Source organism: Phlebotomus papatasi, chromosome 1 (assembly GCF_024763615.1).
Source record: "Phlebotomus papatasi isolate M1 chromosome 1, Ppap_2.1, whole genome shotgun sequence".
NCBI classification, from domain to species: domain Eukaryota; kingdom Metazoa; phylum Arthropoda; class Insecta; order Diptera; family Psychodidae; genus Phlebotomus; species Phlebotomus papatasi.
The window spans coordinates 107290484-107434662 of record NC_077222.1 but is presented as its reverse complement, the minus strand read 5'-3'; the positions used below and the strand labels follow the sequence as shown (position 1 = coordinate 107434662).

Below are 144179 nucleotides of genomic sequence, written 5' to 3'. Positions count from 1 at the left end.
GTTGTGCATATCTTTGCAATTTCTTTTGTGTTTCCCTTCAACCTTATGAATTGTCTCAATGGACATCACCCTTATTTTTGTGTGATTGAAATTTGTCCATTTTTAAGGGAGGAAGGGCAATTGATTGCAATGAAATGGGAAAAGAAAGGTGCCGGAATGACCCTTTGACTCGTGCACGGAATATGTTTTAGTAAAATTGCAAAATATGCTAATAAAGGGGGTTGGAGGTGGTTTCCGCCATTTCAAGAACATTACATTGAAGGTACACATACTGGGGTATAAGTAATAGAAAGGGAAAGAGAGAATTTTATGCACTTAACATAACAAGTAACAACATTTGACTTTGAATAAATACACCATTCATTGAATGGAATTTTCTCTCATGTGGGTTGAAGGGGCTCTTAACCCCAAAAACAAAAATGTCTGGTGTAGGAGTCTTTTTTTTGTATTTTTAAAAATATATATGGGAATAGGGGTTGAATTGGAATAATAGGTGAGATAGCCACATAAAAAGAGCCATTTGAAAATTAAAGGAAAAAAAGGTACGGAGATTTCATATTAATTACGTGGGCTTTGGGGGAAATTAGCATGGTCAGAGACAGAGGAGTGATATACAAAACGTAAAGAGTATACCGGACAACTTCAATAGAAGGGACTAATTTGATTTTCTAATATTCAGGAAGTTTATTTTAAACGCGCTTTATTTAATACTTTCTTACTTAACTTACTTAGTTAAATTACTTGCTTTTATGGGAAGGGGTTGTTAGTAGACGGGTTATCTACTACTATTGGAACCGGTGAACGTCGGGGAAAAGGGGATCAGTTTAGAAAATTCTAGATTCTTCCCAAAGTCTGAGCCGAAAGCATTGGGAAGAATCTAGAATTTTCTAAGCTGATCCCCTTTTCCCCGACGTTCACCGGTTCCAATAGTAGGGTTGTTAGCTCCTTGCCCAACTTTTTCTAGAAGGATTAGATCCCTTTGTAGTTAGTCTCAGGTTCGTGACATCCCACTGGGGTTTGCTACCCAATCTTCTGTTCTTCACCTAACTGTACCGAGGTCTACTAGGCATCTATATCGCTTGGAGGTCAACATATTAAGTGAACATTGTATAGGCTCCGGAATGGTCCCTCCTCACATACGGGGCCAAAAATTCGCCGTAGAATCCTCCTCTCAAACGTGGCTTAGAGTTCGCAATTCTGTTTGCTGAGGATCCGTGTTTCAGACTAATACGTGAGGACTGGATGGGTCATAGTCCTATATATGCTAGTAGCTTAGTCTTTGTGCCTAAGTTTTGGACCGGAAAACCCTTGATGGACTGAAATAGGCCCTGTTGGCTTTCAGCAGCCAAAGACAAAGGAGTTAACAACTTCAAAACTGTACTGTAGTCCCCTATTGGGAACCTTGTTTGACCGATGCTCTCCCTAGATGTTGCCGGAGTTGCTGCCGACGATGCCACCATGTACTTTGTTTTGCCTTCATTTATCTGTAGTCAGAGACTGCGTGCGGCTTGCTCAATCCAGATGAACGACTCTGGTACAGCTCTGGAATTACGTCCCATGATGTTAATATTGTCAACCGGTGGCAGCCAAAATCCCGAAAGCCAAAATCCCGAACGCCAAAATCCCGAATAGGCCAAAATCCCGAAAGTCAAAATCCTGAAAGCCAAAATCCCGAATGTTCAAAATCCTGAAAAAGATGAAATTATGTGGAGGAAAATGTTTGGAATAATTTCCTAAGACACAGAAGATTTCCCTTTGCCTCTAGCAAGCGCGAGCACAATCTTGGGAGTAGCTATGACACTTTTAAGAATTCGGGATTTTGGCTTTCGGGATTTTGGCCCATTCGGGATTTTGGCTTTCGGAATTTTGACGTTCGGGATTTTGGTTTTCGGGATTTTGGCCGGGACCCATTGTCAACATATACGCTAGGAGCTGCGTGGATTTATTGAGTATGACCCCCTCATTCCTTACGCCGGAGTGACGGATCGCTTTCCTAGTACCAGGCTTAAGGGAACGCATGATAGTCCGTCCTCCTGTCTGAGCCCGTTGTTCACACGGAACTTCCGTAACAACGATCCGTTCGCATTAATTTTGCCCCTCTCATCGGTCACGGTTGCTTTTTCGTAAAGTATTTACTAAGACCATTTTGCGTTAATGCGTTCCTTTGTCGAAACTTTTGTCAAAAACGGAAAGAAATGACTCTTACAGAATCAATATGAGCTGATAATGTGACGGAACTATGTTAGTACTATTTGTGAAAGACCTTTTCTCGCTTCTTTTAATTTTCATTCGCTACAACGTTTCGGGTATAAAATACTTTGAATATGTTAAAATTCTTGTAACTAAATTGTTCCAAACGTTTTGTGGAACTAATAAAGGGGATTTTGTATTCCCGAAACGTTGTACTGAATACAAAATGAAAGATGCGAAAAAAGGTCCTTAACCTTTTTCACCAATTGCACTTCACTAGATCGTACATAATCGAATATGTTAGTACTATAAGGAGGATGCTTTAAAACGGCCCAAACTAATCTATGGATTCTCTAACGAGACATCAAAGATGTAGGTAGTCCGGCGTTACCTTAATCGAACATAACTCAATTTCGATTGGCTAGTTTTGGCCACTTCTTGCTGATGGCTTGTCAAATCGGTCTGCCTAATCGATGAACTGGTCTATACCATGAAGACGTAGATAGAAAGTTCTACAACATCTTCTCAAAAATTTCCTGTAGATAAGTTATGCCTTTTCTATTGCAACTGAGCGGTATATTCTGGTATATTATCCAGGTTCTCCTGGAAATGGCACTTTTGAAAAAGTTGAAAAAGAAGTTGGACACTGAAGATGTGAGCGGGGTAGAGCATCATGTCTCATTCTTGTACCTTTGCATTTATTACATTGAAAGTTGCTCACATGGGAATTGATCTCTCATGTGGTTATTCTTTTTCATCCTCCTGATTCTTTTTTTTTATGAACACCCCGTTGAGCCACCGACATTGGCGCCTCATTGCGATCACGGCAGGATTGCGATGTAGTCAGCCTTGTCGCTAAGGTATAAATACTCTAAAAACAAAACCAATTTAAATGATATAAATTATCGGTGAAACCGCGACAAAATATTGGGTGCATCGTTGGAGGAATTTAAGAGTCATAAATCATAAATTTTTCTCTTGTTTATTTTTCACCCAACGTGGAATTTTAATTTTCGCCCGAAACCTCAAAGTTTAAGAACATAAGAAGACATCCCAACACTTTTTTTTCCTGATCTCTTGCATGAAATTTGGGTCTTTTGGTCAGCCCCAAGAGAGAGAGACTCTTTTTCCCTTCAAATGAGTCCACCGGAGAAGTGCATTAATGTTGTGGGGAAGAAACATAATTTTTATGTGATTATTTCGGGAATAAAAATATCTTCTAAGAATTTTTTCGGGAACTCTCTGACAGAGTCATCTTCCAAAAGTATTCTTGGACTCTTCTCTTTGGCGTCATCTTTCTTGATGGAGACCCATTGAGTGGTTCCTTCAAGCCACTGATAATCCCACTGAAAGTTGTGAAATTATCAATAAAAATGAACATCTTCTTTTTGTCGTGTTCCATCCAATTAATGAGATGAAATTTTTGTAATATGAAAATTACCCTTGATTGTAGAAGATGTTGCGGGTTCCATCCAATTAGTGCATCAATAAAATGCCAACATAATCGTTAATTGAGGTTTTCTTGCATGGCACCACACTTTTTTTTTTACCTTTTGCCTGATCGGCAGGTGAGAAACTACATGATCTTGCGCTTTTTCCATGGACAAAAACGGTCTCTGGTCACTTGAAGTTGTCTTTTCTGCCGCTCATCGTTCCTCCCTGAGGAATCTATTCGAGCATGCAATGGTGGAGAAAAATGGCGAAAAATTTGTTTTCCTAATCACATTGATCACCTGATTAAAGTGCCCGTGGAATTAATTAGTGATATTGACTTGGCACGGTAATCATGTTCTTGTGGTGTGATCTGTCGCGATCACATGAATCGCTAATCAAGACATATGATGCCTTCCTTCTAAATTGATACAAGAAATGCGATCAATACACTCGGAAAAATTCAAGTGTAAATCATGGGTAACTTATTAGTGTAAACTTTAATACTTAGTTCTAATAAATGTACTAGGCGTCTCCACTGGGCATGACTAATAAGACTTAAAATATCGGAATTTTGCAAATAATTGTCTAAGTTAGCACTGTGATGTGCATATTTTACTGGGCGAACTCATGAGCGAGCAGTGTATAATTTTCATCAACTTGTGACCAGATTCCTTTCGTTCAGTAATAACCTTCCTGATTTGAGAACTCTCTCCGGTTGAGGTATTTTATGTACAGATTCGAAAGTAAATCAGAGAGAACTTGCCTAAAAACCCATTAGAAGTAAGAACATTCAAACCGACGAGTTACACAAAAGTGAGCAATTTGAAATTGCAGTTCAAAGTTCAAACGTTCTGCCATCCTGAAATTCCACAAAACTACACAGAAGACGTTGTTGACTATTGAAGTGTCAAGAATATCGAAATTCGAAATTGCAGAACAATCAGCGCTATAGCGGCGAGGTCGTGAACTTGCACTTTAGGCTTCCGGTAGATTTTTGAATAGGTTTGGCTTGGCTTTGGAGTAGATATGTCTCTTCAAAAGGTTATTACTGAACGGAGCCATTAGAGGGTAAACCGTAAATGATATCAACTTCTTGTCTTCGGTGAACCCCCTAGAAAAAAATTTCAGGAGACGTTTTGTCCCATTTAACCCCACATCCTCCTTCTCCGCCAGAACTATGTATTTTTTTTTAGGTTTTCTCGATAATGACTCCAACGATTTCATTCTTCTCCGGGTATGTTTTCAGAGTATCTCAAACGAACATCTCCTCCAGAGATATCTATGACCAAAAATTCGCCATTTTGAATATTTGAAGGCTAATATTCAACCATTCTGAAGGGCATGTTTTTCATCCAATTTACTTAAATTTAATTTTTTTTTGAAAGGTCTTGAAATTTCCAATCCGACTGCAAAAATCGGTAATGAATCAGAAAAAACCGTAAATGTTTTATTTTGTTCGAATACTTTTATTTGGTCGGATATATTTTTTCATTCTAGAGGGTAAGATATATCAATTTCCGATATTCGGTAACCACCATAGTTCACTGTAGTTTAGAGGAGTTTTTCATTTTTTTCACCCTATTTCCTCCTACCTTTCCAAAATTGTGTTTCTTCTAGATTTTTTCGAAAACGATTTCTTTTATTTTCGAATAGTATAATTAGTCACAAAATGTAACGTTCTTTTGTCATGAATAAACATTTACCTAACTAACTATCTATTCAATGCATTTTGGAGGCCTTCATTGAACACTTTATCCGTAGACACGTATGACCGAAAAAATTTCGACATCGAATATCGGAGGTCAAAATTCGACCAAGGAAGGACAGAGTGTTCCGTTTTATGTAACATTTTTTTACGCGGGTTTTTTGTCACCAGCGAAATCACACCAGTTTCCACAGAAAAAGTGCATATCCGCAGGGCGTAGGGTGAAAAGAACACATGACACTTTAAGAACTCGTGTAAGGACGAATTGACATCCTTCCGTACTCTGTACCATTTGGATTACGAAATTTGATCACTTATCCTTATCGAAAAATGTAGATTAATGTAAAAGTGCCATATTACTTACATTTTCCTAGATACATAAAATAAATTTCAACATTTTGACAAAAGTGTCAATACGAGTTTCCTGTCGAAAAGGTGTTCATTCGACCCTATCTTTGGAATAAGTTACAGAAACAGCGTGATCAGGGGGTAGATACGGTAGGTACGGATCACTCGCACGCCGATCTGCCGATCTTTTGTAAAAATTGTGCCGATTTGAAGATGTCATACGATTTAACGGATTGATTCGTGTACCTGATGAACTGGCACAATTGATATTAGAGGGATAACTCCGGTGGTTGCTACTCAAAAGTAGTCACGTTAAGGTGAAACTACTTTTTGGTTTTGCCCAGAGCTTTCGATCCTGATAGGGATTTTCTTCAGTGGTCAACTAAATTGTGTTTCTAGAGTCTTTTTTAGGGATCGTGTTGTTCATGGTGTTCCGGATCACCACCCGCAAGATGTTACAGTAGGGTAGGTGGACACAGTGACTGAAGTTCAAAGTAAGAAAAGTTCTCCAAAGTAAGAAACTGCCCCGCATTGATATCCTGCTTATTATAGTGATGATCTGGAATTCTGTGACCTTACACGATCCCTAAAAACGTTTTTGGAAACACAATTTAGTTGACCACTGAAGAAGGTTCGCATCAGGATAGAAATCATAGCAAAAATATCCCTCAAGAATTCTTGTACTTACTTCAAACCTTCGCCAGGGTTCAAAATAAACCCAGTGTGTAGGGCTTACACTTAAGGCGTCTACACATTGGTAGCAATTTTCGTCAAAAATTGCGTTTTTGACAGAAATTTGACGTTTCCCCCTACAACGCTGCAGGGAATTTCCTTCAAAAAAGCAATTTTTGACAAAAATTTCTCCCAATGTGTAGAGGCCATTAGATCTAGTCTGTTAGAAGCTTACGCGGTGTAAATTTTACTTGTTTCTGGTGTGACTTTAAGCCTCAATTTCTCAGATCTCTTGATTTCTAGATCTCGTTTTCCTGAGTGCATCTGGATGAATAACTTACATTCAAATAAGCATTCAAAAGATTGTCCATTGCGGTAGAGTTTTTCCATGAGATCCCCACCACAGCAATCGATCGATGATCACCAGAATTACATTGTGGTTGATATGGGCAAAAGATGAGGCCAATATATTGTAAAAGTGATGAATTCACTTTACTTTCCACACTAATGACTGATTGATGTGAAAATAATAACATCACGTGGGGTTGTGGTTCATACCTCTCACCCAAAGTGCTTCCCACCTTCTTTTCCCAACATATTTTCGGCTGGGTTTAAGTCTTCCATGGGTGGAAATATTATCAAATTCTTTGGGCTGCCATTTGCCCCTCCAGGAGGATAAAAAAAAGAAAACACATCAGCCCCAAAGTTGTGCATGTTGAACGATATCTGGTGAGCCTCTAACAAGGGCTGGACACGCATTTCCGCAAATCATTTTTAAACCCACCTCGCACTTTGTTAACCAATTTATTTCACTTTTTTTTCTCAATGGTGTGAGGATCACTCATCGTGCTACAACATTTTGTCCACACACGGGAATTATGATGAATTGCTTGGGCAATTACGCGTCATCGAATATGATGCCTCCCTCGCTATTCTTTCATCACATATATGCTATCAACGTTTTTCACTTCCGTCTCAACCCTTAAGTTGAGTTTAATCGCTATCATGTCAAATTTAACAGGAATTTACTTGCGAAAGGGAGAGATTTTTAGTTAAATTTTAACATAATCGCCTGGTTTACGAGAATGAGATTCATTCTCGATCATGTTTTCATAAAGCTTCTTTCAGAAGGTTTTTTTTTTAAATAAAAATAAAAGAGGCAGCATAAATACACTTCTTGCATTTTATTTTATCAATTTGATCCCCTTGCACTTGTATCATAAATTAATTAATAAAAGACAGATGTTCATTTATTATTTATTCCTTCTGTCGATCTTCTTCCTCCTGCGTTCACTGGACATCCTGTATTTCATTCTTACAATAAATTAACAATATTTTCTCTTTACATCTTTGCTTGCTCATTGACATAGCACCCAGAAGAACTGAGGGAGAATGGAATAAGAAAAAGAATCAACCCTTTAACTCCTGCGGCAACAGTAAGCCCTTCACCCAGAAAATTGTTATTGTTGCCTATCAATAGATACGTATAATATTAAACCAATATAGAGGCAAAATTCCCTCCTGTTTCCAATATTCGTCATCATTTGTGAATACCGATGAAAATTCCTATTGCCCCCTAGGACATTATGTTCCAGAAAAAATGGCGCGTTTTGCACCCCGGGGGTGCAAAGTATGAGAAAGACAGATAATGTTTGATTCACTGATTAGATTTATCGAAGCGTGCAATCGTTCCTCATTACATCCACTTTATATAATTTTTTTTGTAACCCCTTCCATGGGATCTCTGTGGGATTTTCATCAAATTCAGCAATGTGGATGGCGTATCATGTCAAAAATTGGCCCCACGCACGAGGGCATCCCAAATGGCAAATTGCCATAACGAACGGGTTATTTATTAGCATTAATATTTATTATCAAAATACACCAACGGTTAATAATGTAATAGATCCTGTATCAGTGCTACTTCATCAGCATTTTTTCCTCATCTTTCAACCAAGCAATCCTACCCCCTCAATTAAGATATTATCCCCTCGATGTGCACAGGGTGAAATGCAAAAACCTCAGAGATCTACCTCTTTGCATGATTGATGAAATATTTGGACAAGAATAAGAGTATTTTCAGCACTAAGTGGATGTTTTTTTCTTTCCTACAATAAACCTAAAAATTCTTCTCCATCTATCACAAACTTTGGTGGGCCCTTTGTTAATCCATTCCCTTGAGGTGAAATCTACCGATGACACATCGACGTCTTCATATCAAAATCAAACAACAATTGCTTGATGAAAGAATTTATGGAGATATTTCAAGAGACACAAAAGATTCCTGCGGGAAAATCATTTCTCACGCATCATATCTCTTGGAGACATGAAAGGGAATAAATAGAATCATGAATAGGAATTCTTTACAATGTCATAATGTCAAATAAACCATTTTTCAACCCCTATAATCCCATCGATGGAATAATAATTCACGTGAAGTTTATTTACTTTTGGAGGGAAAGTTGAATTTAGTTTTGAAACAAATATTTAAAAATAATTCTACAGATAACTTCGTGAGCAGTATCACTAAGATCGTGGTAGAGACTGAGAAACTGAGAAAACTGAGACTGAGAAAAAAAGAGGGTACGATTAATTTTTTTCGTCATAACTTTAACACTTTTTAAGTGTAAAAATATATCAAAATTTTTTAATGTTAATTTTACACCTTTTTAAGGGTAAAATTAACATGAAAAAGGGTAACTCTAACCCCTAAAACACCTAAAAAGCATAATATTTACACAGATTTCGGATCAATACTGCACACACAGAAAAATGAAAAATTCTTAAACAGAAACGCCCAGGAATTTAATTTCAAATCCCATCGAATGAATGCCAATGCCCTAATTCTAAATTCTTGATCATTTAGTTTTAGTTGCAATTTGCAAATCTGTAGACATTTTTCATTTTTCAGCTAATGCTGAACTTAAGTTCCCGATCTCTTAACTTGAAAGAGCTAAGGATTTCTAGCCCATTTCTTTCGCTCAGAGCATCTAAACTTAAACGCCTCGGGGATTCACGTCCAATTTAAGTTCCCAGGATCTTATATATTCTTAAATTTAGAGTCAAAATTTTTCTCTGTGCAGGGTAAAATTAACATTTCCGGAAGGTTATTTTAACTTTTTCGGATTTCTCTCAGTGTGCAATGGTAAAAATAAAAGGATCAAATTGATTCCTTTTTGCAAAGGATAGATCAAATTAATATGTCGTATTATGATAAATGTGCATTCAGAGTTTGAAATTTGATCCATCCTTTTGCAAAAGGATAAAATTTGAATCAATTTGATCCTTTTATTTTTACCAGTGTGCTTTAAAAGTCCTCAACTCGGTACAGATCAAATTTGAAATTTCTACTGAAGAAAATCCATTTTTACTGACCCAAATTATTCTCATTTTTGAACCAAAACCGATTTTTTGTTGAACATGACTGATTTTCTAACTGACAGGAATCGATTTTTATGTTGCTCAATATTTATGTTTTGGATTTTTTGTATATGAATTTTTACTGACCAAAATTAGGTTTTTTACTCAGTGAAATTGAATTTTTCACTGATCCAAATTGTACTTGTTCTTGGACCAAAACTATGTTGTTTTACTATCCAAAATCGTTTTTTGCTGACTAAAATTGACCAAAATTAATTTTCTTCTGAGAAAAATCTATATAATTTTTAATAAGAATTTGATTATGAAATAAATTAAATCTTGATTATTTTACTGATTTTACTCAATTGTTTTATTACCCATAGTTGATTTTTCTACATACCAAATAGATTTTTTCCTAACCAAAATTGAACTTTTTACTGACGAAAATCAGTTTTTTATTGACCAAAATTTGCTTTTTTATTGAATAAAATCGAATTTTCACTGATCAAATTCGATTTACAGTTAACCAAAATTGATTTTTAACTGACTGGAATCTTGATCATTTTACTGAATTAAAATTAATTGCTTTAGTAGCTACAAATGATTTTTTATGGCTCCGGCACACCTAATTTTTCATAAGATTTGTATAACTAATTCCTTCTCTTTCGGACTCAAAATTGGATTACTAAATTTAATTTGGTGTGATATTCAAAAGAAGAAGAAGAGTGCTAGTCATATACAAATCTTTAAAAAAAGGAAGGGGATGTGAATTTTGATTTTGTGAAATTTTCCTGATCTAAAAGATGTGCCGGAGCGGCCGGAGCCATTATGACCAAAATCCATTTTCGTATTGACTAAAATTTATTTTTTTTATCATCATTACAGAAATAGATTTTTTTTACTGACAAAAATTATTCTTGTTCTTAGAACAATCTGAGATATTTTTACTGATCATGATTGATTCTTATCTAAAATCGATTTTTACTGATTGAAATTGTACTTTGGACTAAAACTTATTTTTTACTGACAAAATCGTTTATAGTAATCGACTTTAATTCTTTTTTTTGTGTTCAAATATGAATTTTTACTGACCAAACTCGATTTACAGTTAACCAAAATTAATTTTGAAGTGATTTAAATTTTGATCATTTTACTGAATTGAAGTTGATTGATTTAGCAATCATAGTTGATTTTTTTACTGACCAAAATCGATTTTTTGATTAAACAAAATTTTTTTTTGTAATAAACAATCAGAATGCAATGTTAGTAATCAATAATGAATTTTTACTGAGTAAAATTGATTTTTTTTCTGATTTTGGACCTTACCACGATTTTTTTCTACTGTTCATGATTGATTTCTTTTGCTGAAAATCGATTATTTACTACCTAAAATTGTATCTTTGACTAAAAATTACTTTTTACTAACTAAAATAGTTATTTTTTGCGGAAAAAATTGTTTTCTTAGTGATCAAAATTCATTTTCTTTGTGATTAATTATGAAATTTTATAAGTCGATCTTTTTACTATCGGAAATCGATCTTTTTGCTAACCAAAATTGATTTTTTACTGGTCAAATTCGATTTTTTGACTGATCAAATTTACTGTTTGGGTTTTTTCTACTCACCAAACATGATTTCCTTACTTATGACTCTGGCACACCTTTTAGATCAGGAAAATTTCATGAAATCAGAATTCACATCCCCTTCTTTTTCACACATTTTGCATATGTCTGTCTCATTCACTCGCACTTCGAATTCTATTGAGCTAAATTGAATTTGTTGTGATGTTCAAAGGAAGAAAAAGAGTGCGAAAGAATGAGATTCACATATGGAAAGGATGTGAGAAAGAAAGGGATTTGAATTTCGATTTCATGAAATTTGCCTGATCTAAAAGGTGTGCCGGAGTCATTACTGATCAATTTTTCTTTAATTTACTGATCAAGTGATTTTCTTACTGATTCTGATCATCTTTTACCGAATTTACTGAGGCTGCAAAAATAGTCAGTAGTTGATATGAAATTTGGTTGGTATACTAGTAAAACAAAAAATTTAATGGACCATCTTAACATTGTCGATTTGGTTTACGGGGATTTCTGGTAACTTCTTAAACTTTGAGCGACCAAGATTGCTTTTTACCGACTAAAAATGTTTAATTTTTAAATAATTATCATTTGTCATGAACATTTTAAATTTAGCCAACGGCGATATTATTCATTTTATGTTGTCATGAGTGGAACACCTACAAAAAGCTTATTATTCATGAAAGACAAAAAATAAACACCAAATAAAATAAAATAAAGAAGACAAAACGAAAGAAAACAGCCATTCGCAGCAAGGGACATTTGTAAGAGGAAGCTGGGAAAATGTTCAGAGTTGCAGCATAAATTTATCTTTTGCCCGTTCGAGATGTTTGTCATACAGAGTTTTGTGCAAAAGTCAGCCAATTGGTGCAAGACATAAGAGTCTGGGTAGGAATAAGAACACGGGTGAGAATCAAATGAGCGCAATGAAGGAGTTTTGGCCACACAGAAATCGTCTTTCATCAGCGACCATTGCGGAAAAAAAGAATGCATTCTGCACGACACGCTGCAAAAAAGAGTCCAAAAGAAAGGCTCAAGAATGTGGTGGAAGATGTTGACTGGAGGATCCCGTGAGAAGAATATGATGGAGACTATGCGGGATGGATTGGATTGTCGTGACCAGATTCAATGTCGATAATTATGGCCAAAGAGAGAAATTCAATGCAGGAGCCTCCTTTCAGCTGCACCGACAATCATCAAGTGCAGCAGTCTCATGAAAAATTCTTCCTCATACATTTAATTGTTTGGAGCAGTAAGGGCAGGAATGCAGGGGAGACTGGCGAAGGAGGTAGCAAAGGAGTACGGAAGACTGGAGGACGTGTTTTCCTGGAAAGACCTTCGAAAAGAATACCTCCCACAAATTTATCTGGTTGTGCCTTTTTGCTCCTTTAAATCCCCCCTCCCCCAAAGGGGAGCAGAAGATCTGACAAAAGTTTCCAATTCTTTGGGGTGTGCTTTCAGAAGCTCAATTTCATCTTTTTGGGCATCAAAGAACTAACAATTCGTCTGAAGAGAAAGAAAAGGGTTAAAAGTTTTCATTGAAGGATGAGAGAAGTTTCTTTCTAGCATTTCTCTCAGGATTTTCTGACCTGAAGCATTTTTCCAAGTCTAGAAAAGGGTCGCAAATTTCCTTATAATCAAAGAAGCAGTCACAGAAAAGGTATTAGGTGCGATATTCTTAATAATCTAACCTTCTGTGTTGGTCATCAAATTTCAAACTCTTCAATTGGGTTTAAACTTTGCCATAGGGCTCTTGGAAACCTCCTGCCTGTGAAAATTTCTTTTAGAAAATATTTTTGGTAGCGGTATTCTGTAACAACATGACAATGTCATATGACAAATTTTCATGATGAATTTCAGAGTGGACAACATTGAAGCTCAATGAGCATTGAATGGCCATTGCGAGGAACTTCATGAAGCTCATAGTACCTGATATTAATCGGATTATCAATTAGTTATTCCGAATTTTCCGTAATAAAAAAATTGAAATTTGTCATATGACTTTGTCATGCTGTATAGAATACCCCTCTAAAAGGCTTTTTGTAAAATCTTGTAATATGACAATTTTAGATCAAGTCCTAAAACATGCTAAGAAATGGAGATTAAGTTTATGCATTGAATTGTATTCTCGGTATTTTGTGGATAATTTGGAGTCAAGAAACACGGTATAGACCTTTTTTAAAAACTTCTCTATTTCCTCCTGCTACGACAATTCGATTTATGAGATGCTGTAATTACTGGAACTTCATATGGGTTTCGGATTTAAGGTTTAGACATACCGCTAAATTTAGAATTAATGTTTAAAATTAAAATTTTGATTTAGAGTTGAATAAATAAAGTCAAAAGAATTTTGAAAAGTCACTTAAATTAGTTGTTTTTTTTAATTAATTCTGCAGGGAGATTCTGTAACGGTATGAGAATGTCATATAACATATTTAAAAATTGTTACGTGGTAAATTAGGGAAAAATTTGAAAATACGATTCATATCAATTACTAGGAGATTCATGAAGCTTCTTGCATTGCCAGTTCGATGCTCACTGGACTTTAATAATGTCCTGCTTTCGAATTCGTCATGAAAATTTGTCATATGACATTGTTATATTATTACAGAATTCCCCTACAGGAACTGGGCTAAAACTTTAGCCTGAAGCCTGTATAACAGTATATATTTTTAGAACCTCCTTAATAAAGAGCTCAAAATTTGGATAAAAGAAATCGGATCGAGTGTATTTTAATAATAAATAAATAAAATAAATAAAAAAAATGTATTCAGAAGCAATATCTATTGATATAGCTAAGTGGTTTCGCCAAAAGATTTCTGTAAGTTTATGAAACGAAGCACTTTTGCATGAAAAAGTAATCTTTTCCTCTTTTTCGTAACTTTGTGAATACTTTCCACTACCTTTATAACCACTATCCCGCCACCTTTTAAAATCGATTAAAATTACAAAAATTTTGATAAATATGTATTTATAGACGTAACACAATAAAAAATAGCTTTCGTAAGTAAAGGTGTTAGAAAGGTCAATAAAATTGTGTTTTTGGTTAATTAAATAATTAGTTTTGGTTAAAATCAATTTTGATCGATAAAATATCAACTTTGACCAGTACAAAAAATAGAAATATGTATGAATCCAATTTACAGATTTGCCGAATGAAATGGTACTACCCAAAATTTTTTTTTCTAAAACCTACATAACTTACCAACGATCAAATTTCTTTCACTTGGTTGAATTTGAATTTTTTTGACAAAAATTGATTATTTATTGAGCAAAAATTATATTTTTATTGACCAAATTATTTTTATTTCACAAATCAAAATTGATAATGCACTGAATAAATTTAATATTTCGTGCTGATCAAATTCTATTTGTTCTTGATCAAATTTAATTTTTTACCGACCAAATTCGATTTTCGGCACAACTTTTAGTTCGGTATAATTTCATGAAATCGAATTTCGCGGCCCTTTCTCTCTCAAATTATTTGCCTAAATCTATCCCACTCTTTTGATCTCAAAATTCGACTGAACTAAATTCAATTTGGTGTGATGTTCAAAAGATGAAGAAGACTGCATAAAAGTGGGATAGACATATGGAAAGCTTTTAAGAAAGAGAGGGATGGAAATTTTGACTTTTGAAATTTTCCCGATGTAAAAGGTGCTCTAGAGCTATTACTAATCAATTTGCACTATTTTTTTTTACAAATGTAATGCGGATTTTGTAATGACACTCATTGAGATTTTTTACTGGTCACAATCGCATTTTCTTGACGAAAAATGATTTTTTGATAATCATATTTGACTTTTTACTGCCCAAAATTGGCTATTTACTGACCACACTTTGTGTTTTTATCGACCACACTTATTTTTTACTGACGAAAATTTATTATTTATGTCTTTGACACATCTTTTCAATAAATTGTGGAGCGGGTTTGATATAATCGACACTGATTTTTTTTACTGACCGTAACCTATTTTTTCTTGATGGAAATTGATTTTTTGTGCTTCCGGCAAATCTTTTAAATCAGGAAAATTAATTATAATCAGAATTTATCTCTTTTTCCCCCAAAAAAATCGATTGAACTAAATTGAATTAAGATTGCGAATTTTGATCAGAGCTATTATTGTCCAAATTTCATTAAATCAAAATTCACATTCTTCTATTTCTCACACGTTCTACATATGTGTATCTCTCTCTTTTTACTCCAAATTCGATTTAACTATATCAAATTTGTTGTGATGTTTAAATTAAGAAGAAGAAAGCGTGAGTGACAAAAACATATGCGATAGGTTCGGAATAGAAAGGGATGTGAATTTCGACTTCATGAAATTTTTCTGATCTAAATGGTATGCCTGGTGGAGCCTTTACTAACTAAGGCCTTCTTTTACTGACCAAATTTAATTTCATATACTCATTTTATTCCAACCATTTATACCGAAATACAGTAGACTCTCTCTCAATCGGGCATATGGGGCAAAATGCCATTCAAATTATCGATAGATTTGGGCGTCAAAGTCATTGTAAATTCCACAAAAGGCGCTCAATTATAAAGAATCATGATAAAATAAGAGAAACTACAGCGAATTTGAGAAAATTTGCTTGAAAATTAAGCGTGAAAATAGCCAACAAAATTTTTCGCCCGATTGAAAAAGAGCCGATTGTGCGAGAGCCTACTGTACTGTCCATTTTAGTGCAACGACAATTATTAAAAGTTTCTGGGGAAAAAATAAGGAGATATTTTGCAATTTTAAAGAAAATTTTGTAAACCAAAAAATATACAATATGGCAAAAATGACTCATGACCATGTCACATATAATATTAATATTACGAATAATACTTTCTTCACTGCGAATGGAAAAAAGATAGCAAGTGTTTTATCTTGTCTCTCTCTCGCGTTTCGCTCGAAAACTGACCGAATCACAGTTGGCACGCATGGAAAATTGCTCTAATTGTCTGTAATACGATTAAGAAAACAATTAATACGATTCAGAAAACAATTAATACGAACAGTAATATCTTACTCATCGTATTACTCCATTAGACTGCACTCTTTCTTACACACGTGATTTTCCATTTGAAAGTTTGTATACTATACACCTCTCTTTCCGTCTTTTCTTACTCTTCGTATTAATCTTATATGTGACACCACGGTCAGTATATCAATTAACATTTTATTGCTATTGTTACTAAAAATTCACTATATTTCCACCGTGCTTAAATTCCGTTAAATTAAATATTTCTAATATTTTATATCAAAACACATTTTAGTAATTTATGTACAGTTGGGAAAATGTTAAACAACTATGATAATTTAGATTGATTGTACATTAAGAATCCCGTCTACAATAGGCTCATCTGGCCTTGTCATAGGTTTTTCTTGTCCTGCTGTCTGCTTTGGTTTTGTGAAATGCGTTATGGGAATTTCCTTGGTGAAAGAGATTTGCATCCTTGTTCAGAAAGTTTCCCTGATGCGAGGGGGCAGATAGCAAAGTCCCTGAAAATCTCCTTACATGTTCCAGGACATGGAAAAGTCGCTGCAATGTAAATCTTTTTGAGTCTCCTGAACAGACTTGCTGACAAATTCAATCCTTTGCCTCAATCTTAAGTTGTCGATAAGAATTACATGGACCATCAATTTTATTTTGCGTATGTGTCTATTGAGGGAAAATTGACCGATTTTCCAGAGGGAACTCCATAGTTTCTTCCTGCTGAATGGTCTTATCTGACACTCTCTGGATCAATGTTCAGCTTCAATTGAACCCCACAGATGAACCCTTGATTTCTCAGTGGACTTTTCTTTTGGTAGAGGGTTAGGGCTTTATTCTCTGGGATTCTAAAGAAAAACCGGTGGTCGTTGTCTCAAGTCAACGGCATAAGCAAAAATTCTTGCTTAGGAAATTTTGCCAATGGCTCTGTCTTCTATTTCTCCCTGTTCAACAGTGGATTAACACGATGCCAGGAGAAAAAAAAGAAGAAAGATGAACCTCCTGACTAATTGCAACTCGTGCTAAATCTCTAATCTTTCTCGAAAAGACAAGGGGGCAAAGAAAGCAAGAAGCCAACAAATCCAATTTAAATCATCACGGAGTCGCTGGTGAAGTGCCCCAAGTGAAATTCAAATGGAGCCCGGCTGCAGTTCTTTGACTGATGGGTCACCATTAAATGGTCATCATGCTGTCGGGTGGTTTGTGTTCTTGCACTCAACTCCAACTCTATGGCCATTAGAGTGCAATTTGATGCTGTGAGCGCTCTCAGAATAAACAGCTCATCAAATCAATTGTTCGTGGATGCAAATTTACCAAATTGCCCATTTGGCGCATTAGGAAGATGCAGATAGTTTTCCATCTTTAGCCACTTGCTATCGGTTGATTTGGTTTTTTCTTTCTGTGATGCAGCCGTGCAAAAAGGTAGGGCGCCATCTGCAGGCAAGTGGTCTAAATTTGTTTTTGTCGCTGTGCCGTATTTTTTCTAAAATTTGTCTGTTGGAAGCCACTGGCAAATTTCTTTTAGGTCCAGAAAGTTCACGCAAACAACAATCTTGTGTTGGGCGATCGAATGCGTGAATTTTCCAGGCCGAATACTGAAGTTTTAACGTTTTGATGCTCTGGCCGTTTTGACAGCCGGTAGCAATCATGATAGATCAAAACAACCCAACTGCTTCTTCATCTAAGAGAAGCAGAGAAGATTCTGACTCTGGCCAACAACGCCAAAAACAGACCCGAGTGACGGATTATTGGCTGGCTGTACCGACGAGCAATGCATTTGCGGCGCTGATGAATGATGACCAGGAACCAGAAGTTGTGAATAACTCCGTTCCGGACGATTCTCCCAGAGAGCCAAAGCCGCCACCTATTTTCGTGCATGGAGTAGAGTCAATGCAGCCTCTGGTTATTTTACTTGAAGCTCAAGCAAAAGATGCTTATTCCCTGAAAGCACTTCATGACAAGACTGTGAAAATCCAGTCGAAAACCCCTGACGCATATCGAAAAATTTACAAAGCACTGAAGGAAAAGAATACCGACATGCACTCATATCAGCTTAAAAGCGACAAAGGCTTTAGGGCTGTCATAAAGGGGCTGCACTATTCCACCGAAGAGGCTGACATTAAGGCTGCTCTTGGGGAACTGGGGCACAAGGTGAAAAATGTGCACAATATCAGACAAAGACGTACGAGGGAGCCTCTGTCTATGTTTATGATCGAACTCACAACAAGCCCCACGAACAAGGAAATTTATGATGTGAATCGACTCCTCAGCTACGTGGTGCAAATTGAGCCCCCTCATGCGAAAAAGGAAGTAGTCCAGTGTACCCGTTGCCAAAGATTTCACCATACAAAATCCTTCTGCAATCGCTCCCCGCGATGTGTAAAGTGTCTGTCTCCGCATTTGTCCGAAAATTGCCCTAGGAAAAATCGCGATGAAGCCGTTAGATGTGTAAACTGCCTGGGTCATCATCCAGCTAACTACAGAGGATGCGAAGCACACCTGAAAATCAAACACCAGAGGGTAGCAGATCTCAGACACAGAATACGTCAAGAAAGGCAAATTCACCGTGAGTTATCCACAAATGTAAACAAAAACAACACTCGGCGGATTGATTCCCTCTCTTTTGCTGACGTTGCGTCAGGCGCCCCTTCTCGGCGGATGGAAGAAACTCAAAACATCCCGGCTGCCAATACACATCATACATCTAATACATTACAAACCACTGAAATGTCTGAACTTAAAGATATGATGAAAACTCTTGTTCAACAAATGTCATCAATCTTCAGCATTTTGACAACACTCGTCAGTAAAATGAATCCATAATGATGACCCAAATTTTGAAAATTGTTATATGGAATGCCAATGGTCTGTGCAACCATGCACTAGAAGTTAAAAATTATCTTTATGCCAATGATGTGGATATTCTTTTGGTATCCGAAACACATTTTACAAGTAAGAGCTTCATAAAAATCCCAAATTATAATGTTTATAACACAAAACATCCAGATGGCACTGCACATGGGGGGACCGCCATAATCATTAGAAGAAACATTAAACATCACGTGAGGGATAAGTACAGAAAGGATTTTCTACAGAGCACAAGTGTAGAGATTCAATGCTGGAACGCTCCTCTAACTGTGGCCGCTGTGTATTGCCCACCAAAGCATATAATCAAGAGAGATCAGTTTGAGAGTTTCTTTGGGAGTCTTGGTAATAGATTTATTGCTGCCGGAGACTTCAATGCAAAGCATCCTTTTTGGGGTTCCCGTTTAATTAACCCTAAGGGTAGAGAGCTTTATGAGGCAGCTAAAAACAAGAATTTTAATTTTTTGTCAACCGGAGAACCTACGTACTGGCCCACGGACCCAAAAAAAGTTCCGGATCTTCTGGACTTCTGTGTGATGAATGGCGTGGATCCAGCACGTTGTGAGGTGAAGTCCTCCTTCGATCTTTCTTCAGATCATAGTCCCATTGTCCTCGAGGTTTCTTCTAGGGCCGAGACTATACTCAGGGAGCGTCCTCTTGCCAACAACACAACAAACTGGAGTCTATTTAGAGAAAGGTTGGATAACTCCATCGATGTTCCCAGCACCCTCACCACACATCATGAGATAGATCAGGCAGTGGAGTGTTTGACGAGGGCAATGCAGGAGGCTGCAAGATCTTCCACCATGTTTAGAGATCGTGGACACCCACGATGCGGGGTACCTATGAGTGTGCGAGAGAAAATTCGCGAGAAAAGAAATTTACGAAAGATTTGGCAATCCACAAGACATCCTCTTGACAAGAGAAAATTTAACAGAGCAGCTAAAGAGCTTAAAAAATTATTAGCTGACTTGAAAAATGAATCAATCGCTCAATACTTAGAGAGCCTAACACCAACTGAAGCCACGGAATACAGTCTTTGGAAGGCCACTAAAAAGCTAACGCGGCCACAAAATACTGTCCCTCCTATAAGAAGATTTGATGGCAGTTGGGCAAGGTGTGATTCCGACAAGGCGGATGCCTTTGCTGATCACCTGAGTAATGTCTTTCGTCCTTGGCCGGAAATGGGAAGCGATGATGATGAGGTGGACGAGTTTTTGGAAGCTCCTGGCCAATTGTGTTCTCCCATAAAGAGGATCAGCATAAAGGAAATTGTTGACTTAATCTGCACTGATCTCAACCCCAAAAAAGCTCCCGGTTTTGATCTCATCACTGGCCGAATCCTGAAAGAGTGCTCTCCTAAAGCTATACGATTTATCCAAAAAATTTTCAACTCTCTTTTGATCACTGGTTATTTTCCAAAGCAGTGGAAGGTCGCTTTGGTCAGAGTATTTCCCAAACCTGGGAAGAAACCGGAAGAAATGAGTTCATACAGGCCTATAAGCTTGCTGCCGATATTGTCCAAGATTTTTGAGAGGCTCTTCATGGTGAGACTGAGACCCATCCTTGACAAAGACAACATCATTCCTGCTCACCAATTCGGCTTCCGAGCCGGACATGGAACAGTCGAGCAGGTTCACAGACTGGTGGATGTTATTCACACTTCTTTCGAAAACAAGATGTATTGTACTGGTGCATTCTTGGATGTCAGTCAAGCGTTCGATAGAGTTTGGCACAAGGGTCTTGCATATAAAGTTAAAAAGTTACTGCCCTATAACTGTTACCTGGTAATCAACTCCTTCCTAAATGACAGAACTTTCTTTGTGAAACAGGGTTCTGAGCAATCGCAAGTACTTCCGGTGTTGTCAGGAGTGCCACAAGGTAGTGTGCTGGGACCCATTCTGTATCTCATTTTCACTGCTGATCTTCCTGAAGGCTCTCTCAATACAATAGCGACCTTTGCTGATGACACGGCAATTTTAGCAGTGGCCGATTCTCCGGTTGAGGCCTCTGAGACGCTGCAGGTGGGTCTCCAGGCTATCGAAATATGGCTACGAAAATGGAAAATTAGGGCCAACGAACTTAAGTCTGTTCAGGTTACATTCTCTCTAAAGAGAGAAACTTGCCCACCAGTGAGACTTAATGGTACGGAGATTCCCCAAGCTGTTGAAACGAGGTATCTGGGTATTCACCTTGACAGGAGACTGACGTGGAGAAGTCATTTATGGACTAAGCGCAAACAATTAAACTTAAGGTGGAGAAATTTGTATTGGCTTCTTGGTCGGAAATCCAAAATGTCAATGAAGAACAAGTTACTCGTTTACAAGACCATTATTAAACCAGTTTGGACCTATGGGATCCAACTCTGGGGTGCTGCCGCCAAGACCAATATAGATATTTTGCAAAGATTCCAAAATAAAGCACTGAGGCAAATCGCGAACGCTCCCTGGTATGTGACGAATGACCAGCTCCATAGGGATCTCAATGTAGCGACAGTTCAAGAGGAGATTGTGGCTGCCAGTAAAAGATATAAGAGCAGACTTCTTGGTCATCCGAATGATCTCGCTGGTCGGTTGGCAATAGACGAGGGATCGAATAGAAGGCTCACGAGGGTGAGACCTTCAGACCTATTCCTGTTTTTATAAATTCAGGAATGAATATCTGGGTTGATACCTGAGATCAACCACCATGTCGCCTATCTTATTTGTTTTGTCCCTCATAAAGTTCATTGCACTCCCTTTTGTATTTCTGTGCAGATCGCTTTATAAATAAATCATTAGAAAAAAAAAAAAAATAGTATTTTTAATGTTTTATCGGTTCGCTAGCTATATAAACCAGGGGCATGACATTACCTATGTTTCCCATATGTTTCTAGAGTGCCGAAAAAAATTTTGAGTTTATTAGCTGTTTTCTGTCATTGTAGAATGAATTAGTAAAAAATACTAATACAAAATAAAAGCCAATTTAATAACGAAGAGGCAACCGAAAACCCTAAATTGGCACTCTACGTAGTTTTGGAGATATCTCGTGAAATGTGTACGAAAACAGGAAAAAAATTACACTAAAACTGATAGTATTTTTCAGAACTTATGTCACCCCCCTGATATAAACCATATAAGCTGAATTATTATGCTCGAGACACACTTACGACTTAAGCCGAGAGACGGCTTAACGTAATTATAATAAAAAATAATATGATTAGAGATCCATCGGTTTCTGACTAATCTGTCTTTCGGCTTAAGCTGGGAGACGGCTTAGTTAGTGGGGAACTTATGGGAATTCAGTCAAAGCAATATTTTGATTACAATTGTATTAAACCGTCTCTCGGCTTAAATTGTAAGTGTATCTAAATCTAGAGCAAAAATCTAGAGCAAGATTGTAAAGAAGAAATTGCAATTGCATTTTGAATATGAATTATCACTAATCGGTTCAGTGGATCATAATAGATTAAAACCGCCTTAGACTTGTCAGAGATTTACTAATGCCGGCTTCAGACCTAAGGCTTAGGCACAGTTCCCGGTGATCTCAGAATTCGAAATTACAACCAATTTCCTTGGTTTTTCATGATTTAATGGATCACTTTCCCATATTGTCCAATTTTAAGTGAAAATTTTCCAAAAAAAACATTGATTGATAAGAAATTAAAGAGGTTAAACCATATGGCTAAGCCTTAGGTCTGAAGCCCGTATGAGACTTTTACCGCATCTATCAAACCCAAACTTGCCCAATCGTTTGACAATTCTACTCCGGTCACCCCGATACACCTTTTAGATCGGGAAAATTTCATGAAGTCGAAATTCACATCCCATTCTTTTTCAAAATATTTGCATATGTCTATCTCACTCTTTCGCACTCTTCTTTTTTTAAACATCACAATAAATTTAATTTAGTTCAATCGAATTTGGAGTGCGAAAGAATGAGATAAACGTATGCAAAGCGTGTGAGATAGAAAGGGATTCGAATTTCGACTTCACGAAATTTTCCTGACCTAAAAGGCGTGCCGAAATAATTTAAAAAACAGAATGACGAATGTTTGTAATGTAAATGAAATGCCCGCCTAGACAACCTTTACGATATAGGGTTAGTCGGGGCAGTTTCATCAATGGATTACAAATTGGATTTTGAGACCGTTTTAGAAATGGATGATAAACTGAAGTCAAACCTAGTACATCCTGTGCAGTTTAACGCAAAAATAGGGCAGTTTCTCAAAAATGCGTTTTTGAATCTTTACAATGTACAAATTGTTTTAAATTATTATTTCAAGACTTTTTAAAACTTTGAAACGTTTCGGTAAAGTATCTGTAATAGAGTTACTTTGAAAATACTGGTTTTCGCGGATTTTTGGTCTTCTGACCCATTTAATATGCAAAATGTAAGAGATATCGACTAGCGGTCTTCGATGACCCCTCCTAAAATGACATTATCTCGAGACTAATGTCCCTTCCCATTTCGTTCGATCCCTAACCCACTCAAATACGCCTAAAGTGAGGTTTGTATAATTTTCCCAAAACTGGATTAGACGATTTCATTCATTGCCAAATATCTTTGAAGATAGTCCAGCTAAATATCACGTCCATAGACCCTGGTAACTAGAAAAATCGCTATCTTAAATTATTCAGGGTTAAAAGTAAAACGTATTAAAATTACTGCTTTTTGGTCAACTTTTAATTTTAAAATAGTTTTTTTTTTTAAATTTATGGCTTAAGTCAAATCGATATTAAACAGATATGCACGCAAAACTTTTAGGAAAACGAATATTCACGCAGAACTCTTTCGTGAGTTACAGCACTTCTTTTTCAAGACCGTTGTTTAGAACCTTGTAGATAATTGCTTTTGTTCTTTGTTTTTAAATAATTCTTGATACTTTTCAAAATGAACAAAAATTACAGGCATTGTTCTGTGTGTAATATCGGACACAAAGTTTATCGAAGTTTCTTGCTTTTTCGGAACTCCTCCAAGGTTTTTTCACAGCATCTGATGTTTTATAAAAAAAAGAACAATTCAAACGCGTTTCCAAGATTGCGCTGATCTCGCAATCAGTCTGCAAGATCGAGCAAATCGCGCAATCAGTCTCCAAGATTGCACAGATCGCGCTATCAGTCTCCAGGATAGTACAGATAGCGAGATAAGTCTCTAGGTCCCGCACTAATATCACAATCAGTCTCCAGGATCGCGCAATTAATCTTTCGGAATCCGCTGATCAGCACCTAAAGCAACCTATAAGTTGCAGACCTGTGTACCCTTGGCTGCACCTCTTTATTATCATAAAGCTTTTGCCTCATTCCTGTTGAAGAAATAAGAGAAATATGCAAAAACTGAAATTTTACTTTAACTGCTCCATCCTCCCCTATTCAAAATCCATATAAGCTACTAAATTTATTTATTAAAAATACTTTTCTAAAATACAGTTGTGGGAAATTAGTTTGAGGGGTACAACTCTTGTGACTTGTTTGCATTAAATGGAATCTTTTACATGCTGTCTACAAAAAATTTGCACAGAATCAGTTTGGCCCCTGTAAAATTCGTATATTTAATTTTCCAAAATAATGCTCGTAAAATCCAAAATGCAGTAGATAAAGGAAGATGATGTAAGGGTAATAAAAAAATGCGAAGTGGAGGAAAAGGAGAGCAATTTGAAATTGTACGAAGGATTGGTGTGATGAACAGATGAGAGAGAGCAAGATTCAAGGAATTAAATCATCAAGCAGACAAGGCTTGAAATCGTCAGCTTGCAATTTCCGCGCACTGAATCCGTTCCCACGCATGTTTGGGGCACCAGATATGTAGTTTGAGGGTGACGGAGGGGCGCATTTGTGAGTCGATGATGCTGCTGGTGTGTTGTGGCAGCATTTGCCTGATGTTACCCATGGGATGAATGCTAGAGGATAAGCACTTGGAATCATTTCTCGCTCTCACCTGAAATTATCGGTATAATGGCGCGTCTGCCATCGATGCAAAACGACTCCCTGTCTGCAAAAACACGACTGCTGGTGAGCCAAGTTGATCGAAACAAATGCACGCACACCGAATTATATGGTCAAGAGGATTTCGATGCGAGCGGCTTCTGACTTAGAGAAAAATCTCAACTCCTGCAATCACCCTTTTCGTGTCTCACACGCCATACACACACTTTTTTCACTGGACAATGTTGCAGGGCTTCCTTTTGGTTGATTTTCCTGGATGCATCTTTGGTGGCAAGGTCTTTTTGGATGATACACAATCAAAGGGCTGAGAATTATGGTCTCCCCAAGAAGCCAAAATGTTGTACTGGAATCAGGATTTTTGTTTTAAATCTTACAAGTATTTTTCGTTGTTATCAAACGATTGATAAGATATTTCGTCTTCAAGGCGCTGACGGTTTGTTTATCCGTTTTAATCTAAATTACTTTCATTTTTCTTTGTGAATTTGAAAGACTGTGTAAGGATATCATACTTTAAAAAACAGAAGGAGGGTTGTAACAAATTTCGGACAGATCGCTTATAGGGTAAGTGTGTCTAATTCCGGACAGCTAGTATTTTTAAAATAATTGTTAAGTTTTTAAAAAATTAAGTGGTAGCCTTTATGAAAGAAGAGCTGTGAAAAAAACCTTGAAAAAGTTCCTGAAAGGTAAAAACTTCAAGAAATTTTGTGTCCGATATTGAACGCAAGGTAATGCCTATCATTTTATTTACTTTTGGATGTGTATCGGATGATATTAGAGTAAATCAAGACGATTAATTCGTCTTCTAGGTTCAAACAATCCTGGAAAGGAAGTACAGTATGATTCCAATAGAGCCAATGGAGTCAACGCATTTGATTGTTATGCATCTACAATATTCTAAGTTGTTAATTGTTGTAGTTACTATTTCACTTGTTAAAAATTGTATCAGGTTTTTACGTAACAAAAGTGATTTAAAAGTTTGACATTAAACCTGGGGTGGAATGATAACTTTTCGACACTATCGAATCGATAGTATCGATAAATCTGTATCTGTTAGATTAAGTGAATGTCGACTTTATACGCATTGTTGGGCCATTCATTGTGATATTCTTAAAAGGATGTGACTTTTTATAAATATCTGTATTAGTTACAGGAAGTCATGCTATCGTTTGAATTTTTTAGAATCGACAGTCGATAGTATCGAAAATAAGTTATCATGTCACCCCTGGAATTTAATATGGTCAAATTTGGGATATTTTTTACAGTGTTAAATTTGATTTAGACCTGTCCGAAATTTGGTACAATTACCCTAACGACCAATATATTGAATTTAATAGATAGTGGACGAAATAATAGACCTCTCTTGATTTTTACTTTTTAATTCTTCACGACGTTTCGAGGATGAATGTCCTCTTCATCAGATTTCGAATTAGAGGAAAAATCACGTACAGGTGGGAAATTTTCCTGTTGCACTTCACTTGGACTTTTTTACTATTTTTTACTGAGATATTTACCATCCAAAAGGCTGACACAGAAACCTGATGAAGAGGATATTCATCCTCGAAACGTAGTGAAGAATTAAAAAGGAAAAATCAAGAGAGGTATATTATTCCGTCCACTATTTGCTACATGCCATTAGACCGAAAATTTATTGAGTTTAAACGTCATATTTTTAATACGAATTAATTTTTCTGAAATATCCTATTCAAGAGTGTTGTTTAGAATGTTGAAATTATATATATAAAAGATTCCCCAGAACAGCTATGCAAGCCATTGTGAGAAGGCGTCGACCTCGAGGCAGACCTAGGACAAGGTGGCTGAATCAAATTCAGAATCTTGCCTTGGAACGCCTTGGGATCGAACCCGAACATCTTCCTGAAGTGGCGGAGGATCGACAAGCGTGGGCTGCTAATTTTGATGTCATGGGCCCGCGACCCCAATAGGGAAAAGCGGTTGAAAATGAATGAAAATTATATGTATTGCTTTGCGTGCAATATCGGACACAAAGGTTATCGAAGTTTCGCTCCATACCTGAACAATGGACAAGCGGGTTTTATCTGTAGCTTGAGCATTATACTAGCTTTAGGATATGATAAAAATGTTCGTGTAATTTTGAGAAACATAACAGGTGGTCGGAAATTGCAAGATGTCCGAAATTTGAACCAGTTCAAGTAATATTCAAGTAAAATGACATATTTTCTTTATTCGACCTTTTCTTATAAAAAACGTGTTCAAATTCATATCCTAAATGCTATTGAAAGAGTGCCAATTAGTGTTCTTTTCGCCTTACTTAAAGATATCTACAAGATGATGGAATAGAAAATGCTTCTTGGGTTGGTCAATTCTATTGGTTTTCTTATATTTGTTATATTTCTTCTATTGAGTGCTTTTATTAGTATGGTTGGAGTTTTTGAGTCAGGAGATGAGAAATAATGAAGTCAGACGCAATGTTTTTACATCTACTGAAATATCGCACATCTCATAAATATAGATTTTTTTTGGGGGGAGAGCACCAAAGAGGGTGTGGAAAGAGATTTAATGGAATTTCCACGAATTCTGGACATATTCATTAAATGGGGTATATACGCGCCGGAGAACAAGGGAGTGAAGGATAAAAAGTCTTAGGAATACAAGAGATTGGCTGATGATGAGGGAGGTGGAAGTCATGCCAGGAGTTTTTTCCCATGTGCACCAAAGCACCTATAATGAGATTTGATGGGAGACCAGAAAAAGTGGCCACAATATAAATCAATTGAGGCATGACAATTTTTACAACTCCAACTCATAAATCATGTGATCGTGATTTGCGGGCAGGGGAATTATAGAAAATCTTGTGACTATGTAATTACATACTTTGATGCTTGGTTTGTCCACTTAAACCATCACACAAATACAGGTATAGAAGCTTACCTGTGCTCAAGCAGCTTTACCACCTTTTTTGAGGAGCTTTGTGGGAAACCACAAGCACTTAATTGCATCGTGTATATAGAGAATTTTTTCGCAAAGTACGGTTGTGTGTTGAGGAAATTGGTGCGAAAGACATTTTTCAAATTCCAGCCTCTTGTTCCCAAGACTTTTCCTCTCGCTCATGCAATTTTCAGCATCGTATCTGACTATGAGACAAATATTCCCTATAAAAAGTGCTTCATGCTGATGAAATATCATGGAAGTTTCTGTGCTGATCCGTGGAAATGTCCTTGAATTATCTAAGCAAGTTTCATCCGCAGAATTTAGTAAGCAAAAGCTACGGAAATATTTCGTTCGAGTACTGAAAATAGCCTAGGAACTTTACAAGGTAATCCACTTCTCTGGAAATTCTGAGGAAATTCCTTGGAAATCTTCAAGTCAATTTCAGTACTGATGCGTGGAAATGTCCTTGTCTAATCTAGGCAAGTTTTATTCGCAGAATTTAGTAAGGAAAAGCTATGGAAATATTGCGTTCGAGTACTGAAATAGCCTAGGAGCTTTACAAGGTACTCCACTTCTTTGGAAATTCTGAGGAAATGTCCTCATCTAATCTAGGCCAGTTTCATTCGCAGGAATTAGTATTGAATACCCATGGAGGATTTTCATTCGAGAACTGAAAAGAACCCAGGAGGTGTACAAGAAACCCCATGAACCCCATTAAGAAATTCCATGGAATCTTCAAGTCAGTTTCAGTACTGATTCGTGGAAATGTCCTTGTCGTATCCAATCAAGTTAAACTAGAACTGAAAAGAGCCTAGATGTTTTATAAGGAACCCCATGCAAAAATTGCAACCTAAGTTTCTAAACAAATTCGAAAATTCCACAGAAGATTCTTAGGAAATGCTTTGGAAGTTTTCAAGTAAAATTAAGCACAGATTCGTGGAAATATCTTGTCGTATCCAGGCAATTTTCACTCGTAGAGAAAAAGCCATGGAAATTTTTTATTCAAAACTGAAAAGAGCCTAGGACTTTTAAAAGGAATCCTATGAAAAAATTCCAACTTAAGTTTCTAAACAAATTTAAAAGTTCCCACGGAAATCCTAAGGAATGTCTATGGAATTTTTCTAGTAAATTTCCTTAGGTAACTAATCAAAATCGTTTAAAGTGCCCATTCTTCTTCATTTTGCTTGAACTTGGGAATATTCCATGGAAACATCCTAGACGTTTCCTAACCAGGGACTGTAAATTTCCTTTTCCTTATGATTTTTCTATAATCTACTAAATAATTTTGAAAATTGAGTCATGGATACCTCCTATGCGTTTAAATTTAGCTCCAACATATGGAAATTACATAAGAAAAGAAACGTTCTGGAAATCCTCTTTAAAAGTGAGGAAGCTTATAGATACGTCCCAGATTTTTCTCAATGATATGTAGAAATTTTCTATTCATTTCTTTTAATTTAAACATGAGGAAATTTAACAGGAACGCCCTATAAATTTTCATATCATGAACTGGCTCTTACGATCCCCAAGGAATTCCGCGGAAATTTCTCCAATTTCACTTTGAGAAAGTTCCATACTATTTCCATTGGAATTCCATAGGTGTTGTGTTAGATATAAAACAGCATTTTCCCGGAATTTTTAGGGAACAAGCAAGGACATTACCAATCAACTCTATGGGAATACAGAAGGAAAATATGTTTGCATGGGCCTATCTCTCTCACATCCATTACCACGGAAAATCCGCGGTTTTTCTTATAGGGCTTTGATACGTTGAAGCATCACGAATTCTTTAGGAATCGGAATTTCTAGGGAAAAATAATCAAGGAAATTTCCAATCAACTCCGTGGGAAAACAGAAGGAAAATACGTGGGTGTGCCCCTATCTCTCTCATAGCCATTTCCATGGAAAATCCGCGGTTTTTTTATAGGGTTTTGATTCGTTGAAGCATTACGAATTCCTTATGAATCGGAATTTCTAGGGAATAATCAAGGACATTCTAACCAACTGCGTGGGAAAGCAGAAGGAAAATACGTGGGTGTGGCCCTATCTCTCTCATAGCCATTTCCATGGAAAATCAACAATTTTTTTATAGGGTTTTGGTACGCTGAAGATGAAGCATCACGAATTCCATACGAACCGTGGATATGTCTTCAAATTACACGCTGTGTTTGTGGTTTTAGGACAGCAATTAAATCGACATTAGCCGTAAATCATCTCCCCAACAAATCTCGCGCCCATTCTGACAATCACCAACACCATGAGGAGGCCATCAAGTGGGCTCTTTTTCTGGCCGCTCCACGATCTCTCTCTGACCAAATACCAAGAACACCAAGAAGTTGAGGTATTCCCCTCCCCTGAAAAACAATGACCATGATTTTGATTGTCTTGTAGACACATTTTTCTTACCAATTTTTTCCCCATCTGTCCAACCAAACAATTTACCCAAATGTTCCGTGAACCGTTTTTTTTTCTTCGACTGCCGGAATTTTTTGATAAAAATATTTTTGGTAAAGCTCATTGTGCTTTTTAAAGTCAATTTTAATTGTTTAATGTGTGATTGTGTCCTTGTAACAAATAGTACATCTCATTGGCTTCAAAGTCACTTTCTTTCCCAACCCATCCATTCCGTTTTGCACAATTCATCAATTGAGCAAATGTCTTCCTTTCGCTTCTGTCCTCAACACTTGAGAACTTCCTCATACTGATTGGTTTCCATTTGGCTTCTCCTCAATCAAATGCCTAATTGGTGTCTATCCTCTAAAATTAATTACTTAGAGCTTCATCTCCGCAAAATGTGTGTAAATTGTAGACGATGTATATGCAGCATTTGCAGTGTCGAAGAAGTTCGTATCGAAGGTTTGTGGGTGGGTTGAATAAACAAGAAAAGTGAGGGTGATAGTCAGAGTGAAATATTATATAGACAAAGATTTAAAATTCACTATTAAATCGGTTTTGTAAGCTGTTACACATGAAAAATGTACATTGCTGCAACTTTTGTCAAATTTGTCCATTTTAGATTTTGAATATTGCGAAAATTATGAGTTAAACAAGCTTTAGAGTGTTAATTAGATGGAATAAAATTACTTACTTATCAACATATTGACTGAATATTTATTTCTTCACAAGTGACCCAAGTGGCACTATATGACCAAAAGCACGACGTCAGGTAATAAGACGTCATTTACACGTTTTTAAGTTTCGTCAGAAGAGTAACTAAAATTTTACTAGTTTGTAGCACTAGACGTATGATTATTGTAGAAGTGCTGACGTAACGGTGATTATTAATTTACATTCCAAGTTCCCACCCGGCAAATTCTGCAGAATTCTGCAGAAATTCGTCAGATTTGAACATGTAACTGCCGAAAATTCTGCAGAATTTCTGCAGAATTTTGTTCTAAAGGTGGCTCCGACCGTTGTATGAAATTCTGCAGAATTTTCTGCAGAATTTCTACAGAAAATTTTATGAATTTTCGGCACTTTCCTCAAGATGTCGTTCTGTCAAAATGGACTTGGAATATTTTCTATGAAATTATTTATCAACTTGGTAGAATTTATAATCACGATTATCATGATATATTTTATATATATAAATACTGCGAGGGTATGCTGTCTATAGAGAAGTATTAAATAGTAGTATTAAACATACTTCCGACCGAAAATTCTGCATTTTTTGATAAATGTACAAGAGTTTTCTTGAGAACAAGAAAAAAATTATGATGTGATTTTCAGCTGAGGCCTTTAAAATTATTTATTATTTGTGAAAGAATTATTCTTTTCATTTCATTAAGTATATTTTCCCCAATTTTTGCAATAAAATTTTGAGATTTGAAATAACCGTTCGTGAAGCAGCCATTAGGTAACGGGTGTGAGACTTCGCTTACTCGAGAAAATTTTGATAGCTTTGGTTATTTGCCGTTACAATCGCAAGTGCGGTTTTTGAATGATGGCCGTTAAAAAAGGAAGAAGAAGAAAAATTGCGGAATTGCAGAACGGAGTTTTGCTGGGTTATTGTTATTATTGGGCTGTTTTCTACAATTTTTAATTGGAATTTGACCTTACATTGATATAATTTAGGCCTATAAACCAATTGTGAGGCTAAATTACATTGATTAGCCCTAATTCAATTTTGAAATAATTTCAATTTCAATTTGAAATAAAAGATAATACAAACATACAGCTGAATTTTTACTATCAGTTATTGCCTTAAACTTGGGCAGGGGTGAGCAAGAACCGTTTGAAACCGAATAAACGTCAAAATAAGTGTGTTCATGAAATAAGTTTGATAATTGACGTACAATTTTCATTTGACATTTGTTTGGTTTCAAACGGTTCTTGCTCACCTTTGCCTTAAGCGGTCTTCAGACTAGAGGTTTAGCCCAGTTCCCGAAGGTCTCAAAATCCTGAATAGCGAGTAATTTCAATGCTTTTTGAGAACCTAATAGGCCACTTATATTTAATAATGCAATCCTATGTTAAATTTTTCCAAATAATCGTAATTGATAAGAAATTAGACCAGTTAAGCCATATAGCTAAGTCTTAGGTCTGAAGCCCGTATTACACTTACTTTAGCTTACGTTAACATCGTTTTTGAAAAGACTTCATACCTTCCGCATTAAATGTGACATCTTTTGACAAGATTGACGAACGAGTTTGGAGTGTCAACATTGACAAAATTACCAACATTTTACCTAAAATCTGTAGTCATCAAAGTGACCCTCGAATGGAAAGTCTTTGAATATTTCTTACTTTCAGTCATATGACTTCCAAAATCCTCAGTTATGACTAAATTAATACATCAGTCTTATTAAAATTTTGCATCATGACGGTTAGTATATGCTACTTGGGGAGGAATGAACCATTTAGAGATCTTACATTAAATTATATCGGAAAGTTCAAAAATTGCATGAGTGATTCTAGATAACTTTCTGCGCAATTGATACCGTTTGAAAGGTTTTGAAATTCTGGACAAGTTTGACCCGGTTTCTACCGATAATGAATCGGTGATGCATCGTTTTATTGAACTTTTATTGAAAATCAAAATTGAATTTTAAGATGGTCTAGGTGAACTTTTGCATAATATCGCCAACTCTGGTAATTTGTATGCTAACTCTGAGGAAGATTGGAAACTATTATCGTTTATTATCAGAGAGAGTGGCGCGTTGTGTTGTTGAATTGCCATGGCGGCACAAATATGTGAATTGGATTGCGAGAAGGAAGCTACCCCATGTATATGTGCACTCTCGGGTGCATATTGGGGCGCCTCTCCGCCCCCATGGCACAAATCCGCCCGAGTTTCAAACCGTGTGCAGTAAATAAATTCCAAAGTTTTGTACAAAATAACTGATACATGCTAATTATGCTGATTACATCAGTTTGATGGCTAATTTGCATAGTCGTTATTGGTCGCGAACGCGCGCACCCTACACAAAGTCGTCGTCTCACCACCCATCCTCCCTCTCGGCATTGGGCGCCAAAATGCATGGTCGTGGCATATGTGGGTGGGTGGTAGACCCCATCTCCTTGTCAGCCCTCAGGTGCACCCCTCTTCGACCCAACAAATGGGCGCTTCAACATCGCGAAGAGCAAAAAGTGAGTCAAAACACTAAAAAGTGTTTTGGGGAAGGTTATGGCTCGAAATGGGGTGGACTTTTTCACCTTATTCTTGCAGAAAGGGGAAGAGATGATACTCAAGGAAAAATTAGAATCCGCCACGGAGAAAGTTGAAGGAGAAAGAATTTTTGCACGCACAAACAATTTCTCTGATTTGCTATTTCGCACAGTTGCAATCAGAGCGGCATATTAATTTTTTTTTAGGGATTTTCTGGTTCTTGTAGATTGAACTAAAAGAGTGGAGTAAACCTTTTTTTTTGTAACAAAACTTGAGATATTTTCATTCAGTGTCGGTCAAAATCCCGAAAGCTAAAATCTGGAAAGCCAAAGTCCCCAAGAGACAAAATCCCGAAAAGGCCGAAATTCCGAACGAATCAAAATCCCGAAAAGCCAAAATTCAGAAAAACCAAAATCTCAAAGTCAACATTTCGAAAGCCAAAATCGCGAACGCTAAAATTCCGAAAGTCAAAATCTCAAATGCCAAAATCCTTAAAGGCAAAATCCAGAAGAAACAAAATCCCTAGGAGACAAAATCTCGAAAGATAAAATCCCGAATGGGACGAAATTTAGAATGAGTCAAAATCTCGGAAAGCCAAAATCTCAAAAACCCAAAACTCCGAAGAAACAAAATCCCGAGGAGACAAAAACTCGAAAGCCAAAATCCTAATTGTGTCTAAATTTAGAATAAGTCAAAATCCCGAAATGCTAAAATCTCGAAAAGCTAAAATTCCGAAAAATCACATCCCGAAAGCCAAAATCCCAAACGCCAGAATCTCGAAAGCCAAAATCACGAAGAAACAAAATCCCTAGGAGACAAAATCCTGAAAGACAAAATTACGAAAGTCAAAATCTCGAACGCCAAAATCTCGAAATGCCAAAATGTCAGAGAAACAAGATCCCGAGGAGACAAAATTTCGAAAGCCAAAATTCCAAATGGGTCAAGACTTAAAATTAGTCAAAATCCCGGAAAGCCAAAATCCCGAAAAGACAAAATTCCGAAAAACCGAAATCCCCAAAAGCCAAAATCCAGAACGCGAAAATTCGGAAAATCAAAATTCCGAATACTTGAAATCTTGAAATTAAACAGAGGATAATGTATGCAATAATTTCCCAAAACACAGAAAATTTCCCTTTGCCAACAAGCTGGTGTAAAATTTTGGGAGTAGTGATAACATTTTTTTAAGAATATTGGATTTCGGCCATTTCTGGATTTTGGCTTTAGGGATTTTGTCTTATTTTGACCGGTACTCCATATTTTGTCCCAAAACGTGGCACATTTTTTTGTGAAGTGAGTTTTAGTTTAAGTATAAAAGCAAGTGGATTAATTTTGGAGAATATCAAAACATTGGCCATTGAAAATGTTAAAACAATTTCAAAATTTTGCAAAATCAAGCTCAGGATATTTTAAAAACCAATCCTACAATTCTTTAAGAATTAAACCTTATTGTTTAAAATCCAATATTTTGATGCATTAGTAGAATATCATTTATCTCTATTTATTAATACCACAACGTTCCAGAAGCCCAACGCAAATTATATAAAATGGATCCTTTTATGTGTCAAAAATCAATACCACAAAAGTTTGAAAATCAATGCAACCATGCTTTAGAAATTAATTCTAAAAAACTAAAATTCAATCCCATAAGTTTTAAAATTCTTGGTACAATGCTTTAAAATGGTTTCTATTAGTGTTTGCAATTCGTAAATTCAATCCCATTGTCCTAAAGTCAATCCCACGAATTAAGTGAATCCCACAATGTATCAAATTGAATACCAAATAGTAATTAAAATAATAGAAATTCGTGGTATTGTTCTTCTTACCGACAATCACAAGGATTTAATCCCAAAATCGCTTTAAAACCTATCGGAAGAGGTTACAATTGTCCTTTTAATCCCATAAATATTGTATAAATCTATTTTTGTGGAGTTAATGGTTTCCTTGGTACCTTTGTCCTCTCTCAAGTAATTCGAATTATTTTTTGTGTTCAATTTCCTGAAGATGTGCATTTTCTATTGCAATTGTGCGATATATAGCATTGGGAAAAGCGTTTTCAATTCTCACCAGTCAACAAATTGCCTCAATGCGATTTTCGCATCGTTACTCGAGCTTTTTTTCCATCTCTAACCCTTTACCAGTCCTCAACCCCTTAAATCACTAGCCCCGTGGAAAGTCTCCCCGATGCAGAATGCAGAAAAGTTTCATATTTCCCGGGGAAAAGTTTAAAGCGTGTCTTTCACGATCTCCGCAATGTGTGTGCGCTCAATTCAGGGGGTGGATAATTAAATGGGTGATATTACCCAAGATGGATATCAAATCGCGGCTGTGTGAAGTTGTTTGTATCAACATTATTTATATTTTACACTCATTCAATTGAATTTGTTGAGGAAGTGTGCTGAAAGTCTCGTTTATTTATGATTGTTATTTGGTTAGAAGGGTGATTTTTATGATTGTTTATCTACTCTGCTGTGAACAGTTAGTTATAATTTTTGTTAAAGGTTTAGCCTTATTAAAAAAGAATTAACCTTATTCAATTTCCATTATAAGAGAAATAATACACAAAATTTTATTATAGTGTACAAATAAGGTAATGAAAACGTTATTATCACGTCATAGAAATTACTTGGGGTAGCTAAGGGATCTAGTGGCTTTCTCACATCAATATTGTGTTACTTCTACTTTATTAAAATAACGTGAAAATCGAACAAGGTAATGTTTGTCTTTCAAAATATTTGCGTAATTTTTTCGAGGTAAGTTTTACGTCAGAAAAACGGAAGTCTGGGTAGCGGGAGGTGGGGCTACTTTGACCTGTGGGGCTACATTGGCATACGATTTTTTCGCATATTTGTAATGGAAACTAAATAATTGTGGATCTAAATAAAATAATTGTAAGGATCAGCATAATTTAGAAATAGGCGAAAAAGTCGTATAACGATCTAGCCCGTATAACTGTAGGGCTAGATCGTTATACGACTTTTTCGGGTTATAACCCGACCTCTCCCTAATTGCGATTATTACTTCAATCAAATACCTATATCTACTGATTCAATTTGATTTTTTGCTGACCAAAGAGGTTTCACCTCTCATTGTTTTGGCGAATAAATACTTTTTAAAAATTTTTACTAATAAACATATACTTCGGTAGAGAAACAACTTTCACTATCAGCCACACACTTTTTTTGTAGGATTTTTAAAATCGAAAAATTCTTGCAGTATAAAAGAAAAGTTGTTTGAAGCTGCTTCTCAATGAAAATGCCAAATGTATGGATTTTCAAGTGGATTCCTTATCCAAGAGGATTTTCTTCAGCACTCGCAATAGGTAGCTATTAATGGAATGTTTCATCATAATTTCGTCGTTTTATTTGAAAGTAAAACACAGACCACGACATGAGATTAAGCGAAATGAGTGGGTGAGAAGGAGGAAAAGAGTGTGAGGATTATAAGAAGAGACATTAAACTGTTGTGTTCTATTATTGTTCTTGGTCATTAAATGCGAATAATGAAGTTGGGTAGATTTTGCTCCAAAAATAACACCCGAAACGAATTCTTGTGGCATTTATGTCTCTATTGCCAAAAACATACACGAGAGATAATTTCCTCTTGATGGTGAGAAAAAGAGTTCACACCGGAAATTGTGTCTCATTTCCTTTCTCTACCAATTGCGAAAGTTTTCTGCAAGATTTTCCCCGTTTATCCAATGACTATATGAATTAGTTGGTTCAACAAAAATTGCCAATTTTTCTTATGTCCTCATGAGACTTTTGGGACTGATCGTCTCTCTGGTGAGGTTAATGAGAAGAGATCTTTTTTTTACGAGGGCGGAGCGTCTGGCATTCTTGACATCGAGACAAGACACAATATGGATAAGTTGTGGACTCCACCTCTGTTTTAAGATCTTGTTCTTCGGCTATACATGGCTTTTATACAGTGGTTGCAAAATTAATTAAGTCACTGATAGAAAGCGCTAAATTATGTTTAGTGATCATTGGTAAAAAATTGGTTTATTTATTCAATTTTGAGTAATAATCGGAATTAAAGAGGTTTGAGATCTATACTCAGATTTATTCTATTGGAATGGATTCCGTGTAAGATCGTTCATACTTCATTTTCTCTGTACATTGAACTTTTATATCGTTCCTTAATGGGCAATTCAAATTTTTAAATCTGTAAGCGGATTGTTCAAAAAATTTCTTTAATATTTTAAGTTAGAGGACGAAAATTTTAAAAGACTTAAGCTGAGTTTAAAATTTCAGATTAAATTGTCTTAAATTTGATCATATTTGATTTTTTGCTGATCAAATTTATTTTTTTGCTGTTAATTTATATGATAACTAATTAAAGTGTACTATTTTTTTTTTAAAAGATGTGTAATTTGGTATTGACGGATGTCCGCTTCGTAATCCGGATGGATTTTTTGAATTTGTTCAACGTCTCGCAAATATAATACAAGTTTTTTTTGTAGAATTAGAATAAAAGTTTAAAAAGAGATTAAAAAGACATAATTAGAGAATTCTATGTTATTATACTTCATTTATTAAACAAAAACATCACAGAATAATTCATTTTCACTGCTGAACACACATGCATACATGACCTCAAAATTATTTTAAATGTAATCGTCGATAGCTCGTCCGGATGACGGCGACCCGGATTAGAGATCGGGCATTGTACAGTAGACTCTCTCTCAATTGGGAATATGGGGCAAAATGTCATCCGGTTTAGCGATAGAATTGAACGTCAAAGCCTTTGTAAATTCCACAAAAAGCGCTCAATTATAAAGAATCACGATTAAATAGGAAGAACTACAGCGAATTTCAGCGAATTAGCTTGATATAAAAATTTCAACAAAATTTGTCGCCCGATTGAAAAAGGTAAAGATTATGTTTTCAAACTTACCTTGTGCGGAGGTAGCCTTACTTACATATATCTTATATTTGTCACGTTAGTAATCTACGTAATAATTTAATTGTTTTATTAGTGAAATCAAGAGGGAGACATTAGGGTGAAAATGTGTACACCACTTCCAGGCACTTCCACGATTTGTATGGAAAAGGACTTCGCACTTCCAAATCTTCGCAACACTCTCGAAAATGTGGCAATACTTCCAGCACTTAATGCACTTCTTATACTTAAAAATAAATAATTTTTTTTAATATAATGAAAAAAATAATAAGAAAAATTCTTAAAAAATATCAAGAAATTTATTCTTACATATATTTTTTAAAATTTTGGTTATAATTTTGAATTACTAGCGCCAGATATTTTTGCTTACTTTCAATATTTTAATATTATCTGCGTTTTACGAATAAGGGTTATTAAGATTTTTTGAATTTTTCTAAGAGACCAGTGAAGCTACTTTTGGAAAAATATGTATTGTCGTTTCTAATTATTAAACCTGTGCTTGAAAGTCTGTAATAATTCAAAAGTACGAGTGCAACAACTAATTCAGCACATCAGACGTATCTTCACCTTTTATTGATCTCGATTCTCTATCTGGTTTCAAAATCCTTTAAAATTAAAACATTTTGTATTCATAGGAAAAGTTTTAGATGATTGCGATGATTGCTAATCAACTTTTGCAACAAGCTTGACTATTTTTTCCAGGATCTTTTTCACTATTATTGTATTAGATCAATTCCTCATTACCTGTCACCTATCGATCCGCAGAAAAGATTTTTTTATCGCAACATATCAGGAGAAAAAACGGCCACAATCATAAAGTTACCCTATTTCCTTTGAGTGAAAGAATGTGGCACCTACGTGCCGAGCTTTTAAACACATCCAAGCCTTTCTACATAGCGAAATACGATCTAATTATTGTTTTCCGTCATTTTAACAGTTTCTTCAATTGTTAACTACAAAATTTCTTCCGCTAGGATACTCACAATATTGGCATCAATATTAGAGACCTTTTAAAATGGAATTGGTATTTCGAAGAATAAATCCCTATTTCTAAATTTTCAAAGCCACTTTTTAATCATCCTTATAGCAAGGACGCGATCTAAATACACCCCCAAAATGTTTCTTTAATGGAAGTTCATCACTTAGACCTTTCCAAAATTATAGTCTAACATTAAATATTACAAATGCACCTTTTCGTTCCTCATTTTGTAATAGTCCTCGAAAATACAAATCTACTTTTTTGAAGAATACTTTTGGCATTGAAAAGATATAATACAGTATATGCAAAAAAGTAAACAAAAAATGGTGGAGGTAACCTATGGGATACCGTTTAATGACATTTGCGAAAAAGTCAAACGAATACGATAAAGTAGAAAAAAATTATATCAAATTGATTGAAAGTCAACTGCAATGCTATGTCATTTTTTTCGTGCCACTACATGAATTTGAAATTCCTGCAAAAATTAAGCAAAATTATTGTTCAACTGAATATTTTCCTCAGATCAAATACGACACAAATTAAGCTATTGTAATAATTTTTAGCGTATTTGCTCCATTTCATTGTAATAGCCGAACTTGAGAATTTCAACAAACCTTTTCAAATTATACTGCCGCTTGAATTAAAAATCTCAAATAAAAGTAACGTAGTCTGAAAAATACGGAATTAGACAGAAAAGAGTTTATATTCGAACACTCCCACTTCCAAAGACTTCCAAGCACTTCATTTTCAGCTGTACACCACTTCCGACCCTATTATCTCCCCCTTGAGTGAAATTGTTGAAAGCATTCCTCCAAACTAGTCCCCGACGAGTGGCCCTCAAAGTTGAAGCCAATTTCTTACTTTCACATACAAATGCGTATGGGAATTTTTCTGCACTCGTGATCGTTATACTAAATATTTAAAAAGTGAGAAGTTTTTGCGTATTATAAGATACCTTTCCGTATGGAGGGATAAATATACTAAATTTTTGTTTAAATAATTTTTTTCCCTCGGAGAACTGTGAGCTGAGTCCGAGATCAATTTAGGAATTGGCTTCAAATAGTTCCATATAAAAAGGCCAACTTGCTAGGCGCTTGCTTCAAAATATTCATAATAAATACTATGCAACCCAAGGAGCAAGAAATGGACGGAATCACAGAACTTTTCTCGATTTTCACAATTTTATTTAATATGACGTTTCGAGGATGGGTGTTCTCTTTATCAAAGTGTCAAATTGATTCTGTGTCGATCAGTTGAATGGTGAACCCTCTGTGAGACTGCACTGAGGGAAATCCGAAAAAGTTAAAATAACATTCCAAAATGTTAGTTTTACCCTGCAGCATTGATCCGAAATCTGTGTAAATTTTATGCTTTTTAGGTGTTTTAGGGGTTAGAGTTACCCTTATTCATGTAAATTTTACCCTTAAAAAGGTGTAAAATTAACATTAAAAAATGTTGATATATTTTTACACATAAAAAGTGTTAAAGTTATGAGAAAAAAGAGTTAATCGCACCCCTTTTTTTCTCAGTGTGGGCAAATTAGGGGAAAGTGCTCTCCCTTCGAACGTTCATGTCTTCGAATATGTGAATTTTTTTAGTTTTTCGTAAGAGATTTACACTAAATTATCATGGAATTATCAACAATTGATGATAAGCCAACTAATATTTAATAGAAATGTGAAAGTCTCTTAGTAAAACCAAAAGAAAATTCATTTTATTCGAAGGCATGAACGTTCGAAGGGAGAGCACTTTCCCCTAGTGCCGATGATTGGAGTGATCGGACGGTTTTCCACAGAAGTTACAGCTCTGTTCACTGTCCCCATTATACACGACTACATAATGATATTTTCATGATTTATGATTTGGTTCTAGTCATGTAGTTTATTGACGTATTGTTTATGGTAATTATTTCGTAAGTATTACTTACCTTAATTTTATTCTCCTCGGGTTTTACTTTCTGCAATTTCAGGAGTTTTTCTCGTTAATGGAGCAAACTTTCCTTACTTTCCACCTCATTTCTTTATTTGGACAAGATATGGAAATGTAACTCAAAAATTACTGTGGTTTGCTACTTGGGGGGATTTATTAGAATTAAGGTGGCAGTATAATTTTCATGTCCACTGTATAGGAGTTGTGGGGATAAAACTACCGCCGCTTGTGTCTCTTCTGTGGTCAGCATGTTTGTCTGTTGATCCAGGGAAAAGAGAAGTTTTAAGAGAGAAAAAAAAGGAATGGAAACAAAAGAAATATAATGAGAGTGACTTCAGCAGAAGCGACCGAAGAGGAACTAAGAGAAGCCCTCGAAGATTCACTGCAGCCTCCCTCTTTTTTTCCCATACCCACCGTTCAATTTTCTCAGTGCATTTGGCGTGTTTGTATATCTTTTCTCGTAACATTTAAGAAGAAGGAAGACTTTGTACATTTTCTGTTTGACTCCACGTCCAAGCATCTTCTGCCATTTCTTTCAGCTTCCCAATTGTGAAGACAAGCTTCAGTATTGATCGTGCCCCATGGTGGCCATTTGAAATAAGAAGACGTTTTTTTTTGTTATTTTCAACAGCAAGTTTCTTTTTATTTGTTTCTCTTCCTTTTATCATCATAATTTGTTCATTTAACTGATTTAGAGCCAATAATTATGTTTATAATATTGATTATAGGAATAATTATTACCTTTAAATTTTACATTTCTTATAGGGATTTTTTTTCTGTTAAATAATTTATAATCATTCGTCAATCTTCAATCATGCTGAAGAAGCTGCAATGTTTAGGAGACTCATGTTTTCTTTGCCGAGAAGAATAAATTCCTATTATAAGATAGTTGTATAAAGTGGTGATACTTTTTTTTTGAGAGGGGACTTGCGAGGAAGTGATAATCCTCATGAAAAATTTTTCTAAATTTCGTATACATTTTATTACTTTATTTTTTTATTTTAAATATTTTCCTTAAGAGATTTTACCATATTTTTTTGCAATATTTATATTTTTCGATTTTTCTTTTATTTCATTTCCTCACTAAAAAGCTTCTTCATTCACTTTTACGTATTTTTTTCCACAAAAAAAATTTTATTTCAATAAATTTGAATTTTTATTAAATCTACGCTAGATTTCTGAAATTCTATTTTACAGCATTTTTATTCTAGAAAATTGTCTCTTTCTGAAAATCAAAAAGAAATAGTTTTGAGAAACAGCTTTAATACCACTAATTCTTGGTTTTTTTCTTTTTCAATTTTTTTTTCTTTATACAAGAAATATATATCATTCCGAAGGGAAGGAAGTTGAAGAGTGCGCAATAATGATAAAAATTTAGTAATACTTGAAGGACAAGATGTTTTTTTTTGTTGTTTTGCTTTTTGAAATATTTATTCACTACATATCTCACCTTTTAATTAATTTAATCACTATATCATTAATTTTTTTTTATTAATTATATTCACTTATGTATGTACATCGAGTCAATTAAGTTGGTGTTGGAGCCTTAAGTCATACTCTTTTTCTCTAATAGTCTACGATTATGTATTTTTTGCATTTTCTTTATTTTTTATCTTTTTAATTCTCTATGTGTAATATTTTTATTTTTAACTGGAGCTTAATGGAGATATTTTTTTTCTTGAAATATGATGATTTTTTGCGACATTTTTCTTTTTCTTTTTACTAAACCTTCTTCTATGAATAGTTGCGCGTAAACCTAGGAGAAAAATTCCATTTTAAACATAATCCTAAAATGATTACAATATTGCACTTTATTTTCGACGAAAAAAATCATAATATTTCCGGGAGATGTCACTTGCATATGCCTCCACTCTAAAAAGCAGGGGAGTGCAAGAACCGTTTGAAACCGAACAAACGTCAAATGAAACTTCCCGTCAAATAATTTCGTCAGATATCTTTAAGTTTTCTGCAGAAAATATCTACACCTCTGTCGAAAATCTGCCGAGAAATCTGTAGATATTCCTAGGAATTTTATTTGAGCTTGGGACAAAATTCGTCAGAAATTTTTCCAGATTTTCTGACGAATCCTGGTGCATACTCTGACGAATTTCTGTAGATATTTTGCCGATTTTCTGTAGATTTTTCTACATTCCAGACTTTCCAGACAGCTATGTCAGAAAAGATGGAATATATTTTTCACTGATGTTTGCAAAAATCAATAGAGTGATTCTTGGTGATTTCACAGTGTTTATATAAAATAAAGAATTCTGCGACGCCGTGTTCTAAGTAGAGAATAGTTAAGTGATATCTTTAAACACAGTGTCGACTTAAATCTCGTGTTTTTGTATCATTCGATTGGCGATTTTTAAGAAATTAGTATTTTTGCTCGCAACTTTTTAGTTATCTAAAATGTTTAATCGGTAATGCTTGTTAAGCAGAACATAGGGTCATTTGCCTAAAGCGAGACAGTTTGGAAAGTTGGACAAAGCAGTCTGGAATGTGAGACACCTCCTTAAAAACTTGATAATAAATCAATTAAATATTTCAATTTTCGATAAAAAGATGATTAAACCTAATTTTATGATTATTTTAGAAGTTAAAAATGCAAAAATCGTTATAAAACAATCAAAGGGTGACTTGCAAGGAGAATTTAGAAAATGTATTGCATACGTGATATTCATAACCTTGACACGGTAGTTGTCATTTTCTCTGTTTCTTATGGAAGTTGCTAGGAAAATATCAAAGTGTTTTGTTTGATTTTTCGGCATAATTTGTGAAATATTGTTAAGTCCGCAGTGAAAATCGAAGGACATACATCCATTTAAAAGGTGAATAAAAAATATTTGTGAAATACTACATTTAAAAAGGATAGAAAAGTGATTTAATTTCGCGTTGCTTTCAAAACAAGTTTTATGAAATCTTGGACAAGTTGATTTTGTGAATAAATTTGGTGGTTTTGTGCAGTGAAATCATGTTAACAAGGACGACAAAGATCCTTAAGTATCCGGAAGATAGTTCCAATAGCAGTTAGCAGCTGTTAAGGAGAAAATCTCCTGGAAAAGGCGGCAAAGATTTCCAGATTCCGAAGACCCCTTTTTCTGACAGAACGGATAGTAAATATCGCAAAAACACCGGAAGAAAGACAAAGAGGAGTCTCTACAGACCTCTCAAAGCAAGTGGAATAGGATTTGGGCGGATAGGGGATTGAAATGTGCTAAAAATTGCATCCGCTTTAAAGCTATAACTGCTGGAAAGCGCGAGGCGTCTGTGAAATTTACAGAACCCCTTTTTGGTTGGACATCCAGAAATTTCTTGGTAATTAGCGATCCTCAACTGTTACCCGGACATAAAGGAGGGATTAGCATAACAATCAAATGTGCAAGTATACAGAGAAAACCCTCAACATTTGATTTTCTACATATTTTGTATGATATTGTGTCATCAATATCACTATGTCCAACTTTCCAAAAGTTTTTGTCCAACTTTCCAAAATTTTGTCCATCTTTTCAAAATGTGTTATTTTTTAATTTCCGTGAATTTTCCGATTATTCGGTTGCAATATTTAATAACAACTGTTAAGATTCTGTTAAAATACTTGTCAAAGAATCCCATGATACAAAAAAAATGGTTAAAATAATTATTTATTCGGTTTAAAAATGCATTTGAAATTGATTTTTTTCTTAAGTGTCTCGCTTTCCACCATTTACCCTACCATTTTCTTTGTAACTTCTACAGTTTCTTAATAAATCAACAATATTTTTTTTTGAGACAATGGAGACTATACAGATTTCCAATGCAGAAATTCTGCCGAGAATCTGCAGATTTTCGGCAGAATTTCTGCCGAAAATCTAAAGATTTTCTGACAGAAATTCTTTAGAAAATCTACAGATTTCCTCTGAATGTACTAGAATATACCGTAGAGCAATGATTTGACGGGAAATTTATTTTGACGTTTATTCGGTTTCAAACGGTTCTTGCACTCCCCTGCTAAAAAGATATTCTAAAAGAGGGGTATTTCTCCCCGTTTGACGTAACTTGGGAGATTTTAAGGAAGTCCAAAGGATTTTGGGGATGAGCCGGAGGTATAATTTAATAAAGTAAGAAGATCATTGAGAAAATCATATCACTGGGCACTTATCAGAGTGTCTCGTGGCGTTGTCCGGGGATGCCTGATATGATCACCAGTGGTGAGAGACGCCCCCGATTGGCGGCAGGTGGCTGAAGGGGTAGCGTCACGAGGTGGATAGCCGCTCTGGACTGTGACGCTGGCGAGCATCTTCAAGTGGTGAGCGTCTTTCGTCGTCGGGATGCTGGGAGGCAGGAGATGTGCCACGGGCACTGGCGGGTGGTGAATTGGCTGAAGCTGGTGAAGTTGAGTCCGACGAGGTGCGTCGCGCAAGTGAGGCTGAGAATCCATTGAGTGGATGAGGTAGGAGGTGCGATGCAAAAGACGAAAGTCCTGGAAAGCCGGCCAGACCACCAAGTGGTGGGAAGAGAAGGGGTCCAGGTGCTCCATGTGGAGCCGGTGGGAAACGATGATCGCCAGGAGCACCTCCAGCACCATTTAGGAAGTGCTCAGTTAGTGGATGAGCTGCTGGTAGCTGTTGCTTCAGTGCCTCCAGATTCAGCGGTAGCCCCTGGGAATCAGCATACAGCCGTGCCAGGAGTTCCGTGTGAGATGCCAAAGAGGCAAATGACTTGTCCACTGTCATATCTTCCGGGCGATCTGACGTTGTGGACAGGAGTTTGCGGTGGAGATTGAGATTTGCACTGTGTCGATCACGACTGCGCTTCGATGGGAAGGCTGCATTGCAACCATCCACATTGCACTTGTGCAGGAGTTTCAGATGTACATTCTGATAGTGTGTCTTCACGCCAAAGTGATTCTGGAAGACCTTCCCGCACGCTGCACACCGTCGAGGATTGTCTTTGTCAATGGGTACGTCCATGCCCATGAAATTACCATTTTCATATGGATCGTACATGTCATCCTCGCTGTCACCCTCATCGCCGGCTGACTCATTTCCAGCACCACCTTCTGGAGAACTGGCACCTGATCGAGCCGGACTCGGTGGTGCTCCACCCATCATAAAACTCAATGGTGGAAATTGTGGTCCTAAGAAGTTGTTCCTGGACATTATCAACTCATTGAAGTGATTCTGTGATAGATTTTCCAGGCGTCTTAGGGCATTTGCTGAGTCCATACTCTCGTCACTTTTGCGACTTGTCCGAGATTCTGGACGTTGATTGTCCCTCTCCGGGGATGATTCCTTCTTCAAACTCAGTGGAACATCTTCCCGTGCTGATGGTGGGGATTTTATCCTGGCAGGAGGAGACACTAATGCAGGCTTTATGTCTTCCTGTTCCTTCTCATTGGCATTCACGTCAGCTTTCCCAGTTATTGGGGTGCTAGATCTCTTCCTTGCTGACAAGTCCAGGGTTAGATTCTCTGGCTGTTCATCCTCATCTTCAGGTTCCTGTTTCACATCCATGGGTTCACTTTTCACAACAGTCCGGGAAATTGGCGGTGACAGAACCCGACGATCGTGACTCGATGGGGTTGGTGGAGGAGATGGTAGGATTTTGGGACTTTCCTTGGAGCGTGGAGTCAGCTCTTCATCCGAACGTACTCGTTTTATCAGTGGCTGGGGCTCCTCCTGAACAGGTCCGGAGAAATTCAAGTCACTGGAATCCTCCTCATTGGACATGTGATCACTGCCCATAATGGCGCACCGAGTGGGATTCTGACTCTTGCGCTTCCGTTTATTGATGGGAAGACATGAGCCACCATCTTCTTTGGTCCCATGAGCATCTGCCAGGCTCAGGGAATCCTCATTGCTATCCACATTGCTATTGATATCGTCAGCATCTGAGGATACTGAATGCTTCGCCTTGTCCCGGAAGACACTAAAATCTTCCGGCTGCATATTATCATCTGTATCTTCAGCTTCGGATTTTTTGTTGTCACTCATATCTTCGTAGTATCCGGAGTGAGACATTTTGTCCGAATGGTGAAGATCTTCTTCATCTCCCACCACAACAATTCCATCATCTTCCTCATCGTCCCCATCGTCATCCTGGACGCTGTCCTGATCAGAGCGCGAAGCTTTGCTCCACTCCTCATGGGCCTGATAGCGACTTTCGCGTTCCCTGGCCTTCTCATGCTGCTCCAGGCGATGATGTAGCTCGAGATTCTGCTTGAATTCCAGATGGTGCCTCATGTCTGGCGGTGGGGTGAGCAGTGGGAAGGGACCGAAGGGATGCAGTGGATTCAGTCCTCCGGGGATCATACTTCCCGGTCCCTGCAGCAGCATTGGATGGGGCTGAGCACTGCGACCATCGTGGGGTGAGATCTTCCGGCGCAAATGGGGTGAATGGAGTTTGGGATTGGGATTGGCGCTGTGGCGATTTCGAGATCGTCTGGAACTGAACATCATGCTACAGCCCTCCACTGTGCACTTGTGCATCTCTCTCAGATGCACAGCTGAGAAATGGATCTTGAGTGCTCCCTTGTCGCAGAACGTCTTTAGGCACACATTGCACTGTACACGCTTCTTCCCCGTGGCCGGATTGATGAACTGCGTGCCGAGATTGATGGGCACTGAGCCCCATTGACGTTTGGCGGGACTGTGTGGCTTGCGGATGTGATGATTGGGCGGAAGACCACTGACTCTGTCACTGGTTTGGCCCGAACTCCCACGATCTCCTCCGGGCATTCGTGGCAGGGACTGTTGCTGAGAATCCCGTGGGATTTTGGGACTCTTGCGTCCCGTGGGTGTATTCACAGCGTCCCGGCTGAGATTGAGGGCGCTATTGGTATTTTCCTCACCCCGATCCTGATGATTCTCATGGGAGTGACGTTCTTTGCGCTCTTCTCGGGAGATATGGTGGGAGGGAGATTTGCTTCGGCCACTGGATTGCTGCTGCGAGGCTGCTATCAGTCCAGGAAATGACTGAGCCATGAGACTTGCAGCCAGAGGATTGGCTGACACAGCAGCCGCCATGGCGGCGGCTGAGTGATTGAGTGATGAGGCTAGGGACATAGCAGCAGCGGCTGACGTTGGTGGAGGCGGTGGCGGAAGTGGGAAGGGTAGATGGTGACCTGACATTGAGAGATTCATCAGTCCAGCTGCATGATTCTGCAGAGCCTTCTCAGAGGCAGACTCCGAGAGGCGGCGTCGAGCATGAGCAGCCGCAGCAGCCGCCTGTTGCTGCTGCAGATGATGCTGTGCCAATTCTGGACTCAGTCGAGTTCCCGGCAGAGCTCCCGGAAAAGCTCCGAGAGCCCCGAGTTTCCGGAAGTCAAATGGTTGCATATTCTGGAGGTGATTGAGTGGACTCGATGCTGAGCCAATACTCGTGGGGGAGTTATTGTTATTGAGTCCGCCGCCATGGGGAGAGGTGGAAGGACTCTTGAAGAAGTGACTCATGTGGTTGGGCGTCAGCCCAGCCGCCAATTTTTGGTGCATCTGCGACTGCAGTTGCATCTGTGAGTGCGCCAGGGAGCCCAGGTGCATGTTGATTGGATGTGCAGCGATTCCCGGTGGCGATGGACGTCTACTCGGCGACATCACCATTTGTCTGGTGCTAGTGGCGCTACTCTGTTTGCCAGTGGACACTCGGTGGCCGGATGGCGGCGCCTTAGCGCCGCTACTTGAGCTCGGATGTCGATGGAATAGGTTGTAGGCTGACAGAGGATCGTAGGATCCACTCATTAATGCCTCGGATGAAACATGGGGCGCATTTGGTGGGTGCTGAACCTTTTTCTTTTTTACGGGTGAATTTATATTCACTTCCTCTCTCCACACACTTTCAGCCTTACACCACCCACATTTTCCAACACTTCACGCACATGCGGATGTCCAAGGCAATTTTCGCAACTCTCACGCACTCCTTCACCTGAAAAGACAATTAATTGGTCACAATTAAAAACGCATCGTTGAAGGAGGTGTTTGTGTAATTATTCTTCTGCTGTTTTTTTTTTGTCGTAATTGAGAAAATATCGATTAGCTTCCTGGAAATGTGTTTTCAATTTTTCACTTTGTTACTTTTTTTTATCTACTTCTCACTCTATCGAATTGAAAAAAAAAATTGTTCATTTGCTTTTTAATTCCATTTCCGCTCTGTTGCAACGATCACTTTTTGACCCGATGAATTGACGAAAAAAAATCATAGAAATAGCATGTTGAGGTGTTAAAGTCAACAGAGGATCATTCAGGGTACAATTAATCTTGGATCGAAAGTGGGCCTATCAGGATACCAACCATATGTCGTCCAATACATTGCAGTATTACAAACAAACCCTCGGAAAGTGCTCGATCATCTTCCATTTAGACTTTTGTTAACTATTAAGGATTGTGGCTGATGAGTCGTTTGATCGTGAAGGTGAAGAAATCAATTTGTTCAACGTGTCTTCGAGTGTCACCTTTCGTGGCAGGTTTCTAGTTAATGTACTGCTCGATCTCGAAGTTTCAGCAATATTTATAATAATTTTAGTACTCATTTCAACAGAAATATGACCCGTTTTTTGCTTGTTTTATCGCTCGGTTTCGGGATTAGGGGAAAGTACTCTCCGTTCGAACGTTCATGCCTTCGAATAATGTGAATTTCTTTTACTTAATGTGTAAATTTTTTAAGGAAAAATAAGAGAAAATTCACATTATTCGAAGGCATAAACGTTCGAAGGGAGAGTACTTTGCCCTATAGGATAAACGGTAAGAGATACGAATTTATTTTATTCACAGACCCCATTTTATAAGTCATGTAAACTACAAGTTCTTCTAGCACTTTACTGTCCCCAAGTGCTTTTGCATTATCAAGGTTTCTTTGTGTTGGTTCCTCTCTCGAACACATTCACACACCTGTTTAAAACACATTCAGTTTCCATTGGAATAGCTCCATAACAGAGATATACTAATGAAAAATGAAAAGGTAAAAAGTTTTTAGTACATGACTGCTCTTATTCGCTTTTCTTCAATAAATTTTTCGTCGTGTTGATTTCTGTCACGATTGTTTAGCGGTTTTAGAACACGACGAGAATGGAGAAAAACAGAAAAGGCGATTATGCAGAGCACTCACACGAGAGCAAATATGTACTAAAAAGAATGGTACTAAAAAAAATTGCAATGGTAGCAGAATTCTTTAAACGATTTAGGCTGAAAAGAACAGCTATTGACACATTAAGAAGTCGTGTCAGGACTTATTAACACCCTACTCTGTACCATTTGGAATACGAAATTTAAACATCTATCCTTATCAGAGACCGTAGAATAAAGAAAAAACGTCATATTATTTACATTTTATTAGATACTTTAAATATATTTTCAAGATTTTGACAAAAGTGTCAATAGTGGTTTCCTGTCAAAGAGGTGTTCTTTCGATCCTAATTGCAATTGGATTTATTTAATAAGTCTTTGAATTTCTGGAGAGAAAACGAAGTTCTAATATATATAATTTTTATGCTATTTATGGTATTGAATAGGCTCCTAAACCTGGTGGACCATTTAAGACTATTTAAAAACCATTCTGGGAATTAAACTCAAAGCCATTGGCTCTAAGTTTCTTATCTTTGCAGTAGTTTTTTTTTAAGTATATTGCGGTATTAATTTTAGAGCATATTCTCGAATTTATTTTAGTACATTTTGATATTTATTGTTTTTATACGTATTTTGGAATTGATTTTAGATTCTTCTGTGCATTAAATTTAACGCCATAATGGTGATATTCCGATGAAAAATTAAATGGGAAAATCTTTCTTTTAGTACATGATTGCTCTTATGTTGGTAATTGAATATCCTTTATATTGTTTCCTGTCAAGACTGTTCGGCGGTTTTAGAACACGACGAGAACTGGGAAAAACAGACAAGACGATTATTCAGAGAAGTTACACGAGAGAAATTCTGTACTAAAAAAACTGTTTTCTTCTTTTCATTTTTCATTGCAATAGTACCATAATTCTTAGATCATTCTTGGTATTAAATTCTCTGCCATAAATCTCTTATATTTTAGTAGTTGTTTTTAGTGCAATCTAGCATTGATTTTAGTGCATTCTTTAGTACACTCTGACAGTAAAGAACACTTTCGTATTGATTTCAGTACATTTATAGCACTTATTTCACATCATTTTGACATAGATTTTAAATCCTCACTGGCATTAAATTCACAGCCATAAATCTCTTGTTCTTTAGTAGTAATTTTAAGTACAATCCAGAATTGATTTTAGTACATATTGATGTTAAATAATTATATTTTGGCATTGATTTTAGATTATTCTCAGCATTCAGTTCAGCGCCAAAACGCTATCAATTTTTTTAAATAGATTTTTTTAGTATATTGTGGCATTAATTTTAGAACACTATCGCATTGATTTTATAGTACATTTTGAAATCGATTGATTTAATATTTTAGCACTGATTTTACATAATATTGGAATTAATTTTAGAGAATTTTGTTTGATTTTAGTACATAGTGTACTAATTTTGAAAAAAAAACCCAAATTTTGGTAACAAAGGACATTAAGCGACCATTAGGGTTTCCTTTTTAGGATTTCCTTTATGTAAATCCTTCCCAATAGTTTCCTTCCTTGCGTATCCAGGAATACACTAAGAACAATTTTTTTCTAAGATGAAAAATTGGAATTTTAAATAACGAAAAGATACGTTTTTGTGAAGAGATTGTTTCGATTGTTTAAGTATAATAGTTGATACCGTTTATAGCACACACTCTTCAAGCAGACCCTTTGGTTTAAACGTAAACTAACTGTGATAAATCTAACACCAATAGCCAGACAAATTTTATTAAATGGTGTAGAAACAAACACCAAAAATACACTTGATGAGGTTTGTGAGTAACCCTAAAACGTATTAAAATAACCTCCGTGCGTGTTCAACAAAACTCTTTAAGGTTAAATTGAAATAAGTTGTAGATTGTTAATTGTCATTTTGATACACCAAGTATCAAGTTTTCGGTTTTGTAAGAATCTATTTTGCTTGTTTAGATATTCGTGACCTTGGGAATGGAGTTAGACCTGTATAGTTAGAAGACCGTTTAACACTTGCTTTTCGAGTAGGGGAAAGTACCCATGTTTTGCACTGTCTCATGCTTCATAATGTCTAAATTTTTCTTATGTTTCCCAATAAATGCGAAAAAATTTAGTCATTATGAAGCTTGGGACCGTGCAAAGCATGGGCATTTTCCCCTTTTCCACGAAGTTTAATCACCTGTATTTCAAACCGAGCATATAAACCTTTTAAGACAAGATGAACAATTGAACGTTGTAGATCATTTGCATATTCAAGGACGTTGCTGGAAGTTTAGTAGATCTTTAAGGGCCCTGCCTCTCAGTTTAATGTTCGTTCATTTTCTTCTTCTGTATAGTCTCCTATGGATATCTCAACAAAGTGGGTGAATGATGCGTAAAACTTGGTTAAAATTTATGCAAGAGTTTCGATAAGTGGCTCAAGAGAAGGACATGAGCATCGTATAGGTTTCCCTAACAAGTAAATGTGTTTTTTCCTTGCTCTCTGGACAATTAGTCACCAATAAGTTTTCTATAAGCAATTAGCGCATGCGCGACTTTAAATGGTCGTCTCTTGTAGGAATATAATGGCAGATGCATAATGAGACCTGTCCGCAATTAGTGTAATTGGCGTCACGGTGATTAGCGCATTTATGCGCGCACTCAGCTACACGCCAGGTAAACACATGGACAATCCGACTCTCGGAGACAATTCACGACAGTCACCCAATAAGAAGCTGCCCTGGGAGATGGTGGTGTGCGTGAGTGGTTAATTCCTACAACCAGACCACAATATCCGCGAGGTATCCGTTCACTTGCTTTTTGCATTCAATTCTACGCCCATTACTTCCGGGTGTTGCTGATCAAGCGACATCGTGTGACAAATTACACTTGTGCCAAAATGATCACTATCAGGACACCCAACGGCTTTTGTTTGCAAATTTTCCCTCCATTAACCCATTAAGGCGCTGTTATAGGTATCATTACTCAAAATTAGTAATTTTTTTTGTCCATTTCACTGCTTTTTTATTACTTTTTAATTTGTCGTAAGATTTTTTTTTATTTGAAAATCAACTTTTGAAAGAAATGGTTTAAAATTAAAAAATATATATTAAGATATGGAAAAGATTAGTCAAATCGATAAAAGAACATCCTTTTGACAAACTTTTAGCCGACAAAATGTTAAAAACGTTCTTTCAGAGTTGATTTCAAAGTCCATAAGATTAGGGATTCAACCCAGTTTCCAAAGGTTTCAAAATCCTAAAAAGCAACCGATTTTATTATTTTTCAGAATTTAATGTATCATATGCCATTATAATCCAGAATTTAGCACAGTTTTTTTCAAAAAATCTTGACTGATAAGTAATTAGAGCAGTTAAGCCATTCGCCTAAGCCTTAGGCCTGATGCCCGTATTATGGATTAACTTCTCGAATTTGTTATCTAGCCAAATAAAAAGAATGCCTTTAAAGTAAATTTTAAAGGCAAATGATACATAGGTTTTTGAAAAATTACTAAAAATGCTTATTATTTACGATTTTAAAACATTCGGAAAGTGGGCTAAATCTTCAGTCTAAAGCCCACATTATGGGGAAGGCCCTTAACTTCTGAATGCGTATCAGGCCAGAATATTGCATTTCTTTATGATTCATCAGAAAAAATACTTATAAATCGGAAATAATGGAATATTTTCGAATCGGACCAAAATTTGAATTTTGAAAATTTCCCACTGTTTCAGATGGGCAAAGAGGAAGAAGAAGACCACGAAGAGGAACAAGTACATACCCTGCACTCAAAGATACTTCTTTCTAAATTTTCCTGTTGCCTATTAAACAGTTAGAAAATTTCAAAATTCAAACTTAGGTCCGATTTAACATTGCCTTTTTGTACATTACTGACTTAATATAGTTAACAGAACAGAAAAGAAGTTTGGATAAAATTTGGAATTCTGGATAACTGAGAATTTCGGATAAAACGTTATTAAAAGTTTAGGTTTTGATAATCTAATAATGCTTTATTTATTATGCAATCCCAAAGGAATATGATTTCTTGTTCGAGAACAGACCACTGGCCCCTAATAGTTTACAGAACAGAATTCCTCCTTTTGAACAAAAGGAATAAATGTAATATTCGATGGATGACAAATTCCAAAGCTGATTAGCGTAAAATTGGGAATTCCGTATACACGGCATTTAGGTTAAAGCGTTTTGGAAGTTTAGGATTTCTTAATTTGAAAATTGTTCTGTATTTATGTAAACCTTAGAGAATGTAATTTCTTGTTCGAAACCAGACCACCGCGCACAGCCTTCAAATTAACAGACCAAAATTCCTTTTTCATTCGGAAGAGTTTTTTGAAGATCTAATCGATTTGTTTAATTAAGTTTGCAGAGAATTGTCCGAATTCTAAATTGGTTTATCCGTAATATCAAAGATTATCCTACCGTTAGGACAAAATTCGGTATTCCGGACAAAATTTTATTGTTTGTTTAGAATGTTATGGAATTTTATCCTGTTCGATAAAATTAGATATTCTGGACTAACCAATTTAGAGTTTTTACTATGACATTTGCAAAGCTTTTGATAAGGAAGGGGCTGTGAATTTTGACTTTATTAAATTTTCCCGGTGTAAAAGGTGTGCTACAACTATAAAGAACGTTTCTGTACCATATATTTTAATTTGGCAAAACCAATGAGTAGTGACATATCAAATTTTTCTCAATGAAAAACCTAAATCTTAACAAAAATGTGCCGAATTTATAATACCATGCCGGGAAAATTCCACGAAATCAAAATTCCCATCCATTTATTTGTTTCTGACCTAAAGGACGTGCCGGAGATCTTTCCTTAAACTTGCATACATTATTTCTTCCTTCGCTATTCTTCTTGAAATTTTTCAAAATTTAAAGGTAAAGAAGACACAGAGAATTTATTTCTTTGCTGATTGCGACAGGTGTGAGATTATTAGAAAGGTCTTAGAATTCCGAACAATTCACATCCGGTTGCGAACCGGTATTGATCTGAATAGGGATTTTGTAAGTAAAGTGATCGATTCACCAAGTTGACAAAAATAGTATGATGTATCTATTATTTAACCGAAAAAAAACTGTAATTTGTTTTTAAACAAAATTTCACAACAAATCAGTTCAATATACAAATGGACCGGTGGCAGCCAAAATCCCGAAAGCCAAAATCCCGAACGCCAAAATCCCGAAAAGGCCAAAATCCCGAAAGCCAAAATCCCGAATGTTCAAAATCCTGATAGGAATGAAATTATATGGAGGAAAATGTTTAGAATAATTTCCCAAGACACAGAAGATTTCCCTTTGCCTCCAGCAAGCGTGAGTGCAATCGTGGGAGTAGCTATAACACTTTTAAGAATTCTGGATTTTGGCTTTCGGGATTTTGGCTTTCGGGATTTTGGCGTTCGGGATTTTGGCGTTCGGGATTTTGGCTTTCGGGATTTTGACCGGGACCCAAATGGACCTATCACATCCCTTAGGCCGGCTTCAGACCTAAGGTTTAGCCCAGTTCCCAATAATCTCAAGATTCAAAATAGCTATCAATTTTAATGGTTTTTCAAAATTTAATGGATCACTTGCCCATGTTGACCAATCTTATGTGATAATTTTTCAAAAAATCTTGCTTAAGACGAAATCAGAGAAGTTAAGCCATATGGCTAAGACTTAGGTCTGAAGCCCGTATTACAGAATCCCTATCCTGGTAAATTAATTTATACCGCAAAATTCAATTCTTCTGCTTATTCGTCGTTTTTGTGAAATTTTGAAGTGATTTATGAATTATTTCTTTCGGATTATTCATAAAAAAAATCATCTAAATGGGTTAACAATTCAAGTTAGATCATTGGTTTCTTAGTTGATCCATTGAGCCATTTTGGGTTGGTTGAAAATTGCGCAAAATGGGGCAATGACGGTTCTAAATTTAAAAGAAAACGTGGAATTTGTCCCATAAGACATTTATGCGGATGAATAAAAGAGATGGAGAGCAAAATGCGCAGAATAAAAAAAAACAGAACTAAAAAAGATCGCGATCTCACCTCGCGATCTCATCACTCTCTCGGTGACCAATTAAAAATCTTCATAGTGATCACTTGAGCCACATGTCTGAGTCTCTGTCTTACTCACGCTCATAGATATATAAATAATTATAGGGGAACGGTATGTAGTGCGGCTCGCGAGTAATAACAAAAGTGATCACCAGCCATATAAAAGAGTGGTGATCGCGGTGCAAAAAAAAATGGGATTTCTTTTGCGTACGCACATTTAGCTCCTAGCATGATCATTCTCTGTCGCACTCTTGCGGCATTTTTCCAACATCTCTTTTCTCTTGTGGAAAAAAAATTCATATATATTGGAAATATTACTCTACAAATGTGTACTACAGTGTGTGATGTATGGATGGAAAAAAAAAACAAGCGCGAGAGGCATTTAATAATGTGATCAAAGTGGATGGAAAATATACCAAGCGACCATGAAAGAAATCTCTTTGCAGACCCGCGCAACAATAAAGTCACACCGAGCTATACAATCCCGCATTTTTGAACGAGAAAATTGATTTTAATTGGAAAAGTCGGTCACAAAAGACACATGGGATACCAAACCAAGGATTTTTGTCACCTTAACGTGATTTTAATGACACTGTCGATCACCGATCGATGAGGAAATTTCTTTATACACCCAGGCCACTTTTGAGGTCAAGAAACAGTTCTCTCTCTAAAACTTTTAGCAAAAAATACCCACTTGGCGGTTCATGACAAAAAGGAATCACTATCGAATGCGTAGTAAAAGAACTACGAATGGAGAAGATGAAATTTCAATGTAGGGAAAAGTGGGGCTACAACTGAGGCTAAATTAAAAACTGCATTTTTCGCATTATTTTCGAGGAACCTAGACCTGTAGGGGAATTCTGTAAGAGTATGACAATGTCATATGACAAATTTTGAAATATTTATGTGGTCAATTCGGCAAAACTGTTCGAAAATATGACTCATATCAACAATTTCAGGCCTAAGCTAAAAGAAAAGCCGAAGTGAATTTGGTGGTACTTGTTGGCATTCCTCGAAATGCCGCGAAAATTCACGTAGAGAAAATGAGAGGTTTTTTAATGTAAAAATTGTTTAATTCCTTAGAGTTAAGTCATTTTTACAAGAAAATCCTTTTATTAATTTAGTTGAATAGAGTTATTTGGGTTAACTGTGAATAATTGTCGATATTACAACAAAAACATTGGGATGAAATTTTGAGCTGGAAGACTCATATTCTTTTGAGCGGTCCCAAAATTCAGGATAGGTTAGAGAAAAACCCTTTTGTACAATACTATTGTGATTAATAAGCAATGCAAAAGTACATATTACAAGAAGGGACACGACCTGCTAATAAGGATAAAATAAAGAACAACGGTTTTTGCAACCGCAGCGCTGCCAGACGTTTGTCAAGTGAGTTATTTGTCTCTCTATCTCTGTCTCTATCTCTCTGTCTAAAAAATAGTACATTTGATGTAATCCTACCTCTCTCTATTGTATAAGACCGACTTCAGACCTAAGGTTTAGCTCAGTTCCCAATGATCTCAAAGTTCAAAATAGCAACCAATTTTATTGCTTTTTCAAAATTTAATGGATCACTTGCCCATGTTGTAAGCCATCACTTGCCATGGTTTAAGATCTACCGTAGATGCAGGTGATTTTGCCCCCTGCTATCTGCTTAAGCTTAGCTTAAGCTTTTCTTTAATTCTAGCACTTTAGATTTGTTTCAGAGATCGGACATGGTAGATCAAATCAATGGATCATTTTCTTAAGTGCTATAATTAAAGAAAAGATTACGAAGATAAGGGAGGCAAATTCAGCCGCATCTAGTTACGGTGCATCTATCTCAGAATTAGAGTTGGAATTACACAATTTTAACTTATAGATAAGGGTTGCAACAGGTTTAAAATTAGGAACATCTTAAAATCCAAGATTTTACTTTGTTAAAGTAATTTTCACATAAATATTAAAGCAGTTAAACGTCTTGAGCCTTGAGATACATATAAATTCGTGAGCCTTCCTGTACTTTCTCTCTTGATATTGTCTAAAAATTATTATTTTTACTCTAAGACGGTAGTTTTTCAAAAAATCTGTCAACAAGAAGGTTTTAGATGTAAATATTGAGAGGAATAAGAACCAGTGGACAGTAATTCGTGATCTTAACTCTAAATTATGGGTTTAGTGCTTTATTCGAAAGTTTAAAATTGAGACGAAAAATTGATGCGAAAGTTTGACACGAAACCTCACAAAACAGACTCTGTTTCGAAACATTTTTATCAAACTCTTTATAAAATTCTTGAAAAATGTCTTATATTGTATTTTCCAATTGGACTAAGTGTCTAGTGGCAGTTCTTGTTCGAACGAGGGACCTCTGCAATTTTCAAAGTAAAATTTTATGACAATTTGCATTAGTTGTTAGTATGCGTTCGAATGCATAATTTTGGGCTTGAAATTCCAGAGTACAAGTAAATAACGTATTAATTAATTTAATAGTTCGTCTCTTTAAGCTAACAAGTCCTCAAATTCCATAACTTTTCCTTCTATTCTCTGATTATTTGAAGGTTCAAATGCTTTTAGAAGATCTAGCCAGTCAGAGAATGCAATGGTACTAAAATATTTTATGGGATTGAATATTTTATTGTGAGTAAAATTTAATTTTCACACTAATATTACAGGTTTACAAATATTTAGGTTCCCTTTTAATTATAGAGAAAACTGCCTATGCTTCGTACGATCCTAAGCTTTGTAAAGACTAAATTTTTCCTATGTTTCTTAATAAATGTGACTTCACAATTTTAAAACTAGGCACTTTGGTCTAGTTTTCTTAAAGTTTTCTTTGAGAACCTAGATCTGACTCCTCAATCCTTAGATCTTAGGGCCTAAATACACTGTAAACTTTGGTAGAGAAGAATTAGGCAAAGAAAGATTATTCAGAGGACCCCTAACCGATGATCCTAAGCCCTTAGCGCGTAAATCCGGCTTCAGATTGGAAGTTTAGCCCAGTTCCCGAAGATCTCAAAAACCTTAATAACACGCATTTTTATTGATTTTTCAAAATCTAATGAATAATTTGCCTTTATATTCAATCCTAAACAACAATTTCCTAAAAAATCATGCTTGATGAGGCACTAGAGGAGTTAAGCCAGATAGCTAAGCCTTAGGTCTGAAGCCCGTATAACAGTTTGGGATAAATCTTAGCTGCAAAGTTTTACAGGTTTAATATTCTCAAGGATCAGCCTAGGTTTATTTAAGCCCTTACTCAATATTACGAACTGACATTTAGAAAAACGTTAATAAAATCTGATATGAAATTGGCATTTAAATTGCCCCGATCTTCCCTAATAATGCTACAAAGTTCCTATGTGAAAAACCCTGTGATAGAATGAAGTCACGAATCGCAATGGTCGCGTTTGATCTTTCAATTATCGGCTCCGCTTGAATATATTTTTCCTACATGCTCTCATCAATAGGAAAGCCACCAATCATTGCCTGATTTGCGCATTTATCTTATCGCAATTGATCGGCAGCTACCCCTTTCATGCCTTGCAACACTCTTCAACATTGCGAATGAGATATTTTTGAGACTATGAGAAAATCACATGCAATCCATTGCTGTAATTTTGCGATCATGTCACGAACTATGTAGAGCGAAGAATTTTTGCGATATGACATAATCCAGAGTGGCTTCTGGAATTTATAACACTTCTAAGAGCATCAAGTGTGAATTTGTGAAATGCACCTTTTTAATTTTTTAATGATCAAAATTGACCCTGATTATCATTAAAATTTTTTATGATCTTTTAGAACGATCACGGTAAGACAAAAAGAAAAGTCTGATGAGTGTGATCGCACTTTTAGTATCACAATAATTTTCTTCAATTTGAATGCGATCTTACGGGCAATTTAGAGAAGGTACAACCGCGACACGATCACACAAAAAAAAAGTCTCGCGATCTCATGTGCTCTCTCATTAAATCAGTTATGGAAATGAAGTTAATATCCTAAAAGCCAGTGTTTTGCTCCGTAATTATGTGTCAATGAAATTTAATAGGCGTAAACATTGTGAACGTGCTGCTGCTTGATATTCAAATTTGCTGTATGATCGCCAGTCTTGAGGCTGTTGTGCTGTGATCTGTTTGGTAGGGTTATCGATTTCCCAAGAAAATGGTATATGGAGAGACAAAAACTGTCAGTGATAATTAATATGTGAAACCATTAGTTTGGGCCTCTCTTTTTTGTCAACTGTGTGCACCATCGACGTCTGGGGTATTATTTTGTCGTGTGCTGAATAAACAACGATCAATGTTGCGGCACTAAATTCATTTTCCGCGTCTCTGGAATTTGTCACAGGGGAGTGCAGGCTCGCGATCTCTCTCTCCTTGGGTATCTTGCCAGTGGCTGCGGGTGCAATCATGCACATCGACCACGATCACCTGCTCTAGTTTGTCGCGGTGGGACTCCTTGTGGCGCACGATCATAGGTGATCAATGCACGATCGCTCCATTGGATACCCAATCGCCTGCAAACACCTTCCCCAAGAAATGAGGCAGTAAATAGGCAAAAATTGAGCTTGTTAATTAGCGCGAATGCACAAGAAAAAGTCAATCTTTGAGGTTTAAAGTGATTGTTAGACATATTTTTCTGTAGTATCGCTCATTCGGTATTATAGTGGTGGTATAACTATAATTTCCTCTTGTTTTCTTTACTTTAAAGAAGGCTGGTGAATTTTATTTAAAGTAATTTTGAGTAGTTTAACTTTGTTAAACATCCTTCAGACTTAAGGATCGTAATAGCCTCAGACTGATCCCGAAAATACTTATAGTCTGTAGAATTTAGTAGTAAAAGGATAAGGACATTTTTTCAAAGGACCTTTAATTGATGATCCTTAGGGTCCTAAGTCCTTAGTGTATAACAGTTTGGGATAAATCTGAATCTCGCTGTAATACGGGCTTCAGATATAAAGCTGTATGTAGATACACTTACAACTTAATCCGAAAGACACTTTAATGTAATTATAATCAAAACAGTGACTTGACTGAATTCTCATCAACTACTCTCTAACAAAGCCGTGTCTCAGCTTAAACCGAGAAATGGATTAGTCAGAAACTTAAGTTATAGGCTTAACCCTTTAACGACGAGACACTTTTTACGGACTGAAAATCAACAATAAAAATTAAACTGGGAAACATAATCAATGATAAGTCTTGCATCTAACCCTGAAAGGTTCAACAGAGTCTGGTTCGGTGTATTTTGTGCTTTTATGACCGATAGGAACAAAAATAACCCAAAAATTTAAGTAATTTTTCTGACAATACCAATGAATAATATTTTTCGCTTTAATGAAAAATATTACGTATGAGAATTCTAGTTTTTATTGCCAAAAGGGTTTTGCTTAAAAAAATTAGAAGTATAAAAAATAAATAAAACCAATTATGAATTTGAGTATTTAAAAATTCGCCATTTTTGAGCTTAAATACTTACTACATAGCAAAGAGCTAGAGACTTGCAAAAAATATTCTAGATTCCTTCAACCTTCTACTTTAGAATTATATACAGACATAAGAAAAAAATTACTTTAGGTAGTCAGGAAAAATTATATTCTTTATGGGACACCGGTGTTCCAATCGTCCTTAAAGAGTTAAGTCGTAAGTGTATCTACGGCATAAGGTTTATGTTCTGGAGACATCTACAGCACGAGCTGAGATGCGATTAACCGTAATTATTATAAAAATAATTACTAGACTAAATTTTCATCAATTTCACACAAAGTCGTCTCTCGGCTTAAGCCTTAAGTCTATCTAGTTGCATTAGTCTTTTGGCTAAACTTCTCTAAAGTCTTGATTGTCAGGATTTTTAGTCAATTTTGGCTTTGGGTAGAGTTATTAAGGGTAAATGTCTCATTAGATTCTGAAAAACTAATTAAATTGTTTGTTAATTAGGATCTTAAGATATTCGAGAACTGGGCTAAACCTGAAGTTTTAGGCTAAAGGCTGATCTATGTGGCATAACTGTTCTAATATTTTAATATGCTAATTTTTTGAAGAAAAATAAATTGAGAAAAGAGAAAACTTATTTAAAAAAATAACTACAAATGTTTGTTGTCTAGAGAAGGCCTCTTTGGTAACTGGGCTAAACTTCTAATTTGAAGACAATTTCACTCCTTAAAAGGTTCCTTCATTCTTAGATTATGGAGTATAAAATTATTTTGAAAGAACGATGTTTGTTTAAAATTTTTAGGCATTTACGATCTCTACAATATGTGTATTATTGTCAAAATGGATCTTTTTGGCGCTGTTTACTTCAAAACGTTCCATTCTGACGTAAATTTTCTACACTGTGTAGAGGTCCTAAAATTCACTTCTACTGTCACGTGAAGGTTGTCAAAAAATTAAAATGGTGGCCTCACTAATTTCTCAGAATTTGTCAAGTTATTTTGATTTCCTTCCAAAATACTTAATCGATATTTTTAAATGTGACACTGTTGGAAAGGTCTTTGAAATATCATTATTTCTTGTTATTTCTTTATGTTGGTGAAATTCGAGCAGTAAAAGCAATAAAATTATGAAATAAAATATCTTTACTATCGACTTAGTCTTTATATCTCCATTTCCTCTATCATTTATCTGAGAGACGTAATCTTTCACTTATGTCCCTATTTGTTAATGTATTTCATAATTTACCCTTGAAACCTAATATAGTCAATGTAGTGTACTATAGGGTATGATGGGGTAATTCGGAATCATTTCTATTTGGGAATTTTTAGTATTTTTGTATTATTTTTTTATAATGTGTTTTTATAATGTGTATTTTTAACAACAACCAGTTTAGATTTTACTTAGATGACTTTATTCGTCTCGTTAAGTAATAACGTTCCAGATTTGATACTTCTTTCGGTTGAAGTTTTTTTTTGTACCGATTCCAGAGTATATCAGAGAGAATTTACCTAAAAACTCGTTGGAAGTTTGAACGTTTAAACGGTTTAAACCGACGAGTTACACAAAAGTGAGCAAGTTCATGAAAAGAATATTTATTTTTGAATTTGCAATTGAATTCTGCCATCCGGAAATTCCACAAAAGTACACAAAAAATCACTTTTGCAGCAAACATTCACGTAGGTTTGGTAACATTGTTGAATATTTAAGTGTTAAGAATACCGAAATACGAAATGACAGACATTTATTTAAAGAAATTGAAATTCAAACGTTCTGCCACACCAAAATTGCACAAAAATTCACATTTTGCAGCAAAGATTTACGTAATGTTATTATTGACCGAAAATTTGAAATAAAATACATCCAGCGCTGAAGCGGCGAATACGTGAACTTGCATTTTAGGCTTTCGGTAGATTTTCGAACAGGTTTGGCTTGGCTTTCGAATGGCTGTCTCTTCGAAAGTTTAAGCCATTCAGTAATAACCTTTCGAGGGATAAAATTCACATACTCGCCGCATTAGCGCTGGATGTACTTCTATTTCGAATTTTCGGTCAATAATAACATTACGTAAATGTTTGCTGCAAAATGTGAATTTTTGTGCAATTTTGGTGTGGCAGAACGTTTGAATTTCAATTTCATTTAAATAAATGTCCTTTTCATGAACTTATTAGCTATTGTGCAACTTGCAGATTTAAGTTTTCGAACTTCCAATGGGTTTTTAGATAAGTTCCTCTCTGATATACCTACCTTCGAATCGGTACTGTATAAACGTAAACCGGAAAGAGTTCAGAAGTGGGAAGATTGTTACCGAACGTAAGGAAGTTTTAAGGATTTTTTAGTCCTTCTATTCCTGTTTTAAGGGAAGATCTTATGTTTAATACCATTACTCATCTCTTAGCTAATTTATAGATTGTTTTATTTCAGTTTAAGCTGGGTTTTCTGATTTATTTTTCCCTAATTAATCTCTTTTTCCTCATCATTTGGCGCAATGCTGGTTAGATTTATGCGAATAATGGGGAGCGCACAGAGATTTTTACATTCAACCTACAACAGTGAAAACAATCACTTCACGAATTAATTGAATTAATATCGAGGAAGTTATCTAAATTGCACCTTATTACATGGGAGAGATACATTTTTCTTCTTAGCTACAGTGGAGAAAAAAATGAACAATTAATTCGGATAATCATTTTATTATTGAGGTAAGACGAAAAGATATTAGAAAAAATATGCTCTGCCAGAGAAATTTTTAAGCCCAAGTGCAATGATCTTCAATATGATTGTCTTTTCTCTTTTTTTCTCTTGATCTTTCGCTCCCCAAAGAAAAATCAACTTTGAAAAAAAAAATCATGAAAGTTATTTAATTGTTTCTCGTTTACACATTTTTTTCGATCTTACTACAATCTGTATTTTTTTTCTTATTCATCTGCCGCAGTGAAAGAAAAATGCAAAAATGGAGTGGAGCAAATCAAGAAATGGGAAAAATTCTCTATAAAATTATGATTATTTCCTTGTCTTTTTTTTGTGCTCTCGCATAAATCTCTTGTTTCTCCTAATCAAATTGTTGTATTTAACACATCAACTTTTTGATGGGGATTCCATCCACCATGAGACAAACGACGCTCTGAGAAATAAGTGTTGAGGCAAAAAAATGTGCACTTTTTATTTACTATCTTCCCTGGGAGAGTAAAATGATTATTAAATGGTGCCGACATGCAATGGTAATTCTCTTCAAAGCCTAAAAGAATATACACTTTGGAATAATAAGAGAGTCCCAAGGAGTTCTTGTTTTTTTTTCTACTCTTCGTGTTATACCTCATAAGAAATTATCGAAAAAGTTCTAAACTTGCTAAAAGATATTTTCTATCTCTTTGAGATTCTTTTTTTTTCTTCTTTAGGTTCTTCTGAAACCTCCGTGTCGTGGACGAGTATGTTAAAAAAAGGAGAAGTTTATTTTAATTAAATGGCACGAAATTGCTGGCGCTTGTTGTCTTTTCGTGCTTTTTTTTTTACAACTTTGTCTTTCATTTCTGAAAAATGTTGCAAAAGTTGATGAAAAGTTGAGGAGTAACAAAAAAAAAAATATTAGCCAAGAACTCACGAAAGTTTTCCTCGAGTGTCTAGAGCGTGAAAAAAAATTGAAAGAAATATGAATAGACAAACACTATTAAAACGAGGTGAAAAAAGTGTTCTAAATTACGGAGAAAACGCTTTTTCTTTGAGTTTTTTTTCCGTAGGGGGTTCTTTTAAATGTTGACACCTTATTTCCGAATTGTCTACTCTTCAGCTTTGTGCTATAATGACAGTGCAGTAAAAATACCTTTTCTCTCGTGAGTGGCCTTTTAAGTGACAAGATACAGTGACGTGTCGGAAACATTGAAGCACTAGAAAAAATATAGATTATTTCCAAGGGGGAGATATTAAAATCAAAAGTGGTGTACAGATCCTACAGTTAGATGAAAATAAATGGAATTGCTAGAAAGTTGGATTGATCGAAAATTAAAGTGATTGCTGCTGGAATGATTTTCGTGGCTGTTTGTAGGGAAAAGTGGGGCAATAGTGTACAGGAGTAGTTACGGAAATTGCAAATATTCATCACATGTAAAACTGCAGAAGATGAGACCCTTATGTATTCAAAGATAGAGGGAGGCTCTTAGGCTTCGCACACACTTCGGCTTCGAACGCTTCATTTTCTTTCCTTTTATAATAGCTGTCCTTAAGTCAGATATTTTCAGAAAATATTTCCAGAAAAATGAGGTCAGATTCATAAAAGAAATATGGAAAAAATATGAAGCGTTCGAAGTCAGAGTTTGTACGAAGCCTTTTCTTACATATAAATTATTCTAAATCCGTTTTGTGCAAAAGAACGGAGTGACTTAAAATGAGAGAAAACGTCAAGGTCGGCAAGGTACACGCCATCTGTCAGAGTATTTCATCGAATACAGAAAAATTTGTTTTTCACAATAGCATTTTTGTGCAAAAACGGACCTTTGGAAACAGATACAGTAGAGCCTCGCTATAGTCCATATTTGGTTCCAGATTTGACACTTGGGTCACACTATAGTCCATGTCATTTTTTAAAATGATCAGCGATTTTTAGTATCGCAATTGCTCAACGACTTCCACTTTCTTTGGGATTGTGGTACTTGTCCTCGCTCTCTTCATTATGGATCACAATTATTACAACTACTTAATAAAGTTTGCCAAAAATATAAAAATAATTATGACAACATTGCATGTCGCGTACTAAAAAACATAACCTAACTTAAAATCAGTGTTTTGAAATCAACGGTCGATAAATCGAGCGCTGGCCTATAGCGGGGTTCTACTGTAAAATCCCGTCTGACACAGTAAAGAGGACTGAGCGTTTAGACTTTAATTAACACCCAGCTTTAGGCACTATTTTAGCCCTAATCGGTAAGATCTGAATGCTAAGCCCTAATTGGCTCCGTTCAGTAATAACCTTTTGAAGATACAAAGCCACCTTTAAGCCAAGCCAAACCTATTCGAAAATTTACCGGAAGCCTAAAGCGAAAGTTCACATACTCGCCGCTCTCGCACTTACTGTTCTTCTATTTCGAATTTCGATATTATTGACACTTCAATCGTTAAATACAGTGCCCGCTCTCTAATCCGGATCGGCGTAATCCGGACGAGATATCGACGGTTACATTTAAAATAATTTTGAAGTCATGTATGCATGTGTGTTCAGCAATGAAAATGAATTATCCTGTGATGTTTTTGTTTAATAAATAAAGTATAATAGCATAGAATTCTCTAATTATGTCTTTTTAAGCCTCTATAAAACTTTTATTCTATTTCTACAAAAAAAAACCTTGTATTATATTTTCAAGACGTTGAACAAATTCAAAAAATCCATCCGGATTACGAAGCGGACATCTGTCATTTTGTCTCCCAACCATCCGGATTACAAAGCGGGCACTGTATGTCAACAACAGTGTGCAAACGTTGCAGCAAAAAGTGAATTTTTGTGTAGTTTTGTGGAATTTCCGGATGGCTGAATTGAATTGCAATTTTATTAAGTTCTTTTCACGAACTTATTCACTTTTGTGTAACTCGTTGGTTTAAACGTTCGCACTTCCAACGGGTTTTTAGGTAAGTGCTCTCTGATATACCTTCGAATCGGTATAGAAAAAACCTCAACCGGAGAGAGTTTTCACATCGGGAAGGTTATTACTGAACAATAGGATTAAGGACTGGATTTTCCACGTACATCAATGACGCGCGAATGACACTGTCATTTTTTTGGACTTTAGAATTTTTTTTATATTTTAGACTCTTTAAAAAAATTAAAGAAAAAAAACATGAAAGAACAAAGACTTTATTTTATTTTATTTTTTGTTTACTGCTTTTGAGCTAGAGTTCTTGAAAACAAAATTTTGACAGAGATAGGGGCTATCGACGTTCAAGAAATTCATTGGTTGTGTGTTAATGGTCACCTCTGTCTTAGAAATAATAATAATAATGGTCAAAGTCTTAAAAATACCAGGAGTTCTACAAGCAAATTGTAGAAGTGTTCAAAGTGGTGTACCAATTTGTGTCCTATTTATAATTTTGTAAATACTTTCAAGTTTAAAGCAATCAGGGACCGAAATGAGACTAAAATAATCTAAGATTATTCGAAACTCGTTTATTTATTGCAAAGATCTAACCACAAAAGTCCTAGATTAGATTTAGACAGAAATTTGTGTTATAAAGTCCCCACTGTTATACTCGTGATACTTCGAAATTTCTTCGAAATGAGAAGAAGAAATGTTTCTTTTTTGAAAGTGTAGCACTATTTCAGGCATCTTTCTGTAAGAGACCGATTTTTATAAGAGACTCCCCGTAGAAGAGTTTAATCGATAAATAGCAGAGATATTGGAAATAATAAAATAGGTAGCAATAGTCATTTTCGAGAGACAAATCAATGCCGCCAAGCTGTGGATCATTTTGAGTGTGAGTTTGGGAAAAAGGTGTTATTAAATAGCGATGGTAATGTTAAGTTTAAAAAAAAAATGTGAAAGAGCCAAGAAGCAGCAGCATCAACGGAGGGGACCATAAAAACAAAATGGGAATTCAAATGGACAAATAACAAAAACGCCGTTAAAACTGAATTAAAATTTGGTTCGGTTGCAGTCATACTTTGAGTCAGCGTATCGACTGGGTTTGTTTCTTGTTGGTACGGATAGGCAGACGATGTTTTGCATCCTTATTTTTGTTCCAAAGCCCCATTGTCACATCCTCCTCTCAAAGTACATACTGTCTTGTGGATATTATAATTCCTCGTGAGAAATCTCATTGTGGAAAAATCCGGTGTTTTGCACCAAGGTGAGACAGCAAAGAAATCTTTAAAAAGATTCCTGGGTCAAAATGCAGACAAAATCAATTCATTTGCAGTATTATTTTTCTTTTCTTCCACTTCTTGTTTGTTGCTCATATTACTCGTCGCACACTCCTTGAAGATGATGTATGCAAATGGTACATTAATTGCTGGCATTTCATCGGATCTTTAGCGTATATTTTCCATATACAACTTCCACTATTCCCAGAACATGGGCAATGTTATTGCTCGAACTTGGAAAAGGAGCTACATAATAGTTAATTGATTTTGATATGAACCCCTTATGTTCTAAGGATTATATTTTGGTAGAATTTGATAAAAGGACAAACGGTAAGAGATTTTGGCTTCTGGTTTTGGATTAGTCTTCTTGGATATTCTCTACACACTTTTTACTCACATCCTCGTCTTACTTCTTAAAAACCAGATAGATTAACCAAAGAATAGAAAAATTTGACCGAGTTTCGGTTTTGACCGAAACTTGGTTTAAATTTTGTTCAAATCGTCAAACTAATTTTAATTTCATTCTAATTTTAGAACAAAAGAGTAAGGCATTCTGAAAAGAGTTGAAACATTTTTGCTAAACATTGTGTTTAAAATAAATTATAACAAACGGTTTTTGAAGGTCAAAGCTTAAAAAGGTTATAGAGAACGTATTTATCAACCGAATGGTATCATGTTTGGGCTTATTGGAAAAGTCTTGGAGTTCATGACAAGACTTAATCAGTTTCAATCGATTCTGAATAGGTTCTTAAATGATAACTAATTTCGTCCATATACGAAAAACTCGTTTGAATCATTCCTAATAACGTTTTCCAAAGTTAAAGGTTAAAAAGGATTGGTATCATTGTTTAGGCATCATGGAAGGGTCTTTGGATTTCTGGTAGTCTTAACCGATTTCAACCAATTTTGCATCGGTTCTTAAATGTTGACTAATTTCGTCCATGTACGAAAAACTCGTTTGAATCATTCCTAATAAAGGTTTTTCAAGGTCAAAAGTTAAATAGAATTAGTATCATGTTTGAGCTTATTGGAAAGGTTTTGGAATTTCCGACAAATCCTACCCAGTTTTAATCGATTATGAATCGGTTCTTAAACGATAACTAATTTCGTCCATATACGAAAGACTTGTTTGAATCATTCCTAATAACGCTTCTTCAAGGTCAAAGGTTAGAAAGGATTGGTATCATGTTTGACCTTATTGGAAAAGTCTTGGGATTTCTGTCAAGTCTTAACCGGTTTCAATCGGTTTTGAACAGATAAGTAATTTTTAACCTTAAATCAATTGCATTACTCTTGAGTTTGGGCTTTTTTTTGAGATCTTTTAGGTTGAAATTGGTTGTAAAACTTTAAACGGTAAATATGGGACGTTTGTCCGCTTCTTTTCCAGAATGAACGATTTTTTCAAGATAAAACATATTCTTATTTAAGGTTTTTTATCAAAATTGGTTACATTAGAAAGGTCTTGAAATTCTGAACAAGTCCACTGAGAAAAAAAGAGAGTGCGATTAACTTTTTTTTTCCTCATAACTTTAACACTTTTTAGGTGTAAAAATATATCAACATTTTTTAATGTTGATTTTACACCTTTTTAAGGGCAGAATTAACATGAAAAAGGGTAACTTTAACCCCCAATACACCTAAAAAGGGTAATATTTACACCGATTTTGGATCAATACTGCAGGGTAAAATTAACATTTCCGGAATGTTATTTTAACTTTTTCGGATTTCTCTCAGTATCTGAACGGGTTCTAATCGGTAATGCTCGAACTTGATTTAGTTCGAGCAATCAGCGAATAGTCCTGCACCATTGATTTTTAACATTAATAAATCTTAAAGTATACAGCCTGGGCTCTCTTTTTATCTCTTTCCCACAAAAGAGGAGCAATGCCAGAAATTAATTGCCATTCACATACATTCGCAATGAACAAACACTATTGTAATTATTAATTAACATAAGCAAATAGGCGTTTGCCTTATGCATCAACATTTCAGCGTATTAGTTACTCATTATTGCCAATTATTCACGTTGTCCTCCTCCTCGTGGCCTCTGGCGCAGCTCCCCGTGTCGTACCTTCCTCTCACTGAATTTCTTTCCCATCTTCATCCGATTATACCTCCACACCCCCCTCAATTTATTCCGAAAATTCATGCGTTTATTGATTTATTCGCCGCACTTGAGTTCCGCGATTACCTCTGCACGTGAGACACCAATCTTGGTGTCCTCAACAGCCGACGGTGGGAAAAAGGTGAGAATTCGCGTCTTTCAGCACCGTCACTTTTCTGATATTCTCCGGCTGAGAACAACTCTGCCAAAATTGCTGTTTCTTTAACCGGACGACAAAGAACTTAGTGTGAAGATCACAATTCTGCATTAATTAATTTCTCACATTAAGTTTTTGAATTCAATGCGTAGTTACATTTAACATAAAATAAGAGATTTGAGCAAATTTCCACGAACGTTTGCCATGTCATTTGACAATTGGTAATAAAGTCTTTAAAGATTTTAGAGTTAAGAGACCTGTTCATTATTTGTAAATGGCTAGTCAGACAATTGATTTACACTGGATATCATTTTGGAATAAGTGGGATCGTGAATAAATTGTTTTGAAAATTTACAAAAGAATGTAAATCAACCAAAAATGAGCTTGAAAGATTTAATAAATAAGATATTAATTGAAATGTGCACTAAAAACCGATTTTAGAAGCTTGTGATAAATAGTATCATGCTCAATTTGAACAGTAAAATAAAGTTTCGTCAGTCTTGACTAACACGATTACGTACGTAGTAAATTTCCTATTCGAATTACCGAAAGTTCGACAAATTTAACATAAAATAAAAGAAGAATAAGAGCTCAATCGATAATTGTTTGGTATAGGGGAAATTGGGGCACAAACGAACACTATTTTTTCATTAACCATTTGTTCAATGGACAATCATCCATATTGCATCTTTAAATTCCTACAGATCTTCTCGTCTAAAGTCTAATATCTTGTTAAAAAATCCCAGTATTCAGTGCTACCCCTTGTTCTATCTTGCCCCAGTTTCCCCTACATACTATACGAATAGATACTACTGAAAAACAGCTATTTCAAAGTCAATAAAATATTTTAATGATAAAATGGTAAGGTTAATTGTCTGAAATTTATGAAAATTATACACCATTGCAAATATTGTAAGACAATCAGGACCATATTAGTCAAAACTAAACAGGTGAAAATACTCGTTATTCTCGAAATATAAATTATAGCTTTATTTACCAACTATTGTAGTAGCTTTATGCAGATTTTCTTATGGCAATCGCAGCATTTTTTTTCGTCAAAGTTGAAAGCTGCATTATTAATTGTAATTGCTTTCTAAGTAATTATTTTCATTATTAAGAATTTATGAGTAACATTGACACTTATAGAGACTTTTTTAATGCGGATTTTTGAAGAAAAAAATTTTCAACTGGATAAAAACGCGTGGAGTAAATGTATAGGGGAGACCGGGGATGTTTGGGGCAGGGGTGATTTTGTTTTTAATTGAGTATCAAGTAAACATAAAATCCGTCCTACAAGGAGTAGTTTAACTCATCAGCTGACAGGAAGCATTTGGGTTTTGGATTTATGAATTTATTCTCAGAAATTTCAGCCATTGGGAAATCTTGTCTCAATGGCTGAATTTTAAAAAATTTTAAGTGAATATTTTAGAAAAGTAATTTAAGTGCAGCAGTGGAAAGTACTCTCCCTACGAACGTTCATGCCTTCGAATTATGTGAATTTTCTTTAAGTTTGTCCAAGAGATTTACACATTTATATTAAATATTAATTAGCTTATTATCGATTATTAATAATTGTGTGATAATAAAGTCAAATCTCTTAGGAAAAATAAAAGAAAATTCACATTATTCGAAGGCATGAACGGTCGAAGGAAGAGCACTTTCCCCTACGTCTTTTTTGGTAGAATACTGACGACAGAGCACAAGGAAATCTAGGAGATGAACTCCTTCCAGATGCGTCAAGGGGTGCAATCCTGTGAGTGCTCCTTCTTGGAGATCGATCACTTGGCCTTAGATCGACGTCCCAGAAGCAGCACCCGTGATGAATTCCCAATTTTCTCTGCAAATCCTCTATTAGAATTGTGGATAGAGTTTGCGAACAAAATTTCAGAGACAAATCACAGATGAAAGGATTGCACCTCTGACGTATCCAGAAAGAGTTCATCTTCTTGATTTTATATGCCTAAGAGCTTGAACTAAAATAAATTTTCTATTAAGGGAAAGTGCCCATACTTTGCACAGTCCCTAGATTCATAATGACTAAATTTTTCCTATATTTCTGAATAAATGTGACTTCGCAATATACTTTGAAAACGGGGGTCATTGAATTGTCCGAAACTTGAGTCGTCCGAAGTAGCGCGCTTTCCCCTAAGCCCATTTATTTTCTGAGCTTCTTCGAATCTTTTTATTAAAATTAATACCCGTGGGTACCTTTTGGCCTTTTAATCCATATAAAATTTTAAAATTATTTCTTATCTTTTTGGAATAATGCCTCAAAGTCTAAATACGAAAAAGTATCCCAAGCATTCCTGGTAATTTTCTATTGCATTCTTGAGGGAGATCATTCGCGAATTGTAATTAATTTTAACTAAATAAATAGTAACAAGTACTAACGTTGGTTCGATTAGCTTTGGTACTTTAAGGTTAGGCACTATACTTATGCAAATAAGTAGAAAAGCTCACAATATTGCAGTCTTTAGGGATCTCATGATGTATGGAAAACTGCGGTACTACTGATCATGGGGAAGGACCGAATACTAATTTTTATTTCTGAACTACATGGACTATGACGATCATTTCTTCAGTGGACAAGCCATCCCTAGTATCTATGAATTCTTCATACTGATCTCGTCCCCCCCTCGTGTTCCCTAATTGGGAGAGCGTAAGTTCTTTGATCACGAGATCTCTGGCTCGTCTCTTATACGGGCTTCAGACCTAAGGTCGTCTTCAGACTAGAGGTTTAGCCCAGTTCCAGAAGGTCTCCAAATCTTAAAAACAAACAATTAGTTTGGTTCTTTAGAATCCAATAGATTATTTGGGTTTAATAATGCAATTCTAACTCAAAATTTTATGAAAAATCTTGATAGATAAGAAGTTAGAGAAGTTAAGCCGTATGACTAAGCCTTAGGTCTGAAGCCCGTATAAGGCTTAGCCATCTAGCTTAACTCCTATAATTCCTTATGAAGCACGATTTTTTTTAGGAAACTGTTGTTTAGAATTGAATATTAAAAGCAAATTTTGAAAAATCAATAAAATTGCTTGTTATTTAGATTTTTCAGACCTTCGGGAACTGGGCTAAACCTCCGGTCTGAAGCCGGCATTACGGTTGTGAGATCAAGTCCTTCCCAGTGCAAAATGATCGAAAGGCCTTTGTCATATGGAATTAAAAATTAATATATGGACTTAAATCCAAAAATTAAAAACTGAAACTAAGGCTGAACTTTCAGTGCCTTTAAAGCTTTAACTACTTTAAACCAATTAAAATTTGGTAAATACTTTACCTAAATTTTTTTAAAATTTTTTTTTTAGAGTTTGGAATAAATCTTTTTAATTAGCAAGTGTAGAGGGTTCAGTTATGATTCAATTACAGTGAAATATATTGCTATTTTCCGCAAAATACCACTTCTCAAAATAAACTCCTCAAAGTACTAAAACACTGCAATAGTTTCAGAGTGTGATTAACAAAAAAAATCAATATCCTCTTGTACTAGTAATGCTACAATCATAAAATTCTCTCTGTTTGCCACACTCCAACACTGCTCCTAAACATTTTAATTGCGAAAATGTGAATGTATAAAATTATTTCTATCGCAGTGGATTAACTCAATTTCCTCAATCACTTTTCTCAGTCTCTATCAATTTTTCAATTCAGAAGCCAATATGCAAGACTGAATCATTCGTCTGTGATAAAGTACAATTGGAATTGAGAGAAGAAGGAGGTTTTCTAGATTAGATTTTCAAGCCAAGTGACTTTGCGCCCTTTGGGTGTAATAATATGAAACTATGGTGCAGGAGAATACAAGAAAGTTGTCCTTCGGTGGAAGCACGTAGAGACATTTCGATGCACTTTACGTGACCATGTGCGATTTTGCTCTGGTTATTGTCGACCAATACTGCGAATGATGCAAATTGCTAATAGGGTTCAAGAGATGTATCTTATGCAGATGAAGATTTTTGCTTCTGGTGGGAGCAAAATTAGAATTCCTCTTGGTATTGTATCGGTGAAGAAAGACATTTTATACTTCTCTCGTTTTAACTCACAATTTTCTAAAAAGCACAGAAGCACAATGCCAATAAAACGTCACGTGTGTGTCGGTCATTGATTTTCCTTATACTTTAATTTCCTTAATTTCCTACCAATATAAAACCCCTTGTAGGCCCACAGCAATCATCAGCGATCATAAAGAGACTTTTTTCTTCCGGTTAGCATTCTTATGGGGCGCAAATGAAGAAAAAAAATATGAGAATAGGAGCTTATAAATATTTTAGTTAATGTAGAGTGTTTCTTAATTTTTTGAGATTTTTTTTGTTGTTATTCATTTGAAAATATAATTGAAAGGTATGCTGTATTTGAGTGAATTTTAATGCGATTAAGTGAATAAATTTCAAAACAATTTACCCATAAAGTACGCACATAGAACACGAAATTGCTCGAAGGTTTATGACTCTTATGCGGCAAATACACCATTAATTCACCTTTTATGGTGTCGTCGATAAAAAAACATAGCACATCTCTTCCACCTGTCTCAGTCGCACTACTTCATCTTAAGCCTTTTCCAAGATGATCCTTTCCCTCTGCGATCAGTTAAGAAGATGTAATAGGATGGAGTCATAGCTTATGGCCACTTTAAGCATTTATTTGCTTGCTACTTTAACATTGTTTTGGCTAAATTGAATTTTGCTTACATAGGGGAAGGCTTTCAGGCTTGGCACTACACTCTGAATTCGTATTCTTCATTATTCCAATATTCCCTTAATAGCCAGTCTTAACTAACATATTTCCGGAAAAATTAGGTCAGGTTCTTTAAATAAGAAAAAGAAATATATGGAGTGTTCGAAGGCAGAGTGTGTGCGAAGCCTAGGACTTACACGAAAATTCGCTTTTCGATATGTTGTCAGGGATTTCTTAAGATATTTCTTAAACTCCAGATAAAGGATAGGCTTGCTTAATACCTGCACTCCCTGCACTTGATATCTCATCTTGATTGTCTTTTAACGACGGAAAGGACCTATATGGGTTTTAGATTTAAGGAATTAGCCATATAACTACTTAACTTCTCTAATTTCTTATCAGGAAAGATTTCGGAAAAGGTTGACTTAGAGATATTAAAAGCAGATAATTAATTAGGATTTCGAGGAATTCCGGAACTTGATATCTAATACCTGTACTTGATATCTCTTACTGTTTGGTTTCTAACGACGGAATGGAATCATACGACCTTCAGCTATATGACTTAACTTTTTCAATTTTTCATTAAGCAAAATTTTCTGAAAATGCTTACTTAAGATTAGATATTAAAAGAAGATGATTAATATTAGGATTTCGAGACATTCAGGAACAGCGCTGAACCTACATTCTGAAACCTGTATTATACGGAAAAAAGTTAGCGAATATTAATCAATATTTCGAATAGGGGAAGGTTTTGAAGCTTAGGATGACGGGATTTTCATAGCACTTGTTTTTTTTTTTAAGTTCCCTGATAAACCTTTTCCATTGCAATATATATTTAAATACACAGAGAAAAATGTTTTGTAAAATTCTTCGGAAATTTTTGTGAATTTCCTACTGGGGAGGTACGAAATGCTGGTAAATGATATAACCCACAAAAAAGTTCCTAAAGTTTCGTAATTCTTCACAAACATTGTTCGTAACATGATCACTTGACGAGCTTTTTTTGACCTCTTACAAAACACAAATTCGTGAATTTTTGACTGACAAAAAATACGAACAAATGACAAAATTTTACGAACACTTTTCTGTGTTTGCGAACAAAAAGTTTTACAAATATTTTAGTGGGTTAGACGGTTTACAAGCATTTCGTAAGTCCCCAGTAGAAATTCACAAACATTAACGAACAATTTTTTCTATGCCTAATATTTTCTGAAAAGGGCCACGGGTAAGATTTATTGAGAAACATAGCAACATTTCGATTTTCAAAACAATTAAACCAGTATTTACTGCTGCTGTACTCACTCATTATCGATTAAGACTGATTTCAATACCTTTCAAATAATTTTTCACTAAAAACTTTTTTTTCGAACTTATTGTTCGAAAAATAAACTCGTTTAATCTTATAAAAATCCGGGACAGGGAGCTTTTTAATTATAGGTTTATAAGGACGGTACGTTCGCTTGAAGTATGTGGTTTTGAAGAACCTAAAATAGGGAAGAGAGAACATTCAAATTGGGAGGAATCGCCCAAGACTGGAAGTCTATATTCCGTACCGTTTAGTCTCTAAAACGGAAACGTACAAATGGAAAATGGACTATCACCGTACGTATTTTTTCGGTTAAAATTTCGGTGTTCCAAAAATTTATTGAAGTATGATTTTTATGAGGATGAGAAATCAGAATATTTCAAATTTAATAGATTTTCGTGATATTGTTCTATTTTTTTTCATTAAAGCAATTAAATAAGTTTCTTCATATCACAGTTAAATCCAAACTTGTGCCAAATCGGTGGCCATGAATTTAGAAACAACCCAAAAAATAGCCTCTTATGGCCATATCAAAATTCTCCAGTAATTTTTAGAATAATCATGTAAAATGGTTAATAAAAGCCGCACTTGCTTGTACTTAATATTTTTAGAAAATGTAAAAATTAATGGCGTTATAATAGGGGAAACTGGGGCACCAGCAAACATGAATTCATAGATACTTTTTAGTGATGCTTGTTCACTCAAGAAATGGTCGTCATCGTCGTCATAGTCCAAGTAGTTTAGAAATAAAAATCATTGTTCGGTGGTGCCCCAGTTTCCTCTTCTGTAAGAATTTTTAATATTTTCTGACGTTTTTTTTAATTTCAATTTATTTTTATCTTATTTTCGTCTTTTTGCCCCTCCTTATGCAGCCATTGCCGTCTTAGCGTAGTATTCAACCTCCAGGATACAACGATGGGTAATCCTATTACTAGTTGTGTGTTTTATCTTTTGCAATATCAATTGTTACAATTACATTATATGTCGGTTAAACTGAATTTGATTAAAAAAGATTCAAAAAGAGTATTTTGAGATAGCCATAAGTTCAGTTCTGCAATAGGCCATAGTGTATGCCATCACCCTATACCTCCCGATCTGCACCCAACACCAAACAGTCATCTTGCGCATGGAGTTTAAAGTAAATTTCAATTAATAACTATTAACTAGCTGGATTCCCAGCGGTCAGAACCGATCTTCAGAGTCTCACGGAACATTTTCACATTGTCGGCAAGTGCTGATCGGACAAGAGGTAAAAAAGACACGCTAATAGACAATTTTATACACATAAATGGAGGGATTGTCGAAGACAAAACTTATTCTCAAAGCGACAAGAATATGTACAAAAAAAGAAGCATTACTTAGGGAGATGTTTTATAGGCAAAAACCCACAACAAATTCATCTTCAATTGTGACATGGCGAGAACATTACGAAAATTTCCTCAAATTCTAAAGTTTTTGACCCCTGAGTTAGCTGAGTTTGTTAATCTTCAAATGTCTGAAAAATTGAGTAGCAATTAATTGATCATGTTTGTTGAATTTTCTCCCAATGTGCCTTTAGTACCACCATTGAAGCTTTCTACGCATCGTTTGATATTCTCAATTGAAAGCCAGAGGGAATGCCTACCGTCTTTTGTGCGATTTTCTAGCAAAATTACGTGAGCTTTCAGTTCACCTCACGTGATGGCATCGTGTGTAAATAAGATCTTGCCCAGAGATCATTGGGATATCCCTCCCATCTTCGGATCAAATTCATGCTCTCATTTCATTAAGTAAACACAAAAGGGGTGTATCATCTTTATTCTTATCCCCCAAAACAACAAAATACCGCAACTTTTCCGGTGTTTTCAGAGGTCAAACAGGTGTGTTGGAGGATGAAAATTGGCACTTAAAAAAAACCTGAACATCTTCCTAACTTTTGAATCATTTGAAAAGACAAGCAGACGTGCGTAGAGCAGAAGACCAATAAAACTTCCAAATTGGATTTGTCACCCAATCATTTAGTGTCCATGGAATTAATGAGATTTCTTCGTTTTTCACCCATCGAATCAGTTTCTTTGAATTACATTTGGGTTCTTCAGTCCATCGCTCTTGCGATAAAATTTACAATTTAAGCTGGATATTTAAGGGCATTATAAATCTTGTCCAGAAAGAGAATTAATTTGTTTAATCCGTAAATCATTCTCAAAAACATTTATTGATTCATTTCAGCATGTTTTGTCATGTATTTTAAACATTTTTACTTGGATCAGTTTATTTATGCTGAAAGGTAGGGGGGAAGGGGGCAGTTTCATACGGAAGTTTTGACTTTGAATTTTGGATTCTTTTACTTTACACATTTTACATTAATTTATGAAGAATGAAATATTTGAATTAGGATTTGCAATGCTACAAAAAGGTGAGACATTAGTGAGGACTTTACACTTACTAAAGTCACATTGTATATTCAGTCGCGTAAAATGAAAAATTTAACTGAAAATGCAAATTATTTAGAGATGTTAAAACTTTTATGAACATCACAAGATTGTTTAACCGTTTTAGAATTTAGTTATACCTTTTAATCCCTGAAGTTAATAGTTGACGTTTTGCCTGATGAGATCGGCAGTGAACTTGCTCGGCAATCACAATATTGGACATTGAATAACTTAATTAAATTTAATTGAATAGCAAATATTTTGGCTCGTTATTTTAATTCAAATTTATGTCGTTTTTTGAGGCTTCTGAATCGTAATTCTTTCGTACTTTAAAGGAAGGGGAAAGCACGCTACATTCAGACAACTTAAGCTTCGGACAACTAAGTCTTTCCAACCGTTTTTAATTAATTTGATCCGTTAATTTCACTCAAATTTCCCGAAAAAAACATGGATCAAATCTATAAGAAACTTTTAGAATAAGGGCAGAATCACATTGACAGTAAAATGCTCACCGTCACCGTCAAAGCCCTCACCGTATTTCGTTAATTTACGCATTTTCATTGCAATTCTTACGCAAATTTTTCATTACGATATTACCTTGTCTCATACTCGGTGGCACTAGGTGAAAATAGTATAAGAAAATTGAATAAATAAAGCGAAAATGCGATAAACGGTGAGCAATAAACTGTACGAAAAACTGTAGCAAAAAAATCCTACAGTTTTTTGTTTTGCTTACCGTTTATCGCATTTTCGCTTTATTTATTCAATTTTCTTATACTATTTTCACCTAGAGCCACCGAGTATGAGACAAGGTAATATCGTAATGGAAAATTTGCGTAAGAATTGCAATGAAAATGCGTAAATCAACAAAATACGGTGAGGGCTTTGACGGTGACGGTGAGCATTTTACTGTCAATGTGATTCTGCCCTAAATGGGATTGATATTAGAAAATCTTAAGATAGAAATTCCGAGACATAATTTTTATAAATAAATACTCTACTTGATTTAACATTAAACCTACTGACCGTTCTTGATCGTTTATCCTAGCGCACTTGGTCAAATGACAGACCGCGGTAGGGTGAGATATTTGACAAATATTTCTTGAAAAAGATAAAAAATAAAATTTAAACACTGAAAAATATATAACATGCATATTTTAAGTAATTCATAAAGTTTGATAGCGACTTTGTGACGTTTAATCGTTCAATCTTAGAATTTTAAAATGAAGTAAAGGGAAGTGGGGCATTTTTGAATTGAGGCAGCTTTAAAAAGAGCGTTTTTCCATCAAAAGAGGCTCAATTCCATTTAAAAATAGTAGAAAAAAGCCAAATTTAAAAGCTGACCCATTTGAAAGGTTCCCCATTTTCCTCTATTCTGTTTTTCAAAGAAAGCTTAGAAATTCCCAGAGTTAATACAATAAAACTTGTAAAATCTATCTCAAAGGGATTAATAAAATTCAGGAAGTTGTTTTAGAATATTTTAAGACATAATCCTTTAAATAAAATTTTGCCATTTCAAAAAAAAATAGAAACATGACTAAAAAATGGAAAATAAAATTCTTAGAGCAAAATTCAAGTAACCTATTTTTATAAGGATTTTCTAGATTTGGGACAGGATGCAAATAAGTATACCAACGTTCTAAGTTTGAACAACATTATTTTTAATGCAAAGTGAAACTTTTCGTTAGTTCCTTTTCAAAAGTGATGTTTGGAAATTCGCAAAAAAAATTAATGGTTTTTGCTTTTTCTTAAATTAACATTAATACGTTTAACCCTTTAAAAACAAATGGGATACCGCTGTCCCAAAAACAAAAACAAATTTTTCTGACTATTTCGAAGACGAAAACACATTCCAAGGTTAAAAAAAAATATGTTTTTATTTTTGGGACATTATTCTCCTACTCATCCCTAAAGACATGAGTTTGACTGTAATTTTGGACACTTTGCTTCTAATTTTGGACGGCTGTTATTTCGTAATAGGATGCCCATTTTCATTCATTTCATTACTTATTAAGTACTCCTCCTGTTTATGAAAAGAAACCATAGGATTTTCCCAAAAAGACTAGAAACCTTCCATATAATTATAATTTATTGAATAGAGCTTATTTAAAAGAGATCAAAAATTTAAATTAACAAAGATCTTTCGTATTTCTTAAAACATTATTCAAGATAAAACGTATTTAATGTTTATATCTATTAATGTTGAATATCTTCCTTAAATATTCGGAGAAAATTCCATAATTTTGATCAATTTATTTGTAGTGTCCAACTTTACGCTCATAGTGTTCGAAATTAATAGCTGTCCGAAATTATGAACATTTCCCTTATCCATCGATTTAGTTGCGATTATTTATGATGGTGAATGAATTAAACGTTCTAAATGGAAGATTAATACATATTTATGTAATATTACATATTTATGTCTAAATATGTAATTTACTTAATATTTAATTTATACTTTTTATGTAGTTTTGGAAATGTAGTAAGACGAAGTAGCAGTTCGAAGGAAAAGATTTATACTTTAGGAGGTTTGAATTCAATATTCTGGCAAAACTTCTTGTGAAACGATCGTATTCTTATTTGATACACAAAATCGGATATATTCGGACGATATTATATCCTTTTTCCTACACCGAGAAAAATGTGGATGGTAAAATTTACCATCCTCCATACAAAATTCTAATGGCCGGATAGTAAAAAAGTCACCCAGCAAACGCGATATTAAATTGGACTGTCAAAAATTGTAGAATCTATTGCATGGATAGTAAATTCTAATAGCCGGATGGTAAATTCTAATATCCCCGGATATTAGATTTTACTATCCGGATGGTAAATTTTACTGGCAGGATAGTAAATTTTACTAGCCGGATATTAGAATGAAAAATGTCGGAAAAATTTATTTTTCCTTATTTTCATTGATTTTTGGTCATTGTTTGAGGGCTTGGGGCCCTTCCTGGATGACATTCTCTGTATTTCAAGCCATTTTGATGCGTGAAAATCTTTTTCCAACATTGACGACTCAGCCGAGATTTGAACACGCGACCTTTGTGATGACAGTCCAGCATCTTCCAGCTGCGCCACGAATTGCTATAATGTATTCAAAGCATATCGGGAACCGTTGCATCGGCACACACGATATTCCAAAATGATATTCTAACAGTAGGATGGCAAATTTTATTGGCTTGGATAGTAATTTCAATCCAAATTACTATCCTCCGTTAAAATTTACTGTCTTCCAGTTAAATTTTAACATCAAATATGCGGCCAGTAAAATTTACTTCCCGGATATTAGAATCTAAGAGAGGTCAATGTAAAATCTAAAGGAGGATAGTAGATTTTACCATCCGGCTGTTAGAATTTACTATCCATAGGATAGTAAATTTTAAAATGTCAAGATGGTAGATTCTAAAGGAAAGTATCTATGGAGGATGGTATTTTCTACTATCTTTTGAGGCAGTAGAATTTAAAGACACGATTTGTAGAAAATACCATCCAAATTTTTCTCGGTGTATTTGCAATTTAACATGAAATTTTTTTTTCAAAAATCAGGAGTTTTAAGATCAAATAGAACTAAGACGAAGGTACAGAATTCATTTGAAGATAAAATGCCTCATTTTCAAGTCTTTCCAGACCGCAATATCCAGAAAGCTAATCATACGATTTTTTGATCCAAAATTTTAACATAAGGTAAAGTGCCCTCAAGACGATTGGTTCCTAAATTCGACCGGTTGAGTTATTTATCCGATTTATTTATATTTGCATTAATACTTGGCGTATGATCTAACATTAATAGGTTAATTATTCAATAAATAAATACGAATCAGTTACAATTTTATAGAAATTCACCATCAAACATTCAAATACATATTGACCACCTGTCGAGTCAAGGAACTGGTCGACTCGAGGGCACTTTACCTTACTTATACTTTTTAATTATCAACAAGAATTCAATTTTTATAGGTTTTGTACACTGGGGGATAAGTGTGTTGTAGTGCGTATCCGTTATTTATTGATTATTTATTTTTTAAGTTTTTGACAGTTTGATCCTTTTAGGTTTTTTATTCGACAGGATATCGGTCAATGTAGGCCTAAGGCCTAAGACCTGAGCAAAGGGATTTAAGAGGGGAACAAAAATAAAGTACACTGGGGGAAAGGTGGTTCATTGTAATCCAATCGCTATCATTTCGGGAGATCAAATATGATCATAACAATCATCATGATGTCGAAGGTTTTGAAAACATCGAATCAAGGAAACTTTTAATAGATGACTAGGGAAGACCGGGGCAGAATAGTCACGGATTAATTAGAAAAAGTTATGTAACAGTTTATGTTATAGCGCCTTGAGATCGAACCAGAACATCTTCCTGAAGTGGCCGAGGATCGACAAGCATAGGTTGCTAAACTGGATGTAATGGGTCCGCGATCCCAAAGGGATAAGTGGTTGAAAATGATGATGATAATGATATGGTTTATTTTAGAAGAAATATGGAGCAAACTATTTATTCGAAACTAACGGCGTTATCACACTTGCACATTAAAATTTTAATGTGATTCATATTAATTGTCGCTTGTGAGCGTTCAAATATGTTATTTGTGTCTTTGAGTCACTTAATATTTGGGGTTTTTCTATTTATTGATAAAGTGGACTTAGCCTGCAAAAATAAGTTTAAATTTACCTAAAGCAAAAATATTTTTCACATTAAAAAATTAAAGAGAAAATCTCATTAATTTTTCACATTAATGCTATCAATTTATATCAAATTTTGCGGGCCAAGTCTACCTTTTTATCAACAGATAGATCAAATTTTGAATATAAAATGATTCAAACACACAAATTACAAATTTGGACTCTCACCAGCGACAATTAATGTGAATCATATTAAAATTTTAATGTGCAAGTATGATAACACAGTAAGACCGCCCTTCCTATTCAATAAAAAATCATTTGCTGGCTAATTCTGCCGCGGTCTTTCTTAGATGGGTTCTGTTACTTAGATGACTTAAGTGATGTGGAAAGTGTCCATGTTTCGTACGATCCCAAGCTTCGTAATGACTAAATTTTTCCTATGTTTCTCAATAAATGTGACTTCGCAATGTATTTTAGAAACTTGGTACTTCCTCAAAACCGTATTTTTCTTTGGTTTTCCAGAGGACTAACGGATGCAAAAGAGTTAGTTAATTACCCCCTAGGCCCCCTATATCTATTTTCGAATTTGAAATCCAGACGCTTCACAGGAAAAGTCAGGAGTATCAGTAGATTTTTAGTCGACTTTCATGGGAACTGTTCCCTATCGGGATTAAGTGAATTTTCCCACCTGAAGAGATCAAAGCAAGGTTATGCAGTAATTGGATGCAACTAATGTCTTTTTAGTGATTTATCAGCATTTCTCACATGGTCATAATTGATATATTCACATGAAGAGGCATTTCATCTAAATGGGAAGTTGTCTTGTGCGTATTCAAGCAGATGGACAGGGGAGAAAATTGTGCTGAATGTGCGAGAAGTCATCAAAATCATAAATGTGAGATTGTCTCTGGTGGGTACAAAGATGTCTTCAAGAGATGTAAAATAACGTGTCATAAAATCAATCCGCGGGTTCAGTAGAATTTAACCTCGATCACTTCATGCTTCGTCGTTATAATCCTTTGTTCCCCTGTCCATTTCGTGCACACCACAAAATTCTCTGATATCCCAGGGATGAGAGATGAAGTTGGAAGAGAAAAAAAATCAGCTCCATTTTATTATTGCATTTTATGACATTCCTCATTTATTGTTACGGAGTGACAAAGACAATTTTTATGGCGATTCGGACAGAGGAGACACGACATCGCGGACAATCCCAGGAGACGTTGATGTTCGCGGGGGGAGGACTACCAGATAAAAGAAGCCTGGCTTGAAGGTGAAAAGATAAAAAAGAATCTCCCAGAAAATCGGTGAAAAAAAAAGAATATGATCGACGTCCATCCAACCAACCACCACATTAAATAACACCGCGGTTGATCGTAACATCATCAATTTTACAACTGGTACAACAAAACCAAGGCGACTTGACGGTTGAGATTCAATAACTGGCGACGATTGAACACGTCTGAATTTCTCTGGAATTTCTATAAATTTTCGTGGATGTCAGAACTGTGACACACAATGATCGAGTCACTAATATAAATTATCTCCTGTCGCGCACGACATTTCCTCTCTCCGTCCACGGGCCAGATGGACGAAGAGATGGTGAATTGTCTTGGAAATGTCTGCTGTACCATACTGTTAATATACAGCTTCATCAAAGAAGGTTGACTCTTTTTTTTTTCCTCAATGTAAGCATCGTGTCTTGTCTCTGATGATCGACCACCTCTATCACCATTATGTGTCATTATCATTATTAAGTGGATTTTTTTTCTACTTGTCCCGGTATTGCTTTAGAGTGGCCTATGCATAGGATATTGGGACACAAACAAGGTCGCTCGATTTGTTCATGTCGCACAGACACTATTAGATTGATGAGGAATCTCACGGTGACAGTTTCTTGATACAAAAACATTGGGTAAAGGTAACCCCCAGGGGAGACTCGTCATACCCGATCACGCGCTGATCATACGACAGACAAATAATTCGTCAATTCCACTCCTCCCCCCATCATTTAACCGTTTTTTTCAAACTTCAAAAAAAACATCTTGTATTATTTCCACGAAATTATGCCTTTTGTCCAGCAATGTCCTCTATTCATGATACCATACCCTTTCCCAAAAAGATCAATTCTTTTTGTCCGCCGACTTGATCATTTGATTGCTTATAATGCGCACCTCTTTGGCCATCACACAGCATCACGACAATGTCAGTGGACGCTTTTTTTTTGCCCCATAGTCTTCCTCTCTTGCGACTAACTCGGCTTTTTATTGTTTATTATTATTTTTATTATTATTGTAATTCTCACATATACTACCAACGTCACCAAGCAATTTTCCATCCAATATTTCGTAAGAAGTTTCGGTTGGCTTTTTTTTTTCTCCCTCAACCGATCACTTTGGACACATTTCTTAGCATTATTGATTACATTTCATTCAATTAAATTAGTTGTTAGCTGTGTGTGTTGTATTGTACATTTTGGAGGCAATTTCATGAGCATGATTGTTCACACGACCAGGTAGTGTAGCCTTGGCATTTTGTCAATTTAAATAAGAAAAATTTACCGCCCCGAAAAAACTCCACACAAACATCTTTTTTTTCTTCTTTTTTTTTTGCAAAACTTATTAGCGCAAGACGTTCCTAATCATCCAAAATGTGAGGAATATTTTTTGGGGGAGCATATGACACAATCAGGAGGAATGCTGTTCCTCCCCGCATCTTCGACAAATTCTCTGTGACTTACTGTGGTAATTTTGCATTGATCTGTTATGTGTCCTTATGCACGGCGATCATTGCACAGTGCAAATAGAATCGAAATGTTGGAAGTATTTTGCAAATAGAGAGAAGTGGGGCAATTTTGATGTAACACTTTTTGCTTCTATTTTTAATTTTAGCTTCACATATCAATTAAGTTAAATTATATCACTGTGCGTTCCAATTTCATTTAAAAATAGAAAAAAACTTTATTTTAAAGCTGTCCCAATTCAAAGGTGCCCCACTTGCCCCTAATGTATTATTTCTGTTAATATTGTTGTAAAACGAGCTTTTCTGATGATTCGTCGTACTGATTTGATTTGAACCATTTGACATAGTCCGGAAGAATGTTGCTCCTCGACGCATTTTCGACACTTTCGCCGTAAATTGCAGTGCAACCTTTGCACTATCCCGGAATGTGTCCCTATGCAAAGAAATCATTGCACAGAACAAATTGGATAATGTTCGAAATTTCATTGAAATATTAACTTTTTATTGTTTATTTAATGTGTTTTTTTTATGAATTACTGGAGGAGTATTTGATAGTCAGGAGGAATACTGAATACCACTAATGGCTAAGGATTTAGGCTGATCCTCAAAATTACTTAGCCTGTAAAATTAGGCAGTAAAAATGTATTCCAAATTATCTTTCACTGAAAGCTTAGGATCATCAATTAGAGGTCCTTTGCATAAATTTCCTATACCTAATGCTTTACTGACAGACTGAACTTACTTGGACCCTTATACGGGTTTCAGACCTGAGGCTCAGCCATATGGCTTAAACTCTCTAATTCCTTCTCAGGCAAGATTTTTTAGGAAATTCTTGCTTCGGATTGGATATTACATTTACGGGAATATCCATTAGATTTTGAAAAACCAACAAAATTGTTATTTAGATTTTTGAAGCCTTCGGTAACTGGGCTAAATCTGCAGTCTGAAGCCAGTATTACACTCTCTTAGGATATGTCCTTATGCAAAGCGATCATTGCATAAAGCAAATTGAATATAAATGTTGAAAGTTTTGCAAAAATGAGCTCTTTGTCGATTATTTATCACGTTTTTAAAATATTTAAGGAAATATAAGACAATTGGGGTAGCATTATTGGAAATATTGTTCTAAAACGATTTTCTCTGTTTATTTGTCGTATTTCTTCAGCATCTTTGAGAGATTTAACACAGTCAATAGAAATGCTGTGCAAATTTTGCCCTGTTTTAGGATGTATCCTTATTTAATGTGATCAAGCAAATGTTAGAAACTTTGTAAAAATAAGATATTAGACAGCATAGAACACCTTAGATAGAATGATTGAAATATTGAAGCATATTGCATGGCCAGGAAGAATGTTGTTCCTCCTTGCAGCTTCTGCAATCTCACAGTAAATGACACTGTTCAGAAATGTGTCCTTACGTAAGGCAATCATTGCATAAAATAATTAAGATAGAATTATAAGAAATAATGTTGTGAAACATTCTCTTCTGATTTGTCGTAGTCAGTTAAGTGTCTTAAGACAGAATTTCATAGGAAAAATGATGACCCTCCCTGCATTTGGTACAATTTCAGGATGGTTTGCAGTAAAAATTTTGCACTGTCCAAAGATATGTCCTTACGGAAGGCGATCATTTCACAAAATTGTTGCAAAAACGAAGCATTTAACATGGTCAGGAGGTATGCTGTTCCTCCTTGCACCTACTACAATTGAATATATCATTACGGAGGGCAATATTCTCATAAAACATTTGGGGTAGAACTACTGAACATATTTATGTAAGATTAGCTTTTTGTTGTTTTTTTTTCATATTGTATAAACATTTTTCAAAGGAAGCATTTTAAGGAAGATTGTTACCCCTTCCAGTTTCCAGCACCTTCTGGAATTTTTAAGTAGTCTGCAGCACTATATTGCACCGTCTTAAGGTATGTCCTTACGGAAGGCGATCATTGCACAAAGTAATTGGGATTGAAGTTAGAATTATTGAAAATATTGTTGCAAAACGAAGCATTTGACACAGTCAGGAAGTATATGCTGTTCCTCTTTGCGATTTGTACAATCTTGAAGTTAATTGCGCTATTCAAAAATATATCTATACGGAAGGTGATCGTCTCAGAATAAAGTTGGAATATAATTGTTCGGCGTTTTCATGTAAAATGAGAACGATTTGACGCAGAAGGAATAATACTGATCCTCCCTTCTACAATCTTTCAGTAGTTTGCAGTGCTATTTTGCACTTACCGATATGTCCTTTCGGAAAGCGATCGTTGCACAAAGAAATTGGTATAGAATTATTGGAAATAATGTTGTAAAACGTTTTTCTCTTTTCATTTGTCGTATTGCTAAATTTTTTTTAAAGAAGAATTTTACATAGTCAGGAGGTATGCTATTCTTCCTCGCAACTCCCACAACCCTTTAGTAAATTGCACTACATTTAAATATGCCCTTACGGGAGGTAATCGTCTCATAAAACTTTTAGGGTAGAATTACTGAACATATTGATGTAAAATTAGCTTTTTGTGGTTTTTTCGTGTTGCTTACACATTTTTAAAGGAAGAATTTTAAGGAAGATTGCAACCCCTCCCCACTCCCCGCACCTTTTGAAATTTTTTCTGTATCTTGCAGTGCTATTACGTACCGTCTAAAGATATGTCCTTACGGAAGGCAATCATTGCACAAATCAATTGGTACAGGATTATTGGAAATATACCCAATAAGCAAAACTTGGCCAAATCGACGAAATTAAATCGAAATCTCTGAGTCTGTCGAGCGTATTTCGACAATATTTTGTCAAATTTTCGAATTGGTCAGAAAATGCTCTTTGGGTATTTTTTTTAAATGAGCTTTTCTATTTATTTGTCTTAACAATTTAGGTATTTTTCGTGTGGAATTTGACAAAGGGGAAACAGTGAGCACAGCAATTTTTTAAATTAGACATTATGCTTTAGAAGACGAGACCTATATAAATTGATTTGCTATATATAAATTGATAGCTACAATGGGGATCTTTCGTACTACCCCATGTTTACGACTGCCCCAGTCTCCCCTAGACAAAACGAATGCAGTTCCTCGGTAACTCTTTATCTCCCGGTTATTTATGATATTTAGAAATATTTAGTAACACTGAACCATTTTTTGGGGAATGCATAAGAAGCAATGGTGATCCTCCCCACATTTTCTGCAATCGCACAGTAATTCGCACTCCCCTTGCACTCTCCTAAGATGTGTCCTTACGGAAAGCAATCATTGCAAAACACAGATAAAACCGATTGGGAATATTGTTTAAAAAATGGGCTTTTCTGTTTGGGTGCCATATCTCTCAAGTATTTTTTCTTCGCAAAAAAAAGAGACAATCTTCTGTGGCATTTCGTTACGATGGCTCCAAGTTTCCACACAAATATTTACTTGGTGTTTCTTCACAAGTCTAATGGTGAAAAATGCTTATCTTGCGAAAATGACAATGAATTTTAGTCCACGAATCACACTCACCGATAACTGCGATAATATTTGTCTATGTCATTTAATATTTGCTAACAAATAACCATCTGCAAATGGCTACGGGACACAGTATCTTGTGTCAACGAAGTGTCACCCGAAAAAAGTGGGTGGATTAAAAGTGGGTGGAACTCTCTTGTCACAGTGTATGCGTCTTGGAGCACGAAAAATTCAAGGGGAGGCCACACTTTTTGGGGCGGAAATTTTCTAAGACACCCCATTGAGATAGGGCGGACAACACGATAAACCCCAAAACGGGATAGTTTTCCTTAACTTCAGAAAAATTGTTTTATCATCGATATTTCGAAAGAAAAAATTGTTGTCTCATTCCGGATTTTTGATGACGAAAACGAATTGCTGATAATTTTATCGATTTATTTATTTTATTTGTTTTCGTGTCAAATTTCTTGTGTTTTTCTTATTATTATTTTTTTTTGAAAACAACAAAAAATAACACTAAATTCCAGTGATTTCAACTATTTCTTCACTTTTGTCACCGTAGTTGTCTCCTATAATTAGCAATTTATCGCGACATTATTGCAAATCCTTTTTATTGTTGCATATTTTTTATTATTTGATTTTTAGCACTTCTTTTTAATGGATTTTATGGATTGTGATTTTTATTGGGTGTTTTTTTTTGCTTACCTTTTTTTTCTCAATTTGACGAAAAAAAAATCCGTATCTCCGAAAGTCTTATATTTCTGCAGGGTGGTCTATGATGAAAGTCACCTCCATGAATTTTTAGTGTTGGTCACAAGTTTTGACGTTCAAAAAAACTTTTAAAAAACGTGTTTGTTGTTCTTTTGGGTGTTATTTACACAAAAAATCTTGTCTTTCACTTTTGAGATTTTTCCTATAAACAGAGTTATACAATATTTTCTGTGACTTTGAATTTCATCTTCACTCACTTCGACTTTTCTTTCATGCACTAAAACTTGGGGGATTCTGTGACAGACTCTCAACTTCTCAAATTTTTACTACTTGATGCTATTTTTATGCAAAAAAAAAATCCTAGAGCTGTATTTTTTTTTTTAGTAAAGTGTCACACATTTAGGTCAAAACCGTTGAATTTTTCCTTCCACTTGATGCGGGATGTTGGAAAAATTCAGGGATCTCCTTGGATGTCGCGTTGTGAAAAATCACTAATCAATATCACACATCACTCACACCCCGGGTCTTTAAGGAATCGGTGAGATTGGGATTGCAAATAGAGTCAAACTTTTGGTGGTTCACTGATCTTTTTTTTCTGAGGGGTTGTAGGCGAGGGTGCAAAAATTAGAGTGTCAATCGCGGTTTGGGAGACACAGGCCCGTCGTCGTCGTCACTTGAGCTGAGAATGTGCGACACGAAGCGCTAGCGTCCTCTAGAACGGGTTTAGAGATACTGTTTGTGCTTCAACAAATGCGACGGAGAGAGAGTCGTTTGTGAGTCAGGTGTCTTCGCATCGCTGTGTCCGCCACCACACACTACACACAGATACACGTGCGCACACAACACTAAACCAATACACAATTTCCTGTAGTAACGACGCACGGCGACACCAACGACAAACGGCGGCAATCGCCGCACGATTTGTCCGACGACGTACCAGAGACACATAATACAACTCGATGGCCTACACACACACACACACACATCCGATACGGTCGCAGCTGCGTGCGAGTGAGATAGGTGCAATGGCAAAGTCAGAAGTGGGATGAGCGAGAGTGAAGGAGAACGCGACAGTATGGGTTTTTTATGGAGAGGGGCTGGCTCTAAGCGGGAGACTAATCCGTCGTTGCTGGTCGCCGTTGTCGAACGCACCGACCTGGTGAGTGAGCGAGAAGAGTAGAGTCAGTGTCAGTCAGGGTGTCGCGCTGTATGTGGACAAGAGGAGAGAGAGCGAGCTTTTGTTTTGTGGCATTGTGGGAGAATAAGTGAAAAAAGCGTCGCATACATAGGCAATGTAACGACGGCCTAGGACAGAGTAGCGGCGGATTGTCACACGATCCGTCAACAGGGGATGGGACATCATTCCCATAGATGTGTGGGTGTCACAAGAAGTGGGGATCCTTGGACACTCTCCACCCCTCTCACTCACTCTCACCGGAGCTTTCCGTTGACTCTCCTCCGGACCAAACGAAGTGACAAATAGTGAAAAGTCGTCCCGAAGGAGACACCAAATGGGCTACGGAGATGTATTTCCGAGCCAAAGTGTGACTGTGTGTTTCGAGAGCGGGAGAGAACGACAAACGACGGATACAGAGTGGGACGTCACCAATTGGAGACATGTCTCTCTTGGTGTGATACTTGGGTGTGATGTGAGACAAGCAATAGCCATTGTGTGACTGTAAAACAGGGATGGCATATCGATAAATCCCCACCAAATTTTTATCCGGGCACTGCGTGAGTGAGATGCCGGATTGAGCAATATCGAAAGATGACAAAAGACAAAAATATTTCTCACTCTTTTCGGTGCTTCTTCAATTTTTTTTCATGGTGCTTCTTTCTCGAATAGTTACAATTTTTCCACCCTCTCTCCCAACCACCCCCCAAGAAGCTTTTGAGCTTTTTCCCAGCAGTCCTAATACCCCATCCCCTATACTCCATCCCTCATGGATTTTCGATTGATGGCCCTACATGGGAACTGCGATGGATAAAGAGAGTAAAAAGGGGTGGCGAGGCTTTCGAACTTTGAGGAATGCTCGAACTCTTGAATTAGATTTGTTCCAAAAATTAGAATAAGTGTAGGGGAAAGTGATGCACCTTTGAATTGGGACAGTTTTGCAATTTGATTTTTTTTTTAAAATTGAACTGAATCTTAAGGCGTCTACACATTAGGAGCAATTTTCGTCAAAAATTGCGTTTTTGACAGAAATTTGACGTTTCCCCCTACAACGCTGCAGGGAATTTCCTTCAAAAAAAGCAATTTTTGACAAAATTGCTCCCAATGTGTAGAGGTCATTAGGGTAAGTGTACCAAATTCCGGCCAGCTTGCAATACCGGTCACCTTTTGTATTCCTCGAATTTCTATGAATTTTTAGTTTTTACATACTCTAGAGATTATACAATGCAAATAAATAGCAAAAAATTTAGCGTCGCCAAACGAAATGATGTGAAAAAGACATTATTGGAATAATTCCCAAAGGGCAAAGAACTATGATAATGAGGGTGGCCGAAATAGGCCACAAAAGCCATACATTTTTAATCATTTTAAAATATATGAAGAATGATTTAAAAAAAAATGAAGACGATAAACTGTCTACAAGGTTCCAAGCAACATTTCTTAAGAAGAAGGAATAAAAAATTCGATTTATATCAAAAATATTAAATTCCATACTTGAGACTTGGGCGCTTGCATGCAACTATGCCGGAGTTTGGCATACTTACCCTATCATAATGTGATTCAGCTTGACAATTGGATTATGGAGCTAAATTAATATCACGATGTGCTCCAGTTTTATTTAAAAATAGGAGAAAAAAACCAATTTCAAGCTGTCACACTTCCCCGATCAGTTTAAGATCATTTAAAAATTTTTAAGGGGATACCCTAAATTAAGGAGTTCTAATGGTTCTAACAAGGGAGGTCATCGAGTCATCAAATTCTGATTGGCTTCATATTAAGAACATAGACGGGGATGGGCATCATAAGGATTGTCATACTCAAAAAGTGCTAATTTTTTTTCCCTTTAAGAAAAGCGCCCAAAATAATTGTCTACTTGGGACTTTAGTCCAAAACGATCCAAAAAGATCCAAAAAGTGTTTTTTAGTAAAGTTAATTATTATTTTGTATCGATTTTCTCCGCGTTCAAGTTTTCTTGTCTGTTCTGATTCTGATTATTTTCTTCTTTTGTAAATTGTTGTATATAGTCCCTTAAATGTAAAATTGTTTGCTTGGAACATTAATAAATGTTTTATTATTATTATTATTATATTAATTGTAAATTGTTATTCTTAAATGATTTCATCAATAAACAAAAAAAGGTATTATTGTATTTTATTAATGTTAATCATTTAAAAATATTTTTTGGAATTAAATTAAACATCAATGACGTTCCGTTAAATAATGATATATAAATAAATGAATAAAATAAAAAATAAGATTTATTTGGTAATTTTTATTGTTTTTTTTTAATTTTAATTTAATTTAATTTAATTTTAGAGGAGAGTGGAGTAGGATCTGTTTTCCTCTTGTACTTATTTCATAATTTGAAGCTAGACTCTCTTAGGTTCTGTCTATTTGAAGATAACCAGCTCATTGCCGTTTAATAATTTATTATCCTAATATTTTATAATTTCGAAAATTATGCGAAAATGAAACTGCCCACCCTGTCGTAAGTCTATATTTTTCCTAGGGGATGGTTGATCTTGTTAAGTCGGCGATGGACATAAAGAGAAAAGAATACGTTTATATAAAATTATTTAGTGGTCTAATTTATTTTTAAATTATTGTTCTGGAGATCACAATTATTTTACATACTGACCCATTTTTGTTTATGTTTATGGATTCACAACTCATGAATTACCCGAAAGATTTTTGACATTCCAAAATTATTTATCGGTTTATAGTCGTTTGGATTCGGTACAAATTTATGGGAAATTGATAGACCTTTTCAAGGTATCAAAACATGTCCCAATTGATAGGAAATACGTTTTTTGGCGTGTTTCATTTACGACCTTGAAAACTGGTTAGGGTAATGGTTGGAGGTCACTGTCATATCGCCGGCTCAGAATGCAAAACGAATAACTCGCGAATGGCTAACTTTACAAGACAGTGATTTCAAGCTGTTTTACATTCTGAGTACAGGATTTTGAAGACTTGAAACTCCTATAACTTTGGGAATAATTAACTTACCGGTACAATATTCACAGGAAAACAAAAAAAAAAAACGACTTATTCGACTTCTATTCTGACAAGTCGATATATGGACGAAAATGTAGCTTAGACAGCAATACCAAATAGAGTAAAAACCTTTTTTAAATGCGAAATAATGAGAGGAATAAGGGTGAAGATACCAGGTCGCTATCTTTAACCGTTTGGTCTTTAGCTCTGCTCACGGCCAAGTGAAAACGGATAGTCAGAGTGACGTAATTTTCCTGAAATTATCTAACATGCAGACATGTAAAAAATATCGGATATGTAAAGCCCAAAGGGTTGCATTATATACTTTTTTCTCTCCGCGATGTGCGAGCAATAAAAAGATCAAGAAGTTTAGTGAATTAATTGATTTTCCAATGAAAGTCTGAACGTGTTTTCAATTCTCAATTAGTATAAATTTATTTTCAAAGAGAAGAATATTTCAGTATCACTGGTCTCTTGTCGACATCTTTGGGGTGTAAGAAAGAAAGGAACTGGCCTGGATAGTACTCTCCGATCATTATGAGTAATTGTCCTGTTTTTCCTCCGGGTTCTTTCTTTTGGGCACAAATGTCTTTTTTTCTATGTGTCCTCATCAACTGAGTCTTTTGCACCCTTTTTTTTGCCCTTAGGCAACATCGTAAAAGTAACCCCCGAGAAAGACTTTATTAGTACACAAGCCGAAAGAATCCATAAAGTGAGGACTCATTTGAGAAAACCTTCCGCCTCTCTCTGGATGCTAATGGGATACGAAGGAGAAAACATGAAGATTTTGTGTGAACGCGGGTTGTTCTCAATGGAACAAGAGAGGGTGAGTATGGTTCAGAAGATAGAAGAGGAAGTTTTATGTGCGCCCCAGAAAAGCCGCCAAAGTATTTGGGGTGTGTTAAAGTTCAATAAAATGGAAAATTTGTCCTGTTTCTTCTGTACTGCCATAAAAGACACTTTTTTTTTACAGAAGCACGTTAGGAAAAAACCACACTTTAGGAACTAAACAAAAAATCACAATATTTTGAGTTTCTGTTCGTGTGCAAGAGTGTAAATCATTGTGCTGAACTTCTTTATGGGTTTCAGAGTGCACTGAAATTTCCTGGGAATTGGAGATTTGATGCGTGATGCTTTAACCTAAATATGCTTTAGTTTAATCGCAAAAGGGATACAGTGCACTGTTAGAATTAATTTTGAATTTTTTCTCTGTATCTTTTTTTTATAGGTTATTACATTTTTATTAGTTCTCTTGGATATTGATTAACCAAATTTAATTTTTACCGCTCATTTCTGTAGTGTCAAAAAAATTGAGCTGAGTTAAGGAACTTCACTATCCTACAGGGCTCATAGACACTCCTCTCTTATTCTTGAAAGTAGAATGTCGCATTTATGATATATTTTGTAGACTCTAAGACTGAATAATTCAGGATTTTATTGGTATACATATTCATCAAAATTTCCACTGTAATTTTAAGCAAATTTGAAGGTTCTGAGTTATGAAAAAATATTTAGGATTTACGGAAGAAACGCAAATGAATTATTCTATAAATGTCTGGCATATTTTATAAGGCTTAAAAAAAAGCCTATAAATGACAAAAAAATATTTATTTTAATTTTAGTTTTGTCTATAAGTTCATAATTTCTCTTCTTATATTCTTAGTATATTGAATCCTGAAAATTACTAAAATTTCAATCCGAAAGTTACTAAAATTACCCCTCCAAGTAAAAAAACGCAAAAAATGGAGATTGGCAATAAATTATTATTATTATTATTATTAAGTACTAAAGTTACCCCACAGATTACTAAAATTTACTCTCACAGTGTTATTAAATAGATCCTGAGAGATACTAAAATTAACCCTCCAGGTACTAAAATTAACCCCACAGATTACTAAAATTTACACTCGCTGTGTTCTGAAATCAATTAAAATTTACCCTCTAAGAACAAAAGTCAACCCCACAAATTACTAAAATTAACCTCCCATGTTACTATAATTAACTCCCAGTGTTACTAAAATTGTTCAACTTTAAGCAATCCCGAAAGTTGCTAAAATTAACTCTCCAGGCATTAAAGTTATCCCACAGATTACTAAAATGTGCTTTCACTGAATTCTGAAATCGATCCTGAGAGATACTATAATTAACCCTCCAGGTACTAAAATTAACCCCACAGATTACTAAAAGTTACACTCGCTATGTTCTGAAATCAATTAAAATTAACCCACCAAGTACTACAGTTAACTCCACTAATTACTAAAATCAACCTCTCATGTTACTATAATTAACCCCCAGGGTTACTAAAATTGTTCAATTAAGCAATTCCGAAAGCTGCTAAAATTAACTCTCTAGGTATTAAAGTTATCCCACAGGTTACTAAAATGTACTCTCAAAAGAAATCGATCCTGAAAGTTACTAAAATTAACGCTCCAGGTTTTAAAATTTACCCTCACTGTGTTCTAAAATCGATCCCGAAAGTTACTAAATTTAACCCTGCAGTTACTAACATCTCATGAGTCTAAAGGCTATCTCTCGATATTCTATAAGTAACCCTATTTTCAATTGTTTTTTTTTTAATTCGAAATACTTTAAATTTGTTTAAGGATTTTATAAACTTTTTGTCATCCAGTAATAATTAAATAAGTTTTATTTATGTACCTTGACTTCATTGATGGATTAGGGATGGAAAGATAAGTTCTTAATATTATAATGTTTTAAATTTAAATTCTTGTTTTGAAATTATTATTATTTTTTAAATTTCTATGATTACTGAGTTTTAATTTGTATACCTTAGGAATAAGTCAATGAACTTAAGAAGTTAATAAACTAATTATTGAAAAGAATTAAACAAAACAGAAAGTTCAAAGTCCATCTTTGTTTAACAACTTTTTTGGAGTTGAATTTCACTCGTGTACCGGTTAGCAATTACTTCGATTTATCTTTCATAGGATTATGTAAAATGTTCAGGATAGGGGAGCTTGGGGTACTTTCATATAACTAAATATCATTTCAAGACTAATTTAGCAAATTATTGTGAACTATTTGTGACCTCTTCCAGTCCAACTGATTCCTCTTAGATCTTAAAGTAATATCCCAAATATGTAAATATAATTCCGTTCAGTATAATGAATCAGTTAAGTATAAAAATTGAAAACGGCCAATAAAATGTTTAATTTTTGCCAATAAATACATATAATTGATCAGAAACACACACTTTGAAGTCGTAATTGAGATGCTAAGACGGTTAATAACTTTTTAATATTTTTTTGTAAAGAATAAATCACTTTTTTATTAAAAATTTGCAATTTAATACAGTTATTATATAAATAAAAACGGAAATCATAAATAGGGGACACCGGGGCAAAAATTAGCCATCAAATGATATTTTTAATTGTCTATAACTAGTCTATAACTTTTTAATTGTCTATGACTAGGACGAGAGGTGTTTACTTAGAATAAATAGTGACTTCCTCAATATTCCTTTTAATGTACGCTATAACATCCCACTATCTATAATATTATACGTGGCTATTTCTCCCCCGGTCTCACCTAGTGACTTAATAAAATAGAGATATATTTTGGGAAAGGAATAATTGAAGTAAAGAACAATTTTGCCGTTTAGATTTTTGATAATTTTAAAGTGCTTTCCTATGTAAAATTATTTTATCTAATGACTATTTTGATTTTTTTATGGGTAAAATATTTCTGGTAAGTAAATTAGTAAATTTGGTAAGTAAAAGAATTTAATTTTGGTAAATAAAAGGTGCCTTTTGGTGAGTGAAATTTGAAAAGGGATCATAATGATTCTGGCAAATCTTTTAGATAAAAAAAAATTCAAGAAATCAAAATTCACATCCTATTTGTATATGTGTGTGTATATCATTCTTTCGCACTCCAAATTCGATTGAGCTAAATTTAATTTATTGTGATGTTTAAAAGAAGAAGAAGAGAGCAAAAGAATGTGATAAAAACAAATGCGAAAGCGTGTGAGAAAGAAAGAGATTCGAATTTCGACTCATGAAATTATCTTGATCTAGAAGTTGTGCTGGAAACATTATTTATCATTACCAAAACCTTTATAAATCTGCTAAAACTTTTTTTTAAAGCTCTAGCATATTTTTTTAGGTCAGGAAAATTTCATGAAATCAAAATTCAAATTTCTTTCACAAACATTCTTTCTTTTACATGGTATCACCAAATACATAATTTGTAATTAATTATTTATGGTTAAAATTTTATAAAATAAAACTGATTGGGAGCTGGTTTCACGTATTTGTAATCCTCCACTCTCAATAATTTTTTATGTTATATTTAGTACTTTTCTAAGCTGATTGAAGCTTCGAATGATCGATACTGAGGATCGGATCGTTACTCAAAGCGTTTTCTTTTTGAAAATCAATTCACTAAAATGAAAATTTATACAAAACACAATTCATTTAGGGTAAGATGGGGTAATTGGGAATCATATCTATTAGGTGAGATTCTTAACAAAATCTCACCTACTATAATCCTAACAAAATTTCATGTCGTCCGATCGACCTCAAATTTGGCCAAAATGTGTTTCGCCACTTCCTGATTCCGAATATATATGTGGCTAAGTTACGTTCCCGGCCGGCCGGCCGGCCGGCCGGCCGGCCGGCCGGCCGGCCGCTCTTTGGAGCTTAATAGCTCCTAAACTAAAAAAGATATCGACTTGCGGTTTTCGGCAAAGGTTATATATCGGGTGAAAATTGCAACTTGGTGCATAGACCCCCCACCCCCCACCCCTCCTTCCGCCATTTTGAAGACCCCCCTTTTTTTGTTTTCTCAATACCTCCGCCCCTATGGCATTCAGCGGACTCAAATTTTAGTATGTTATAGCTGGGCCTTAGAGCTTTCCATCAATACCAAACTTAAGGTCTCCCGACCCCCCTGACCCGAGCTATAAGGGTCCAAAAAAAATTTCTTAAAATGGCCATAACTCTGGTTCTAATTGTCAGAATTTAAAAAGTGAGGGCTTTTTGGAAAGCTCTCGTGAAATGCCACTTCCCCTTCTAACATCGCAAGTTCATAAAACCACCGCTAGGGGCGCTTTTTTTAAAAAGAAAATTTTTAAATCTTAAAAGTTAAATAACTCAAAAATTCCATTGTGCATCGGGCTGAAAATTTAGTATGTTGTAGCCGTTGATTATACCTATCAAACAAAAAAAACCTTAAGTCGATCCATAACCCCTGACCCGAGCTATAAGGGGTCAAAGTTCGAACATTGACCGGCCTCTATCTCCGGTTCTAATTAACATAGCGACCTAAATTTTACCTTTTTGGTTTCGTCTCGATGAGCACTTTCAGATGGAAGTTCAAAAAGTCACCACAGGTGGCGCTGTGATAGCGTCAAAATTCATCGAAATTCAAAGTCACTTTTCTCAAAAACGGCATTGTGCAAGTTAATGAAATTTTAGTATGTTGTAGTCCAGTCTAGGACGTTTCCAAAATGGTGCGTATGCGCGCTGTGGTTAAAACAGGACCGGAGATATGAGGGGTCAAAGTTCACGAAATTCAAAAAATCATATCTCCGGTTCTATGTGACCGATTTTGATGAATGAGGGCTTAAACGAAAGATCTCACCAAATGCTACAACTTTCTAGAATATTTGAACTTCGTGGGACCAACACCAGGGGCGCCACAGTCGAAAAACCAATTTCAATATCACATAACCTCAATTATCTCGACTGTCGCTAAACCGATTTTGATGATTACTTCGACACAATTGTAGAACACATTTGTCTCTACATTTCGTCCATACATCATTTTCCGCTCAGACTACGCTATCACTCCGATTTTGCCGTTTAAGTGTGAAAAAAATGATTTTTCCCATAAAAACGCTTTGAAATCACTCAGATGCCAATTTGACTGCCTCTACTCCACCAAGCCACTTAAAATAGGGTTTTAAATGGAAAGTCCCACAAAATACAACAATTCTTTGAAATAGTTGAAGCTCAACAAATGACTACTTGGGGCACTCTGGATGAAAAAACGAGTTAAGAAACAAAAAACCTCGCTTATCTTGGCTTCTGAGTAATCGATGAGATCATGTTCTATGGGAAAATTATAGAGAACATTCTGGTCTACATTTCATCCATATATCACATTTCTATCAGTTCATCCAAATCCTTGATATTTTGGTTTAAATACAAAATTTGTATAATTTCACGAATTTGATTCAAGATAACTGAATGGCGTCTCCCAACTTCAGCTCTAAATCGAATTTGCATGCACTTCGAGCTAGCTCACGTTAAGAATCTCACCTACATAAGCCGGTTAGGATTATCTGTCCCTTTTAGAACTTTAGGATTTTTTTGCGGTTTCAGATGGTCAAAGAGAAAAAACTCGTGGAAGTACGAGACTTTATATTCGAGAGTATTTCTTCGTTGCTTTTTCCTTTTGTTATCTAAAGTTGTTAAAAAATCTCAAAGTTTCAAATTACAACATCTTACCCTAGAACTGAGAATAATTTTCAAAAAATCATTTCATCTTAAAGTGACAATCCGACCCTTAGTTTCAATCCCTCCAATGCTTCCCTTGTAATGGATCTCAGCTGTTAAGTACCGCTTTTAGCCTACAGATTTTCTACAGATTGGAAAATTCCTTGGAATTAGCACAAGGCAATAAAACTTCTGTTGACACAATAAATTGTTTGTTTGACCATATTCTCCTGAAATATGGCATTCCCAAGAAGCAACGACAATTCATCGATGCAACATCCTCAATGACCTCTCAAAGGTGCTATCGGAAATCCTTCAAAGGAGGGTAATTTCTCGGCATCGTCTCTTGCCATGTGCTAATTGGGACATCACGAAGTCCAATAAAAACCCGTGAAGAATGTAGGACAAATGTTTATGGGCAAATTTTATGAATAGCAAAAAATGCAAAACATTTTTTCTGTAATACAATTTTGCCACGAGCATCGCCAACACAAAACGTTCAAAGGCGATACTTAGGGCAGTTGGTTTCAATTATAGAATCCGGAGTACGAGGAGAGAATAAATAAAAAAATTGAAGTGATCTCGCAATAATTGGTTGGATTTTTTTTCGCTTTCATACAGTTGAATTGTGTATGTCGTTTATAATTGAATTTTGTGAATATCGTGGCAGATTGTGTTTTGGGTGAGATGTGAAAGAATTCAAATGTGTTTTTTATTGCTTTCAATTGATATTAATTAATTGACGTGATAACGCGTTCTAATTAAATTCAATCTCAATTAACTGCGGCTGAATCTTCCCAACCACAAGACTGAGGCCAAAAAGTGAGAGAAAAGACGCACTTCGGTTCGGCTCTAAGTAGCATAAAATTTATTGACTTGCTGCCTTCTGAGGAGTGCAGTTTTGGTTTCATATTTCATCCGGGGAGAATGTTGGGGTATTATATTGTTGTTAAATTAATAATGGTTATGAGCGAAGATGCGCCGGCGATGTTGAAGCCCGTTTTGGCTCACGGTGCAAGGCACTGGAAAACATTCCCTCAATGAAAATTGCAACGCATGCACGCAATAAAAATTGCAAAGAAAAATATTAGACAAAGACCTTTACCTCTTCTTACCACCATACATTTCTTTTCCTTCCATATACACATTGTCGGGAGAAATTCACTAAATAGTTTTGCTCGAACTCAAGAAATGGGTGAAATGTCATTCATTAAATTAGGGATCTTACTAGGGGAAAGCACGTTACCTTCGGACGACTCAAGCTTCAAATAATTCATTTTTTTCAATATGTTTATTTTTTAAAATAAATTTGAACCGTCGTAATATTCTAGTTCAATGCCTTAAATTTCCTGACAGGACATAAAAAAAAATGAGTCGTCCGAAGCTTGAATCGTCTGAAAGGTGCGCGCTTTCCCCTAATCTAAAAAAAAAGTTTTGTCAAATTGGTAAACAATATCCTTTTGACAAAATTTTGTAAAGATCGATTTGCCTGCTTAACAAAACTCTTTTTTTCACAGTACGAATTGTGGTAATAATAAATAAATTTGCCAATAATTTTCCAATTTATCAAAACAAACAGATGTACTTTGTTTTAATTTCTGCTATTAGAATTGGAATAAAGTTAAGCCATAAGATTTAGACTTAAGAATGTCAAAACCATATGGATTCTTTAACAATTTTTGACTTAGAAAATGAATTAGAATAAGGGTAATATATTACATTATTAATTCGATAATTTTGCTTAAAAAACCTTGGTCAGTAAAATTGCAGAAATGGTCAGTGAAAATTTAATTTCGATCAGAAAAAATGCAATTTAGTCAGTAATGGCTCTGGAACAACTTTTAGATTAGAAAAATCTCATTAAATCGAAATTTACGACTAATTTTTATAAAAAGTTCTGCCTACGTTCATCTCAGTCTCTAGGACTCTTCTTTTTCTTTTGAATTGCACATTAAATTCAATTTAGATCAATCCAATTTCAAGTGTGAAAGACTAAAACAAATATATTCGAAACGTTAGAGAAAGAAGGATGTGTGAATTTTGATTTCACGAAATTTTCCTGATTTAAAAGGTGTGCCAGGGTATAGAAACGATTTTCATCGGTAAGGAATTCAATTTGGATCAGTATAAAAACTAATTTTGGTCAGTAATGGTTCCGGCAAACCTTTTTTACCTACAAAATTTCCTGAAATCAAAATTCATACTTTTTTTCTGATAATTCTTATATGTATTCTTTTTTTTTCGCACTTTCTGCTTATTTTGAAGATCATACTAAATTTAATGAATCCAATTTTGAGTATGGACGAGTAGGATGTTCAAATGCAAAATGTCTGAGAAAAAAGGGATTTGAATTTTGATTTCATGATTTTTGCTGATCTAAAGAGCATGGAGGTGGTGTAAAAAGACGATTTAGCTCAGTAAAAAAATTATTTTGATCAGAAAAAAATAACAAAAATAAGAGTCTAATTTCATAAAATTGTTTTTTTTACTGGTCGAGAATGAATCGATTAATATAGTGAATAAATCGATTTTTGGCCAATCAAATTTAATTTTTTTATGAGTTACTTTACATTTTTTAGATAATGAGTATTTCTTTTTTTTGAACTGAACTGAATTGAATTTGGAATGACGTTCAAAATAAGAAGAAGAAGAGTTCAAAAGAGTGAAATAGACTCATGCAAAAAACTGAGAAAGAAAGGGATGTAAATTTCGATTTGATGAAATTGATTTGATTTAAAAGCTGTGCCGAAGGCTTTATAATTTTGGTATACAACTTTTGAATTAGGCAAATTTTATATAATACGAATTTTCAAAAATTCTTTTTTTCCTCAAACGTATTGTGTAATGCCTTTTTGATTCTTTTGTACTCTTCTTCTTCATTTAATCATCATAACGATCTTAACAAATATAATTTAGATTTGAGTACGAAAAGTGGGGTGGATGAATAAATTAGACATTTCGATTGCATGAAATTTTCACTATCTGAAAGGTGTATACATACGTACACTAGAGGCATTGCAGACCAAATTAAATTTTTCTTGCTCATTTTGAATTAATAACTGACCAGATTAGACTTTTAATCGATCAAGATTACTATTTTTACTTATTAAATCTTACAAATTTCAAGGATTGAACACTAATTCGAAGTAACCCTTGGGTATGGGTTTTCGTCAGTAGAATATTTAAAATCTGTTAGGTCTTTAAAATTATCATTTATCTTCTTAAAATAATATTTTGTGACTAAAATTGGAATTCCGGACAAACTAATTTTGATTTCGGACCATTTTCTTGAAATTTTAAATTATTTATTTAAAATAATCTTAATGAACATTAGAATTTGAATATTTATTAAATCATTACTAGGTTATCAATTCTGAACTGTCATGTTAGATTGTCCGAAATTTCGTGCTGTCCGGAATTTCAAATTTACTAGTTTTTTTTTAAATTTATTTCGGGAAGTTTTGAGTACTTTATATACCTTTATTATTTTAATTTATATTTGTTGTTCGTATTAGTTTTTCCAAGTAGTAAAGTTAACTTCCATTTAAGGGAAAGCTTTGAGGCTTCCCTCATTTTATCTTCTTAAAATAAAATTTTGTGACTAAAATTGGAATTCCGGACAAACTAATTTTGATTTCGGACGATTTTCTTGAAATTTTAAATTATTTATTTAAAATAATCTTAATGAACATTAGAATTTGAATATTTATTAAATCATTACTGGGTTATCAATTCTGAACTGTCAAGTTAGCTTGTCCGAAATTTCGTGCTGTCGAAATTTCAAATTTACCAGTTTTTTTTTAAATGTATTTCGGGAAGTTTTGAGTATTTTATATACCCTTAATTTTGAATTTATATTTGTTGTTCGTACTAGTTTTTCCAAGTAGTAAAGTTAACTTTCAATTAGGGGAAAGCTTTCAGGCTTCGCTCATATTCTGGCCTCAAACATTTCATATTTTTTTCTATGTTCCTTTAATGAATGTGATCTAATTTTTTTAGAAAATGTGTGATTTAAATGTAGCTATTAAAATGTATTGCCAAATGTCAGATTCATTATAGAAATATGGGAAAAAATATGAAGTGTTCGAAGCCAGGGTGTGTGCGAGAAGCCTGAAATTCTTCCCCTACTGTAGATCCGGGTAACTGTGTACCTTTGCTTTTCGTAATTTGTCCTTTGTTCTATAGCTCTTTAGAATGGTCGTTATCGATCCGAACATATTTCATTCGGTCAGCAATTCTTAAGTGCTAGAACTAAAGAAATGCTTACGAAAAACAGGGGTGCTAAGCCACCCGCATCTAGCTAAATATTATTCCCTGTAAGTTCTGTTTTCCAAAATCAAAGTGTTGAGGCTAATTAAAATTTTCTGAATTTCGGAAAAGCTGAATTTTACCGGCTCACGGAAGGGATGGGAAAGAGGACGGGAATTGGCGCAATACTCGAACCCTCAAATCCGCGCATTCGGCAAAGTCTTTAATTTCTAACTTTAATGTATATTTTCCTCACTTGAGCTCCATTTGTGATGAAAATCGAAGAGATGTTATTGTCTTTCTGACTCTAAAAGTGTTTGATGTGTGTGTTAAATTATAGCTAGTGTTTGTTTCCTTCTCAATGGGTTTATAGGGGAAAATTTGCATATTTCTTAACGTTTCAATTGCCGGAATCCCAAACGCACACGGACGCATTGAGCAATTTCCATTTAATTGGATTTTCTGCTAGATGATCCGCTCGAGAAGATCGCAATATTGCAAATTTCTACCTCTCTAAGTCCAATACCTTAAGTCTCGAGAAAAAAAATAGTCTGGGACTATCTCTGCTGGTGGTCACCTGAGATTTCTTCGGGGTTCATTTTTCATTGACACTTGTGTCCCACCAAGATTCACTTTCCTTACGAGATTTTCAACAATTTTCTGTACCATTTCGAATTTCAATCTTTTTTTCTTTCTTGGGTCCCTCAAGTCTCTGGGGTTTACCGACAAAGAGACACAGTCATTAGGTGAACAATTGGCTTGCGGGTGATTCTCTTTTGTTCATGTCAACAGGGGGTTGTGTTTAGAAGGTTGTTCTGGACGATGCGTATAAAAGATTTAAGATAAGATAAATTTTCGATTAGAACTTCAGGTAGACCAAGGGCTCAACGAATAAAATTCAAAACATCTTTTCTCTCACGCATGATGCTTATTTTTTTTCTTGGGGAAGAAATAAATTTCAGGGCATTTTATCACTCAATTCTTCTCCTGTTTGATCTACAATGGACACTTGGTGTAATCTCCATAGGCGCATGGCGCTTTCTTGTCTCACGTAGGAGTTGGGTCCGGGGCCTTTGTCTGCTGTCTTTGTTGTTGGGTAAAATCTGAAAATTTGCAAACTTCCCAAAGGGATAAAAGGCCAGCTCAAAAGTTGATGTTTGAAAAAAAAGGCCAAGAAGAATGGAAGCAAAATATTGTTGAAAATTGGATAAATTGTCGACAAAAATGGGACAGCGAAAGCCGACAGGGATATTGGTGAAAGCCTTGGTGTTCACAAAAGGATTATGGAACCAACATCCCTTTCACAGTCAAGTCAAAGATGGACAGAAAAAGGCCAACGGAGGCAAGCAGGAAGGGCAGAAAAAAATGAAGAGTGAAGGATGATGGGAGAAAAAAGTGGCGTCGGATGAATAAAAATTTGTTTGATGAACCATTAAATATGGTGTAGCATCCGTCCAGAAGCTCTCTTGGACAGGTCATTTGAGGTGCAAGAGGGAAGAAATCCACAGGGGAATGTCGACTATCTCCCCAGGGGCGCAGTTGCCTGATTATGAATATAATCAGAAATGGGTACTTTATGGCATGATTAAAAATTCAAAAAGAGACGAAGATACAGGACAGCCCCATAGCTCATTTCTCTGGAAAACCCTGTGGAATGCCTATGGAAAATTTCACTTGTTCTGCAGTAGGGGAAATCCTTCAGGCTTCGAACACATTGTGGCTTAAAACACCTCATATTTTCTCATATGTCTTTAATAATTCTGACCTAGGGTAACTGTGCCAAATTTCGCCCATCTTGCAATTTCGGCCACTTGTTTTATTTCTCAAATTTCCATGTTTTTTTTTGTTTTTTTCATACTCCAGAGATTATAAAATGCAAAAAAACAAAAGAAGAAACAAAGGAAGAATACCGGAAGGGCAAGGAATTATGAGAATCAAGGTGGCCGAAATATTACCCAAAGCTATTTATGTTTGTATTTTTATGCATTTTAAAATGTATTAAGAATGATTTTAGACAAATTGATTTGCAAGGTTCCAAGCAACCAAAAAATCCAAGCAGTAGGGGAAATCTTTCAGGCTTCGAACACACTGTGGTTTCAAACTTCAAACACTTCATATTTTTCCATATTTCTTTTGACCTAGGGTGACAGTGCCAAATTTCGCCCAGCTTGCAATTTCGGCCACTTCTCTTGTTTCTCAAATTTCCAAGAATTTTTATTTTCTTTTTCATACTCCAGAGATTATAAAATGCAAAAAATGTCGTTTCTACAAACGATGTAATGTGAAAAAGACTTTGGAAGAATTTCGGAAGGGAAAACAACTATCAGAATCAAAGTGGCCGAAATATTACCCAAAGCTATGTCTATATTTTCATGCATTTTAAAATGCATTAAGAATGATTATAGAAAAAATAAAAACGATAAACTATTTGCAAGATTCCAATCAACAGCGCTTAAAAAGAAACAAAGAATCCAATTATTATATTAAAAAAGATTAAAGTTAATACTTTGACGTTTAAATGTAACTATGCCGAAATTTAGTGCAGCTAACCTATGGCCAGATTCATTTAAGAAACATAGGACAAATATGAAATGTTTGAAAACAGAGTGTGTGTGTAACCTGAAAGATTTCAAATGTCTTTCACTTGGAGAATAATGATTTTTCGCTTTAAGGCTATAATTCTTGTGAGCAATACGTATACATTTGCTACTTAAATATATGCGAGTGGAATATTTCACTCGGCAGCTTCAGTTTAAGTATGAATCAGTGTGATTTCTGGTAATTATTTAGAGATTTATGAAGGTCTTATCCAGTTGTCTGAGAGTGATCTTATGGAAGTAGGTCCTTCAACCTCTTATCGGTCGCTAAGTATGTCTCAGTGGTACCCATTTAAGGGAGGAAGTATCACTCTTTGGCTAATGAACTTTAAAAAAGCTAGGGATATTCGAAGAAGCAGTTGATTAGGGTGCCCCCAGAGAAAACTGAATTGTACAGTAGAGTCTCGCTATAGTCCATATTTGGTTTCAAATTTGACACTTGGGTCGCACTATAGTCCATTTAATTTAAATTATCAACGATTTTTAGTATTGAAATTGCTCGACGGCTTCCACTTTCTTTGCGATTGTGGTACTTGTCCTTGCTCTCTTCATTGTGGATCACAATTATCACAACTACTCAATAAAGTTTGCCAAAAATATTAAAATAATTATGACAACATTGCATATCGCGTACAAAAAACATAACCTATCTTAAAATCAGTGTTTTGAAATCAACGATCAATAAATTGTGGACTATAGAGCGATGGCCTATAGCGAGACTCTACTGTAATTGAATTTTATGGGGGTCTCTCAAATCCGGATGAAGTAGCCCAATTGACCCAAACCACAATATGGAAGCGCTCCATTCTTGGTTTGCAAAGTACGAACTAAAATGTCCACTTTGAAAAGAGAAGAGGATGATAGCATTTGTAGTCAGTATTTTGGTAAAACTGATCAGTGAACAGCTAAGTTTGGTAAGTAAAGGCGTGGCAAAGCGTTAACTCTACAAAGTGCTCAAAAAATGTTTCTGTGTAAATATTATTATTATTATTTATTTTATTTCGATGTACCGGGCTTTTATTGCCATTTTGTACATTGTTCATTTTACAAATTTATTATTCAGTTTACTATTTATATTTATATATTTATATTAGTTTATTATGTTTCGTGAAAAATGTCCATTCAGACGCTTCAATCATTTGCACCGGGCGGGACTCGAACTCACAACTGTGACAGTCGAGCTGGGGGTCACACCGCCCAAGAGCCGAATGCTCTTACTGATTGCACCAGTGATCCCCTCTTCATAAATATTCGTTTCGGAAATTTTTTGGATGCATGTCTGGCTTATTACCGATTCCAATTAGTCAATAAAAGGGTTTTCCGAGGCAACTTGAATTCATATTTGTCGTGAAATAATTTTAGGAAACCGTACCCATAGGGTAGACGGTAGAGGAACCACTTCATGCCACTCCCAATAAATTAGTATTTTTCTTTAATTATTTGCGTATTTTAGAATTACATTATAAAATCCTAATCAAATAGCTTGATTTTGTAATGCTAGAGTGCAAAAATATTTTTTCGATTTTATTTGCAACTTTCCGCAAGAAAATAATTTTTCGATTTTAGGTTATAATTCTTTCGAGCAACGCATATAAGATAAAGTATCCTATGTCGACCACTTAAGGATAGATTTTGTGAAAAACATATGAAAAATCAGTTATAATTTGTGTTTTTTGATAGGGTTTTTACCGAAAACTATAGAATAAATCCTTATCTATCTAATTGTGAACTTCATTTAGTCATAATATAATTTTGAATTATAAAAAAATTAAAATGTTTCAAAAATGCGAAGTGTTTCTCTACTCGACCACTTCAATATCAGTGTACCTCTACTCGACCGTTTGGGGTTCCTCTACTCGACCTCTCATTTTTTTTTTTGAAAATTAAGCAAATCACAAAACTAAAAAGTCACGGATTTAACTTTGGCTTAAAGCTTTAAGCTTTAAGAAATACCTTAACGCTCCGTCTTTTTATGATTTTTCAGTGTTTTATGGTCAATTTCTATGATATTTTCACTGACTTGAATTAATTATGAAATATTTGACCCTATAATGTTAAACCATTCGCTAAATATTATTGTAAATGTAAATAAATTGAATAAATATTTTAACCGGTCGACTTGAGGAACCCAGGGTGGTCGACTCGAGGATACTTTACCTTACAAAGTACAAGAATAGAATGAGGGTGACTTAGGCAAGTTAGTTTGCTAGAAAATGTTGTCTTGTATGGGACGGGTGGGGGGTCACTAAAATATAGAAGTCAATATCTCTTATCGTTTGAAATGCAGTACGGTGAAAAGCAAGGGGTGATTCTAGAGGGAAAATTCTTTATTGTCTTCACGATTTCATTGCTTCAAAAATTATTTCAAGGTATTTTTCTATGGAAATTTCTTTACTGTTGGAACTTCAAGAAGGGTTATTCTAAGGGGTCAGATCCTCACTGGGCGTGATGTCATCCAATAAATAAATCCCCTTGCTCGATCCTCATGCCATAGAAGCTCTACTGTGGATATTCTCTGGCCTAAATAATTGATTAGGACTCTCATGGGTGGAAGAGTGAAATCTCCTGAAGAATTTCCAAGATGAAATGCTCGTACGTGCACTTGACGGAGGGCATCACATGTGGAGGCATGCAAAAGTACTGGGGTTTCCAGTGGGTTTCCCTCCTCCAACGCTCCCGGGGATGATTCACAATCCACCCTTATTTATTGTGGCGAGGAAGCGAGTTGAGATTTATGAGGTGGGTGCTGGACCAGCAGCCACAATCGGACACATTGTGGGACACCGACTTTGACACGGATTAGGCGACGTGGATGAATCTCTAAAGTGGTTTGCATTATGAATTTATAATTCCTGAAAAGATCTCAAACCTCACTCCCATGTCTTTGATATTAAAATGAAGGCAATTCGCTTCGTCACGCTCTCTCGGACATGAAAAGTACACGGTAAAAAAAATGTACTATGACAATCTTTTGATTTATTTATGAATCTATCGTTATAATTTTATGTACAAATAAATATTTAAACCAAATGTATAATCAATTGTGTATTTTGACAATGATTTTCGTGTAATTTGTGTAGTAGTTTACATTTTTTTTACCGTGTAACGTACACACAATTTGGGATGCATTTGTGCGAAGTAGAAGAATCACAAACTCAGCAATTGAATAGTGACGCCTGCAAGTGGCTCATCTTCATTTGATTTCTTTTCTGTACTGTGTCTCCGGTCCTCCTTGAGATTGAGGAAAAATTAACATTACACCCAAAATGAGACTTTTGTCATTGGGGATTATGGTGTGATGGAGTGGATTGAGGACCACTTGAAGATGACGCGACACACCAAAAGAATATTTTCATTTAACTTCAGAAAATTCTCGAGATGTCGGAAATACGATGGAGGAAGAGGGATTGGAGGAGGAAGATACTGGTGGATATTATTAATAAAATACCGTGGAGGTCTTTAGTCTTCATTCATCTTCATGTCTCGTGCACTTACTGCTAGCTCTTCCTCGTCGAATTCCTTGAGGACAAAAATGTACAAAGAAATAGATTTATCACTGTGACCAATAGAATTAGCTGAAATAGATGTAATTTAGCTTGATTTTTACAGATAAATACTATTTGATTTTTTTTATCCTGAATGGTTACCAAAAAGGGATTGAAACAGAGTTTACTTGCATCATATAGCGAGCGCTTTAGCACTTAAGGGGGTTTCCCTAATTAGTTAGAGAAAAATTAACTATTTTTCGCGATATATTTTGGAAGACAAAGAAGGGATCAATCTTCTTGAAATCTTTAGTAGGGGAAAGTACTCTCCCTTCGAACGTTCATGCCTTCGAATAATGCGAATTTTCTTTAAGTTTTCCTAATAGACTTACACATTTCTATTAAATATTAGTTAGCTTATTATGAATTATTGATAATTATGGAAAGATCATGTGCAAATCTCTTAAGAAATGTAAAAGAAATTCACATTATTCGAAGGCATGAACATGAACGTTCGAAGGGAGAGTACTTTCCCCTATATGTTTATAAATATTTAATGGACTAAATATGTTTTTTTTTTGAAAAAAAAAGACTAATAAATCGTCGTAGCAGTTGATGCAGCTAACTTCCAAAAATTTTGTAGTATAGGGTAAACGTCCTAATTCAAAACCATTTCCAGACGCTTTAACTTTGACAGAAGATTCAACAGATTAAGTTCAATTTTTTTCTGAAGAGAATTACATAAATTTGCTCCTTGACTCTTCTAGAATGTTACTGTTTAGTAAAAATTCTTTAGATATAATTTGAAAACTTCTTAAATACAAGAAAAATTCGCGAGTGTAAAGTGCTTCTATTGGAAACATATAAATCCAAATGGAGACAAAGGAAAGTTTCTAATTGGAGACAAACAGTGTAAGTAAAACCACGACGAAAGGCTTCCAAAACCTTGTTGAGTTGCCCTTGAATGCAGGATTTGTTCTTATTCCTGGTCTTTTCTCATTTCCCATTTAAAACAATAGGAAAATCTCTCAAAAAAAATCATATTTCCAAGGTTTCCTATTGAAACATTTGCAGGCACTTCAGAAGAACCCTTTTTGTTCACGAAATAGGTAATTATTTCATTTGAAAACTTCACGTACCATTAACAATAAAGATTAGCACATAATTTAACTAAAATTATCCAGAAATATGACATAAACTTTAAACAAAACGAATAAACAACAATCAACTCATTGTGTTTTTCATTGGAAAACATGGTCGATCTATGAAAAATTCAATTGTGAAGAGGTAAACTTTTAATTTTTCTGAGAAATTAACAAACTAAAATTTGTGAATATGAATGGATTTTCACTTTATTTGAAACAAAATTAACTAGATAATGAAACTGTGGTATAGAAAATATATAAATATAATAATTTAGTACTGTATTTATCGTGAGAACAATTATGTTTCCATTTGGAGTAGTGAAAAATTTCCATTTGGAGCAGGTTTTGAATTAGCTTAATTTACCCTATAGTTTTTTTTTTGTTTAATATCGATTTCTTTTTGGTCTTGTGATTAAGAGAATCATCTTCACATATTTATATCTCAGATAGTTGAAAAGTCTTCTTTCATATGTTTCAGTAACTCTATTTAAACCACAGATTTTTATTAACAAAATTTTATGAATATTCTTGAAATTTTAATGTATTCTCCCAGGGGCATGACATTTCCTATGTTTCCCATATGTTTCTAGCGAACCAAAAAAAGTTTTGAGTTTATTAGCTGTTTTCTGTCATAGTAGAATGAATTAGCAAAAAATACTAATACAAAATAAAAGCCAATTTAATAACGAAGAGGCAACCGAAAACCCTAAATTGGCAACCTATGTAGTTTTAGAGATATCTCGTGAAATGTGTACAAAAACAGGGAAAAAATTACACTAAAACCGGTTGCATTTTTCAGAGCTAATGTCACCCCTCTGTATTCTCCTATCCACAATGTAGAGGGATGTGGGGCTACTTTGAGCGGTTAGGCCACATTGTTTTACGATTTTTTCGCATATTTCTAAATGAAACTGGGTTTTAACATGATGTAATTAGGATGAACAAATTAACTGTCGATCAAAATAAAATAATTGTAAGGACCAGCTTCATTTAGAAGTAGGTGGAAAAGTTGTATGACAATCTAGCCACACAGCTAAAAGTAGCTCTACCTCCCCCTAACCCCTCTGTAAATTGTACAACCCACAAACAAGTTCGTAAAAGGTTGTAATTTTTTCAGAAACATTGTTCCTAACTTGATCACTTAACGAGCATTTTTTTCTTTTACAAACATTTGTTAGTAAATGCTCGTAAGCGAATAAAAAATGTATGTAAAATTTTGTCATGCGTTTGCAAACTTTGCCAGACAAACACAAATGTACGAAGAAATGTTTGTAAAGTTTGTGAAAAGGTGTACAAACTTTTATGAACTTTTCAGTGGCTTGTACGCTTGACGAGCATTTCGTAAGTCCACTATTGAAATTAACAAACATTTACAAACAATTTTGCGAAATATTTTATTCAGTGTAGAATACGGATCAGCCTTTGAAAACCTTAATGCTTAAGGATTTGTTTCAGAAATGATGAAATAATTTCTACATATCCGAATTTGCATGTCAAATGTTTGCTACAGGGGCCCATCAATCTTAGTAAAAATGAAGCTATTTTTTACATTTCCTTGTGAAAATTTTGCAAATATTGTACCGCGACTTATACAAATTTGCTCGTAGTTCTTATATTATTTCGGCGAACATTATGGAATATGTACTTTTATATGGCTTTTATTGCACAATTTCGAAAGATATCAGACTGATAAGTTAATTCTCTTTAGGAAAAAACTTGTCATTACGTTTCAGTGCCTCTTCGCAAAAGCGTCTGGAAAAATGAATGTCGGTAGGCCCTTGGTTTGCTAATTGTGTAAATTTTAAAATTGTTTGTTAAAATTAATCTTCTTTTGGTAAAAAAAAACGTCCAGATGGCGCAGCGATTTACCAACCTTTTGTCAATGTATGCAGAAGAGATCTCTCCTTGATGAATTTTATTTCTTTTCAGACTAGAAACTTAACTGTCATGAAAATTCTATCATTTTCTGTTGCATGGTGTTCAGAACATTTGCTGCAATCTTCAGACATTGCAGCGTGCATTGGTAGCACTGCATCTTAGGCGTGCTCAGCACTTGAGACTCGAGAAATCTCTCTTGCGCGGGAATGACAAAAGAAAAGTGAGTGATCTCGACTGATTGAAAACATAAATTCTTGCAATCAAAACACTCTCTGTTGGTTCTCTCTACTTCAGCTCTGGGTGGTGTTGATATCTTGAAAGAAACAGTGGATGATGTTTTGAAATTTAAAAAAAAATCACCCAGGAGGTGAGCACCACAGAAAGTTAATTTAATGAATGAGTGAATTCAGTGGAACACACAAAAGTCTACCTTTGGCCAAAATCAGCAAAAAATGCCCACTCGACCATAAAATATGTCACCACAATTTTTTGGGGGTCCGTCGTGGATGGCAGGGTATATTACGAATTTGGCTGGGACAAATGTGACTTGAAGGTTGTTCGTCTTGCTTCCAGCAGGGCCAGCCAATTTTGATATTTATGGGGATTCTCCCAAGAAATTATCGTTTGATTTGCTTTTATTTTTCTCATGCTTCGTCTGTATGAGATCACATCCAATTTTGATTAATTTTCAGCCTGTGAATCACTCCCGAAAATTGAACTCTTCGTGTTCACATCATTAAGGAGTTTTGGGGCATTTGCCTTGGGTAATTTGAATGGAGTGTTAATATTTTTTCTGTGAAAAAAAAGTACCAAGTGATCTATGCCCTTTCGTCCAAATTACCAATAGATAGATATTAGCAAAAATGAGAGAAAGATCATTAGAGGATGGGTGAGGGATTAGTGGATGCCGCTTCTTGGCTTTATCATCGAGCTTCTGAAGTGGAGTAGCATAGATACAATTGGCACAGCATCCATTAACCAGAAAACTAGCGACTTGAAAGTCCGCGTCAAATTATTGTAATGATAGTAGATCAATCTAAATTGCGAGTTTCATGTGGTTCGCCTATGCTGGAGATATATAAAAATTAATTTTTTCCCCTTTGTCTCAATGATACAAATTTAATTTTGGTTACTGTTATTCATTACCATCAATTTTGTGGCATCATCAAGCGTCCAGATAAATTGAACACGGGAAAATTATCGAAGCCAAATGTTTATTGCAGTTCTCATGGTAACTTCTTCAGCATTACACGATACTCTTTTTCATCTTATGTGATGTGTCTTATTCCACCAAAACTCCGTCAATCACCTCTCGCTAAACACCTTCTGTTTTTGTGGCTGATACTAGCGAATGAACGAGGAATAACTAGCGATTAGATTGATTCAGCTTAGAGTAGGACAGATTGTTATTGTGAGTTAATTCGAAGAGCGCCAAATTTAAAAATTTATCTTTGCTTCAAATCCGGGCCGAAGGACCAATTCGCCTGATTAGCTGTATAAGAACACTATCTATTCTCTGAAATTCCTGGATTTATATACGGTCTAACTTGACGCAACGTGCAGGTAAATAATGCATTTTTGAATTTTAATTTCATTTAGAGTACAATAGGGTAATTGGGAACCTAATCTAATCCTGAAGTTTGAGATTTTCTCTGGAGGCTGTTCGCTACTAACACTAAGACGGCGATGGATGTTAAACCAAAAACCTTTCGATGATGACTAAATTATTCATCTACCTAAAAATATCTAACAAACATTTAACAAAATATTTCGTTATGTTAACGATCAATGGAGATGCGTCAGCACAAAATGTATCCAATTTTTGTAAAGCCAAGTTGCAAGAAACTCTGTAAAATTTTTATCTACCTTAGAAGTTTAATTAAAGTATCACAAATTTGCCAAACTTATTTGGCAAAAGTTCGGTGATACGAGGAAAAGTAAACTTGTTTGTCAAAATAGGTTAGTAATATTTGAAAAATATTTTTGACGATTATAGATATTTTCAGATAAATTTATTTTCTGTTTTCCGCTAAAAAAGTATTAAACTTTACAAATCGAGGCCATAATGGTTTGCAAGAGATGTCAAAATGTCACTGTGATTTTCTTAAATATTTGCTGATTAACATAGTGTGATAGAATCATAATCAAAACGCTCTAAAATCCCTGAAATACCTTAAAATGAATGCCAAAATGGGATAGAATCAATACCGAAATTCAATAAAACCAATACCAATTAGGGATAGAACCAATACAGAAACATCCTAAAATCATTACCAAAATTGGACAAAATCAATTCGGAAATTCCCCATAAAATGTCATAGGATCAATACCGAAATACCCTAAAGTCAATACCAAAATGGGATAGAATCAATACCCAAATACCCTGAAATCAATACCAAAATGGGATAAAATTAATACAACTCTAAAGTCAATATCCCAATAGGATAGAATCAATACCGAAATATCTTAAAATCAATACCAAAATGGGAGAAATTTAATACCATGATACTCTAAAATTAATACTACAATGAGATAAAATTAACACTGATTGCACTGATAGTGATTCAAAATTAATGAATTTGTGGTATTGAATTAATGACAAAGAATTTCTTAAAATGTATCTCAAAATACTATAGAATTGAATATTCACGGGATTCGCGAAGTATTGGAACCCTTTTAATACCAAAAGTATCCCATAGGGGAGACTGGGGCAAAAAGTAACAAAACGGATATTTTATTTTTTTACAAGATACCCTAGCGCCCCAGAAATTTCTAATTAGTGCAGTCTTATGGGAAATTTACTGCTCTACAACTTTGTGAAAGTCATTTTCCTCTATTTTGTAAGGATATACATTTATCGAGCTGTTTTCTAAAAGGTAATTTTGTGACCATTCTTAAAAATGCTGGGACAAATAGTTCCAGGTATGGGATATTATCACATTTTGATTTGCTTTATTACGAGCTTTCGTAAATTTAAAAAAATAGCTAGGTGACATATTTTCATAGGAAATTTATTCCTCTACATCTTTTTAAAACACAGTTTTTTTTTTCTATCTGAACGAGAAAAGCGCTTTTCAAGCTATTTTAGAAAACAAACACACAAGAGACTGCTAATCGTTTGACCAATGAAATCAAAAGCGGCGAGATGCGGAAATGATGTTTCTTCTCGCCGTGAGACGTCAGGAATTGCTTCGGTCTTTGTTACTTTTTGCTCCATACCTTTTGTTACTTTTTACCCCAAGGGGTCATTTTTAATAAAAGGATTTCTGGGGAAAGAATCTTTCTGAAATTCTAAAATAGTAGTGGTTTCGTATTCAAAGAATCCAAATCATTTAAGAAGTACTTACCAGTGCATCATTTTTGGAAAATAAATAGGTAAAAATTCATATCTGTTGCAAGGAAAATATTTCAAAAATAGGGCTAAAAATTTCAAATTTTTTTATTTTCTAAATTCCTTGTTCGAATTCCAAGAAACTTACGACTTTAAAGAAGGTCAATGGAGGCCATCTATGGAAAAAATTTCAAGACGCTATCTCTTTTATCTTGGAAGATATTGAATTTTCAAATTTTCAATTTGTGACTTTTTACCCCAGTCTCCCCTATCAAAGAGGTGAGGCATTTAATGAAACCTTTACCTTGCGCTAATGGCTATCGAATTCTGATAGGTAGAAGCGTAATTATACCTAAATTGAAAATATCTTTCGAGAGTAATCTGTAATACACTATAAAATCAAAAAACCAACAACCAGTGAAAAGACGTTTTCTGTATTTGGCTTTTGGCGGTATTTATCAACTATAAGACGGCGATGTCCGCCAAGGAGTCTGTTTGACATTGCTATTCTATGAATATTCTCCCCCATTTTTCCGTTGTTATACTGTCTTTCCGGTCTTTATTCTTAAACCCAAAACGATAAACCCGGTAAACGGTTAATAAATACAATTTCCCTGATCTAAGGTACCTAGTTCATGCTCCCCATGTACTTTAAGATCTCTCCGATGGCTTTCATGTTTCATGTCGCTTACAATATGCGAGCTATAAAAACCTCACTTAAAAGAAATACTCAGTGAGGGAAGAAATTAAATCTATTAAGGTGGGCAAATGTTTATAAGAAAAAAAAAGGAATAAAATGATGCCATTTTCATGGATGAAGACACACTCAAAAGTCATTGGAATTGTGTATAATTCTTTTTCGGACTTTATGGACGATAAAAAGATGAGGAGATATTTTTTTTAGCACATCGCATGACGTCCAGTGTGAGATTTGGTGAGGACAGATTGATGGGGAATACACTTGTTCGGCATTTTGTTACCCTCCAAAGTCATTTCTTTTCATCTTGACCATATTTTATCACATCGAAAGATCGTTTGTCAATACACCTCCATTTATTTCTAAAATCCATCGAAAGGTATTGGAGGATCAAGGAGGAAGAGACTCTTGAGGAACAAGTGTGTCTTGTTCTCACAAGAGGGTGAGAAGACGGAAAGGTATAGAGACAAAGGGCCCAAGGAGCCTCCGCAAGAATAAAAAAGGGAAAATGAAGAAATGATTTGAAGAAAAATTGTGAAACTGTCAAAGGACATTAATAGTGGATGAAAAGGATCTCGTAAAAATCATCATTTAGCATTTGCTACGCATGTTTAGATTCTGATCCTGTCGGCATCATTGTCCCTGGGTCCAACAACATAAAAAGAGGGAATATCTATCTTTTGGTTTCCTCAAGAAAGGGCGATTTCGCTGTCTCAGGGTGATGATGATGCTTGGGCTAAGATGAAAGAGGATGATTCGTCCCATATTGGACCACAAAAGAGTCCAAGAAGATGAGACAACACAAAAATCGGAGTATAATGACTGGGTTTCTGCGAGATTATTTATGGATCTGGGTCTTATAAGGCGCGCAAAAGATGCACACATTACCTTTCCTCCTTTTTTGGGAATTGCCTCTCGCCACATTGATTAATAGTGCTCTCAATAATTTGACTGGGGATTCTTGTTCCAGGAATTGGTCCCAGAGTCCTTTTGTCCCCGTTTTCGAGGAGGGTGTTCACTACATCGAACAACCCATGAAATTGCAAGACAATGACCGTAATTTTAACCCCAATTAGAGGCATTCTCTCCGGATCGTTTGCTTTAAGTCACTCGCGTCGACTCTTTTTTTTCCTGGCACTCCCTTCATATGATGCTTATAGCAATGTGATTGGCTTGATCAGGTGAATTTGAGACAGATTCACCAAATTACAGGACAGCAGAGTCATATTTGGCACAATTGAAATCATTACCTAAGTATCTCTCGTTTCGTTAATAAAGCCCGCGCTTAATCGCGTGTCTTGGGTCTTGGATTTAAGTGGCAGAATGCACTTTATTCGCATCTTTGATGTTGCATGTTCATTTTTCTAGGTCACAAATTTATTATTCATCTAACACTTTTGATCACTTTTCTCTAAGTTAATTTTGTAACATTTGCAATGGAATTCCTAACCTATATTATTTTAACGCAAAAAATTTCATGCGTAGCAACGCAGAGTACTTTTAGTCGAATGTACAAATACACTGATTTGGATTGATAGTTTCATTCAATTCTAATTCTTGCAATTATTTGTTTTCCAAGGGCAAGAATATTATATTTTCTGCTTAATTTACTAAAAAAAAAATAAGTTCATTTGCTCCTCTACGGTTTTACAAAAATATTTCTCAAAATTCAATCTTAGTTATTACCTTTCCATAAATTAAATCAGTTCTTCGCCATTGAGATCAGGAATATTTCATGTAATCAAAATTCACTTCCTTGTCTTTCTCAAATGTTTCTTTTATTTTTATCCTATGCTTTCGCACAAAATTAGATTGAACTAAATTAAATTTCTAGAGACGTTAAATATAAGAAGAAGAAGAAAAGGAAGAGTTCTATCATATGGAAAAAATATAAAATCTTTAAGATAATAAGGGATGCGAATTTTGATTCCATGAAATTTTCTTGATATAAAAGGTGAACTGAAGACATAAAATTTGATTTTCGTTAGTAGGAAGATCAATTTTGAATGGTAATGCCTTCGGCACATTTTTTAGATCGGTAAAATTTCATGAAATCAAAATCCGTGTCCCTTTTCTTTCTCAAAAGATTTATATAAGTCTATCCCACTTTTTAAAACTCTAAATTAGACTGGACCGATCGGACTAAATTTAATTTGGCGTGGTGTTTAAAAGAAGAAGAATGCGAAAGAGTAGGATAGATATATGCAAAACTTTTAAGAAAGAAAGGGACGAATTTTGACTTTTTGAAATTTTATCGGTTTGTTTTTTAAAAAATTGATATAGACTTTGTAAAATAAATGATTTTGATTAACAAAAAGTTAAATTTTAGTTTGTAAAATTTGGCAAATACAAAAAATCAATTTTGATTAGTTAAGAAACTAAATTTACAAAACGAGCCAAATTTATACAAAGAACATCTGAAGAGACATAATACTCTTTATTTTCGTTGTTTTTCCTTTATGAAAATTCATACGGAAGCATTACTGATCAAATTTGACGTCTTATACCTTTGGCACATCTTTTAGATCGATAAAATTTGGTGAAATCAAAATTAGCGCCCCTTCTTTCTTAAAAGATTTGCATAAGTCTATTTTATTCTTTCGAACTCCATATTGGACTAAGCTAAATTTAATTTGATATGATGTTCAAAAGAAGAAAAGGAGTGCGAAAGATTATTTGAATTGAATTGATTTTTATTGTCATCTCTGTTTTTGATCCCACCTTTCTATGCGACCATCGCCGTCTTAACATGGATTTCAACATCCGGGATGAAAACGATGGAAAATCCCATCATTGGTTATATATTTGCAGTAGGATAGACATATGCAAAGCATATATGTGGAGCTCAGATGCAAAATGACACATATCCTATGCTTTAGTCATAGGATATGTGTCATTTTGCCTCTGAGCTCCACATATAAGAAGGGAAAGAATATGAATTTTGATTTTATGAAATTTTTCTGATCTAAAAGGTTTTCCGGATCCTTTATTGACTAAATTCCATTTTTTCTCCTAAATTTGAATTTAATTAGTAATTTGGAATTAATAAACGACTATTTTGAATTTTTTTGTGGCGCTGATACACCTTTTCAAATAAGTAAAATTCAATAGATTGAAATTTTACCTCTTACTCTTTCAAACTGAAATAAGATATGTTTATCTCTTTCTATCAAATGAAAATTAAAATTTCAATTTCATTTTCTCTTTCAATTTCAAATTTCCATTGACAGAAAGAGATAACTATATTTGATTTAAGTTTGACAGAGTAATGGTGCTGGCACTCTTTTTCAATTTAGTGAATTTCAATAGATTGAAATTTTACCTTTTACTCTTTCAAATTGAAATTAGATATAATTGTCTTTTTCTGTCAAATGCAAATTTAAATTTAAATTTCGATTTGCATTTGACAGAAAGAAACAACTATATCTAATTTCAATTTGAAAAAAATGAGAGGTAAAATGTCAATCGATTGAAATTGACTAAATTGAAAAGGTGTGCCAGCGCAATTAGTTATCAAATTTACTATGTGTCTTACAAAACACATTTTTTACTGACAAAGTTTGCATTTTTATTGACCAAATTTAGATTTTTATTATTTTTACGTAAATCTGCAAGAGAAAAAAACTACAAAATTTTGTTTGAGATTTACATAGGGCAAGTGGAAGCTACTTTGAGTAATGGAGCTACATTGATATTCGATTTTTCTCATTTTTTCTTAAATTTGTTTATTCTAAGTTTTGAAAAGCTTTTTAGGAATATACGAAAAAATTTACAAATATCGATGTAGTCCCACAACTCAAAACCCCGCAGCCCCACCTTTCCCAATTGTTAAAACTGCTAGGAAATTGGGACAGTCCAGTGTATACAGTGGTGGCCAGAATAATAGAATTACTTTGGAAAGCTTATATTTTTTTAACTTTTGTATTTTTTCGCAATTTGTTGATATAATTCTGAAGTTGAAATCTTCAAATTACTAGAAGCGTAGAATAAGGGTTGTTTTGGCCGCTAGAGGTCTCTGTTTTACACAGAATACGTCAATAATGAAATTTAGTTCGGCCAAAAAATTAGTAAACTGTCATTTATGGTTTCTCAATATGGCTTTATTTAAACTTATTCGATTTATAGACCACATTCTTTAATTTAAATGAAAGTGGTCCTATCATGTTGTTCAAACCAAATTTCACTATTGATGTATTCTGTGAAAAATAGAGACCTCTAGCACCCAAAACAATACTTTTTTGACGTAAGGTAATTATTTGAACATTTCTATATCAAAATTATTTCGACGAATTGGAATAAAAAAAATGTTAAAGGTAAAATAGTGGTCTTTGCGGAGCTGATTTTAATATTTTGGCCGCCACTGTATTAATTTATTTTATATTTTTATATGCAATTCTAAATTCGGTCGCACAATTTTATCCAAGCATCTCGCTGTATCTGTATTGATCCTTAGGGTTTTGCTGCAAGAATTTCACTCCCCAATTTAATGTCCAAATTGAGGAGGTGGTTTTGAAGTCAATACGGAGACATGTGGTGATAAAAAGAAATATTATTGACGAGTCACGTTTTCGAGAGCAATTTCACTTCCCTTTGTCTGAAGGTGGGAAAAATTTTGCAGCACCCTGCGGTGAGAAATGGCAAAGAGGACGACATAAGAAAATGCGTGTTCTTCTCTGGCCCTGACAATCTTCCGTGGATGATGTTATGTGGTGCGGAATGTCGCTATGTGGTGGCAGCAGTAATAACACAATTGCTGCCGCAAGATGATCCCAGAAGAATGGACCAAACTCTCGTGACGTCGTGACAAGACACTGGCGCGATGTCCCCGAGGGAGCTTCAGTATTTCTCAGTATCAAGTTGCCGATGATCGAAATTGGCGACGAGGAATTTTTCTCTCGAGGGATTTCTGAGGAATTTAATTCCTGGAATGTGGGAGGTGGATCCCTAAGAGAATTCTCTATAATTTGTATCATCTTGGTCAGTTTTTTTTATTCCTCTCTTCACCACGCCACAAAATTGGACAGATTGTTGACAAGGATGGTTACCAAAGAAGTGATGGTTAGATGAGGGCTCAAAATGCGACTTCTCAGCCCAAAGTCTTTGCGGAATTGGCAGACGCAAAAAAGATGATTTCAGTGAATTCAACTTTTCTTCCACTTTCCCTTACAATCACAAATTTCCCACAGTTGTACTTCTTGATGGTCGACACGACTCTCGGAGAAAACACTGACAAGGTTGAAGTGCCTTGGGATTCTTGGTTGGCGGAGTCTTGAGAAATGACTGTGGAAAATATAAATCCAATAACAATGTTGTTAGTATGGAATCGAAGAGAGTTTTGAGAGATCGGAGACAATGAGATATGTTTTACCTGGTTATGTTTCAACGTGCTGATGATTCCAAAGATATCCCTGGTGGTAGATCAGCAATGGATCTCTGTCGAAGAAGTCAGCACATCGTCAATATTGGTATTTTGTTGCATTGGTGACGATCATGAGATGACAAAGTTTCCTGGTCAGAGGCGCATTGAGGTAGATTCTCTCCCAGAAAACCACTGACATCTTCACCACGATTTTCACCTTCGACCCTGGCCAAGAGACTGGCCGATCCGGCAAAACACCTTGAGGAATGACACAGCGCTCTTTTGGGATTGAAGTCACTCTGTCAGATACCCGTGTTGAAGGAGTGAATTATTGAAGAAATCCACGAGGGTCTCCTTGACAAGTGTTGGACTATTTGTTACACACGTTCGTCTTCCATCACTTGTCTCCTGACTTCTTACAAGAGAAACAGTCCTCTCTGGAAGTCAGGTGAGGAGAAAAAAAAGGTGCAGCAAATTGGACAAGAGTCATGAGAGGTAGACAAAAGGATATCGAGTAGGAATATGTCCCTCAGTTTCGATAGTTCCCAAAGAGATTGTATTCTTTCTTCAGAATATTATTCATCGACCGGCAAACACCTGACATGCTGTCTTCTTGATCCTTCCACTTCACCTTCGTCTTCAAATAATGTTGGGCCTCTCCCTCTTAGAGTTGATTTACCTAGATGAAGAATTTGCTATGATAGACTAAAATTTGTATTCCTGTTACTGTGTTATCACACTTGCACATTAAAATTTTAATATGATTCACATTAATTGTCTTTGATGAGAGTCCAAATGTGTAATTTGTGTGTTTGAATAATTTTATATTCAAAATTTGATTTATTTGTTGATAAAAAGGTAGACTTGGCCCGCAAAATTTGATATAAATTGATTTGTAGCATTAATGCGAAAAATTAATGCGATTTTCTCTTTAATTTTTTAATGTGAAAAATATTTATGCTTTAGGTAAATTTAAACTGATTTTTGCAGACCAAGTCCACTTCTTTATCAATAAATAGAAAAACCCCAAATATTAAGTGATTCAAAGACACAAATAACATATTTGAACTCTCACCAGCGACAATTAATGTGAATCACATTAAAATTTTAATGTGCAAGTGTGATAACGCCGTTATTATAGTGAGTGGAATAAAATAGGAGCCCTCTATTTACGGATTGGGAGACCGGTACCAAATGCATGGCTGGGTACCTCTTTATGATATTATATTTCCGATTTGATTTCATTGAAATTTTTTATTGATTCAGAAACCTTAAAAAATCGGTTGTCGTAAGGCTTGTAAAGAATATCCGTTTAAGTAAATAGAGTCACTAAAAAAAGCTAACAAACGTTAGAGACAGAGTCCGATCAATTTTAATATAGTAAGTGTTATACGAGTTCCATTTACTGGAAATCTAGATCAATTCATGAAAATCTAAAACTATTGGATCATATGTTCTCAATATATTTAATCCTAACACAAAAATGTTCTGAAAAGTCTTGTCTGATCAAAAATTAGGGAAATTAATCTATATTTTTAAGCCTTAGGTCTGAAGTCTGAAGCTAACATTTTGGTATATTGGGGTCGAAAGGGCAGGGGTATGAATGACCCGTCATTGGAAAGAACCCATCTCACATACAACATACTCTAATTTTAGCAAAATCGGTTAATAAGTACTGAATAAATTAACGGCTCCATTCTACACTATTCTATGTCGATTTAGGTCCTTTTCGAGTTTTACCTACTTATTTACTGTCTTAACCGGCACTAGAACAAATTGCTGGTCTTGGCCTGATTTAGGCCCGTGATTTCGAGATATTCTAAGGAGCATTGTCTTCTCTATATTGCCTTGTACAATACTCCAAGTAAAGCTATAGAACTAAAAGTCTTATAATCTGGTTCTGTGTCTGTGATTTTAAAGTAAAGTTGCTCACTTTTAAGGGAATTAAGAGTTTCTACAGTTATTTAATCATAAAATTCTCATTGCAGGCCTTTTAAAAGTGCATTATAAGACTTGTCAAACTCGGGTTTCTCTATGGCAGCTATTTTGCTTCTTGGGCTTAGATTAGACACTGAATTTTCAAAAATCGAGTTTTCGATTTTAGTGCCGATAGGGGTGGTCGCTCACAATGTTTGAATGTTTTGAAGACATGTAGCATCTAATGATACCTTTATAAATTATTATCTATAATCTGTTGCCACGAAGTGGCTAGACTTCCTGGTTAATTTTGGTCCGCTGACCTTTAAATTGAAGGCTAAAGGACTACAACGATTTATGCTGTATCTTCAGTGATGCACTTCAGCAATTTGCCAATCTTCCACTCACCAATTTGTTGCCCAGTAATGCTAGATGGCCCCTTGTCTTTATCCTCCTGGGCTAATAATGGTCTTACGATCTTCCAGTCGCTTAAATAATGATTAAGTAATCAAAAAAAAATCTGATAATTAGAAGCGAAGCTATAGCCATTTTAAAAATAATTTTTTGACCCTTTATGGCTCGGGTCAGAAGGTTCGGAAGGGTTAAATTTTGTTTTGTAATCGAAAGCTCTTGGGCCCGACTGTGACATAAAATTTTAAGGTAGATCGATCCGCGTTATAGGGACTAAGTTACCGTAGGTGCGAATGACTACTTTGTCCTCCGTGAGTTACTTTGGCCCCTACTGTTCGTACGCTTTTCTTTAATTCTAGCATTTAATGATGGTCTTTACCGATCCGATCTGCCATGTCTGATCGGTGAGAACCGTTCTTAAACGTTGAGAATTAAAGAGAAGCTTACGAACAGGTGGGGGTCAAAGTCACCCGTATTTACGGTACTGAAATATCAATAATTACGGATGGACCTGGCATTAACTTCTAGTCAACTATGTATATCTAACCTTTGCCGAAAACCTCTTGACGATATCTTTTTCGTTCTCTCTCCGAAACCCCCGGAACCGGTTATATGATGGTCGGAAAGGGACGGGATAGCTGGGAGAATAGATTTTTACCGGGTACATATTCGTAATCTAAGAGTTTCTAAAGGTGTACGTACGTACAAAGTTTAGGTCTGATCTGATAAGATTGGATTTTATTGGAAACCATAGAAGCTTAGTTTGTAAAGAATCTCAGTTAACTGGTTGATAAATATGCTTCTAGATCAATTTAACGTTTAACATGTCTATGTATAGTCCTAGATGTATCTTATGTGTACTATAGGTATGAAACAATAAATATTATTATTATTATTATTATTAACATAACGGCCTCTAATAGTTCGGTTGGTAGAGTACTCATCTGGTTACCGAAAAGTCTGCAGTTCGAGACAGAGAGTTTGGGTAATTTTTCTATTATTACTAAAGATTCAGACAAAACGTATTCTTCTTGAACCTCGCCTGAGTCTCTAAACTTACTTCCACTCTTACGGTGTGCAGTCAAAAACCAAAGATATCTCTATCGTTTGCAATGGTAGGGGATTCATCTTTGAGGGATTCTCCTTTTTTATATTGCGAATATTATGACTGTTTAAATGTAACAACCGATTGTACATTGTAAAAATGGAATGTGTATATAATAAATATATAAATAAAATTTAATTGTTGCTTGCTCTAATTGCCGATTTTCTGTACATAAATACAATTGATATTGAACAAAAAGTTTGCGAATTCTTATATTTGACGTTTAACCTTAAAAACTCTTAACAAGGAATATTTCAAGGTTATTGGGGAGGCAGATGGACACAATCTCAGCTCCGATGGCTTGAAGTAATTTCTTATGAGTCGTTTCGAGGTAACTGAAAGAAATATGATTCTGTTGGGGTGAGGTCCTCGAAGTCCCGTAGTCGATAAAATGAAAGACTATTCGTACGATCAGGTGAACCGCATAACGCAACTTTTCCTAAAACTTCATATTTGCAGAATTAATTGAAAATAATAATTCCCTGAGGCTTGTAAGTAACCTTTCATTAAAGTAATATCTATATCTTCTTCAACTCTGATGCTCAGTGAGTGTAATCCCCAAGCAGACTGGGAATGAAGGTGATTGTGGACCATAACAGAAATTCTGAGGCACCCCTTAGCGCCTGCGCCACGCGGATCATCTTTTGATCTTCTGGGTTAAAATCAAAAGACATGAGAGATGGGATCAAATGATGCCTTCTGAAATATATCCAATTTTTGTCATTCTAAAAGAATTCCTGTGACACGATCCCAGTCAAATCTCACACGATTCCTCATTCTCAATTCCCTCTTCACCTTGGCCACCCTTGGCTTCATGTCGATCTGTAAACCAAATTATAGACTCCCCGATCATCCACCTAGGATCTGGAAATTATAGGCACTGGGCGAGATTTCACTGTGTGGATCATAAATTAAGCTCCAAGAGTGTAATCTCAAGTTCACGATTGTGCTCACTATGGGATCGCACATTGTTGGGGAGTTTGATGCAATATGGGCAGCGAGAGAGGAAGAGGTCTCTGAGGGCGGATCTGACCATGCCATCGTCATCATCATCAACAGCAGCAGCAGCAGCACCGGACTGATTCGCGATGGTAATTACGTTATGGGATGCTGCACCGAAACAAGGTATTGTGACGTCTTTTCGTGGATGAGGGGCGAAGAGAGAGAAAAATGGGCAAAAGTGGTTATAAAATGATATAAATAATTCCATTGCCAAAGTGGGAGGATCACACTTCCACCGACACAAAAGGGAAATTTATATTTATGGTTGAAAAATTTTTAATGAAATGTCAAAATGATGCAGCAGCAAATGGTTTGGTGGAGGTATCAGAGACCGAGGGGAATTAGTGATACATATTAGAAGAATGTAGGCTGTTGTTTCAGGATTACTTTTTGGGAGAAGAAGAATGAAGAAGAGAATTTGTAAGTGGACAAATCCAAGTGGAATACAATGTGAAGATTTGTAACAATTTAATAACAATTTCAATATTAAAATTAATTATTTTTGACTTTAAATTAAACATTAGCCGTACTCACTATGGCGCTGTTATCTTGTAATATCGTTATCTCGTTATCTCGTTATGTTCTCGTAATGTATTTTATAAATGAAAAGTTATAACAAGATAACAGATTACGGAGATTACGAGATAACAACGCCATAGTGAGTACGGCTATTTTTTTTATACCAAAAAGGGGTGGTAAAGCGTCTCCGACTTTGAGAACTGCTCGAACCGATTGAACCGATTCATAAATGACTCAAAAGTCCCCCTAAATAAGTTTTAAGAGTAATAGAATTGATTTTCGGACATAAATTATTTATCGATTCATAACCTATTCATTACCGGTTCATAAACGATTTATAAATCACTCCAAACTTTGCATAAAATACACCTCAATAGTAATATAATTGAATTTTGAATAAAAATTAGGTATACCGATTGGAATCGGTTCAGTTTTATCGTAAATTCCAAGATTTTTCCAATGAGAACAAACATGATACCATTCGGATGAGAAATAGGCTCTCTAGAACGTATTAACGTTTGACATTCAAAAACCATTATAAAGGAATGATTCAATAGTATTTTCGTATAAAGACGAAATTTTCGCCTATAGATAATCTATAGAAAAACACCTAAAATGAAAAAAATTCCACGAAATGTTTTCAAGCAATCCCAAAAAACATGGTTTGAAAATGAAGGACATGTTAACGATCCTTGGATCGCTTTAAGGCGGCACCGCCGAATATCCCAAGTCTATATCTTTAAAATGTCCATTTCGTATTTGGTTCAAATTCTTAGTAACTGATATAAGTGCTAAATGAAAGAAATGAAATAGGGGAAAGCGAGCTACCTTCGGGCGACTCAAGCTTCGAACAATAAATTTTTTCAATGTACGGGGGAAGTGGGGCACTTTTTGAATGTGGGGTACCTTTGAAATTGGGATTTTTCACCTACTTTTAAATAAAATTGAGCCTCATCGAGATATAATTCAGCCGCACAAACAGATTGAGAAGCTAAATTACGTTATGATATGGCTCAATTCAATTTAAAAATAGGAGAAAAATTCTAATTTCAAAAGTGCCCCACTTTCAAAGGTGCCCCACTTCCCCCTATTTCAAAATAATATGGCTCATTATAATATAATATTTTAATAGTTGATAAAATGCCTCAAATTTTCTGAAAAGAGCTATGGGTCAAAACCATTAAAAACAGAGAGAAAAGATTTAATTTTTCGGTTCGAAGCTTGAATCGTCCGAAGGTAGCGTCCTTTTCCCTATGTTAATGTGATTTTCATTAACTAATTCTACTTTTTTTGCTTCTTGAAGAAAAGCTTTCTTTCTAGAAATTTTATCACTTTTTGAATACCACCTCAGGAAAATATTTTAAGTAATATTGAAAAAAAATTACCGGACAGTGTGTTTCAGGCTTAAAACCAAATTCTAAGATTTTACACTGAATTAAAACTTGAGGCTGTTGAAAGCATTTTATTCTGGATCCAAGTGAATTTTCTTCTGAGGATTCTTTAAAAGCATGTCTTGAGATGCTTTGGAAAATGGAAGTTTTCTATTTGGGATTGCAAAAGAGGAGCAAAAAGAGCTGAGGGATTGTGTGAGGGAAGAATTCTCGGTGAATGTGTTTGGATTCTCGACAATTGGCTCCAGAAGAGCCAAAAGACGCCCTCAGGGTTCCCATTGTGTGCAACAAAGAGAACCCATCTCTGGACCGGGGGAGTTTGTGGAGGGAGGGCAGTAGAGTAAGAGAAAATTATGTCCGTGATAACCTCATGGTCGTCATCATGCAAGTGCGTCGCCTCCTTAACGGGAAACCTATTGATCGTTTGGGGGCGGTATTCATTTGGTGTCGTTTTCTTCTTGTTCTTCTTCCTTGGCTGATAAAAAAAAGCTGAGGAATCTCACAGGAGGGAAAAAACTCATCTCTCTTGTATTTAACTAAAGAATCACCGAGGGATGATGCTTTTTTTTCAATCAACCGTGACCGTTCTTGTTGCATTCCGCTGAGATTATTTCTCTTTATAAATCGCAAAGAGTCACTTTTGGGGGCAAAAGATGCTAGCGGAGTCTTTTTGGGATGCACAAGGAGGGGGAGATACTTAAGCAAATGGGTGAGGATGGTTATTGTAAGAGGATCAATAAAAGCTGGCGGCTATTTTGACCTCTTGTGATCATATTTTGTTACATGTTGCAATAATACCAATAATAATCGCACAATAAATGTGCGAGTGTTATATGACGGGGTAATCAGTGATGTCGAAGCTATTGTCTTGACTCTATCAAGATCTATATAGTCGCCTTTTTTGTTAGTCTTCCCCTGGCCATAGCAGAAAATATTGGTTAACCCTTCAGCGCAATTTGGTCATAAATATGATTCATCAGAAAGGAAAAGGCAGTGAAGTATCTAAGCTGTTTACGGAATGTTAGAACTTGTGTATTTAGAATTAGGGGAAGGCGCACTACCATCAGACGACTCAAGCTTCGGATGATTGATTTTTTTTCGTACCTTATGGATTTCACCCATAGCTCTTTTCAAAAAATTTGAGGCATTGGACCAACTATTAAAATATATTATAATGTGGTTATAATTGTTTTGAAATACATTGAAAAAACTGAATTGTTTGAAGCTCGAGTTGTCTGAAGATAGCGCGCTCTCCTCTATTTCCTTGAAATTGATTATGGATTAATTGTATTGATGAAGAAAGTACACATTTCCCTGTTTGTTCTGTGCCATTCTATCACATTTGAAGGTACATTTTTCTAAGACGAGATAAAAATGTTCTTAAATTGCAACGTGCACTCTTGGTATGATTCAAAGAGAGTTTCAAAATTTGATAAGTAGGGTAAGATGTGGTAATTTGGAAACGTGTCTAGTTCGGAACTTTGAGACTTTCTCACAGTCCTAGACGACAAAGGGAAAAACAACGAAAAAGTACTCCCGAATGTGAAGTCTTGTACTTTTACGTGGATTCCATTTTCTCTTTGACTTTACAAAACATGCATATATGGGTGAGTGGGGTATTTTCAGGTATGAATTGTAAAGATTGTAGGGGAAGGTGGGGTGACATTGGAAACGCTTTGCATAAATTTAAAGAAATCTGGGGTTTAACGTAATGTGATTTAGATAGACAAAGCAATAGTGAATCTGAATTAAGTTATAGCTGGTCCTAACTTCCTTTAGAAATATTCAGAAAATAGTATTTTCTATGTAACCACTAACAAAGAAAATAATAAAAAAAGCAGAACAAAAAAATTGTTTTCCAAAAATTGGTCATTTTTCATCGGCCAAAAGTTTGTTGCTTTATTTGAAAAAGTAACTTAAAACGGTCTCAATTACGTGCAACGAACATCATGTCATTCAGTTGTATGTTGAAGTTAGGTAATTTGTGAGACAAATGGTGGGTTTGCACATTTTTAAAGTTTGCAATGATCAATTTATGCATATTTAAGTGATGACAAGTAATAGTATGATATGGTATTTTTTGTTACTTTATAATTTAGGTTAAAATGACAAGTTATGAAAAAAACGAAAGAAGGGAAATCGTTCAGAGATACTTCCAGAACAAATCTGCATCAGAAATTGTTTAATTATATGGATTTTATGGATCATCACGACAGGGTATACTTAAAGTCGTCAAAATTTATGGTCCCGAGGCACTGGTATATCTGGAAAATGCTGCGGGCAGATCCAAGGTTTCGATTCAGTGAGTTGATAACTGCAATGTAATTATCTCGGATGTGACTTCATGACAATTGTTCCATAAATTCAGAAGAGTCAAGTGCTCCCTATTGTTAGAAAAATTAATCTGAAATTTAGAAAATTTGGTTTTCATGGGTAAGCAAGTCTAATCCGATTAAAAGTTGCAGATTAACTTTTTTTTAAATTGTGTTTTAAGTAAAACTTACTTATTTAGGTGGCTGTAACGCCGTTTTAATCGAACCGGGCCTCTCGAACTGACCTATCGCGACTCTCCGTCAACTCGTTACAAAACGTAACGTCGCTATCGGAGGCACCTTGCGACTTTTCGTAACAATCTTGCTTTTACGGGGTAAGGTTGTTAGTCCTTGGCAAAACCCTTGCTAAAAGGACCGGGTCCCATGATCGTTAGCCTCAAGGACATCCCACTGGAATTGGTTACCCGATCTTCTGTCACTCACCTGAGTGTACCGGGATCTACAAGATATCTAGCCCGCTTGGTAGTGAACATAGGAATTGAGGGAACGAGCCTATGTGTCGCATTACCCCCCCCCCCCCCCCCCCCCCCCCACTGAGACCCTATTGAGGCGTATTTGTTTAATGACTGTTATACGGGCTTCAGACCTAAGGCTTAAGCCAAATGGCTTAACTCCCCTAATTTCCTATCAATAATGATTTTTACGGAAAATTTAACTTAGGAATGGATTATTAAAGAGAAATAATCTATTAGGCTCTCAAAAATCAATTAAATTGCACGATATTCAGGATTTTGAGACTTATGGGAACTGGACTAAACCTCCAGTCTGAAGACCGCTTTACCCCTTGTTAGCACTCACACTTGAATTCCTATGTAAAGCATACCTTGTATGTGTAAAATAGGCCCTACGTTTCAGACGAATATGAGGACTAGCTTTGTCTTTATGATTAAGGTTCTGGACTGAAACACTGATATGGTGCTGCTTTAGTAACACGAAAGTTGTAGATTACCCCATTCAAAGAGATAGAAAAAAAATCGCGGTTGATGAAACTACCAGGTTACTAAACTGCCCCGATCTTCCCTATAGAAAAAAATCTAGACATGATCGCCGCTACAAATGGGATTCAGATTTGAGATTTTTAAAGGAACCGTAAGTTCGGGTGGCTTTGATACCCTCCTGTTTGTAAGCTTTTCTTTAATTCTAGAACTTAAGGATGGTCTTTACCGATCCAATCTACCATGTCTGATTGGTGAGAACCGTTTTTCAACATTATAGGGTGAAAGGAACGTCTATTGACACTAATTCGTGTCAACACATAGTGACACCCTACTCTGTACTATATTTGGAATATGAAATTTGAACATTTCTGTTTATAGTAAAAGGTAGATTATAGAAAAAACGTTATAGGGGAAACTGGGGCACCACCAAACACGGGGTACCACCAAACACTAATTTTGATTTCTAAACTACTTGGACTATCTCGACCATTCCTTCAGTGGACAAGCATCCCTATAGTGCCTATAAATTCGTATCGGTCTTTTCCTCTGATATCCAATATCCGATTAAAAAATCGCAGTGTTTGGTGGTACCCCGTGTTTGGTGGTGCCCCAGTTTTCCCTATTACTTATATTTTACTAGATGCATTAAATAATTTTCAACATTTTGACAAAAGTGTCAATAGGGGTTCCCTGTCGAACAGACGTATCTTCGACCCTAATTAAGGAAAAGCTTATCGTACTTACGGTTTACGAAACCTTTAAGAGAATAGGTCATTTTGAATCTATTCAGTTGATTGGGATACAGATCGACAGGGTTCTTGAGAGTGTTCTAGGGTTAAAAATTCCTCACGGAGTAGGCACGAGGAATCCTTGGGGAGAGAATCAGGTGATGTGGTCACAAGTGTGTGTGTTCAAATGAGCATGAAAGAAAATGAGAAGAATCAGCAAGAGAAAACCCTATTAATGATGACACGAATCATAAACAGATGAGATAGCGTGTCAAGCACATTTCGCGCTTATTAATTCATAACTTCACCAACTATGATAATTCAGGTGAGTCGAGGGGCTGGGTGGGTGGTGAAGTGGAAGACGAAGATGGGTGTTTGCTGGAGAAAAAAAATATGACAATAATGCGGTTACCCCATTCATTTACTTTCTGAATTTATTTCTGCATTGAGTGTGTTTTTTTTTACCTCATCTTTTTCACTCCTTATAATGAAGCCTCTGAGCTTCAGCTTGATTTTATGCAACTTCTTAATACAATAATGCGTGATTGTTTTCTCATCGCTGCACTCCCATCATCATCAACGCCACACACTGGCATTAGTTGCGGATGCGTCAAATGATAATTAATTAATTTTTTTTCTTCACCTCTCGTCGGGTGCCCCCCTTTGACGTTCCCCCGGTCCAGGGGCCCCTCTGTGGCGGAGGGGGAACGGCGACCGTGTTCGGGTGCATCAGCAGCAGCAATTATAAGTAGCGTTTTTCATCCAAACAACACAATTCTCCTGCGTCTCTCTCGATGTTACATCGAATTTGATTCGATAATCAAAGTGCTAATATTCGCGTGCGAGGCAGCAATCAAATCACCTGTCCGTGTCCCCGAATGAGATGTCTGGGACGGGCTGAGAGATGCAAGAGAGGTGGGTAAAAAATTGCTGCAGTTGCGCCAGTTGAGTTGTGCTCATGTGCCTGGGCATTTATCACTAGCACCCAGAGATATACCTTTAAAGCTTTTGTACACATCTCCCCCAGCTCGGAAAATGCAGGCCAGAGAAAGCCTCCCAAGAAAGATTTCCACTCAGTGACCACCACAGCACGGGGGGGGGGGGAATTGTGACATTGCTGGGTGTCCAATGGTTGGAGCACGCGAGACTAAGCAAATGAGCTTGTGCACCTCTTGGGGATATTCGTCTCTGCTCCAGTGGCTTCAGGGAGAAATGGCTCTTTAATATCTGCTGCTGATGATGGAAATTGAGGAATTATGGAAATTTACAGTGTCTGTTGTTTTCTTGCTCTTCTAACAGTCGGTTTGCTTTTTAAAAATATTCAAATTTTTTTTTCACTTTTCCCCAGAAACACTAAAATTGAAATTTTTCGTCTGAATATTTTAAATTTTTGCTGAATGTCCTAAGGCAAGGAGTCACTTAGAAAAGAATAAATTGTTTCTGAAAACAAAGAAAAGTTCCTCAAGATACCTTTCATCAGAACGGAGGCGTGGGACTAGTCAGAAAAAAAACTTTAAGAATATTTTTGAATTTTAATTAATTTGGCAATTTTTGATTTTGATTTTAATTAGGAGAAAGTGCGCTACATTCGGAATACTCAAGCTTCGGACAATTTAATTTTTTATCTATGTTCCTTATGGATTTCACCCTTAGCTTTTTTTTTGAAAATATGAGGCATTGGACTATCTATTAAAATATAATATAGTAAATGGGCTAAATTCATTTATAACACAATGAAAAAAATTAATTGTTCGAAGCATAAATTGTCTGAAGGTAGCGCACTTTTTCCTATATCCAACATTTAAATTAAATTTTCCAAGTGTATAAAAATATTAATTAATTAAACCAACAATTATTTTTATACAGTTTAACCCTTTAAGAACGAGAAGGTCAAAAATCGAGGGTCAGAAAAAATTATTTTTTCTAACTTTTTAGAGCAAAATACAGCTTTAGAAAGCCGTAGGAAAAATTTCATTTTTGGGTCACGGGTGACCCAATCGTCCTTAAAGGGTTAACTTGGCTTCATACTGTGTAACTTTGGAAAATAGTCACCAATGGTAAGACCGCGGTGAACTTTTACGGTTTTTGCCCAAGTCATAATTTTTTAACTTTCTTCTCTGTGAAGTCATCACCAAGACATGCTCAGTCTCATACTAAGCATTGTTTAAATAAATGATAAAATAATAATAATGACAATAAAAATAAAAATTATTATATTCCATTGCATATTTTTTGGCCAAAAGCCGATATTTATTGTGAATATATCCATCTTTCCATGTAATGTTACCTATGTGGTTATGTACGGTCGCAAAATATATAATCAATGAGGAGACTTTCCATCTTTCCGTCTTTGAGGTTACAATCGACGTTAAGACGGCGATGACCGCATGGGAGGTGGGATGAAAAAATACAGATGAAGATAAATCAATCAATAAATTAATGAAAACTAAATTGGCTTTAGAGGCACTCAATGGGCCAAGCATAAAGAGATGCTATCAAATGTGTGTCTTAACGGTCACTGAATTTAAATACTTTAAATTTAATCATTACAATCTTTATTTAGTCATATAGTGTAAATATTTAAAAAGACAATTTGTCACTTAAAATTTAAATCAAGGCAGAAAATGAAGGAAAATATTACCAAAAACGACGCAATGTCAAAGTTTTTGAGCGTAATTTCGTGTACAAACTTTGAATAACTTTGTCAGGCAATTTTTTTCATGTCATTCAAGGCTTAAGGTCTATAAATTATTTAATATCGCCATATTTTCGTAAGATGCATAGGGTAAGTGTGCTAAATTTCGGCCTGCATGCAATTTCGTCCGTTTCTTTTGTTCCTCAAATTTCCATGAATTTTTAGTTTTTGTATAATCTAGAGATTTAACATTGGTAAAAATAACAAAAAAAAAATGTCGCTTCGACGACCGAGATGATGTGTAAAAGACTTTGAAAGAATTCCGGAAATTATGACAAAATATTGCTAGCTTGATAAACGAGTCATAATACTACCTATTTTTTGGTAAAAATGTTTAACAACACGCCAATAATTTTCAAACTTGAGATTTATTAGCCTTTTTAATGAAATGATTAAAGGATTAACAAAACCTATTTTATTTTATTTTTTAAATCACTCAAAAGGTTGTTTTCCCTGTCGGACATTAGTGATTGTATAAAATTCCCATACGCGATAAGAATGCACAAGATGGAAAGCATCTGAATCGTTAGATATAATTGATCACTAAGGAAAATACTTTAGCAAGTCTAAAAAAATTGCAAATGATACCCAAAGAGCATTTATCGCTATAAATGAGTAGGAATGTCTGATATCTGTACGAAAATTATGGCGAAGACTTTACAAATTTTTTTCTATATAACCGTATAAAAGAGGTCCATATTCAAATGAATGGAGAATTTTTATATCCGATATATAACAATTTATTATTTTATATATAATCACGGTATTATGTACGGTAAAATGTATCGATTATGACTGAACAAAATATAATCACTCGGTGATGTAAATAATATAACTATCGGCTGAGCTATCATTTTTTTTCAATTTTTCTTTAAAACTTGCTCAAATATTTTCCTTATTAATTATTTTCCATATATTAATTGTCTTCTACAATTCAGCCACATTTTCTGTGCATCGTGTACTTTTATCGCGTATGAAACTTTAATGCAATAACTGTTTTCCGATAAAGGATACAATTTTAGTGAACAATATTTCGTTTCCGACTTGAAATTCTTAATAGAATGCTGGGAAATTAAAGGAAATAAAATTGTGTGGTTTTATTGCTTTTTCCATTATAAGGTAAAGTGCCCTCGAATCGACCAGTTCCTCGACTCGACCGGTGGTCAATAGTTGAATGTTTTAATGATGAATTTCTATAAAATTGTCACTGATTCGTATTTATTTTTGAAGTAATTGACCTATTAATGTTAGATCATACGCCAAATATTAGTGCAAATATAAATAAATTGAATAAATAACTCTACCGGTCGAATTGAGGAACCGGTCGGCTTGAGGGCACTTTACATTATCATTAAATTGAAAATATGTTGGTTGCATTTGAGACATTATTTAGATATCAAATACCGCTTGGGTATAATGTTCAGTCGATAATAGAGAGTTGTAATCAATACATTTTACTTCATATAATAACGTGATTATAACCACATTTTGAAATTATGAAAAGCAGATGTAAAAACTTTGTATTCACTGGAATATGGATATTGCTTTAGGAAAATATAGACAAAATATGTAAAGCTTTTCACATAAATAATCTGGGTGTAGACAACGTATATTTTTTTTTGTTTATGGCAACAAATGCTGCTTGGGTATTGAACCAAGGATCTTTACACAAAGCCCTTATAGTGTTTATTTAGCTATTGATGTTCCATTTTCCTTATCCACTCGCCCTGCTTTAAAGCAATTTACCTCGAAATTTCATTTAATTTTCCAGCAATTCTGAAGAATTTAATTACCTTAAATTTGGAACCTTCATTATAAAGGATCTCCTGGCAGAATTTTGAGGGCAAAATTTAGTGGCGCATGCACCCAAAGTTTGCATCTGAAAGAGACTGAAGATGCGGAGAGACAGTGATTTGCATCTCAAGGTATGATATGGGAAGAAAGACAGAGAATGTCAACCCAGAGGCGTCGGTGTCGCAATCATCTCTCGACAAACTAACGATAATGACAGACTGTCTTGAGTGTTTGTAACAATCAAATGGCATTATGTGGGCGTCACATGTGCTTTCTGTGTCCGCTCATTTTCACATGCGAGTGCGGCAATTTTAAATTAAATTGAATCCACCCAGAAGGCACAATTCCGATGGCATCTCTCCATTCTGGAACGGTGAGACATCATCAAATTAGAGACTCCAGAGATCGTCCCTTCGGAGATTTTTCCTCATTGCACTGGGCACCCAAGCACGGTAATTATGGATTTCATCTCCGGAGGTGGACACTCTTCACTGGCTATGTCATTCCTCCGAGGCGATCGCACCAGATTCCCAACTTTTGTGCCCTGGAGATGGAGAGTTCTATATGTAGGAGGAATTCTTCACATGAGATCAGACAACTTAATTGCTGGTCCATTCGCTGGAGCTCTGTGGAAAATTAATGCGTCCCTGGGCATGGGAGAGAGGATTAGTCAAATTACGAACTAGAAACTATTGTTCGAGTCCTACAATAGTGCATACAGGATCCCATTGTCTTCAGCATGGCCATTCATCATTGGCCATGTTAAATGCAGACAATGTTGAACTGTGAGGTGGATGTGGTCAGAGGACTAAAACTATATTTGGGAAACATAACAGAAGCCCATGTTTTCTCATCTGGCCAGTGGGAGAGATAAGACCACAATGACGGGAATCACAGTATGGAAAAAATTTCCTCAACATACCTCTTGCTTTTCCATTTCCTGAAGGGGTTGTTACAATTGTCAGTTAGAGGGAGCACCAAGAGAAGCAGCATGAAAAATAAATAAGTCTACCAATGCTTTCTTTATAGAAAATAGTAAAATGCAGTCTCATTTTAGCACAGTCATGTGCTAAATTTTTGAAAGTATTGAAAATATATATTTTTAATTTTGAGTTTGCTCTCAATGAATTGAATAACAATAACATAAATAATTATGGTTGAGTCACAAAAATCATTAGAACATGCCTCTGGTTTAGTACATACTACTAAAAAAATATTTGTTCAAATTTTAAGCATTTCAATGAAGTAGAAATGTTGCATTCCTAATTTCAGGTATGAAGTTTAGAAAAAGAATGGAGATAGTCTTTCTTGATTAAGTATTAGAACAAACCTGTGCTAAATGTTTGGGAATATCATCGTCATTAATAGTAGAGATATTAATATAGCAAAAATATGATTTTTTGGACTTTTTGATCAAGAACAAAAGAGGAACAGCATGACTATGTGCTTACACAACAAAATACAATCTGTATCTATTTTATAACAGCAATGTACTAAATGTTTTAGAACTACTGAATTTATATCTTTTTTGTAAATTCTTTTGCATCATTATTCTACTTATTGACCATTTGATAAATAAATTATTATTTTTTGTTATTCCTTTGAAATGAATTTTTCATTTGTTGTAGTACAGAAATGTGCTAAATGTTTTAGATATAATAAAAATTCTTTAAATGCCTTGAAAGTATTATTCAGTGTCTTTACAATTTACAAAAAATTGATGATATAATTTCTGATATCTGATTAGTACATCCCTGTGATTTAGTACAGTATCAAAGGTATCTAAGTATAACTGCTATATAAACTGAAGTCTTCATTAAATCCTACGCTTTTTATGATATTGTAATGAAGTTTCTATTTATTTTAGTACAGAAATGTTCTAAATTTTTTATATCTTATAAATATTCTTTATATACTTCAGCAGTATTCTTCAGTTTCTTAACAATTTAAAAAATATTAAATAAAGCTACTTCTTTAAATCCTACACTTTTTAATACATTGGAATGAAATTTTAATTTATTTTAGTACAGAAACGTGTTAAAAGTTCTATATCTTTTAAATATTCTTTAAATGCCTTAGTCGTATTATTCAGATTCTTGAAAATTTAATAAGAATTAGTGGTTTAGTTTCAAATATCTACTTAGAATATGCCAGAGATTTAGTACAGAATCAAACTACTATATAATGAAGTCTACTTTAAATCCCATACTTTTTAATTGCATTGGAATGAAGTTGTTATTTATTTGAGTACAGAAATGTGCTAAATGTTTAAGGCTTCTTAAGAATTTACTAAATGGTTTAGCAAAATTATCATTTTTTGGTAATTTATTAAAAAAATTGTGATTAATTTTATATATCTAGTTAGGCATGTTCACGATTTAGTACAGGTTTTAGTATAGTAAGTAAGACAACTAATACACTTTTCAATGACATTGGATCAAGTCATTATTTATTTTAGTACAGAAATGTGCTAAAAGTTTTACATCTTTTAATTATCCTTGAAATGCCTTAAAAGTATTAATCAGTTCCGTGACTGTTTAATAAATATTGATGATTTAATTTATGATACCTACTTAGAACATGCCAGTGATTTAGCAAGTTAAAGCTACTACATAATTAAATACTACGCTTTTTTATTAAATTGGAATGAAGTTTTGATTTCTTTTAGCACAGAAATGTGCTAGAAGTGCTTTGGATTTTTTTAAGAAAAATCTTTAAATGCTTTAGAAGTGTTATTTAGTTGCTTGATAATTTAACAAATATTAAAGATTTAATTTCTGATATGTTTTTAGAACATGTCTGGGATTTAGTACAGTATCAAATAAAATTAAAGATTTTTTTTTTAAATTCTAAAGTCAATTATATAAGGACTATCAAATTAAGTTAAAATGAAATAATTAATAAATCATTGTGTGGACTTTTTTAGTACAACCCTGTACTAAATTTAAAAGAAATGTCATCGCTTAATCAGCAAATATCCTATCTAGAGGTCATCAGAAAAGAAGTTTTAATACAAGGAGCAATCAGTCAGAGGCACGTTTCTTGCATTTAACAGATTGTTGGTAAAATGTGCCGTAGAAAATTGTGTAAAAGACATCGACTAACAAATTTTTTTTCTAACGAGGAGACTCACACTTTTGTACGTGCCCACATTTCTGTTTCATTGCTTTTCAGGTGTGTTGTACGTGACGGGCGTGTTGAACAAGAATTACCTGTCGCAAGAGAAGGTGGACAGTTTCACAACACTGATTGCGGTTGTCAACAAGGCGTGAATGCTATTGGTTGCCAAGCTGTAGCCAATGGTAGGTATATGAGACAACTTGGTGACATGTCGCATTGTCACCAAAACCTAGGGACAACCCGAATGCGACAAAGGCTCAAAGATGGTTCCTTTTCCTTCAGAATTCCTTTTTTACCATCCTCCTGAAGCAATTCAAGTTGAAATTTTTCTCAACAATAGTGAGTGTACATAAGAGACCGTTTCCGCTCCGTTTAATACTCCTAAGCCCAGCAATAAAAAGTGTAATGCAAGATGAAGAAAAATTGGAAGAGAGAGAGTCCAGAGGCAAAAAAAGAAAAGAGAATTTATAAGAAAAAAACGCCAACATATTTAATAATGCCAGATGTTTGTGATTTGCTGCTTTTACCAATTCCTCCTCTCATCTTTAGTCATACGCAACTGTCAATGTTCCCATCTCTTCATGCTTGTCATTCATTTCATTACATATTTTGTGATTTTAATCTCGGCTAAAGTTTGAATCCCATGGATGGATTTCTACTGAATGGAATTTGATATTGCACCTCAGCATGAGGAGATAATTTAACCATTTATTTTCATACAAACCACCCCCCTCTTTTCACCATGAAGAAAATCACTGAATTTTCCACCATAAAATCATCATTGAACCTAATGAGGGGTCGGAATACTGTACAACCCTATCTCTTATGAATAGCATATTTTAGAGAATTTTTCCCCTTAACAATATATGGGTGGTGTTTTTGCCAGGCAACCCCGAATTGAGGGTAGAATGCTAATGGTTCACTCTAAACAACTACTATTCCATTGTTTTCATGTTGGCCAGATATTTAGTCTATCTGGGAACCAACAAAATATCTAATTCACCGGGAATGGGATGTATGTCAGATCTTCTATTAAAATATTAAAGATTGGATTTAGTAATTATACTAAATCCAATGGGTGGACATCAAAAGTGATTTGTTGCAGTGCTAAAAAAAGGATGATGAAATATTCCTAAAGAAAAAAGCTCCCTTTTTTATTAAAAATAGATAAATATTTGGAAAAAGCAATAAATCTAGGATGAAAGAGATTAAAAAGTCTGTAGGGGAAAGTGTCCAGGCTTCGTACGATCCCAAGCAAGCTTCGTACTTAGAATATTATAATTTGTGAGATTTGTTGAAAAGCTCAGGCATGTTCTAAAAATATACCTAGGGTAAGTGTACTAAATTCCGGCCAGCTTGCAATTTCGGCCACCTTTTTTGTTCCTCGAATTTCCATGAACTTTTATATTTTACGTACTCTAGAGATTATACAATGCAAAAGAATAACAAAAAATGTAGCTTCGACAAACGAGATAACGTGAAAAAGATATTGGAAGAATTCCCGAAGGGCAAGGAACTATGAGATTGAAGGTAGCCGAAATAAGGCACCAAAGCTATGTCTATATTTTTATTCATTTTAAAATGTATTAAGAATGATTTTAGAGTAAATAAAGACAGTAAACTCTTTACAAGGTTCCCAGCAACACTCTTTCAGAAGAAAGAATTAAAAGAAATCAATATGTATTTAAAATATTACATTTCAAACTTGAGACTTTGACGCTTGCATGCAACTTTGTCGAAATTTGGCACACTTACCCTATCAGCCTCTAAAGATATTTAATCACAGATGTATTGTTTTTATTACTTAAATTCGCAGATTAATAAAAAAGTCAAAATTTCTTAGCGTTTAAGAGAATTCTCGAAGGTTTTTAGCACAGCTCTGTACTAAATAAATAGTCATCGTAATTTATGTTTTTCTTCTGAAATATAAAATCATAATTCAAACTAAAGAGAAGGTGTATGCCTATTAATGTAAGTG

The 144179-nt window shown here is 35.2% G+C and overlaps 1 protein-coding gene across 1 annotated transcript; it reads right to left on the bottom strand.

The window, feature by feature from the left end:
• Window positions 1-41966: 41966 nt before the first annotated feature.
• Window positions 41967-91285, bottom strand: LOC129799105 (uncharacterized). Its single transcript, XM_055842741.1, has 3 exons — window positions 91274-91285; window positions 90871-91078; window positions 41967-49287 (listed from the first exon to the last, which is right to left on the bottom strand). Exon 3 carries the CDS (start codon window positions 49101-49103, stop codon window positions 45621-45623), a length of 3483 nt encoding a protein of 1160 aa, XP_055698716.1. The 5' UTR covers window positions 49104-49287; window positions 90871-91078; window positions 91274-91285; the 3' UTR covers window positions 41967-45620.
• Window positions 91286-144179: the final 52894 nt, after the last annotated feature.

Bases quoted from the DNA above. Each gene is read 5' to 3' on its own strand.
- LOC129799105 (XM_055842741.1), bottom strand. From the start codon at position 49,103: ATGAGTGGATCCTACGATCCTCTGTCAGCCTACAACCTATTCCATCGA.